At 52.8% G+C, this 127,527-nt stretch overlaps 5 protein-coding genes and 1 long non-coding RNA gene across 7 annotated transcripts; 2 read left to right on the forward strand and 4 right to left on the reverse strand.

Moving 5' to 3' along the window:
* Positions 1–1,747: 1,747 nt before the first annotated feature.
* On the reverse strand, positions 1,748–29,461 carry BPIFB4 (BPI fold containing family B member 4). The gene is made up of 16 exons (XM_042930129.1): positions 29,356–29,461; positions 28,525–28,587; positions 27,412–27,931; positions 26,340–26,444; positions 25,385–25,528; positions 22,371–22,434; positions 21,853–21,913; positions 20,644–20,735; positions 19,082–19,285; positions 16,893–16,946; positions 13,638–13,808; positions 12,481–12,548; positions 10,223–10,265; positions 8,228–8,291; positions 5,144–5,220; positions 1,748–2,042 (listed from the first exon to the last, which is right to left on the reverse strand). Exons 1-16 carry the CDS (start codon positions 29,459–29,461, stop codon positions 2,019–2,021), a joined length of 1,860 nt encoding a protein of 619 aa, XP_042786063.1. The 3' UTR covers positions 1,748–2,018.
* A 5,767-nt stretch (positions 29,462–35,228) lies between these two features.
* Positions 35,229–51,866, reverse strand: BPIFB3 (BPI fold containing family B member 3). The gene is made up of 15 exons (XM_042930130.1): positions 51,749–51,866; positions 50,887–51,043; positions 49,262–49,366; positions 48,658–48,798; positions 47,097–47,160; positions 44,779–44,839; positions 44,085–44,176; positions 43,787–43,966; positions 42,096–42,149; positions 40,033–40,203; positions 39,082–39,149; positions 37,864–37,906; positions 37,024–37,087; positions 36,234–36,310; positions 35,229–35,538 (listed from the first exon to the last, which is right to left on the reverse strand). Exons 1-15 carry the CDS (start codon positions 51,861–51,863, stop codon positions 35,509–35,511), a joined length of 1,422 nt encoding a protein of 473 aa, XP_042786064.1. The 5' UTR covers positions 51,864–51,866; the 3' UTR covers positions 35,229–35,508.
* A 6,682-nt stretch (positions 51,867–58,548) lies between these two features.
* BPIFB6 (BPI fold containing family B member 6) lies at positions 58,549–77,715 on the reverse strand. 2 transcript variants are annotated; one of them, XM_042930132.1, is made up of 16 exons: positions 77,466–77,715; positions 71,011–71,118; positions 69,595–69,694; positions 68,448–68,552; positions 67,828–67,977; positions 67,606–67,669; positions 67,103–67,163; positions 66,218–66,309; positions 65,250–65,426; positions 64,148–64,201; positions 63,348–63,521; positions 62,519–62,586; positions 61,014–61,059; positions 59,825–59,888; positions 59,318–59,394; positions 58,549–58,706 (listed from the first exon to the last, which is right to left on the reverse strand). In XM_042930132.1, exons 2-16 carry the CDS (start codon positions 71,108–71,110, stop codon positions 58,668–58,670), a joined length of 1,371 nt encoding a protein of 456 aa, XP_042786066.1. In that variant the 5' UTR covers positions 71,111–71,118; positions 77,466–77,715; the 3' UTR covers positions 58,549–58,667. The 2 variants fall into 2 exon arrangements, with proteins under 2 accessions (XP_042786066.1, XP_042786065.1); XM_042930131.1 differs by lacking the exon at positions 77,466–77,715 and having other exon boundaries at positions 71,011–71,171.
* Positions 77,716–78,066: 351 nt separating this feature from the next.
* On the reverse strand, positions 78,067–96,641 carry BPIFB2 (BPI fold containing family B member 2). Its single transcript, XM_042931247.1, is given in 16 exon segments — positions 78,067–78,408; positions 79,933–80,009; positions 80,311–80,374; positions 81,130–81,175; positions 81,363–81,430; positions 82,264–82,434; positions 82,948–83,001; positions 83,224–83,358; positions 83,360–83,410; positions 83,657–83,748; positions 87,685–87,745; positions 89,082–89,142; positions 90,944–91,090; positions 91,940–92,044; positions 93,874–93,967; positions 96,462–96,641. Coding segments are annotated over 16 exon segments (1,377 nt in total). The 5' UTR covers positions 96,571–96,641; the 3' UTR covers positions 78,067–78,366.
* On the forward strand, positions 83,316–86,115 carry LOC122215666. The gene is made up of 3 exons (XR_006200491.1): positions 83,316–83,861; positions 85,672–85,708; positions 85,915–86,115. It is a non-coding gene; the product is annotated as an uncharacterized LOC122215666 (long non-coding RNA).
* Positions 96,642–100,050: 3,409 nt separating the features above from the next.
* On the forward strand, positions 100,051–115,242 carry SUN5 (Sad1 and UNC84 domain containing 5). Its single transcript, XM_042931248.1, is given in 14 exon segments — positions 100,051–100,250; positions 102,021–102,079; positions 102,271–102,345; positions 103,332–103,398; positions 104,316–104,377; positions 105,254–105,303; positions 106,656–106,690; positions 107,251–107,359; positions 111,667–111,745; positions 112,648–112,763; positions 113,272–113,439; positions 113,936–114,022; positions 115,077–115,190; positions 115,192–115,242. Coding segments are annotated over 14 exon segments (1,137 nt in total). The 5' UTR covers positions 100,051–100,185.
* The last annotated feature ends 12,285 nt before the right edge of the window (positions 115,243–127,527 follow it).

Consider the following 127,527-nt stretch of genomic DNA (forward strand, 5'->3'; position numbering starts at 1 on the left):
CAGATTGAGTGCTTAACTGTGTGCCAGCCTTAGTGCCAAACACTTCAGAAAAAAATCTCATTTAAATAGCTTCACACTTAGAGTGTAATAACAATTATTATTATCCATTTTACAGATGGGAAAACCGAAGTTCAGAAGGCTAAGGGTCTCACCAAGTCAACCAACTGGCAGAGAGGGAAGAGCCCCATCCTTCTGACGCCAAGATGCTTATTCTCTAGTGACCTCCTGACACCAGAGTTGAGTTTAGTGACGCACAAAGCTGTCTTGTTGGCAGGGGAACCTCTCTGTAGAATGCCGTGTGATTGTTTTGAACATGAAGACACTGGCTGTTCCCCTCGCTGTCTGGCAGATAGGGTTTCCAGGAGCCTTTGGGTGTGGGTTAGCCAAACAGGTACTCTGAACTGACAATACATTGGCAGGGTCTGGGCTTCAGCGAACCTGGAGTCATTGGGCTTTATTTCTAGAAACCAAGGGCATGCATGAGAAGGACCAGTTTGTGAACCTCATTTTCTGGGCTACTGCTGCATCTGGGCCTCCCCAGTTTGGACCTGAAGGCATGAGGTGCCTTGGGTTTCTGTAGAATCTCTGTGCAAGAGGAGTCTCGCTATCCCCCTGTCCTAGCCTCATCTCCCCAGGAGGACATGGGAGAGCGTGGAACATAGTGCCTGTGCTCAGCAATATGTCTGGTTTTCCTCCCCTTCCTCACCATAGGAAAGGATCACACTTCCTTACCCCTTGAGGTCAGGCAGGGTCATGTGACCTGCTTTGGCCAATGAAATATGAGAAGAAGTGATATGCCTCTCTTCCTAGCAGATGCATGGGAGCAGTACAGGTGTGTGACTCTCTGTGCTTTCTTTCTGCTCAGGACTATACAGTTTTGGGGCCAAACTCAGTGGGGCTTCTCCCTGCAGCTTATGAACAGAATCAGTGTGGTGGGTGGTTAAGACATGGGCTCTGGAGCTCACTCATCAGGTTCCAACCCCAGCTCTGCCACTTTGCAGCTGTGTGACCTTGGGCAAGTCCCTGAATTTCTTGGTTCCTCGGTTTCCCCATCTGCAAAATAGGGACCCACCTGGTACCTACCTCATGGTGCTCTCATAATGTTAAATGAGATCAAGACACAAAGCCTGAGTGCAGGGCTCAGCAGGTAGTTAAGCCCTTGACGGACATGAGCTCTCAGAAAGATGGGGCAGAAGGGTATCTTTTTTTTGTGCTTTGGGATCTGGGATACAGCCATCCACCCTTTAGGATCTGGGAAAGTCTTTCTGGGGACACAGAAGAGGAAAGGAAGGGAGAAAGCAGCTGAAAGCTGAGGAAGGAGAAGAGACCCTCGTCATCATGGCACACGGGAGGTAGGCTAGACGGCAGTTCCTCTGGCAGTGTGGAGCTTGATGATTCTGAACTTGTTGCTTCTGAGTCTGGGCCCTCCCTGTGTGCTGAGGAGTGGTGGGGGAAACCGAGGCAAGAGGAATCAGCCAAATTGAGCCCTGAACCAAGGCAGTGAGAACTGAATTAAATCCCCTCCTGTCCATCTGTAGGGTCCTCATAGGTATCTGACATTTTTTTCACTCATGACCTGAACCATCCTCCATCAGGTCATAGCTACAGCTGCCAGCTGCCCCTGGCCAGCCATCGAGGGAAGAAACACCCAGACCCTGAGGGAAGGTCTTTGTGGAGACTTGCCCCAACTGCAGGGAAATTGGAATCTTTTATTGAAAGTGTAAAGTATGCGGTGTGGAGTCTGGCATGGAGTCCAAAAGGCCTCAGTCCTCCAGGTGACCTCCTTCCCCCTGTGGGTGCTGACTGTAAGGTTAACCGTGGGTGGGACTGTTTGCCCACAGGGCCAATGGCTGGTTCCTTTTTTGGGTGGGGGCATGTGGGAAGAGGGTTGCAGGGCTGGGGAAGGACTGTCATAGGGGGCTGAAGGGACTCGGGGCCAGGGTCTGTGTTAGTCAGAGCCTTTCCAGGGCTGGTTCTGGCTTCTTCCAGGGCTTCGGCAGCATCTCTGCTTCTGTTGTTCAGGCACTCAGCACCAGAAGGTCCTTGGAGAACAGAAGAGAGAATCCAGTTAATGGATGAGATGACTTCTGCCTGCAGCCTAGTAGTCACCTGCCTTTGGATTGGGCAAGTCACATTTCTGGGAAGGAGCAGTTCTGAAGAGAGGAGACAATTGGGGGCAAGGGGTCTGAAGATCACCCTGGCCATGTCATTGGCTTGCCCTGTACAGGGGAATATTGGGCAAGACACTTCCCTCCCCACCCCTCATCTCTTTCTTCTCCCAGATAAGAGAAGCAGGCCTGGGCCTTTGTCCATGCTCTCCCCAAATCCAATTTCCACAACTAAAAATATCTACAACAAAGTAAATAATAGGTTTAACCCACAGAACAAAATAAATACCCATGAGTCTGTACTGATATAAATTATTGGATCAATAAATAAATGGTGAGCAGGGATGGTTCTTCCTCGTAGGAGATTTCTACCTAATAAATGTGAAAGGAGTTATAGAGTCTCCATTGGGCAAACACTGCACTAAAAACTGTTGCAGACAAGAACCATTAAAGAATGTTAAAATGAGTGGCAGAAAGCATGATGAGAAGTAGGATATTTGGGTCATCTCCAAGTATCTCCTTGTGAGATATTTATTAGTTACAATGGGAAAAATCGTAACTTAACAGTGGGGAAACTGGCAGGAACCACCTTAACCACATGATCAAAGTCAATATCCCTGGGAAGAAGGCGTTGACATTGTGTGCCCCTGATACGGTGCACTGAGAAGGCACACAGCATCGCTTCAGTGGTGTTCTTGCCAAAAATACATAACCTCAATCTAATCATGAGAAAACATCTGTCAAATCCAAATTGTAGGGCACCCCACACAACGGGCCAGACTCATCAGAAATGTCAAGGTCATAAAACACAAGGGAAAATTTAGCAACTGTCACACATTGGAGGACGCTGTCGCAGATTTGGACTGATGACCAAATGCAAAGTGGGATCCTGGATCCTAAACCAGACAAAGGACATCAGTGGGAAAACTGTCAAGGAAGGCCTGTAGATCAGTTAATAGTTTTGTATCAGTGTGAACTTCCTGGTTTTGATCATTATACTCTGGGTATATAAGATGGCAACATTAGGGGAAACTGAGTGAAGAGTGTTCTAGTGCTCTGTGTACTATTTTTTCAACTCTTCTGTAAGTCTAAAATTGTTTGAAAATGAAAAATTAGGGGCGCCTTGGTGGCTCAGTTGTTAAGCATCTGACTTTGGCTCAGGTCATGATCTCACAGTTGGTGAGTTCAAGTCCCACATCGGGTGAGCTCAAGCCCTGCTTTGGGTGAACACGAGCCCACTTCAGGTAAAAGATGAACCCTGCTTCGGGTGATCCCTGCTTCTCTCTGTCTCTCTCTCTCTCTCCCCTTCTGGGATTCTTCCTCTCTCTGCCCCTTGCTCACTTGCGCCCCCCCCCCAACAACAAAAAAAGAAAATGAAAAATTAAAATACATGGCTAGACCCATATAATAATAACAAGAAGAAAGAGGAAGAGGAAGAAGGAGGAGAAGAGAAGGAGAAGAATTAGCTACTATTTACAGAGGTTGTACGAGACCAAGACTGGACTGGGTCTTTAAATCAGTGGTTCTGCTACTAGGAATTTATCCAAGGGATACAGGAGGGATACATAGAGGGAGAGAGAATCTTGAGCAGGCTCTCCCTCTCCCTCTGCCCCTCACCCCTGCTCACATGCAGGAGCTCTAAATAAATAAATAAATAAAATGCTGTATCTCATTTAATCTCTCATCACAAACCCTATGAAAGGGGCATTACCGTCCCCATTTTCAGATGAGGAAACTGAGGCTCAGGGCAGCACCGAGGCCCTCCAGGAGCTCAAGAGATGGGACCAGGACACGCACCACTGAGGACCATCCCAGCGCCTACATCTGACCTCTGTCCGCACTGTCCCTTCAAGGTCACTGCCCGCCTCCTTTGCTCTCCTGAGGTGGTGGTGGGGGCCACCCCTGGGCTGAGACCCAAGCCCAACAGGTGTGTGAGGAGCTGGGCTCTCTGCACGCTGCTGGAGGCGGTGTGGACGGGGCCATCTTTTGAAAAGGAAATGGTTGTTCTGGGGGAAAAGCCCATTGTTTCCATTTCTGGAAGTGTGTTCTGAGGAGCATACTGAATCCCAGACCCAGAAACACCTTTGTGCACCACGATCTTTATTACAATGAGGACACTGAGGATGATGGACCCTTCTAGACTCCTCACTGTGTGCCAGGGGCTGTTTAAGGCACTTTACACGTAGAATCTCACTTTATTCTAAAAGTAGCCCTATAGTTAGGTACTATGGTTAGCCCCTTTTTACAGAGGAGAAAACAGGCTCAGAGAAGTTAAGTAACTTATCTGGAGTCATCCAGCAGGATACTGGCAGAGGCAGGATTTGAACCCAGGCTGTTGGGTTCTAGCATCCTCATTCTTTAATGCTACTGCCCTACTGATCAAAATTGTGTTTAAAAATAAAACTCCAGAAAGACTGGGATGAAACAGCGAAATGCTCTAAATGTTCATTTCTAGGTTGCAAATATGTCTAAGAGGATAAACAGGTGTTTGTTTAATCTTTTCTGTATTTTCCAAATTGCAGATAATGAGCATATGCGGTTTTTATAGTGGAAAAAGACCCCCTGCATTTGAATTTCAAGGCAACTGCCATGATTATAATTAGCAATTACTTCAGGAATATTTATCCAAAGGCCCATCTTCCCACTGGCTGGGCGAGCTTTGCAAGGGTCAGGGTTGTACATTTTGCTCACTGCTGTATTCCCAGCCCCTTGCACATTATTTGGCACTCAGAAGGTGCTCAGTAAAAGTTTTTCCAATGAACTACATCACACTTCCACTTTGGGTGAGCCCCTTACTGCTCTGAGCCTCAGTATTCCCATCTGCGAGATGGAGGCAAGGACGTCTGCCATGAGGACGAAATGAGATGGTGGGTTGGAAAACTTTATTTAAGGGTTCTTAAGCTTGGTGTCCTGTTCCCCCAGCCCCGCCCTTTGAGGAAACAAGCCCCTCTTGCCCCACCCTTCACCTCCCTTCTCTTCCTCCTCCCAATTCCTGGGCATGGAGCGGAGAGCGAAAAGAGCTCTTCCTCCCTTACCTCCAAGACGTCGATGTCTGCATTGCTGAAATCGATGTTGAGGATTTTGGGGAGAGGGACGCCAGAGCCCAGCACGGCTGTGAAAAGAGACAACAACAAAACGGTCAGGCACAGTCAGCGTGGCTAAGACGTGTCAGCCACACAGGAGGCTACCAATATTTTCAAGGAAACTAGCCATTTCTCCTCCATCTCTAGGCCTTTGTCCTTGTAGATGCTCCCACCTAGAGCACACTCCCTCACCCTTGACTGCCTGCCAGGTTCTGAGCCTTCCCCGGGACTGTTTGGATGTCATGCCCTCTATGAGATTTCCTCCACCCCAGGCCGAGCAACCTTGGGCTCCTGCCTCTCCCTCGAACTGCCCCCCCACCATTATTGAAATCACAGAATGTTAATTCTCTGCTTCCACATCTGTCACCTCTACCCGTCTTGTGAGTTTCTTGCAGGCAAGGACTGTGTCCCCGGTGTCACCCAGCCCTGGGCTGGGCACAGAGGAGTGGACAGATGTTTGCTGAATGGAGGTATGGAAGGATACACATGGGGCCCCAACAAGTGACTGCCATGGGATGTGCTGTTTGCTTTTAGATTGGCAGAACTGAAGTAGATTCATACTGATTCATGTTCTGGGAAGGAAGGAAGGAAGGAAGGAAGGAAGGAAGGAAGGAAGGAAGGAGAGAAGGAAGGAAGGGAGGAAGGAAGGGAGGAGAGAAGGAAGGAAGGAGAGAAGGAAGGAAGGAAGGAAGGAGAGAAGGAAGGAAGGAAGGAAGGAGAGAAGGAAGGAAGGAAGGAAGGGAGGAAGGAAGGGAGGAGAGAAGGAAGGAAGGAAAGAAGGAAGGAAGGAAGGAAGGGAGGAAGGAAGGGAGGAGATAAGGAAGGAAGGAGAGAAGGAAGGAAGGAAAGGAAGAAGGAAGGAAGGGAGGAGAGAAGGAAGTAAGGGAGGAAGGAAGGGAGGAGAGAAGGAAGGAAGGAAGGAAGGAAGGAGAGAAGGAAGGAAGGAAGGGAGAGAAGGAAGGGAGGAGAGAAGGAAGGAAGGAGAGAAGGAAGGAAGGAGAGAAGGAAGGAAGGAGAGAAGGAAGGAAGGAGAGAAGGAAAGAAGGAAGGGAGGAAGGAAGGGAGGAGAGAAGGAAGGAAGGAGAGAAGGAAGGAAGGAAGGGAGGAAGGAAGGGAGGAGAGAAGGAAGGAAGGAAGGGAGGAAGGAAGGAAAGGAAGAAGGAAGGAAGGGAGGAAAGAACATAAGAAGGAAGAGAGGGATGAAAAGACAAGTGAAGGAATCTGGATTAAATGAAGTCAAACAGATTTTCTGCCTCCAGCAGGACTTTTCAGAGAGCAAGGGACATTGTAAACCTACCCCAGAGTAGTATATTCAGAATTTCCCAAACTTGCTTGGCGCCACGGAACCCTTTCCTTAAGAGTATCTTATGGGACGAATTTTTTCACGGAACCCACTTTCAGAATCCTGGCCCTTCTCCAATCTCTCACTTTTGAGAATGGCAAATTGCATTACAGCGAGACCAAGGGGCCTGCTGCCCAGTTCACACCACCTCTTAGTGACCAAGCCAGGGTGAGAGTCTCCACCTTTTGCCTCACAGGTCAGCCCAGCCCAGCCTAGCTCCTGACATCGTCCTCTCCCGCTGGCGAACGTGCCTGGCCTTGGTGACCAGGGCTTTTCTGTGATTGAGATTTGGCCTCCTCTGGTGACAGTTTTCGGGATAAAGGTCCATCTGACATCAAGAGCACCCCCAACGAACCCTCGCTGGTAGAGCTCACAGCAGCCCCTCTCTGTCCTCTTCTCCATGATGCAGAAGCAGGGAGAGGGAGGGTGCGGCCAGACCGGCGGAGGCCTTGGGGGCGAGGTTTCCAGTTAAAACGGGGTTCAGCTACCCCAGCCTCCAGTGGCCCTGCAGGTCAGGTGGCTTCCTGATAACATCCTTGAGGCACCACAGAGAGGGGGAATCATGCTCAGTCCCTTCTTTTTATGAAGTTGGGCAAGAAAACCCTCTCATGATAATGTGGCTGCCAAGGGGGCGGATTCTGGGTTAGGAGGCTGGGGAGATCAGTAAGAGCAACTTTAGCTTTATCTGTACTGATGAAACTTTCTACAACAATAATGTATTCACACTGTCTCTGCATGTAAAATTAAATACGTGATATCAAAGATAAAAAAACCACAAAACACAAAACACAAAAAACAAAAACAAAAATCAATCAGGGACATAACAATATCAATATACCTAATAATACTAAACTATATACCTAAAAATGATTAAGAAGGTAAATCTCACATTATGGGTATTTTACCATGACTAAAAATAAACCTCAAAGATTACAGGAAATATCTTATGCCATATATATTTTTTTAATGGAGAAAAAAGAGTTTAATAGGAAATATAACCAGGGGTCGAGACTAATTGCCTCTGGGAGGTGAGATTTTACCTTTTATTTATTATTTATTTATTAAAAAAATTTTTTTTTAACGTTTATTTATTTTTGAGACAGAGAGAGACAGAGCATGAACAGGGGAGGGGCAGAGAGAGAGGGAGACACAGAATCTGAAACAGGCTCCAGGCTCTGAGCTGTCAGCAGAGCCTGATGTGGGGCTCGAACTCACGGACCGTGAGATCATGACCTGAGCCGAAGTCGGACACTTAACCGACGAAGCCACCCAGGAGCTCCGAGATTTTACCTTTTAAACTGTTCAGGACTTTCTAAAACTTACACACATATAATTTTCATGTGTGATCAGAATTTTACATGGATAATCAGAAAAATCAGCCAAATAAGTGAAGAAGAAGGAAAGGGAGGAGGAAGAGGAGGAGGAGGGGGAGGAGAAGGAGGAGGAGAAGGAGAGAAAAAGGAGGAGAAGGAGGAGAAGGAGAGAAGAAGGCAGCAGAAGCAGCAAATATGGAAGTTGATGCACCCTTGGGGCAACATTTGCACTCAGAGGGTTAAATAAATAAGCTTAGAATGAAGTTCTCAGGAATACGGTTGAGGTAGAATGGCTGTGTGTCAAACATGCCCGACGAACCAGCAGCCACCAGGTCCCCAAGCCACCCCCCACCCCCGCGGAGGCACAGGCACCGCTCTCACCGTTCATGGCGGGCAGAAACGCCAGGTCGAAGATCTTCCCCACCAGCACCTCCAAGAGGCCAACCTGCAGGGAAAGGATGAGAACTCAACCCAGGCAGTGGTTCGCTCAGATCCCGGGGGCCCCTTGAGGCTCTGCCTTGTGGCCGGAAGGCGCAGAGCTGCTCTGGGAGAATCTGGGAGCTGCCGTGACTTTAGAACCACCTAGGTGGACAGCCGCAAGGCGCATCTGTGCACCTGCTCTCGGTGTAGTTGGGGAGACTGAGGCCCAGAGCAGGGCAAGCACCGGTCCCAGGCTCATGGTGAGGCAGGGACTGGGGGAGGCCCGGAGCACTGGTCTACCGTGGCTCGCTCTGCAGCCACCCTGGTGTCATGGAAGGCCCTCGGGCTGTGTAGCCAACACTCTGGGGTTCCATCCCAGCTCAGTCTCCGTGGGCCTCTGAGAAGTCTCTCTCACCTCTCTAACCCTCAGTTTCCTCAGCTGTAAAATGGGCCAGCAAGCCCAGCCTGCAAGGATGCGGCGAGGATCACAGGCAGATCAGGTAAAATACCTGGCCTTGAGACTTCTCATGTGTGCACGCTCTTGACTTCTCTAAGCCCTGGTTTCCACAGCTGAAGATAGGAGTGAATACTCCTTTCTCATACAGCGGTTGTAAAAGCCGAATGTAAACTCCTCCACGTAAAGTCCCCGCCTTACTGTAGAACCTCATGGTGTGGCCTCGACAAGAGCACGGGACTTTCATCCCAGCGCTGTGACCTTGGGCAAGCCCCCCAGCTTCTCTGCATTGGGCTGCCTTATCTGGAAAACGGGCTAATAGCTCTACCCAAATCATAAGTTTGTTGTGAGGATTAAACGAGAGAAATTTGGTTAAAAAAAAAAAGAAGAAGCAGCTTAATTTGGTGCCAGTCTCTGTGGCCCCAGAAATAGTCTCTAATTTCACACTGTGCGAGCTTCTTTTCTTCTCGGAGTCCAGAGATGCCAGTTCTGGTCCCAGCTGTGCCCCAGGCAGCTGTGAGGCACGTCGCTGCCCAGCCCTGGGCCCCAGCTTCTCCATCTATAAAATGCGGCTGGTGACACCAGCAACATGGGTTGTGGAGGCTGGGGGTGGAAAAACCCAAAAATGGGCAACACGGTAGGTATTTGACTCTCTCTGTGCACATGGAAGTCTCACCACGACTGTTCTAGAAAGCAAACATCTGTTGTCAATTTGTAAAAGAGAAGAGGGGCATTTCTGGAGACTCTTGGTGGTGCGGGGGGACCCAAGAATAAACAGATGAAATGGGACCCACCCCTAGAATCTGAGCTTCTCCGGTTAGAAAGGCAGAATTTCAGAACGTGGTGGTAAAGGGGTGGTTAGAAACATATCCGGGACTGTTTGTTTTACAGATGAGGAAACTGAGGCTCAGAGTGGGTTGGTATTGCCCAAAGTCACATAGGAGTCAGTGGCAAAGCCAAGCCTCCAGATCCAGAAAGGAAGGGGTCCTGGGATGTGGCTGTCCCTACCGCCCCCCTGCTTCAGAGCAGAGGGATTTGGGCTAGGTTGCCTCCATTAGAGCAGGTGGTTTAAAATGGGACAGCCTTGGGCGCCTGGTTGGCTCAGTTGGTTTGGCATCCAACTTCGACTCAGGTCATGATCTCGCGGTTCATGAGTTCGAGCCCCGCTTCGGGCTCTGTGCTGACACCTCAGAGCCTGGAGCCTGCTTCCAATCCTGTGTCTCCCTCTCTCTGCCCCTCCCCACTGATGCTCTCTCTCTCTCTCTCTCAAAAATAAAAAATAAAAACCATTAAAATGGGACAGCCTCATTGGCAGAGTTGGAGCTGTGAGTGTGTACTCTGCCCCTCACTGGCTTTGGGGCCTCAGTTTCTCCACCTGTAAAGGAGGCCTGGCAGAGATGGTGCCAATGTTTAGGAATTCACAGACTCCCTCGGCCCCCGCTAGCCACGTGGGGACACCGTTCCCAGAATATCTTGCCCTTGAGCTTGCGCTTAGTACTTACATCAAAGTTGCCTACGTTTGAGGTTCTGAGGTTGAGGTGAGTCCTGCCAATAAAGCAAACGACCTGTTAGAAGTGGTGATTGCCTGAGAATCATATGGGATTTATATTCCCATAAACTATCTAAAGCCCCTCCGCGAACATCCTTACAAAGACCTTGCTTGACCCGGGGGGGGGCAGTCAGTAAGAACGACATTGATCTCCGCGTATTGAGCACCAACTATGTATTAGACGTGACGCAGAGGCTTTTATACTCTACACAGGAGCCCCTTAGCGGAGGTTTTGTTTTCCGTGGTCTCAGTGACCCGCACTCAGCTGCAGTCTGGAAGAGATGATCCCCCTTCTGATGTGCTGCCGAAGGTCAGTGGTAGCCTAATGCTACATCACAGTGCCTACATCATTCACCCGGCTTCATTCATCTCGGCACCTAGGCATTTTATCGTCTCGCATCATCACCAGAAGGCGGGTGAGTACAGCACAGTATTTTGAGAAAGAGAGACGTAAATTTTATTATGGGGTGTTGTTATAATTGTCCTCTTTTATTATGGTTGTTGTTAATCTCTTACCGGGCCTAGTTTATAAATTGAACGTTATCACAGGTAAATTTGTACCGGAAGACCCAGACCCAGTAGAGGTGGGGTTCGGTACCGTCTGCACTTTCAGGCATCTGCTGGGGGTCTTGGAACGTATCCCCTGCGGATAAGGAGGGACTGTCTGTACATAAGGCTCAAATCATAACTGTGACCCCTACTGGCTGTATGTCCTTGGCCAAAGTACTTAGCCTCTCTATGCCTCAGTTTCCTCGTCTGCAAAGTGAGTGGCTGCAAGGACTAAAGGAATCATCCAAGTCAAGCCCGTGCCTGGTACATGGTGCGTGCCATGCACACATAAGCAATCATCCCTACCTCGCCGGATCCTTCCGGCAACCCTGTCTGGGAGTAACCTGAGGCTCCCGGGGTAACTGACCATGGCCACAGAGCTCAGAGGGGAGAGCCCAGGACTCTGCCCTGAGGTGCGTTTTTGGCTGCTGGGCTATTCTGAGGAGGGAGGCTCAAGGCCTGGGTTTGAGGTCCCTGTCTGTGCTGTGAGGGTCTCAGTCTCACTGCACCCGAATCTCACCTGCAAACCCACAGCCCTACCTGCGGCCAGACCAGACTCACCCATGGGGCAAAGCCATTGGGGCCGTAGGGCATCCAGCAGGACAGAAACCAGTGTTTTACTGCCGACTTCCATTCCCTTCCCTCCTTTTCCCTCAGCCCCTCCATCCACAACACCGCAGCTTTTTCCTGCCCTTTAAAGTTTGCCTGGACTGCTCTGGCTGCCCCCAAGCCCCCACTGGCCCCTTCTCATCATCCAGGCCTTAGGTCGGGCATCACCTCCTTAGAAACTCTTGGATGGCTCTGAGTCATGTCTTATTTCGAGTAATTCCCATTGTTGGGCTTGATCAACTGTCATAAGAAGAAAAAGTGATAATGAACGAGGCACACGCTGACAATTTTACACACAGTCTCACTTATCTTGAAGTGGGAATGAGAATAGTACTTACTGCCATAGGCTGAGGTCAAGAATGAAATGAATTGAGACACATTCAGGGCTTAGCTGAATGCCTGGCACTTAGTGTTATTATGAGTCCTATGAGGTAGGGACTATTATCCCCATTTTCAGATGAGAAAGCTGAGTTTCAGAGAGGCAAAGTCACTTGGCCTGTCACACAGCCTGTCAGTGGTCACGTTAGGATCTGAGCTCATATGGCCTGGCTCCAAAGCCTGCACTTGTAACCACGCGATGCAGCTTCAGCTCAGACAGACCTGGGCTGGCCCAGAGCCCCTCTCTGGACCTGCTGTGTGGGCCTGAGTAAGGCAACCCGCCTCTCTAAGCCCTAGTTGTCTCCTCTTTAAGATGGGAGATGCCGCAGGGCCATTGCAAGGCTGAACAAGAGAATGCACATAAATACCTAGTGCAAAGCCTGGCCCAGCATCATCACGGCCGTCATTATTATTATTGATATGGTAGTTGTTGTCGGCAGTAGGTTCCTTCTAGCAAGCTCACGGCATCACCCCCACTGCCTAGCTTGCGCCAGCGGCCTTGGCGGTCACAGCCCATTTTCACCTTTGCAGCCTCTTGGATTTACCCAGCCCTGACAGCCATGCGGGGGGACCTCCGGTGACCTCCCAGATGTCCCTTCAGGAGGTGGCACCAGGCACGGCAGCACCAAGGAGGCCTTTCTGAGCAGCAGGGGCCCGAGTCTGCAACCCCCTTACTTGTCCAGCTTGGCGTCGATCATCAGCTTATCCCCCTCCACGGAAAACATGGCCAAGAGTTCTGTGTCCTGGAGGAAAGAGGGATGAGAATGAAGTGTGGCCACTGGGAGCGCTCTGTGCACCAGGCACTGGCTGGGCGCCGCGTCAGCACTCAGCGTAACACAGGCTGTTCCCCGAGGTCTTGGCCAAACCTCCTTTTACGGGCCGGCCGAGGCCCCCGTAACGCTCACTCGGCCAGATGAAAAAGAAGGTGTGAGAGTGATCCAGGCAGTGGGAAGGGTATGTGCCAAAGCCCTGGGGCAGGAAAGAGGATGGCGTTAGTTGGAAGAGAGAAAGCCGGAGAGCAAGGAGGTAAGAGGGCTGCAGGAGACTGAGTGGGAAGGGGCCAGATCGGGCAGGACCAGAAAAATCAAGGCTGCATCCTGGAGGCACTGGAGAGCCATGGCAGGACTCTGAGCTGGATCATACAGACATTTAGGCTATTGATGGAAAAATTTCCACACAGCAGGGGCTGATCAACAGGGGACTGAATCAGGCACAGCCATGTCCACTCCCTGGGTGAGAACCAGCCCTTTGAATCTGACATCTGATGATGCCCAGAAAGGACCCCCAATACACCATGGCTTGGCATGGTCTAGCTGAGAATACCCACTTCCCGGATTAGAAGTGCTCATTTGGTCTTGAGCCCTGGGAGGAAAGACTGAGAAGACACAGCAGATGGGGCAGAACCCTAAGTGTCTGAATCTTGAGCTTTAACCACCAAGGGGGAAATGGCACTTAACACAGCACATTGCTTCAACAAATAGGTGCTTTACTGAGCACCTACTATGTGTAGCACTCTGTGGCTAGGCTCTGAGGATGCTGTAGTGAATAAGACAAATTACATCTCTGTCCAGAAATAAACTAACAAATGCATTTTATAGTGTCAGGTTAAGGCTACAAACCAAGTAACACAAGAGAGGCAGAGAGAGAGAGAGAGAGAGAAAGAGAGACGCATCCAAGCTCACATAGCTAAAAGTGCTAAAGGTTGAATTTGAATCAGATCATCTGGCCCCAAGTTGGGCTTATAGTCACTACGGTTGGTTTTGTGGGGATCTGAGGGGGTCTGGGGACTCCGGAAGACCACTTGGCGCCCCCTCCCCCCCACTGATACTCACCACATCGATGAGGCAGATGGTGGTCTCAACGTCATTGGGCTGGGAGACCATGACCTCGGAGGTGGCGAACACCCTCACCAGTGCCTTGTCCTTCTGCAGCGTCACTGAAGGCGGGTTCGGTACCTGGATCCTGATGGTGAGTGGGCGGGACTCGGGGTACTGCTGGAACACCTTGCGGGGGGGACACCAGGCCAGAGTGAGTGGGGCCCTGGGTAGCGGGGTCAGCAGCCAACTCTAAACACACGGCACAGGGTGTCACCCTGGGCACCTGCAGCAATGCCCGAGCCCTGCATGCGTGTGAGGGCTCTCACCTGCTGCCGCGTTTGGGGAGGGGGCTGCCCTCTCCGAGCCCCTCACAGGGGGTTGCTACGAGAATTAAATGTGGGGGTGCTGGCAAAGCCTCGAGCTCAATGCCCGATGCATGGAAATGCTCAGAATTTGCGACTGAGCAAGATGGGTTTGTCCGGACATGCATGATCGCATCGAATCATTACAACAAATCCATAGGGTATTATTTTCTCCATGTGACAGAGTTAAAAAACTGAGGTTCAAGCAAATTGTCCAAAGTCAGCAGGCGAGCTGAGATGGCAGCCCAGGGCTGTGTCACTCAGAAGCCCAGGGCCCATCTCCCCTCCTGCTGCCTCTGGACACCCCACCTGGAATGAGGAAGTTTGTATTTTGGGGCACCTCACAGTGAAAACTCAGAGCAAGGCACAGCCTACCTGGGTTTGCAGGGGTCTCTGGAGCCCCCCAGGTGGGAGGAATCTGAGCCTGTTTGCTGTGAATGGACTCCCCAAAAGCTAATGAGCTAAAGGGACGGTTCATCAAAAAGTCAGTTCCCATATGTGCTGAATTACTGCTTTACCAAAAACTTTATTTTAAGGAACATTCTTCTTTCTTTTTTCTTTTTTTTTAAAAAAGACTTTAATCTCTACACCCAGCGTGGGGCTCACATTCATGACCCCCAAGATGAAGAGTTGCATGCTCTTCTGACTGAGCCAGCCAGATGCCCCGAAGGAACACTTTTCTTAAATATACTAAATGGGGGCGCCTGGGTGGCTCAGTCGGTTAGGTGCCCGACTTCAGCTCAGGTCATGATCTTGTGGTTTGTGAGTTCGAGCCCCACGTCGGGCTCTGGGCTGACAGCTCGGAGCCTCGGATTCTGTGTCTCCCTCTCTCTCTCTGCCCCTCCCCCACTCACGCTCTGTCTCTCTCTCCTTCAAAACTAAACATTAAAAAATTTTTTAAAAATATATATTAAATGAATTTAACTATATGGGAAAAACTACAAAGTGACTTTAAAAAGAAATCCATGTAAATGGAAACTTCTCCACAGGCAATGCAGCAGTGTGGATCCTGGAACTAAGAAGATTCTACTCATGTTCTTGAACACATTGTCAAGGTGAAATTCTTTTATTTATTCTTACTTATTTTTAAAAAGTTTTTGTAAAGTTTATTTATTTATTTTGAGAGAGCACAAGCGGGGTAGGAGCAGACAGAGAGGGAGGGAGAGAGAATCCCAAGCAGGCTCCATGCTTTCAGCACAGAGCCCGATGCAGGGCTCAAACTCACGAACGGAGAGATCATGACCTGAGCCAAAATCAAGAGTCAGATGCTTAACTAACCGCATCCGACTGAGCCGCCCAGGCGCCCCAAGGTGAAATTCTTTTAAACAAACTCTTGATCTGTTGGCGAATCTAGTAGATTTAGCCAAATGACCACTGAGCGAATTCACCCTTTGGCAAATTGGCTTTCAACAAATCAATAATGTGGTAACTGGCTTTTCACAAGGGGATTTTGGGGATACCTGGAGGAGCCAACCCCAACATACACGGTCTCCAATAATTAGCAACACCTTCCTTCACAGGGACGCGGAGAGGTTACCTCAAACTCTCCCCACAGCAGCAGGAGACCCAGGATGCACACCCCAGCTCTGATTAAGCCTGGATCTCCGGGGGACACTCTCCCGTGTCTAGCCTGAATCTCCACTGCTGCAGACCCAGAGTCCCATTTCAAGGTCTGAGTCTTTGTGCCAGCACAGCATTTGCCATGTTGTGTGACTTCTCTGAGCCTCTGTTTCCCTGTCTTGAAATGGATTGCTCCCCTTTTCTGGCCCCATGAATGAGGGGGATGATTAAAACCAAATAAAAGAGGGGATTATTAATTTTTTTCATAAACTGTAAAGTGCAGTGGACATAGAAGTGGTCCAGTAAATAAAAGGTCCATTTGATAGAACTCTACCTGCCCCTGGGACCTGCCGCTGTTTTTGACCTCAGATAATGGTGCTATGCCATTCAGCTTCCAACCGCATGAGGGCGATAGTGATCATTTGTTGACTTGGGTCTCCTTTCCTGCTTCTGAAGTCGAACCAGGAGCAGAACAGAACAGGTAGAAAAGAGATGAAAAATGTCTAAAATGGTCGTAGGTTACAGCAATCTTTTGTACCTGCATAGCGCTTACTGTGTAAGAGGCTCTCTGCTGCCAGGTGCAGGTTAACAGGTTTTGGACCAGCGCTGGGACAAGAACTGGGATCGGAAAGGCCTTTGTTCCAACCGTATATAGCTAATAATCTGACAAGAGCACACTTGCCCCCCCTTTTTTTTTTTAAAAAAAAAGACTTTGTTATTATGAACAAGAACAATAATAGTGAACATTTATCAAATGCCTACTCTGTACTTATGTTCAACTCCCAGGTTCACAGCCACATGGTGAAGTGGGCATTGTTAGCCCCATTTCCCAGAGGAGAAAACGGAGGCTCAGAGAGACGTCATTTGCCTATGGTAGTATGGTTGAGACATGCTTAGCTGGAATTCAAGTTCATGTTTGCTCCAAAAATCTGGCTCCTCCCATCTGAGCCACCATGCACCTGCGCGTGTCAGCACCTTTACGTGAACCATCATCACCTTCATCTCCTTCACTCTCCTAGACGAAGGTGTGGAGTAGGAGCTCGCATCCTTTTTTTACCGATGAGGAAGCCAAGGCTCAGAGATGTTAAGACTCTTGCCTGAAGACACACAGCGATGAAGTAGCCAGACGAGGATTAGAAATGTGCAGACCAGTCCACTGCTACAGCTCAGGGTCTTTCCACCTCAACCCTCCATGCCCTCCTGGCATGGGGATTTGGACACCACACCTTTGTCACTGCACTCGGATCACCCCACCCTGGTTGTGGGCGTCTCCCCTTCTGACCCAGTTCCCGGGACACCTAGAAGGAGGGGAGGGCTGAAGACAAGGGGACGCTTCTGCTTTACGTACCTTGGGAATCAGAGCTCCCAGCGTGGACGTGGTGAGAGGAGGAAGTTCTTCAAACTGCAGGGCAAGAAGGGGCATGTGAGTCCCTGAGGCTGCAGGGACAGACAGGAGTTGCTAACACAGTGCTTAAACTCCTACACACCCTCAGGCAACCAGCAGGGGCATCTTCTTCCCTTCAAAGACCTCTTGGGAGGTCCTGCCTGTCCAATGGCAACCCACACACTAATCATGGCAGCCGTTTTGTGGTTAAGGGGACAGGGCCAGCCACTTAAGCTTACTATAGGCATGACTTTATGGGGCAGGAGGTAAGAAAAGACCTGACTCTTTCTTCTCTAGATGTAATTCTTAACTTTTTTTGTTGATTTATTTAATTAATTAATTAATTTATTTATTCATTCATTCAGAGAGAGAGAGAGAAAGAGGCAGAAAGAGAAGGAGAGAGAATCCTAAGCAGGCTCTGCATGCCAGCTTGGAGCCCCACGTGGGCCTTGAACCCACAAATCGTGAGATCATGACCTGAGTCAAAACCAAGAGTCAGATGCTTAACAGACTGAGCCACCCAGGCGTGCCTAAATGTAATTCTTTATCAAAACAAGGTGAACATCGGTGAGTCCATGTGCATAACCCAGTGTCCACTAAATGCATAATTCTGCCATATCCAAAGATCTGCTTTTGAAAACCTCAAATACTAAAAAATGAAAAGTCAGTACCATTTGGCAGAAAGAAATGGCAACTGTGAAAGTAAATGCAATAAAAATGAAACAGTGCCATTATATTCTCCATGGATCTTGTTGTCTGTGGAGGGCTTTGAGGGGGGTGAGTCCTGTTCTCTCTGAGTTACAAAGAGAACACTTAAAAGTACAAGAGAAGATTAACTATATACTAGCACCAAATGGAGACTTCTTGGTGGAATCAAGATGGACATAATTCATACGGTGGTTTTTTGGAGAATAGCTTGTTCTTAGGAGACACACACAAATTTATGGAGTGGGATGTCATGTTTCTAAAAACTTAAATTGTTCAACAATAGCTAGCTAGCTTGCTGATAGATAGGTTAGATAGGTGGATGAATGGAATGATGGAAGGAAGGAAGGAAAGAAGGAAGGGAGGGAGGAAGGAAAGGAGGGAGGAAGGGAGGAAGGAAGGAAGGGAGGGAGGGAGGAAGGGAGGAAGGGAGGAAGGGAGGGAGGGAAGAGGGGAGGAAGGGAGGGAGGAAGGAAGCATGGATGAGTAGGTGGGAGGAAGGGAGGGAGGGAGGGAGGACGGGAGGAAGGGAGGGAGGGAAGAGGGGAGGAAGGGAGGGAGGAAGGAAGCATGGATGAGTAGGTGGGAGGAAGGGAGGGAGGGAGGGAGGAAGGGAGGAAGGGAGGGAGGGAAGAGGGGAGGAAGGGAGGGAGGGAAGAGGGGAGGAAGGGAGGGAGGAAGGAAGCATGGATGAGTAGGTGGGAGGAAGGGAGGGAGGGAGGGAGGGAGGGAGGGAGGGAGGAAGGAAGGAAGGAAAGAAGGAAGGGAGGAAGGGAGGGAGGAAGGAAAGGAGGGAGGAAGGGAGGAAGTAAGGAAGGGAGGGAAGAGGGGAGGAAGGGAGGGAGGAAGGAAGCATGGATGAGTAGGTGGGTAGATCAGTGGGTGAGCAGATGGATGGATCCGTAGACATGAAGCAAATATGGCAAAATATTAACTGGTGAATCTAGGTGAAGGATATTTGGGCACTGATTGTGCTATTTTGTAACTTTTCTGAAGGCTTGACATTTTTAAAAGAAAACGTTTGGAAAGAAAATCATTCTGGAGCATACCTTATTCTTATGTATCTTTTAGTTATTTAGTATCAGTGTTTACCAAGTAAAAGGATCCTAAGCATTTATATTGAGATACATATGTAAGAATATATACTATGATTTTAAAGAAGGAGTGACATAAAATTAAATAGAACTGAATAGAGATCATCATCATATGATTTGATGTTCTTTAATGCCACGCCTATGAATCACCTAAAATCATCTCAGTCACCGTGCTTTGGTAAACACTGACATGACCAATACATGTCTGTGAGTGCGAAATGAGTCAGGGGCGCACTGTCTACTTACTGTTCTCACTTGAAAGCAATTTGCCCAAGGCTGTGGGGACTAGACAGGACCAACGGGGAGCTGTTTGCTGCCCGGCCCAGCCCACCTCCGGATGGGACCATGACTCACCATGCCGTCGGTGATGTCGATATCCAGTGCCCCCTGCTTCTGCAGGAGGGCCAACACTGAGCCCAGGAAGTTGGCAGAAATGGCCAGTTGGGAGTTGGTGTTGTCGCCCATGGGGGGTAATTCTGGCATCTTTTGTCTGGGAGTCATGGCTGGTCGCCCCAGTGGATAGTCAATGAGCTCGCCTCCAGCCTCCCCGACCAGAGTCTGGGGAAGCAGAGAGGAAAGGGGTCACAGGGAGGGTTACAGGGAGATGAGCGGAGGAGGCTGAGACTGGGGTGACGTCCTGGCAGCCTTCCTCGATTAAACCCACTGGGTCTGAGTTACCCTTTTTTTATGGTCCCTGGCTTTTCTTCATTTGTGATGGCATGGAACCTCCTGCAGTTCTCACTTTATGACCACTTACAGCCATGAGCTATCGCCCTTTATTTTAAATACGTGTCCAACATGGATTCTTGCCCCTCCGCCCTGCCAAAAGGAGCTAATTACGTGTCCGCACGGTGCCCATGGCGTATCTACTCCCTGAAGACCAGACCCCTCTCCCTGCTCTACAGATGCTGTGTGGTCTGCCCGTGGGGACTTCTCCGCCTCGTTGAGAGCCACTCCGTCCCTACTGCCCCTGGTCAGTCCCTGCCACCACCTCACTACTCCCACCGTGGCTCCTTCCCACATACTGTTCCCTGACCCACGCTCTTCTCTTATTATGGCCCACTTACTGGCAGGTCTCAGTTTACATGTCACTTCCTCCAGGAAGCCCTTCATGACCTCCCTGGATACAGCCTGACTCCTTGCTATAGTCTCTGATATCCTGGGACCCTCTTGCACAGAACTGATGATCTTTAATTGTGTATTTGTTTGAGTGACTCTTGGATGGCTTAGCCCCTCCAACGGATTGTAAGCTCCATTAAGGCAGAGGTCTTGCCTTGTTCACGGTGCACTCCCAGCCCCAGCACGGAGTCTGGCACACAGCAGGTAACCGACAAACACCTCTTGAATGACTACTGTTTGTGAATAGACTGGGGGGCACGTATATGTGTTCACACGTATCCTGTGTACGTGGCAGCGTGGGGTTCACCCGCAGTTCTGTAGCTGATAGAGCAGTGGGGGAAGCACCCATGTTGGTACAGGCTGGGGGGGAAGAACGTGTGTGTGTGCCCCGTGCACAGGTAGGGGTCAGACTCAGTGGTGTGCTGGAACCCGCTCACGCCAGCTCGGAAGAGCAAAAGCTCCATGCATGTGATATAAAGTTAGTAGCTTGAAACTGGCCATGGTGGGAGTCTTTAGAGCATGGACATCAGCACGGAGGTCACCTTATTATGTCATACAGTGTCTGTGAAGACAGACGGAGTCAATCTACATAAAGCACTTGGAACGTGCCTGCCACGCAGCGAACACTTGGTAAGTGTTGGCTGCGATTGTGTTTCCTGATGTGGCTTCTGGAAGGTCTTCAAGTAATCAGAAGAGGGTCCTGGTCCAACACTGCTTCCCAGACACTGAGTAGAAGCCCATGGGTCTGGCGCTCACACCCTTGCCTGCCTTCCCTTCCCTGAGGCCCCGGCACTCACGTTGAGGTCCAGCTCCAGGAATTCCCCAGTCACGAGCGGGAGGCTGGAGAAGGTATACTGAACACTTCCCAATATCCCCAGAGGAACCAGAGCTGCAGGAAAAGGTGGGGTCATAGGGAGTCCCCTTCATCCTCCCAGATGCCTTCCCTTCTTATGCCCCAAAGGGGGCGGGGCAGCAAGGCTCCAGCTCCAGATGGCAGCATGAAAAGAGCAAGAGTTCTGGGTTCAAATCCCACCTCTGCCTCTTCCTTGCTGTGTGACCTCAGGCAAGACACTGTGTCTCTCTGAACCTCAGTTTCTTCCTCTGTAAAATAGGTTTGTATAACTCCTTGGACTATATTGTGGTGTCTGTGGGATTCTGGATATTGATAAGCTTTGTAAACTGTGGAGTACTGTGACCAGGGAGGAAGTTTTAAGGTTCCACAACGTGGTGCTTAGTTGAAGCTGGCATTTCCCTGACTGCTTATGGCCAACAGCCCCATCCTCTGGGCTCTCCCTCCCTTGTTCCTGGCCACAAAAGGACAGAATTTCACCCGTCTGCAAAAGCCATCCCTAAACTTCCTGGGGTCCCAGAGAGACGGGAGCGCCACCCAAGAGGGCTGCCCTGTATGGCTATAGATACTATGCACCTCACAAGTCAGGTGCCTCCGTTATGTTGCAGTCTATGTGAAAGGAGGTCCCTGCCATCCTGCTGTGCGTGAACCGCACAACCATACGGGGCAGGCTTGCCTCCAGGAATGTTCACTCAGAAATCGTGGACCACGGCTGGTATCGGAGCCTGGTTCTAGGGACCTGAACGGTATTCATGGTGTCTCCTGTTATTCACTCTCCAATCCCTCTGTGGGCTGAAGCTAGCCCCCCATATTAGAGTTGAGGAAACTGGAAGGAGTCTTTCCAAGTCCACACAGCTGTCAGGAAAGAGCCAGGGCTCTGACCAGCCTCACTGTCTCTGTCCAGAAACTTAGCCACCGGGCCAGGTGGGATGCTCCTCCCTCCGGGGGCATGTCTGGCACCAAGAGGGAAGGCCAGGTAGCCTCTCTCCTGTGACATCAGCCATACCGCGCTCTAAGGGCCCGAGAGGGGCCTGGTGCCCCCACCACACTGGACCTTCCTCCCAGACATGCTATGCCCCCCCGGCGCCTTCCCTGGCTGGGCCCAAATCAGGGCTGGAAGACGCTGGCTGAATGAAGCAAAACAGGAAGGACTTACAGTCCACGAGACCCAGCTGGTCGTTGACAAGACCCAGCACCACATCCACAATGGGGCAGAGCTGTGGGGGGAGAGATGGCATGAGGTTCTGGAGCCGGGGCTGGGCGCTGGGGCGCGGGGCGCAAGAATAGCAATGACAATAGCTGCGTTTACTGCCTGCGTGCTCTGTGCCTGGCACTTTCCTCCCCACAGCCCTGTGGGGAAGGCGCTCTCCTGATCCCCATTTTATAGATGGGAAAACCGAGATCAGAGAGGTGATAGGATTGTCACGTGGCTCGGAAGTGCCCGAGCTGGGATTCAAACCAGAACTGTGTGACTCTTAAGCTCCACTTCCTTATCCCGTCACTCATCTGTCCCTCCACATTCGTCAGGGTCCTCCCCAGACCTCCAAGAACAGGCCCCAGCCCTCTGGCTCCTCTGGGTCACCTGCACGCCCGCAGGGATGGAGGCTGGACTGCGCTCCCTCCGTCTGGGGAAAGTCTGTGCTCCTTGCTCCCCATCCCAGGATAGGTTCTTACCAAGTCAGGGAGGACGTTGGCCAGGACTCGGTTCACTAAGTTGTCCACGAGGTTGGGGAGAAGCCTGAGGAAAGAGGAGTGGGGGAGGAGGAGGGAGCTCACCAAGCTTGTCCATGCAGCGTCCTGAGCCAGGCCCTGGGCAGCGAGAACCCCTGAGTGCTGGAAAATTGTGCCGAAAGCCAGACAGACAATGTACATTCACCACAGACCTGGCCGGAAAGGCTGCCCAGGCAAATTGCTTGGCTTTTCATTCACTCATTCACTCATCCATCCATCCATCCATCTGTTCATTCAACAGATGCTCCTTGAACTCTGCACTGGGCTAGGCCCAGGCTGGGATGCTCCTGTGTGCAGAAGTCACTCCCTCCTGCTCATCTGCCCCTCTAGCGGGCTGTTTGCTGCAGGAAAACGAACATATTCCTCTGTCCAAGCACCCAGCACAGTACGTGCTCGATAAATGTGTGTGGAAGGGAGGGGAGGAGAAATACTGGCCGACAAAATGTGCTCATGGGGTCCACAGGAGACAACGAGCTGTGGCTGTTGAAAGTCTGGGAGATGGGATTGGTTCTACAGACAAGGAAACAGCTCTGGAGAAGTGGTCCAAGTGCATCATCCAGCTGTAAACAAACCGTCCTAACCAGTTGGTTAAGGGGGGAAAGAGATCATAGTATTGATGCATAGGCAAGACACATAGATGGACAGACAGACAGACTTGTAGGGCAAGGGTTTATTTCCCGAGGCCCCGCAGTGATGAGAAGGTGAGCGAAACATGGTCATCCTCACGCAGTGTCACTGATAGCTTGGCCCCTTAAAAATCCGCCCCTCTGTCCCCACTGAACACTGCCCTGCCTGCACCCTCCCAGCTTGTGTCCAACGCTTGCCAGCTTGACAGAGCAAAGCGTTTCTTGAGATCATGTCCTAATTAGAACATTTCTGTACACGTTTTGGTCTCCTTCTTAGGTGGATTCACAGCTTAAGGGACCTTGTGTTGGTTCCAATGCTCTGTGGATGATAAGGCCCTTGAGAATTTATCCATGCATGGGTGCATGCATGCGTGTGTGTGCATATGTGTGTGTGGGGGGGTAATTTGAATTTAATCTATGTCCATTCAGGGCACAGACTGTTGTCTCCTTCTGAGAAATTATCCAACAGATACATCGGCCCATGTTTAAAATGTACATAATTCACTGTAACCTATTCGTCAGAGCAGAAGATTAGACAAATTGCAATGTCCCCACACCAGGGGACTGGACGAATACATGATGGCTCATCCGGACAACGGAGTACCACACAGCTGTAAAAAAGTTAAACAAAAAGGAAGCTCTCGATGTCCAAATACAGGAAAATCTCCAAATAGAGTAAATGAAAAAGTGCAAGATGATGTTTATAGTATGTGTCCACTTGTGTTAAAAGGAGGGTGGGGAATGAGACTCTATGTTCATGTTTGCTTCATTTGTAGAAAAGAATTGGAAGGAGAATCAAGAAACAAGCACAGTGAGCTTGTGGGGGGGGGGGGAGCGGGGAGATGGGAGACAGGGTGAGAGGGGGCTCTCCAGTCTGTGCCTTTGTATTTTTTTTTATATCTTTGAACCATGTGCTACCAAAAATATTTCCTAGAAAATTAAAAAAATCTGTGAGGTTTTAGGACGCCTGGGTGGCTCAGTCGAATAAGCATCCAGCTCTTGATTTTGGCTCAGGTCATGACCTCGCGGTTCATGGGTTCAAGCATCGCACCCTCTCACTCACAATAAATAAATAAACTTAAAAAATCAATCTTTGAGGTTTCTGGGTGCTTCTCTCCCCTCCTCTTCTCACCAAAATATCAGGGGCCAATTTTCTCTGTCCTTACCCACTCTAGAGCAGAAACAAAGACTCAGAGAAGCTCACATGAATCAGAAATTCTTGGGGTCAAGTCGTACAGTGAGGTTATCTGCTCCCAAAGTCTAGATAAGATGAGCACTGGAGTGACAGGGGCAAAGAGATTGATAAGACAGGAGGGGGAGGAGCAGGCAGCCAGAGGCCTCAATGGGAGAAGCCAAAGACACCTTTCCCATGATGAAGGCCAGGGAGGGAGGAGAAAGGGGCTCAGCTCTGAGCTGCTCTGGTGTGCCCTCATCCAAGACCATCACCTGGAGGCAGCGTACCCCTCAATACACACACACTTGGAACCTCTCTGGTTGTGTTGGCCATTTTGTGGGGAGGATATGATAGAAAAAACCCAACCCCTAACCAAGGTTGCATTGGATAGAACCAACTGGGAAACTTCCCCATGAGTTGGGGCTCCAAGGGACAGAAAATTCCTGCTAGACATATATTCAGAAAACTCTTAAAATTTTTTTTTAATTTTTATTCATTTTTGAGAGAGAGAGAGAGAAAATGAGCGGGGGAGGGGCAGAGAGAGAGACAGAGGGAGACACAGAATCTGAAGTAGGCTCTAGTCTCTGAGCTGTCAGCACCGAGCTGATGTGGGGCTCGAACCCCCAAACTGCGAGATCATGACCTGAGCTGAAGTCGGATGCTTAAACCAACTGAGCCACCCAGGCGCCCCAGAAAACTCTTTTTCAAAATATTTATTTATTTTTAGAGGGGAGAAAGGGCAGAGAAAGGGAGAGGAAGCATCCCAAGCAGGCTCTGCACTGTCAGCACAGAGCCCAACACGGGGCTCGAAGCCACAAACCGTGAGATCATGAGGTGAGCCGAAATCTAGAGTTGGAGGTGTAATCAGCTGAGCCACCCAGGCGCCCCTCTTCAGAAAACTTAAAATGTGCCAGGTTCTGTACTGTTTTGCATTCGTTATCTCCATTCCAAAGGGAAAGAGAATTAGCCCATTTCACAGACACAGCAAGTGGAGCTCAGATTCAGAGGGCAACAGAATTGCTCAAAGTCACACAGCAAGGAATCGTGGAGGTTGAACTGCAGGCTGCTTCTAGAGCCTCTGCTCCTGACCACATGGTTTATCAAAGATAGACCGCTCCACCGTCCACCGAGGTACTCCACTGCCCACCGGTACTCACCCTCGAAGCAGCTTGACTTTGATACCCCCCAGGAGGGTGTCACATCGCTCTACAACTAGCCGAGGGTAGCCTGTGCGGTCCATGGTCAGCCGGACCTTGGCCGTGATGTTCACTTCCACCGCGATGTCCAGGAAGCCAATGAGACTAGAGGAGGTCGTGGGGCCAGGGAGACGGCTAGTCAACCTCAGCCTCCAGGCCTCCAGCCTCATTCAGTTCTACCCAGCACCTTGCACCTTGGGCTGTCTTTGCTGTCCCGCCCCTTGCTGTCGTGCATCTATTCTGCACCTTGCTCATCTCTAGGGGTCCCAAACCAGAAGGCTTCCCAGGTCCCTCTACATCCATGAACAAATCCATCTTCCACTTAGTCAATGAGAGAGCCTCAAAGGCTGGGAACAGGAGTCAATAAATGAACTCTACACATAAATTCTGGTTTTCAAAGTGACTACCCACTGACCTAGCCTTATAGACAGGACCTCGTCCCATGGGGAGAAATCAGCACAAAAGTCCACTCTCTAAAGTCCTCCGCTAAGCACCTACTTTGTGGCGGGCACTATCAGGGAGACATTTTCTTGCTTTCCCTCCCTTGCGGCCACAGCCACCTGGAAAAGGGCATGTCACTATGTCCGTGGCAGGTGAAGACACTAAGACTTGGTGACATTAGGGGCTGACCAGAGGTCACACAGCTTGTAATAGAGTCAGGATTCAAAGCCAGGCTGTCACCTGTCTCTAGCCTCCCAGATCTTAACACCCATGCAGGCTACCTTCACTGCTGACCGGGACCGGAAGATGGCCTGAGCCCAAGGGTATAAGCCAGGTGCCGGTAACACATTCGGTGTTAGTATTCCTCACATTACGGACAAAGAGGCTGGGGTGCAGACAGGGGAAATGACCTGCTCAAGATCTTTCATCCAGGACCTCGGGTGGTGGGGACCCCTCCAGGGCTGAGGGTACACACCTCTTCCCATTGATGGCCACGCGGGTGTACAAGCTCAGGTAGATGCCCACACCAGGCAGGAGCCGCACGGACACTCGGGGGAGGGTCAGCTCCACGATGCGCAGCCTGCATAGGACCCAGGCTGGTGAGATGGTCATCCCCGGAGTCTGCCACGCTTCACTGGGGGTGCCCTGTGTCATACACCCCCTTCTCTGTGCCACATTCATTCCCCCTAACTCTAAAGAGACCTGAGGTTTGTGGATAGAACTTGGAAAACACAGAGAAGTGACAGGGAAAAAATGCCATGACCCACACTCTCATTGCCTAGAGGCCCACTGTTTACATTTCCTTGTATTTCCTTTGAATTTTTTTCTTGTAAAGATGCCATTCTCCCTGCTTATCCTTGCCCTTCTTTTCCTGGTTCCTTCCTACAAATTCTCTGCTTCAGTTTAAGACCCTCTTCCTCCAGGAAGCCTTCCCTGACCTCCCCCACTATACACATCCTTATTTCTCCATGAGCTGCTAACCAGTGTTATAACTGCATGATTATTTTCAGGCGTCTTTATCAAAGCCCATATACCCCATCGGCCTGCAAGCTCTGTGAGGACTAAAGATGTATCTTTTCTTGGCTAACCATGTGTCCTTGTCCCCAGTGCCAACACAGTGGCCTGCACATAGGAGACGTGCTCAGTATTTGTTGAATTAAATAGTGACTATGAGAATATGAGAAGGAGACTGGGCATAGCTGAAATTATATGTGTGTAGTTTTAAATCCTTGCACATTTTCTACTTTAACTATGATGATGACCATTCTGTAGCTGAGGAAATTGAGACTCAGAGAGATGAAAACAATGGCCCAAAGTCACACACATACATAAAAAGGTGAGCTGTGACTCAAATTCAGGGCTGTTTAGTGACTAGACCCAAAGCCACACAACTTGGGACTCTCAAGATGTCCAGTCCTGAGGCCAAGTCTTGAAGTGCATGGGGCTCTGAAGACTGTCACCCCTCCAACTCTAGGCCCCTGGGATGATCACCATGTTTGTTAAGTTCATCGTTTGGGCTTGATAGGGAGAGCCTGGCCCCTCCTTACCCGGTGATGCCCTGCACGGTGCTGAGGATGCCGCCCTCGCCAAGCACGCCCAGGACTCCACCTCCTCCGAGAAGTCCTCCATCACCAAGGAGACCACCTCCTCCGAGCAGACCACCTTGGCCCGACAGGATGCCATCGGCTGCCAGCATGCCCCCAGTGCCCAGCAAACCACCTGGGCCCAGCGCCCCAGTGGCTACACCGGGTGGTATCTCTCCGGGCCGCAGCTCCCTCCGGTGAAGCCTGCCCACGGCTGCCGCACCTTCGGCCGACCTGTACTGCCCACGGCCCCTGTGGCCGCCATATGCATTGTCAGCATTGCGGTAGTCACCTTTTCGGAGGTCCCTGATGCTTCCATCTGACTCAAGGATCTCACCGTATCTGTATTTGCCCCCCAGCTGGGCAGTGTTGTCATTGGTCTCGATGTGACCATACTTGTAATTACCGCCAAGCTGCTTGCCATTGGTATATTTGGGGGGGCGCTCTCGAACATGGAAATCGTTGTAGGGAATGCCACCGACACCTCGGGGAATTCAACGCGTCTGTAGTCATCGTAATGGTGTTGGCCACCACCCAGAAGACCACCACCGCCACCCAAGAGACCACCACCACTGCCACCCAAGAGCCCCCCACCACTGCCACCCAAGAGCCCCCCGCCATTGCTGCCTCCGCCACCCAACAGCCCCCCGCCACTGCCACCCAAGAGCCCCCTGCCATTGCTGCCTCCGCCGCCCAACAGCCCCCCACCACTGCCACCCAAGAGCCCCCTGCCATTGCTGCCTCCGCCGCCCAACAGCCCCCCACCACTGCCACCCAAGAGCCCCCCGCCATTGCTGCCTCCGCCACCCAACAGCCCCCCGCCACTGCCACCCAAAAGCCCCCTGCCATTGCTGCCTCCGCCACCCAACAGCCCCCCGCCACTGCCACCCAAAAGCCCCCCGCCATTGCTGCCTCCGCCACCCAATAAGCCTCCCCCAAACCCACCCAACAGGTCACCACCACCCCCTCCGCTCCCACCACCAAGCAGGCCCCCCAGAAGGCCACCGCTCCCACCACCTCCACTTCCACCAAGCAGACCCCCCAGGAGAGGTCCTCCACCATCACCACCAGCTTTACCCATGGGCACCTCTCTCAGGGCTGAGCGGAGAGCATCACTCTGCTGCAGGGTGCCTGAAATGGCTGCAGAGAAGCAAAGGCATTAGTGAGGGCTTCCTCCCCCAGGCGCCACCTCTGGCCCACTCCTTGGCTCTCTGGGCCCCACCTTTCCCACCGGTAGAATGTCAAGGTCGAATGGGAAGACTCCCCCAGACCAATCCAGCCCTGACATTCAGGTGGGCTCACTGACTGCTAACCTGGACCTGCTCTTGCTTTAACTAGATTTCAACATCATTCACCGAACCTGGAAAGATTTTCTTCCTTCTACTCCCTTTCAAGTGCTCCACACTTTAGAGCTTATAAACCTGTATGGATGGCATCAGAGCAGGTCTTTGTTTGCCAGATGACAAAAATGAGCTCCCAAGAATTAAAGGGGGGAATAATTACAGCCCCCACATTTGAAGCCTTCAATGTATGTACCAGGAACGGGACGTTTTCAGAAGGCTACCTCGTTCATTCTCAAACCAGTCCTCTATGACGGGGGCCACAATCACATCCATGTTGCAGACGAGAAAACTGAGGCTCAGAGAATTCAAGTTGTGGACTTAAGGTCGGTCAGTATTTGAACCCTGGGAAGGCTGACTCGAGGACCCAAGCTCTTAGTCACTGCTTCTACCGCCTCAGGCATGAAGTCCTCAAAATGGTGTAAGTGTGTAGGGAATGGTAACCAAAAGCAAAAGGGGAATAATTTACCCACCCACCTGACATGAAGAAGGTCCTTGGGACTTCAGAGTTGGCTGGACTGCCCTGCCCACCCCACATCACCCCTGACTGCCGCAGGCCTGGACTCACCATTGCTCAGCACGTCTTTGGTAACCCTGAGGACAGTGTTTGTTTCTGCACGGGTGCCACAGAGAGCTGCCACAGACAGAGCAGCCACGCACCAGGCTGTCCACATGCTGGCACTGCTTCCCTGCTGAGGAGACAGTGCATCAGAGTCACCACCCTGGAAGCAGGTGGAGCTAGGTACTCCCTGCCAAGAATCGTATCGGGATCCCAAGGCTCAGGGACATACGGGGCAGGGTCCAGAATTCCCAATACCATCTTCTAAGTTGAATGAATGAAATGAATCTGGAGACACAGAGCAGACCCATTAACCAAACTGTCCTAGAAACATGGATGTCTGATTATCCCCCAGGATGAAATTTCCAAATGGAGCATCAGGGAGAGAGGCCATGAGGACTCCAACCAAAATAGCAAACTCACAGCAGGCAGACTCTAGGGAGAATCTCTCCAGCATCTACCCGTCTGTTCACCCACCAATCCATCCATCCTCCCATCCACTCATCCTTCCTTCCTTCCTTCCTTCCTTCCTTCCTTCCTTCCTTCCTTTCATCTGTCCTTCCTTCCTTCCTTCCATCCATCTGTCCATCCATCCTTCTGTCTACCCATCCACCCCTTCATAAATCCATCCATCCATCCATCCATCCATCTATCCATCTATCCATCCTCTTATCAGTTCATCCGTCTATCAACACATTCATCTAGCCACAATTTCATGCATCCATCCAGCCAAAAATCACTCCTACTTCTTTGAAGGAGACAGTTCTCTACCAGGTACTTGAGATTAAGAGCTCTGGATCAGAGCTATCTGGGTTCTAATCCTTAGACAAGAGAGTTTACCTTTTCGAACCTCTGCCTCCTAATCACTAACACACTGTTTCTGGTACGTAGTAGGCAATAAACAGCAGTTACTGTTACTGTTTTGGCACTATTATTTTAGACCCCTAAGAAGTGGGTGGGGGGCGCCTGGGTGGCTCAGTCGGTTAAGCGTCCGACTTCGGCTCAGGTCATGATCTTGCGGTCCATGGGTTCGAGCCCCACATCAGGCTCTCTGCTGACAGCTCAGAGCCTGGAGCCTGCTTGGGATTCTGTGTCTCCCTCCCTCTCTGCCCCTCCCCTGCTCACACTCACTCTCTCTCTCTCAAAAATAAATAAACATTAAAAAAAAAAGAAGTGGGTGTGGAGTGTTATCGATTGGGAGCGAGGAAGCATGCATTTTGGGATAAGCTGCTCAGTCTTTAAGAAACCTTATTTTGCTGCCTCCATGCCCTCACCCACTTCTCTCACTCTGTCAACTCAGTCTACCTAGTCATCAGCTTCAGAGCACCACGGACTCTCCTCTGGGCCACATTGTAAAATCATTGGCTTCAGCCCCCTCCACTTATGCACCCTCTTCCCTTTCCAAAGCCTCCAGGTTTTTTCCCCACTCCATCTACTCCCAGAATATTGGAAGCACTCATTTATACTAGAATATGAAGGGTTAATATGTGCAAAAAAATCTTTTTCTGGTTTCCTTACCTCATCCTAACCCACTACCCAGAAAGTTCTCTGTTCAAAGAGGGATCATCACCTTCGGTTAAAAAGATGGCACCAATGGAGGGAGATCTGGCAAGCAGCTGAGGAGTCTCAGAGAAATAGCAAAGGCACCAGATACCCCAAATTCCTGAGAATTGTAAATGCAGCTCTGTTAACTCAGGTCACTGGGGTGACTCAGGCCCTTTTCAGAGCCTCCCTGAGAGGCTTTTCTATGTCCATGTTATAGGAAAGACAGAAGAGGCTCAGAGAGGGGTTACGCAGGCAGGTTTCCAGTCTGAGACTCTCCTCATTGCTTCCTGAGGCCTCAGCCCAGACACTGAATAGGGAAGGGGCTCCTCCTTACCCTGCAAGGTCTTGGCAGCTCAGTCTTGAGAGGTCCTGTTCACCAGGCCCTCTGCTTTTGCCTGAATCTATTCAGAGGCTGGCCTTATATAGCAGCTGGGTCTGAGTCCAGACCTAGAGAGGGAAACACCATGTAATTATGAGAGACTGGAATCCAGATTTGCTCTGCAAATCAGACATTGAGCTCCAAAACCACAAATAGCTGCGGTTTGTGGCTAATTCTGAGAGCTACGTTCACTCACTCCCGGATGGTGTCACATGAGCTGAGGTTTATCAGCCCCTGGTCCAGACACGTTACTGGAGACTCCAGCTAGGCCCCCACGTGGGGGAACCAAAAACACCTACAGTTGCATCTGGTTGCCACTCCAGATGGCCTGGGCAGCCAGGAAGTGCCCCCAGAGTGGACTCAGCAGCAGGCTAACTCAGATTCAGACTCAGCTCAACCCCCAACTCGCCACATGACCTTGGGCCAGCCACTTCCCTTCTCTGTGCTTCTCATCGTTTCCATCTGCTAAATGGGTATAACACCTGCTTCACAGGACTGATTTGAAGATTCAGGGAGATGTATATAGAGCTGACTCTCCAAACTTGGGGCTGGTGTGAAGGGAACAAGTAGATGGGCTTCTTTTGACCTGAAGATTTTTCTCCCAATATTTCATTATGAACTGTTCACACATACAGTGAATTTGGAAGAACTGTAAACTGCAGGGAACGGTACATTTCCCCGTAAACACTTCAATACGTATGCCATTGCGATTGTTTTCTTTGGGTGTAAAGCTTACAGACAGTGAAATGCACAAGTCCCAAGTGTTTATTTGTTGAACTTTGACAATTTTATTCAACGATGGAGCCCACACCCCTGTCTCAATATAGAACTTTCCATCACCCCAGAATGTTCCCTCCTGCCCCTTCCCAGGCAACGCCTCCAGAGGCAGCCACTGCCCCTCCAAGACCTGCTGGGACACAGCCCAGGTCCCTTCCTTGGCATCCAAGGTAAGTCTGCTCCTCTCTCCACTCCCCACCTCCGTTCCCCGTCTCTGGGCCTTTGCACGTGCAATATTTGCCACAGAACACCCTTCTCTAGACTCCACTGATCATAGTCATACAGAAATGTCAGCTGCTCTGCAAAGCTTTCTGTGACAACCCCAAGCCTGCCCCCCTTCCTTGGCCCACCCAGCACCTTCGACAGCCCATGTGATATGGTGTGGCTCTGGCGAACCAGGAGTGTGCCCCACCGCCAGCCAGCACAGGCACAGACACCAGTGTAGGGAACGGACCACGCATGCTCTCACTCCCCACCGGGTGCACTGTAAACTATAGAGGGCGGTGCACACAGGAAGGTGGTTCTCAGTCGCCTGAGGCTCTGTGCCCTCCTCAGTCCCAAGACCAGCCAGACCCTGGTGGCCATGAGGCTGGCCTGTCCCCTGGGGCACCAAGAGGATTAGTACAGCACTGGCGCCAGGGAGATCACCTGGACTTAGTGTCCAAAAGGCTCCTTTGTCTGGGCCTGAAGCAGCCAGGCCCTGGGAGGTGACTGAGTCACGCAGGGGGCCAAGTGGGGGGCTCACGCAGGGGGGGCTGAGGGAGCAGGAAACAGAACCGCTCCCATTCCTGACCCCTCCTTCAGCCTGTTTCTGTCATGAATGGTCAGCGGCCAGGGCTGCAAGGGAGCTGTCCATGGTGGGGGGGGGGGGCTCCCTGCACATCTCATTTCAGGCCTCTACTCTAAGTGCAGAGGTTCAGAGCTGGGCTGTGGAGCCAGGGGGGCCTGCGTTCAAATCCTGGTCTTGTCACTTCCCAGCTGTGTGGCTGTGGGTAAGTCACTTAACCTCTCTGTGCCTCAGCATCCTCACTTATGGAATGAGGGTAAAAACAGTTCCTAGAAAGCACGGTTGGTTCACAGAGTCGAAAACATGGTGTATCTAAAGCACTTGGACAAATGCAGCAAGTATTACTTTTAGAGCATAGCAGTGAAAAATCCAGGCTTTGGAACTAGGGTCAGAAGGATCTGGTTCAAGTCCTGGCTCCGCCACTGAGAAGCTGTCCAATTTCGCGTCTCTGAGCCTCCGTTCCCTCACATGTAAAATAGAGAGACCCTGTCCACGGATTATGATCGCGATAAAAATGAAGTGAGGTAAGGGGTGTGAAGCCTGTAACACGAGACTGATACACGCTTGGGGCCCAGTGGAGACAAGCTTCTCTCACTGCTACTCCATGAGGCCACAGGACTCACCATAATGAAGCAGATACCTGACCTGGCGGCGCTCTTGGTCGAGCGGGACAATGGGACCAAGGGGTGACAATCCAATGTGGTGGGTACAATAATGGACCCTGCCTGTGGCACAGAGAGGCTGGGGGCTGAGGTGCTCTGCGTGTTGAGGGACAGCAAGTTTGCCAGGCACACTTGGGGGGAGTGTCTGGTGCTCAGGAAGACGGAAATGCCATCCAAGGGCCTGGCTCCACATCACGTGCATTTACCACAGGCCAGGAGCTCTTCTCTGTGCCTCACATTTTCTCATTTAATCCTCAGATGACCTCTGAGTAAGTCCGAGAGTGTTCCCATTTCACAGATGAGGAGCCTGAGACACAGAGACGACTCTGCTCCTTCTCCATGCTCCCAGAGGAGTCGACGGAGGCCAGGTCACGGGCGGTCTCAAATGCCACCCTGGGATTTTGGATGATTTCCTGCTGGCAGTGAGAATCCAGACAATGAAGGGCTGTCAGCGGTGATGAGATGGTCAGATGAGGACAAGGGGGGGCTGGTGGAGGATGGGACGGGAGAGAGGAGGGAGGGACAGATTGATGAGGAGGGTGTGCGGGGTGCAGGCGGAGAGGAGGGAGTAGATGAAGCCATGGTGAGAGGGCAGAGCAGTGCATGAGCTCACCATGCTAAGTGCTGGGTAACCCTCAAAACCTTATTACTATTATCCTCAAGTTACTGATGAAGAACCAAGAGTCAGAGAGACTGAATGACGTGCCCAAAGTCACGTGGCTAATCAGCAGGTAGGATGGGATTTGAACTCGGACAGCTAATCCGGGCCACTCAGTTAACCATTGCCCTGCTCTGGACAGGAGTGGGGGGACAATGGAAGAGGGAAAAGAGTCAAAGATAAATCCCAACATGCCACTTCGCCCCGGGCTTGGCATACATGCCGATAGGTTCCCATAATTGTAGGCTGAGTGGATAAAGGGGGGCAGAAGGGAGGGAGGGAAGGAGGGTGGGAAGGTGGGAGGGTTGATGGGTGGTCACAGGGTCATTCCTATGGTGGACAAACTTTGAGATGGGCTCTAACTCTTCTGCCTCCCCAGATCCTGAGTCACTTCCCAAAACTTTATTGGCACCTTGAGCCCACCCATAAATGCCAACTTGAGGCCATTCCCCAGGACCCAGGAGGCCCATCCTGAGCAATGGGGAGGAGCCAGGACCGAGGCTGGACCCCCAGTTTCCCACCCCAACTCTGCCGCTGTATGGTCTGGGGTCCGCCAACAGTTTCCCCATCCGCACTATGAGCATTTAGTGTAGCTTTGTTCTGTCCCCAGGTAAGTCCACCGCCAATGTGCAGACAGTAGGAATCCCTCCAGGGCAGGACCAGGTCACCCTTGCTTCCTGGAATGCTGGCTCCTTTTCTCCCTAGAGGACTCCTATTCACCCTTTGGCTCAGAGAGAAGTCCCATTCTGTCTCAGAGACACAGAGACAGACAGACTCAGAATCAGACAGCTCAGAGAGACAGGGTGAAAGACACAGGTCCTGAAAAACAGACAGGGGGGAGGAGAGTAAAGGACAGGGGAGGGGACAGGAGGAGCTCGAGGCAGAGGTGAAGGAAGGCAGGACAAGACACAGAGGCTTCCCAGGCCAACTGGGTAAGTCTGGGATGCAAAGCTACAAAGACCAGGCCCCAAGTCCCTCACCTCCCAGGAGCCCTGGACTGGAGCTGGAGAGGGTCCAGAAACAGAGGCCAAGGCAGCCCCTGTGTGACTGGGGAACAAACCAGCCGGGAGGTACTGAGATAGAGGAGTGGTTTATTGAAAGCTCACAACTCTCCCCTGAGGCCAGAGCTCTCTTCAAAGCGGAGTCCTGTGGCCAGCCCTATAGTCCCCACCCCAGGCCGGGGGCAGAGCTGCAGGGCCAGAGCACCTGGGTGGTCCTAGGTGGTCCTGGGTGGGCAAGGGACACTAATACTGTCACCGACGCAGGCTAGAGGCTGGGAGGGAAACTGAGGCAGAGTGGGCAGGTGTACAGACTCTGGCAGTGAATGGGGAGGGAAGGTGGCCGTCTCTCAGCTTCAGGATGCCACGGTCAGCACAACAGCATTCTGCAAGGAGCGATGGTTCTCAATTACATCATCTGGGTCCTTGTGCCCAAGACCCCTGCCATGCCCTCTATCCCTGCAGCCACCTCTGTGTCGTCCTCCTAATCCTCCCCTTGGTCCCGCGCCCTGGAGTTAGCACTGAACCTGGAGCACAGCAGGCACTCAGGAACGGGATGAATGAGCGAATGCATGAATGAATGAATGACATCCAGTGCGGGAGAGGTCACTGACTTTCGAACTTAAGTCAAGAGACCCAAGTTCATGGGCCATTTCTCCTGCTAATTTCCTGTGTGGCCTTGGGCCAGAAATTTGGCCTCCTTTATCCCTGATCCTCATCTGAGAAATGGATCCATAACTCCTGGCTCTGCCCACCTCCCACAGCCATTCCAAGACTCAACACTGAAAAGGATTGTGAGGCCATGTTGCTATTGAGCAAGAAAAAAAAGTGTCAAGACCTTCTAGCCGTGCCTGCCACAGGCACAGGGTCAAGGAGAGACAGGACATGTATTTGCCACCCCTGGGCCAGCAGAGCTGTGGTTCTGGGAGCGAATCTGAGAGTCCATTCTATAGGTCAGACACGTGTCTGAATTCAACAGGAAAGGACTCTGTGACTGACGGACAGTGTCAGGAGTTTTAAGTGAGGCTCTCCAGAGACAAGATGAAGGCCCGGCGAGGCCACACCTGTACGGGAGGCTCACCTCTATGATCTCCAGGGCTGCAGTGGCAAAATTGACATTGAGAACCTTAGGCAGGGGAATTCCAACATCCAGGTCCACTGCGAAAAGGAAATGGTTAAAAGCAAAGGTACGTGGGGGCTGGGACCAGTGTCCTTAGGCCAGCCATTTCTGTTCTTGGGGACTCAGTTTCCCTTGTTGGCGGACTCATACCCATCCTACTAAACCCAAACAAAAGTGCTCCTTTTCTTTATCTATATCATCAGTGTCTCCCCTCAGGTTCTGTCAGCCCCCTGCACACTCTGAGTCATCTATATTCTTTTTTTTTTTTAATTCTTTAAATGTTTATTTATTTTTGAGAGAGAAAGACAGAGTGGGAGCAGGGGAGGGGCAGACAGGGGGAGACACAGAATCTGAAGCAGGCTCCAGGCTCTGAGCTGTCAGCACAGAGCCCAACGTGGGGCTCGAACTCACGGACAGTGAGATCATGACATGAGCCGAAGTCGGACCCTTCACCGACTGAGCCACGCAAAAGCCCCTGAGTCCATATTCTAGTCATTCATTTATATGACTATTTCCCTCTGGATTGTGAGCCTGAGGACAGCACACTGGTCAGATAGCTCTCAGGGCCCGGGGTCTGGTGTGATGGAGGTACTAATCGATGTGGTTTGAAATGGAACATTGGTGCCTCAGTTTCTGCATCTTGGAAATGGGGATCAACCCCCCTCCAGCCTCAGTGTCTCTATCAGAGCAATGAACCATCCTGAGTTCAGACACTCCACGTTTCCAAGAAGATAGCAAAGTCCTCCCATACCATTGAGCTTCGGCACGTAGGCCACCCGGACCACATCACTGAGCCATTCTTCTAAATGGGATGCCTGCAACAGAGCACAGGGACGGCTGGGAGGTGTGGCTTCACAGGGAGCAGCACACCCCTCCCCAGGGAGGGAATCCAGAGATCCAGCTTCTGAGCCTCCCCAAAGCCTGAGGACACAGTTCCTGGTGGGCACAGGGCCCACTGGGGTGGCTGCCAATGACCCTAAAGGGGACTCTGATTTAGGACAGCTTCACGCAGGCCCCACGAGCTTCGAAAAGTTGCCTTCCTAGAGAAGGGTCTGTGGGGCCTGGAAGGGGCAGTGCCTGCGAAAGAGAGCAGAAAACATGCCAGCTCCTATGTCCAGCTCCAGTAGAACTTTGAGCGGTCTGCTCTTAGATTTTTATTCATTTAGGGACCCTTAGAATGTTCTAGAACCTGAGACCATTGAGAGACTCCAGGACCTCAGAACTCTGAGAAGCAGGACACTAAGGGCTCTCTGGGGCTCTGAAGCGCTAGAACTTTCTGAGTTCCGGAACATTGTTACTTGTGCAAAGTTCCAGAATTTTGAACCCTTGTGAGATTCTGGATGTTTACGATTTGTGAGCTTCCAAGACTTTGCAAGACGATGAGATTCACCTTCCTAAGACGATGACTCTTTCACACACACACATACACGCACATGCACACCTGCTCTGACGTTTGGCCACTCTGGCTTGCTGGGGCAGAGCCCAGACTGAGGCCAGCTCAGTCGTACGACCGTGACTCATCCTACCCCTTTCTACCCCCCACTTGAAGACCCTCACCACTGGCAAGCTGCTCACTCTCCCAGGAACTTACATCAAAGGCGTGGGCAAAGGAGGAGGCCAGCTTGACACGAAGCCTGGAGGAGAGAAGAGAGGTGTTGGGGGGCCCCACCGCCCACCACACCCCCAGTGCGCCCCACTCCTAGCTCTCCAGGATCAGGAAACAGGGTGACAGCTCCAACTCTGCCTCTATCTGGCCTCGACTCAGAGACTCAGTTTTCTCACCTGTAAAATGGGCCTGAAGGGATCTAACTTCTTCTGAGATATCATGACTGCCCCCTCTGATGCTCTGGCCCTGGAGCCTTGGTGTCACTCCCAGCTGGCCCCGGGCCAGTGGCTGAACCTCTCTAAGCAGTGGCCCTCCCACAGACCAAGCTCTGGGCACAGGGTTCCCCGCATCCAACACGCGAGCACTAAAGACAGCAACACCGACGGATCCCAGCTGACCCAAATGCAGGGCCAGGGCCAGAGCCCGGATGCACGCCTCTATTTCCTAAAGCCTGAGGCATGAACTGCCACCAGGAAGGGGAGGCAAACCCAGGCAGCGGGCAAGTTTAGAAATGGTGGTAATGGAGCCTTGCAGGGGGGTGCAGGGGACACTAACGTGGGGTCAGGTGAGCACTGGGGGCCTACGGTTCAGGACAGGCAGATCCCAGAGGCCCCTGGGAAATCCCCCGCACCCAGGGGAGGGACAGGCAGGTCCCCAGGCCTCAGACCAACGTGACAGCACTGGGCTTGGAGAGCGGAGGCCCAGACCACAGACCTGCTTCTGGGGACAATCCACTGTGTGAGCCTGGGCTTTGCTGACTGTAAAGTGCTGGGCATGTGTCGGGAAGGACTGCCATCAACATCACCCTCTCGGCTCTTATGATTACCATGGGGCCTAGTTACCACGGGGGTGGGCCCTTGAGAGAAGTACGCAGCCTGCATGAATCACAAAGCACGGCACAGCCATCCCTGTGGCTAGCCTTTGCGGCTGATCACTCAGAAGTTCAGACTCCGTGTCCTGGCAGCAGGTGCATCTCCCAGGGGCAGATTTGGAGCAGGTGCGATGGAAGAAGCCTGCTCCGGATCCTGCTTCCCTGAGCCCCTATTGTCTCATCTGTAAAATGGGCTAACACCGACCCCTCCCTGGCAGGTCCTGGAGGCAAGGAACATGCTGGTAACTTAGTTGATGCTCAGTGAATGGGAGGCGGTTCTAGCGGGTCCCTCATTCTTGTTCCCAAAGACAAGGCCCAGGACCCAATGTTACCGTTCCAGGGACAGCGAGAGGTGCAGCTTGGTAGCCGAGGGGGCCAGCTGGGCATTTAAAGTCAAAACCTGCATGGGGAAAGCAGGTGGAGGTTACCCATGAATTCAGCAGGAGGAGCTTGAGGGCAGGTCCCCTTGGGCCAACAAGGGACCCACCCGTTCCCTCCACAAATCCTTGCTACGGCCCTCTTGTGTGTTAGGGCCCGTGCTGGGCTCTGAGGAGGTAGCTTGAAGGTTCTGGTGTTCAAAAACCGGAGGACTGAGAGTGACTGACGTTGTATGAGAGGAAGCTCGGGGCCTCCAGGAGCCTGGAGAGACCCTCAATCCAGCCTACAGCGAGGAAAGGTGTCCCCAGTGAGGTGACGCCTGAACTGAATCTTGAAAGATGAAACCAAGTGTGGGGGGAGGGGATGGCACTGCAGGTGGTGGACCCTGCCCGACAAAGGTGGGGAGCTGGCACCTGGTGGCCCTGAGTAACTGTGGCTTCGGGAGAAGGAAAGGCAGAGGATGAGGCAGGAGGGCACTGAGTGCCAGGTGAAGGTGCTTGGTCCTGGGGGGGCAGGGCAGAGAGTGAGCAGGGGAGGGACCTGCCTCTGCCCCGAGGTGCCTTGGGGAAAACTAGCAGAGGTGGAGGGCCGGGAGGAAGCCCGAGGGTCACCCGAGAGACGTCTGAGCACACAGAGGCTGAGGACATGGGGAGTCTCTCCTGAGACTCCCTGCTCCGAGGAAAGCAGAGCGGACAGGACTCGGGCCAGGACAGATGTGTGACGGGAGCAGGCAGGAGTCTAAGCGGGTGCTGGGGCTTGGCCCAGACGATGACAATGGCAGGGGGCACTTCCTGTGCTGTGCCACGCAGGGTGTCCCACTCTGAAATCAGGGGTAAGGCCCCCCAGCATCCCGGAGAGGGCAGCCCTGCTCAGAACCCCGGTGCCAGGCCCCCTCGGGCACTCACCGCATTCAGCTCGAAGAGGGCTTCAGGGGTCCCTTTAGGGCGGTAGGACAGCACACGGATGTTAGCTGGGATAGACACTGTGGCCTTCTTGTTCTGGAGAGTGACCGAGGCTGCCTCTTTCACCCGTATCAAGAGCAGGAGCTGCTGGCCCGGGGGCAACTTTCCCAGGGCCTGGAGAGAGGCAGGGGCCGGGCAGGGGGCACGAGGGCAGCTTCAATGCCCCGATAATAGAATCAGTCAACAAACACTCACTGAGCACCTAATGGGCCCTGAGCACCATGCTGGGTGCTAAGGTTATAGCCTGAACCAGACTGTCTTGCTCCTGGCCCTCTGAGGCTAACATTCAAGTGGGGAGACATCAACCCATGGGACAGCTGAATCAGACTCCCACCTCGCGGTCAAAATCCCCTGCAAGAGCCACAGGCTCTACATGACCCGTCCTCTGCCCTCCTCTCCATCTTACCTCCAACCACTGACCCCTCGTTCTCCTCTCCAGACTCACTGGCCACTCTGCTGTCCCTCCAACCTGCTAGGTATACTCCTACCTCAGGGCCTTTGCACTTGCTGTTTCCTCTGCTGGAAATGTCTCCCCCAGGTACTTGCGTGCTTCCCTCCCACAGCTCCTTCAGCCTACTGGTCAAATGTCACCTTGGTGAGGCCTTTGCAGAGCACCCTGTTTAAAAGCACTATCCCCACCTTCCTAATCTGCCTTCACTGCCCCATTCTCTTCCACCTTCTGATGCTATGTATATTCTACTTATTCATTTGTCTGTCACCCCCACCAGGACGGCAGCTCCTGAAGCAGAGGCCTTTTGTCTGCTTTTTGTCTTTTGCTCCGTCTGTGTGCCCAGTACCTAGCACAGGGCCTGGGACTTAGTAGGTTCTCAGTGAATGGTAGTTGACTGACTGTATGAATCACACACTCAGGAGAGTCCAAGTTTCATAATCATGACGTCATAGAATGATAGAAGTGCTGGGAACCACAGAATCACAGAATCAAGCTTAGAATCACTTGAATACTGGGATCCGGGGACCAATTCAAGCCCAGACTCCCAGAGTTGCAGGGTCATAAGGACAGGGAGTCACCAGATTCCATCCTTATGTGTCCACAGGTTCTGAAGCCACGGAACCAGATTGAGAGCAGGGGCCATGGGGCTCTGACGCTGTGAGAACAAAGGCTACAACCTCCGGAGACAGGCCCAGCCTCCCCGAGCTGGAGGGACGTGGCCCGGCTTACTGCAGGCATGGGTCCCCATTCCTGCCACTTCTGCCTCCCCAAGTCTTCTCCATCTTACAACTCCTGCTCTCAGGAGGTTCTTCTGAATGTCTAGCCCCATCTCTTCCTTTGCCTAAGACTCCTGTGCCCTTTAGCCAAGGACTCCAAGAAGCAGAGGCTTCTACGACATCCACCAAGGCTGATCTGAATCACCACCACCAAGAGTTCAATTTGTCCTCTGTGTCTCCAAACTCAGCTGCCCCCTCGATCTTCCCCAGTGGAAACCTTCTGGGCCTCACCCCCACCTCTATCAGAATCTGCTATTACATAAGGACCTTGCAGGAGTCATTTCAACTTCAGTATGAGTTCAGATGCCCACGGCCAGCAAGTGGCTGGTCCAGCCCTAGTGGAACAGTCAGGAAAGCTGAAGCCAGGCCCTGAAGCCACACACTGATTGATGTGCACTAGTCAAACCCCCCTGCCAAGTCCTCTCCTTTTCCTTCCCTCCTCCAGGCCAGCACCCAGAGTCTTCTCCCTGGGGGCAGAGAAGACTGAGACCGGGATGAAGCTGGGCAGGTGGAAAGAGGGGAAGAATCTCCTGTCCTCTGTCATGGAGAGGACAAATACCCAGCTGACTTCTGGGCAGTTAAACTCTGATCCTTTCCTCTCCAAGCAAAAATCTGCTGTCAGGAAAGTTTAAGTGTAAGGGATTCAAACTTGAGTGGGGATTTGGACTCAACATTCAACTGCAGCTCTCTGGAGAGCTGTATTGGGAAAGATTCTGGAGTTCACTCAGGCTCATTGGGAAAGAGCTACAAGGATCAAAGCCCATGAGAGGGTCACTCACCTCGGGGACCAAAGCTGCCAGGTCTGTCGTTGTCAATGGCACGTTGCTGGGAACCTGGACCCAAGACCAAATGGGGTGTAGGGTGAATACAGAGACAAGACAGGAATTCTTGAGCGCACACAAAGCTGTTGTGCCCACACCCCACCCCACCCCTGCCAATTACGCACACACAACCCTACACACACTCATGTTCCTCCTATTGGCCAACGATGAGTGTTTACTACTCGCCAGGCACACGCTAAGGGTTTTGTGTGCCTTTGCTCATTTCCGCATCTATGACATTAGCTCAGAGAGGTAGGTGCTATGATTACTCCCATTTTACAGACAGGAAGCCTGATGCTCCTGCCCAAGGTCATAAGCTGGTGAGTCGTACTGCAGGATTTGACCTGGGCAGGCTAACTCCAGAATTTTTAAACTCCTCTGCCAGAGCTCACAATCTGAAGGTCCAGGGATCTGGTCCCAGACATTTCTGCCCTTTATCCAAACAGTATTTTCAAAAATGATGAGTTCGCTTCCAGTGTTATCAAATCAAGAAATTTCATATAAATTTGCCAGGCTCTGGCTAAAAAGTTGGAAAACCTGGTCACACAGGGCCTGTACCCCATCCCCTTGGGGAAGCTGAGTGGCAGGCAGGCACAGGCTCCCTCGTTCACTACAGTCCCATCAGGCAGGCTTTCACTGATAATGGCCCAGCGCCCCCAGCCCTGATGGTTGAGGTCCCTGAACTACACGTGCCTACTTCTCAGAACATGCCTGTTCACACAGGATAAATATACACACACGTTCTCTCCTGACCAGAGGATTCCCAGACACTTACCCAACACACAGCTATCACCCACAGGGGAGGACAGCACCAGAACACAGCCACTATGGTCCCTTTCTCCTGCCACCCACGCACACCCACAAGCTGCTCGGACACACACATTTTCACACTCGGTCTCTCCCTGGCCTTCCCAGTCTCCTCCCCCCAGCTAGAAGACACCTGGCTCCCGGCTTAGGGCCCTATTCCCACCTCCCATAGGCCTTGACAGTGCTCTCTGGACCCCCACCTTCAGGAAGTGAGTGATCAACCCTTGCTCCCTTCAGCCTGAGCTGCAGGCAAGGGCCCCAGGTGGCTCAGACTCACTGCCTTTGGAAAGGGTGAGACCAAGAAAAATGTCTCTGGGTGGGGCTCCTGGGGATTAGGCCTTCCAGACATCCGTGAGGGTATGAAAAGGGCCAGAATGGAAGCAGACAGGTCCGAGAAGCTTTAGAACAATGTCCGAGTGACCTTTGGTATAGTCCAGCCCTAGTTTTCTTTTTTCCAACTCAACTCTGCTCTTGAGAAAGCAGTGGAAATGCGAACCACTCACACTTTAGTATAAAATCGGGCTCTGACTCCAGAAGAACTTATAAGGTACAGGGATGGAAAACTAGCTACATTTCATATGCCAGTTCTGACCAATCGAAGGTCACTTCCTGGAGTGCCACGTTGAGAAGGATTCAGAGGTCCCATTCAGATTTAGCCAAGCAGAGGGCCATTATCGATTAGCGATGCCTGCCACAAGGACAAGAGTGGGCACATGCATGCCATAAATTGTCCAGCCCTCTCCAACTATAGAGAAGAGGGCTAGTCAAGGCTGACCAGTGATGATGTGACTAGCTCATCACTAGCACTGCCAGGCCATAGTGGGACAGGGAGCCACACTTACCAGCTCGGGGGTGACGTCTATGTCGAGGGCACCGTTGGCCTGCAGAAGCCCAAACACAGTGTTGAAGAGGTACAGAGGCACAACCACCTGAGATGTGTGGTCATCCTTGGGGGGCACCTTGATGGGTTTCGGGGGCTTGGGGAAGTCGATGATGTCACCGGCTACGCTTTTCACGATGGGCTGTATGGGAGGAGACAGAATGGCTCATCCACCTCGCTCTGAGCCAGCATCCCCTACCCAGCCTCTGCCAGCGCCCCAGCACACCCCGGCTGTGGGCAGGGCCTTGACGGGGACTCACGTTGATATCCAACTCTATGTACTGGTTAGAGATAAGAGGCAGCGTGGCCAGAGTAAATTCCACGGACCCAAGAGCCCCAATGGGCACCAGGCCTGTATGGGGAGGGGAGGAGGGAGAAAGATGCCGTGAGCCCAGCCCCCAATAACAATAGGCCCAACTACTATTTATTGAGTGCCTGGCCTTCCACTAAGCATTTACTTGAACACTATGGTCGTCCCCGTTTTATAGATAAAGAAACTGAGGCTCAGGCAGAGAAGTCACCAGCTCAAGGTCACACAACGCCACATATAGAGACAGAGGTGCCCCTAATTCTCTCTCCTTATCCTGGTTCTGCCGTTTGGTATTTTTCAAAGGCATCCCTGTCTCTGTAAGGCTCAGGGAGACTGGGGACCACTGCTGCTGTGGGACTTTGGGTTCCGGTGCCAAACACGCCATCAGTGTGGACAAGTGGCCTGCAGCCCCTGGCAGGGAGAGGCCTGGGTGGCTCAGGGCCTCTAAGCCCTGCTGAACTGGCCTCGGCCCGGAACCCCACCATTAGACCTCTTCCATGTGGCGGTCTCATCAGTCTGAGGAGGGAGTGAAAGGTCCCGGAATTCTGCCCCTTCCTGTTTCCCTTGGTACCCCCACCCACCGGGGTGATAGGAGGGCAGGGTAGGAGAAGAGGCAAGGGGGAGGGGGTTGGGCCCCTGCTTACTCAGCGCAGTCCCCAGGAGCTCATTCACCACGCCCAGCACACTGTCCACCATGGGGCACAGCTGTGTCCGGAAGAGACAAGTGTTACAGGAAAATGGAAGTGGCCCCAGCCCAGTGCAGGGGACAGGCTACATTTTCTCTAGATGATTTGTTCTGTGGTCCTGGGGACCAAGGCAAGTCAGAACGTGAGACAGATTGGGGGACACACGGGCGGGAGGCAAGGGGGGGACTGGAGCCTGAAGCGTCCAAAGGGGCAGGGGGTGGTACAGAGGGCCAGTTCCATGGGCCCCCTCAGAAAACCTCGAAGGATGCCGGAGGAGAGGGGGAGGCACTTTCAGAGGCCAGCTGGGGTGTGGGGACAGAGCCCTCCACTGTGGAGCAAAGGCAGCTGCCCCCTTTGAGGTCTCGGGCCCCTCCCGCTATCCGGGGGGGCACTGGGCAACCTAGGATTCAGACACTGAGGCGGGGGGCAGCCCCAGAGAGTCAGGCCTGTGCCCTGGGGCATCTGCTGCACACACAACACCACTGTGTGTTCGCTGGGCTCTGAGGACAGAGAGACAGTGGTGTGGCTTCCAGAATCCCAGGACTGGAAGTCATAGAATCTGAGTCCACCAGAGCAGGAACCCCAGAGTGACCCAGTCCAGCCCCTTCATTCTACAGCTGGGACAGGAGAAGAAAGGTGACCGGCCCAAGGTCCCAGAGAGACAAGAAGGTCACAGAGAGACAAGAGAGAGCTGCGTTTTCATTACACTCAGGGCCCCCAACTCCAGGGCTTCTGGGGTCAGGCATGTCACAGAAACAGGAGGAGGAGACCAGAGGGCCCAGGCCAGGCAGGAGCAACTCCTTCCTGGGTGCCGGTGCGTGTCACCTGCAGGAAGGAGGCTCTGTGCGGCTAGGGTGGCTGGCTGCACCAGAGAAGCCAGAAATTCGATTGCTACGAGAAACCTCCAATCTCTAAATGCTAGTAACTAAGTCTTATTTTTAAAACCTCTTAGAGCTACACAAATCCTGCTTTGCAGTCAGTTGTCCAGGTTAGGGGCGGTGATTTATTTATTTATTTATTTATTTTTAATGTTTATTTATTTTTGAGAGACAGAGACAGAAGGCGAGTGGGTTGGGGCAGAGAGAGAGAGAGAGGGAGGCACAGAATCCAAAGCAGGCGCCAGGCTCCGAGCTGTCAGCACAGAGCCCGATGGGGGGCTCAAACTCACGGACGGCAAGATCATGACCTGAGCCGAAGTCGGACGCTCAACCCACTGAGCCACCCAGGTGTCCCTAGGGACGGTGATTTAAACGTACCCACTCCCGCTTGTTGAAATCCGCCTGAAATGGGCCTGGGTCAGGGTCCTTGCAGCTGGGACCTTCTCTCCTCCTCCTGCACTTCGTTCCCGACTGGCTTTGTCAAGCCCAGGCCAGCTTTGCCAACCACAGGCTCCCACAGCTATTCCTCACAAGGACTCGTAAGAGAGGTCCTGCCAGAACTGTGGGTCTGGAGGTCTGGCCGCCCTTTGCTGGCTGTATGACCCCAGCAAGACCATCCCCTCACTGGCCTCAGTGAAAGGGGGCTGTGGACAGACCAGCTTTTCTCAGGTGTGGCTCACGTCCCCTGGAGGAAACCAGGACGGCTGGGGCAGGCCATGAGCAGGCATCCTAGAGCAGCTTAATTATAACACGTTTAACTTCTGATGTATCAATATATGTGTATGCAGTTTCCTGAACATGTTTGCCAAGCCCAGGGCTCTGCTTTAATTTAATTCAAAGTTAGTTTAAAGAAAACCATAGGGGCGCCTGGGTGGCTCAGTCGGTTAAGTGTCCAACTCTTGATTTCGGCTCAGGTCACGATCTCAGGGTTCGTGGGATCAAGCCCTGTGCCGGGCTCTGCGCTGACGGTGTGGAGCCGGCTTGGGATTCTCTCTCTTCCTCTCTCTCTGCCCCCTCTTGCTCTCTCTTTCTCTCCCTCAAAGTTAATAAATAAACTTTAAAAAATAAAGAAATCAAGAAAACTATTAAGTCAATAATGTAGGAGGCAAAGACAGAGCAGGGAGGAAGAAAGGGGCTTGGATTTGGGAGCAGGGGACTCAGGTCATCTGGAGCTGTAAAGTCAGGATCCGGAAGGCTGGGGATGGATTGTGTCCTGCCACCTGCAGACTTGCCGGAGGCACCTGGGGGACTCGTGGGCGGGCCAGGATGGGATTACCCAGTGGGCGTGGAAGGGAGGAACAGCCTAATCCTGCCTGGCGCCCAGATTTACTCAAAGCCGAGGAAGGAGAGGCACAGTCATGGGGAGGGGCATGCCTGGCCCGTGACTCACACACTCACCAATCCCGGGAGCACCTTGAAGAGGGTCTGCTCCACGACCCCAAAGAGCGGTGCAGGCAGCAGCCTGGGTAGAGAGAGAAGTGTGAGGGTGTGGCCACCACACAGGGACAGCACCAGCTGGGATGACAAGGCAGAGTGGGCACTGGGGGCTCTGGAGGTCTCCTGTCTCCTCTCCTGGGGCTGAGGGGGTTGACTCAGGCTTTGGAGACCTGGGTTTAAATCTTGGCTCTGTCTTGCCATGGAAAGCAGGGGGATGACTTTAGTTTACCCATCTGTACAATGCCCACCTTAAAGAATTGTTGGCTGCCGAGATTAAGTGGGAATGTACTCATGTCTGGTATACAGTCTGTGCTCCGTAAATGTCTGTTCCCTGCGTCTCCTCCAACATTTATAGACAAATGACATTTGGGTCCAGAACAGGACCTGGGTTAGAGCGGGGGCTCAATAAATATCTGTTGAGTGAATTCATGAACATTTGTTGAATGATTGAACGAATGAATGAATAAGAAGAAGATGTTCAGGTCTGTTTGGATCCTAGGGGAGCCTGGAGAGCAGGGGTGGCAACCACAGAACCACAACCATAGGTCGCCAACGCCATCCAGGCTCTACTTCCTCCAAGGCCGCCTCCAGCCCAGAGGAGCAGGAGGGAGCCACTGGAATTTAAGGAGCCCAAAGGCCCCACCTAGAAACTCTGGAAGGCCCTTCTGGAAACATAGGCATCCCTAGTTCCCCCTATTTATGGGAGCTAACACAGAGCTGTCAGATTACCCCTCGCGGCTATAGCCACCCAGCAAAGATGGGCTGGCAGTGTGGGAATCAGCCTGGAATCTAGAAACTAATGGGGCGGTGCAAAGTGTGAGGCAGGGGAGGGGTAGGTGCCCCAGGGGTGTGGGGTGGGTGCAGAGCCCTGGGGAAAAGCCTTGGATGAGTCCAGAGACCAGCCCGTGTCCATCCTTGCTGCAATCTGTGTGAGACCTTTGACAAGTCTCTTGCCCTCTTTGGGCCTCAGTTGTCTCATAGGAGTGATGGTTCAACACAGGTGTAGGGAGGGCCACTGTGTCCTGAACAGTTGGGGAAAGGGAGTGAGGTAAAAGTGCCAGAGCCTTCTGGATCATCAAATTTAGGTCTTCATTATACAGACGGGCCCAGAGGAGGAGGCTCCTCTGGGGTCACACAAGTCACAGGCAGAGCTGGGTCTCTGATGTACTGAATTGGGGAACTGAGATGGCCAGGGTCTGCTCTATCTGGGAGAGGGGACTACAGGATCTCGGGCCAGGGTGGCTGGGATGGAGAAGGGGGACGCCCAGGAGTGGGTGATGCTAGCTAGGGGCTGGGCAGTACCCCCTGTCCGTGCTGGGCCTCAGTCTGCGGGTCCACGAAGCCGGCTGAACTTGGCTGGACCGACAGGAAGCTGGGTGATATCAGGACCCGCCCAGCCGGAGACCCAGGAGATGCCCCAGTGTGCGCCCCGGAGAGGAGCCCCTCGAGGAGCCCCCCACACACACCCCCGCACGTGCAGGCGTGGAAGCCGCCCTCTGTGGGCTCGAGCCTGCGGACTCACCCCGAGAGCAGGCTGATGTGGCCCAGGAGCGTGCTGCAGCGCTTGAGGACGAGCGTGGGCGTGCCCCGAGAGCTCACGCCCAGAGCCACCCGCGACGACACGTTCACCTCCGCGGCCAGCTGCAGGAGGCCCCCCAGGGGCCTGCGAGACCCGCTGCTGGGGGCGTGGCCAGGCTGCCCGGCCCACCCGACAGCGCCCCCCCAGGCCACGCCCTCGGGGGCTGCGAGGGCCCTGAGGAGTGAGTAGGGCCCAGCGAGCTGGCTGGTCCCCACGCCTTCCTGCCACTCCCTGCCCCATTTTCATGTTCCTGCATCCTCTTCTCCCACCTCCTCGAGTGAGCCCTGAGCCACGGGGCAGGGGTCTCCAGGAAAGTGAGATGGAAGTTGCTGGAGAACAGTGTGATGGAGGTCTCCGGGAGGGGAAATGGGGGGGAGAGGGGGGAGATCCAATATGGTGGGTGTCCCTTCGGGAGGAAGTAGGCTGGGAGGAAATGGGGGGGGTGTCAGTGAGATGGGGGTGACAGGACAACAGAGTGGGGGTCCCCAGTGGAGCAGTGGGCTGGGCTGGGGAGCAGTGGGGTAGAGGTTCCCAGGGACGCACTCACCCAGAGCCATGCAGGCCCACCTTGGTGTGCAGGCTCAGCTGCACCCCAAACCCAGGCAGCAGCTTCAGCGACACCTTCGGCAGTGTGAGCTCCTCAATCTTCAGCCTGGGACGGCGACAGGAGTCAGGGGGAGGGCCACTCACTCCCAGCCATCTTCCAGTGTCAGTCCCTTAGTGCCTGGGCCATCTCAGACCAGGTGGTGCCTAGACCCTCCGGGGCGGTGGGGGGGGGGGGATGTGTATCCCAGATCCCATCTGTAACTCATAAATCCAACTGTGTGCCCAATGACTTCACCTCTCTGGGCCTCAGTTTCTTCATCTGGAAGGTGGGACGATACAAGCACCCACCTCAAATGTTGCAAAGACAAGTAAGACGATGTGGGTGCTGACGCTGGTACAGCATGTATTCAATAAATGTAATATCATCCGCATTAGAGGCTCAGTGTATTAAAGTGTTCTCCCCACCCCATCCCCATGGCCTCAGTCCTGGTTCAGTCTCTGACCTGGACCATTGTCTCCCTACTCCTATCTCCAGGCTCATGCATGTGCAACTCAGGTGGCTTCTTGAACACAGCTCCTTGTGTGTTCAAGACAGCTGATTGTTTTCTCTGTCTTCTGAGCCTCTGCCCAGACTGTTCCTTCTGTCTAGAACACTTTTCCTTTGACTTTCCTTCCACTCTGCATCTGCCTTCGGCTAACTAACTCCTCCTGGCTATCCAGATTGACCTTCCCCTGATTCACCACCAACGAGGGAATGGTTCCTACCCACCTGGGGCAGGCTGTAGGGCCGGTGATTAACCACCTGCACCCCCACCCACCACTCCCTACCTGGGTGAACTTGGGCAGGCCCCCTCACTGCCGGGGGCCTCAATCTCACCTGTTAAATGCCATTGGTAACAGTCCTACTTCTGGATTACATGGGATGATTAATTTACAGTGTTCAGCACAGTGCTGGTTACATAGAAAACCCGGCTAAGTGGTGATTAAGTTATAAATATTAGCTATTATGTGATTTCATTCATTCATTCAAAAATATTTTTTGAATATCTATTACGTATTAATGATATTAATGATATTAGGGATATGGCAATGAACAGGCCAGACGAAAGCCCTACCCCTCCTGGGGTTTATAACCTAGCAGGGGAGGCAAGAAACAAACCAGTAAAGATAGGGGGTGCAGGGGAGTGATGCATCTTCTGGAGAACTTGAAGGCAGGGGAGGGGAAAAGGAGGGGCTGGTCAGCATAGGGCTCTTTGGAGCAAACACCCAAAGGAGGTGAGAGGGAGCCGTGCAGATACCTAGATTAGCCCAGAGAGACTAGGCAACTTGCCCTAGGTCACACAGTGAATAACTGAAGTCAACCCAGAACTGGAACCCTCAACCGCAGGGACATGCTGTCATTCCTGTGTTTCCTGGTACACAGTAGACTCATTATTTTCTGACTCAGGCCCTGGGACTCCCTATGCAGGTCTCCCCACATCACCCCCACTGCCTGCCAACAAATCGAAGACAACTTCTCCTCTCTTCCCTGAAGCAAAAAAGAAAGAAAGAAAGAAAGAAAAAAGACCAGCCTTCCTGTAGGACACATAGCATGTGGGCAGTTGAGAGGCCACAGTGAAGACTCACCCAGAAAGCTCTTCCACAACGCCAAAAATCCCTCCATAGCTCAGCAGGCCGCCTCCTCCGAGCAGTCCCCCAGAGCCCAGGAGGCCCTGGTTCACAGATGTGACTGTGCCCAGCACGTTCTGCAGAATGGGCCCTCCAACCAGCGAGTTCTGGATGGCTGCAGGGAGGATTGAAAGGGGAAGTTCATTTTACAGAAGGGGAAGTAGGGTCCAGAGGAGGGCAGAGACTTGCTCAAGCTCATACAGCAAGTTGGGTTTGGGGCCAATAGTATGACTAGGGCTCCTTGACTCTGGGCCACCTCATAGCACCAAAAGAAAGGGCAGAAGCAAAGGAGGGAGCACATAGCCACCAGGGCTTGACCAAAATGGAGGAGGTGACCCTTGCTCTTCCTGGGCCCTCTGGCCTGGCTCTGCAGAGAAAGGCAGGACAGAAGAGGCCTCCTTGGGAGGGCTGGGGGAGGCCGGGCCGATTCCCTGAAGAGTTTCCTGTTCACGACTGCCCTATTCTACCCCTGAGACAGTCACCCTGGGTCATTGGGCCCCAGAGCATGCAATGCCTCGTTGAGTCCCCCCACCCTGGAAACGTGGGGCAGAGACACTGGGCCCGCCAGCCTCCTCCATCCCACCCGGCCCCATCCCTTAGGCATACACAACCCTCACAGGCCTCACCCAGTCCTCCTCTCCGGAGGAGGTCAACTGATCACCCAAGGGGGCCTGCAAGCAAATTTTAACCCCTGAGCTCCCCGAGCAGATGAGAATCACAGCCTGTTTCCAGCACTTCCTTAAAGCAGCCACTCTAGCATCACCGTGCGGATGTCTACACTGCAGCTGGGCCCCTCACAGACTGCCCGTCTTGGGCTCACCTTTGCCAAGTTCATCTTTGTCAATCCGAGCCAGCGTGCCCACCGTCTCAAGTAGCCCCTGGCACGGAGTCGCCAGACCCCAGAGGAGGAGCAAGGACCACATGCCCAACATCATCGATGGCACACCTGTCAGGGGCAGAAGCAGGAACTCTGAGGCACTGCTCGTGCCCAAGACCTCACCTGACCCCCGTGCCGCATCACCAGCCTGGGGCCCTCCCGCCTGCCCGGCGCGGCTCCATCCAGCCTCACTCCCAGGAAAACAGCAGCTCACGTCAGCCCTTTGCGTCTCTGGTGAACATGGACCTGCCAGGCCTCGGAGGGAGAGTGACAGAGGGGCCTTCCTTTCCAGGACAGCAGGATTGGGAGCTTTGTTTCCTGGACCTGCTTTCCCGTTGGCTCATGAGACTGTTTCAGAAGGTGTGGCTGACTGGGGGCCCCCCTGCCATTGACAGGCCCCATTTCTCTCCTCCTCCCTGGCCTCTATCCTTCCATGTTGGAAGGAATGAGATGGGAGGTGAGAGCAGGGCTAACTTACTAGTTTCATAGCATGGCACTTGTCTTTGTGGAGTGACTGCTAATGCGGTCACATATCCATCTAACCCCTCATGTAATCTCTGCTTAAACCCCACTTCCCACTGCCCTTGGGATACAACCCAGGCTTCCTGCCATTCCCCACTAGGTCCCTGATTGCCTTTTTGACCTTCTCGGTCTTAAACATGCTAAGCCCCTTTCCACCTCAGGGCCTTTGCACATGCTGTTCTTGCTGTTAAGAAGGCTCTTCCTCTGGTTCTTCGCATGACTGGCTCCTCATCCCAGGTTCTGAATAAATGTTGCCAGCTTGGAGAAGCCTCCCTCCTTTACCTTGTCTAAAGAAGCCTGTTTGCCAAGCATCGCTTGGCGTATTTATTTTAAGGTGCTATTATGCTATCATACATTATGTGTTCGTGTCCTTGTTTGCCATCTCTTTAAGCTCCCCGAGGGCAGAGACTGTATCTAGGGCTTCCGTGCATGATGTGTGCTGGATGGGTGTTTGCTGAGGGGGCAAGAGGGGATGGAAACCCAGCTGCATTTCACTAGCCCACTGTTTGCCCTGGCACAGGCTGTGTCTGCCCAGAGAGGGTGCTTTTCCTCATCTGCGCAAAGGTACATATGGGTGCTATGTGCACCAGGAGCAATCTCAGCAGTGTCTGTCTTCTGTCTCCAAGACTCATCCCAGAGTGGCTCCCTGTAACCTCGGGGTCCCTTGCGGAGGGAAACAGTCCCACAGTGGGAAACCAGTTGGTTTCCATGGCTTAGAGAAAAATGCACACCCCTAGAGCCCTGTCCATAGGACATCCCTGCCTTTGCCCCCATCTGAGCCCCAGTTTTCCCATCTGCAAATGGGCTTTTTCTCCCGTCACCCTCCAGGCAGCCCCAGTGCCCTCCTATGGTGAATTCGTTCTGTGCCCATTATTCAGATGGGATAGCCGGGTGGTCGCAGGGTCAATGGTTGGGGATCTGGATGAAGCTAGGGCTGCTGCAGGCTGCCTTACCCACACCTGCAGCTCCACGAGGGGTGGGTGGAGGCTCCCAGCCTCTTGCCGGCTCCTCCACCCTCTTGGGCCCCGGGGCAGCCCTTATATGCCCACATCAGCTCTGGGGACACAAAGGGGCACAGCCGCCAGAAATCCGTCAATGTGTCATGTCAGAAGCAAATTGCGGTTTTTCCTGAGGGCCTGGGCTAAGCCTTCCTTCTGGGGGGAGAGAAGGGGGAGCGGGCGGGGGCTGGGGTTAGTGCCCAGGGGCGGGAGTGAAGGTCTGGGGCTGTGGAGGCAGCCACCTCCTCCCAGAGCTGGGGGCAGGGTGGGGCGTTCTGCCCGCCTATGGAGTCTCCCTCCAAGGTTCTCCAAGGGCCCCCTGATGGCACAGAATCTACCCTGCCTCCCACCTACTCCAACTAAGGCCAGGGAAGAGAAGAAAGGAAGACCCCTGCCACCCCTACCCCAGGCCTGGCATGGAGATGGCCATGGGACCTGAAGAGAGGAACTCTGCACCAACTTGGGGGAGGGGCACCAACTCCCCCCCACTCCCCACCTCCCAAGGCCCCGTGTCCCCCGGGCTCCAGAACAGGCACTTTTCCCCATTCCTGAGGCTGGTGCCAATGATGGTGGAGAGAAATTCATTCATTCATCCACTCATCCATCATCCGTCATTCATCCATCCATCCATCCATCCATCCATCCATTCACTCATCCATTCATTCATACATTCTTCAGCAGGCATTTGTGGAGTAACTACTACTTGTTAGGTGCTGGGGATACAGCAATAAACAGGAGAAACAAATCCCCACCCCTGAAGGAGATGACCGATAGAAATACAAGGCAATTTTAAATGTTCTAGTAGCCACATTTTTAAAAATAAGTATTTATTCATTTTTGAGAGAGTGAGTATGAGCTGGGGGTGGGGGAGGGGCAGAGAGAGAGGGAGACTGAGGATTCAAAGAGGGCTCTGCGCTGACAGCAGCGAGCCTGATGTGGGGCTCGAGCACACGAACCTCAAGATCATGACCTGAGCTGAAGTTGGGCACTCAACCGACTGAGCCACCTGGGCACCCTCACTTTTTTTAAAAAAGTAAAAACATACAAGTCCACTAATTTTATTGTTTTTTTAATTTTTTTAACGTTTATTTATTTTTGAGGCAGAGACAGAGCATGAACGGGGGAGGGTCAGAGAGAGAGGGAGACACAGAATCTGAAGCAGGCTCCAGGCTCTGAGCTGTCAGCGCAGAGCGCGTCGCGGGGCTTGAACTCATGGACCGCGAGATCGTGACCTGAGCCGAAGTCAGCTGCTTAACCGACTGAGCCACCCAGGCGCCCCAAAGTCCACTAATTTTAATAGTACAGTTTATTTAACCCAATATATCCAAAATATTATAATTTAACATTTAATCAGTATAAAATTATTGATGAGATGATTTATAATCTTTTTCTCATAGTGTATCTATAAAATCTACCAACAGCACGCCGAATTTAGACTCACCACATTTCAAGTGCTCGATTGTCTTTTAGGGATATTGCCACCCTATCGGACAGTGCAGCCCTGGAGGAAACAGATAAACCCGTGATACAGTAAGTCAGAGGCTAATGACAAAAATACAGCAGGGGTGGGATGCAATTTTCAATATGGTGGTCAGAGGAGGGCTCGTACCGGAGCAGGCATGACTTTTGACGTGCAGGACGAGAGGGAGTGGGCCCAGGATGTCTGGGGAAGAGCCCACCAGGCACAGAGAAGGGCAAGAACAAAGGGCTGCGATACTGTGTTCCAGGAACACCAGGGAGGCCTGTGCGGTCAAAGGGCAGTGGGGAGCATATGGCCGAGGACACGATGGGGCCCTACAGGCTACTGTATGTACGTAGGGTCTTAGGCTTTTGTGTGCCATTCTTCTCCGGGAACTGGCTTAGGCATCCCCTCCTCCGGGAAGCCTTCCTGACCCCCAAGCTGGCTGTGATCCCACAGCCCCCTGGGATTCCCTCTGTCAGAGTCTGTGACCCGTAGGGCTGTCGCCTTGTTTCTGGGTGTTTGTAGGTCTGTCTCCTGCATGGAGCCCTGAGCCGCTGCCTGGTGAGATGGGAAGGTGGGATAGTATTTGCCTCATTCACCCCATAATCTCAGAACCCCTGCCTGTACAATGTTCATCCTGATGACTTCAGACGCCGAGCCAGGTTACTCAATCACATCACTCTTTAAAAATCAACTTTAGGGGTGCCTGGGTGATTCAGTCAGTTAAGCGTCTGACTCTTGGTTTCAGCTCAGGTCATGATCTCACCGTTTATGAGTTCGAGCCTCACGTCGGGCTCTGTGCTGACAGCTCGGAGCCTGGAGCCTGCTTCCGATTCTGTGTCTCCCTCTCTCTCTGCCCCTCCCCTACTTGTGCTCTCTCTTTCTCTGTCTCTCAAAAATAAATAAACATTAAAGAACAACAACAACAACCTGAATCAAAGACCTGCTTCCTTCTCTCGCTGTGACCTTGAGCCAATCACACACCTTCTCTGGACTTCGTTTCTTTAAAGGAGGATGATGCATCCTGCTACTGAATGTGGGGTGCGGAGGAAGGAGGAGACTCACACTCGGGCAGACAGGGTTCACGTCCCATTCACACACACGTATGCCCTTGGGCTGCTCACTTCACCCCTCTGAGCTTCCACTTCCTCATCTAGGGCTGGGAGAGTCTTGGAAGGTGAGCCATGCACATGGGTAGAGAACCTCCATCGTTACCTTCCCAGGGGGTGGGGTCACAGCACAGGGCTCCCCTTGCCAGCCCGGCCCCCATGTCTGCCCAGGGTAACTGACCACTCATATGATGTTGAAATCAGAGTGGAGGTGAGAGCATCTGACCCCTCTCTCATTTCCCAGATGGGAAGACTGAGGTCCAGAGAGGAGCTGGCACGCACAACGTGCCCCTGGTCGTACCAAGGTGAGAGCCCAGGCCTCCTGACTCCCACAGATCTGTGCCTTGGTTTCTCCACCTGAGCATGGGCCTGGGGAAGGTGGCAGCGAGGCTCCGGTGGCCACAAGCGTACCGTATGCACATTCAAGGGCGGGACTGGGGGAGTGGAAGGGGCGTCTCTGGCATATCCAGGGAAGAGTATCAGCCACCCCTGGATCACACAGGCCTCTGTATCTGCCAGGCCTGCCTCAATGCTGCCATTGTCCCAGCGCTGGGGAAACGGTGGGTGATGGGATTAGGCCTGCGGCAGGAGACAAGGAGACACAGCCCTGGCGTCTGGGCCTGGGCCAGGGAGGACCCCCTCTCCTCCCTCTCCTCTCCTCTCCCTCCTCCCTCCTCTGTGGCAGGCATGGGTTGGGGCCAGGATGGGACAGGATGGACCTGTCCAGGCCCCACAGGCTCCGGGAGTGCTGGCCTCCTGACCAGACTCTGGCCACACCATACCACCCACAGACACCTATGTGTGCCCAGACATGGACCCCCCACCGTCACAGACCCACCCAGACCCCCCACATACAAAGACTCATCCCCGAGAGGGGAGATAAAGACATTCTAACGGACGCATGCACCAACACCGAGAGATACAGACACATGGCCACCACCCCAGTAATTTCCAGAACTGGAGTACCAACCAATCTCCCCTCATGTACATTTTTTTTCAAAGTTACGGATTTTTTTTTTTTACCTTCTAGCAAAAGACACTGATCTTGAGGGTCCACATAGAAGACACTTGTTTTAAAATGTATTGTTCACTTTATTATGTATAAACTACATTTTCTTTTATTTTTTCTTTCTTTATTTTTTTAATATCTTTTTAAAAAATGTTTATTTATTTATTTTTAAGAGGGAGCACGAGTGGGGGAGAGGCAGAGAGAGAGAGGGAGAGAGAGAGAGAGAGAGAGAGAATCCCAAGCAGCTCTGTGCTGTCAGCACAGAGCCCGACGTGGGGCTCGATATCACAAACTGGGAAATCACAACCTGAGGGGAAATCGAGTCGGACACTTAATCGACTGAGCCACACAGGTGCTCCTTTATTTCTTTATTTTTAGTTGAAATATACTTGGCCTATTGCCTTGTGTAAATTGAAGTGTCCCACATTTGCTATTAAGGGGAGTCGATCTGGAGACTAAGATCAGTGCCAGTCTCGGGAGAGGTGATGGGGCAGATATGACAAATATTGGGAGCCAATCCCCCCACGAGTGTTGTCTGTGAGACGCGGTAATGCCCCCGGCACAGACCGCGTCCACAGGAACACACAGGCACACAGACATGGGTGGACAGGACACCGGAGGTCTTTTCACACGCAAACCTCTACAAACGGACCTTCCTGTCTGCACACACGGCTCACACTGCCCCCACCCGTGGGCTCTTCACACACTGACGGGGGCTTGAAAACACACAAGCTGGCACTTGGTTTTGCACAGTTAGCACCCCTTCCCCGACCCTGACCAGACACACCTGTTCACACCTCTTTCGGCCTCAAAAACTCATCTGTGCTGAGAGCTTATTGAGCACTTACTGTGTGCACAAGAACTTTTCATCGCTTGATTCATTTAATCCTCACGACAATGCTGCAGAAGTTAGTACCGTCATCATTCCCATTTTCCAGGTGAGAAAACAGAGAGGGAAGTGACTTGCCCAGGGTACACAGCAGCGAGGAGGCAGAGCCAGGATTTGAACCCAGACAGACGGGCTCAAGAGCCCAAATTCCAGTTCGAGCCCTGGCCTTTGACTTGCCAGGTGGCACTGGGCCAGTAGTTCTACTTCTCTGAGCCTCAGTCTCCTCATCTGTGAAATAGGCACAGTCCTCATCTCCCTTAATTGTTGTGAGGATCGGAGGGGGTGACACAGGAGAGCTGGGAACACACTGGGCTTCTGCAGGCTCCCTGTCGTCAGAGCCACCCTCAAGATAAGATTTGGGGCAAGTAGATGAAACGGGCTGCAAAGAGTTTTGCTATTTGCTAAACTGTGTGACCTGGTAAAGGGAGCTGGCCCTGTGCCTCAACTTCCTCGTCTGTAAAGTGGGAATGGCAATGGTTGCCCTTCTCTCATAGGGTTATTGTGTGGATGAAATGAGATAGTACAAGTAAAGCCAGAGCATGGCATTCAGCAGGTTTTCAAGAGGCACCCCATGCCTGCCCCCCAAGGCCGTGGCCAGCATCCCTCGGACTCCAAGCTGGTCTGATACCCCAAAACCCACAGAGGGGGAAGAAAAGGCAGACGTCAATTTATTACAAATAAAGAGATCAAACCATCAGATGTTTGTGAGGATCTTTCTCCTGTTTATTGACAAGGCCCAGCCCGGCCTGCCCCGCTTACTCCTCTTCAAAGGAGGTGTCCACTGGTGGGAAGGGGCCAGGCCCACCGGCTCCAATCAGGGGCTCCTCCAGAGGGCACAGCCGGTCAGTGGCATGCGGGCAGACCCTGTCCCCGTCAGTCCAGCTTCAAGTCGAGCACCAGCACCAGGGCATTCTGGCAGGAGGCAAAGGGCCAGGTGGGGATGAGTGGCCGTGGCAGGGGATAGGACTGGTCGGGCTCATGGCCAGGAAATGGATGCCAGGAGCAGAGGCTAAACTAGACCCACCTGTGGCCCTTCGTGTCTCCGGGTGTCAGTTTTCTCAACGGTCAGGTGGGGACAGCATCCCTCCCTCTCAGAGTGGAGAGATCAAGTAAGAAAAATGTACATTTAATGCCCCAAGCACAATACTTGGCATGTAACGTAAAGCTGGTATTTATTAAGCACTTACTGTATGCCTTTAGGTGAACTATCTCAATAGCTCTCTGATGTAGGTACACCCCTATTATCAACGGAAAGACAGAGGGATAGAGAAAAGTGAAGTAATTTGCCCGAGGTGACGGAGAATGAAGGCAGCAGAATCCAGGTTCCCTCCTGGGGAGCCCCTGGCCAAAGGGGGCCCAAGTCCTGAGGGGCAGGGTCTTGCTCAAGGGAGTGGCAGGATCGTACTGATGGCCACTGCCCTCCTCAAGCCTCCTCCCCCCAGGCTGAGAGAGGAAGGCTTTTGCTCCTGATTCATTGGCCAAACGTATTGACTGACACGGCTTTTCTCAGCTCCTTTCCTCACCTCTACTATGTCCAGCTCCGCCAGGTTGTAATCTATGTCCAGCAAGTCTGGAAGTGGGAACCCGACTTGGAGCACATCTGAGAAACACAGTAAGAGTCATTTCAGCGACTGCTCTGTAGCTGACTACTCCTTAAAGCCACTCCTTGGCTGTCTGGAACAGAGTAGTGGGAAACAGCACGGTGAGTGATGGATGACGTCTGCCAGCCGCACAGGCACAGAGCGCATAAGCCTCACCACCGTGTATTTTCACCCCAGGCCTGGGTCAAGATCGGACCCATGGCATAGGGTGAAGGGCCAAGGGTCCCAAGTTGTGGGAGGGGCCTTTGTCCCCAGGTAGGTGACATTAGACTACATCAGCCTCAAAGACCCAGCAGTGACTATTCACTCCCATTTAGCCTCCCTTATCTGGGGTCACTGAAAGGGCCTTGAGAGCACCCAGGTGGCATCCCTTCCTGCTTACAGTGCTTCTTAACAACCAGCAAAATCAAAGCCTACAGGAGCCCTCACCATTGACGACTGGGACATACGCCTCTTGGAGATAATCAGTGATGAAGCCAGTCAACTCCTTCTCCTGGGGGTGAGAGAGGAGAGGGAATACTCACATCCATCGTTCACTTCACTTCAATTCACTTCACTTCACTTCACTTCAATTCAATTCATCCAGTGTGAGTAACTGGATGGAAAAGTAGGATGTTGAAGTAGGAAAATCTGATGCTCAGATTTTCGCAGCCCTCACTTCGACTGGGTCTGGGGACCACAGGAATGCATATTAGAGACATCAGATAATTTGTCCACCTAGCGTCAAAACTGGGCTGGACCCTGCTTAACTGTAGGCTGATGAACTGTAGGCTGATACCTCCACTTGGTCCCTGTTGAGTGACATATGGGCCTGGGGTCACAGTGCAGGGGGAATTCAAGACACCGTGGGTGACCTGTGGACTTCATTTTGCTCCTACAGAAAACTCAGTAGTTGCAATCAGTCATTCACTCGCCACCACTCTGTACCTCAGTTTCCCCATCTGTGAAAGTGGAATGTAATAGCACCTATGCACAGGGATTCGGCGAGTTTGGGTACAGCCCAGAGCAGAGTGAGGACTCAACAAGTGCTGTTGTTATTATTGTTGACCAGCTGCTCAGCTTCCACCTTGGGCCCTGAGGCTACAAAGACTAATAAAAATGACAGCCGGGCCAACCGAGCCAGCCTCAGGCTGCTGGTATGCATGACAGTGTTATTAAAACCAGTCCAGGGAGGGGTGCCTGGGTGGCTCAGTCGGTTGAGCGTCCGACTTCGGCTCAGGTCATGATCTCACGGTCTGTGAGTTCGAGCCCCGCGTCGGGCTCTGTGCTGACTGCTCAAAGCCTGGAGCCTGTTTCAGATTCTGTGTCTCCCTCTCTCTCTGACCCTCCCCCGTTCATGCTCTATCTCTCTCTGTCTCAAAAATAAATAAAACGTTAAAAAAAAAATAAAACAAAACCAATCCAGGGAGATGTCCAGAATCTATCCAGAAAAGGAGATGGACTCAGAGAGGCTAAGTGACTTTCCCAGGGTCACACAGCACGTCAGCTGCCCCAAGCCCCACAGTGGTCGCTCTATTCACTCTGCCTCCATTTCAGGGCCCGTCCCCGCAGTGCCGAGGGAGAATAGGCACAGTCTTGCCCCCACACCAGGTCAGGCAGAAGAACTTGAGATACTTACACTGAAGGCACCAATCGAGGAGGACTCCCGTGATAGGCTCAGTAATCTGCATGGGGTGTTGAGGGGGACAAGGAGCAGGCAGCACAGTCAGAGCCACTGCCCCTGGCCATGGATAAAGGGGATCACAAATACCCACAACCCCTCTCTGAGGCAGAAGTCCCTGTACAGCCTTCAGACCAGGTGCTCATAAGCCTCTGCTTGGATACTACCTATGACGGGGCACTCATCACCTTTCATCGTAGCCCATATTATTTGCCACAGCTCAAATCACTTCCTCATCTCATCGGTCCTGACTCTTCCCTCTGGGACCCCCAGTCACATTTATTGCTCCTGCCCAAGGCCAGGTATGCAGAGGTTTGCTGCCCAACCAGTCAGCTCCAGATCCTTGCAGGGCACAAGATTAGGACCCTTCACGTGACCTCCTTCCCTGCACAGCCTCCAATAAGCACTAATATATGATGGCACCAGAACAGGCCACGTGATGGTCGTCTGGGAGCTTTATCTTCCCAAATTCTATTCTTTATTCCAGTAGCAGACCCTCCATTTTCCACTCTCATTCCAAGGCCTGCAGAGTCGCAGCGTGAGCACATGACCCAGACCCGGCCCATCAGAGCATTCCATCTCTGGTGTCAGTGATTAGTTTAGGATTGGCCATGTGGTCCACGCTAAACCAATGAGAAGCAGCCTTGGTAATTTAGTTAGAACTATTGGACAACAGGCCTCTTTTGTTGTTGGCCTCTTTGCCACCACCGGGGGGGGGGGGGGGGGGGGGGGGGGGGGGGGGGGGGGGGGGGGGGGGGGGGGGGGGGGGGGGGGGGGAGGCTGCCTGAGAATTTAGCCAACAAAGTGGACAACAAAGGCCAAGGGAGGAGGGAGATCCTGAGGACTTTGGGCACCTAAGATCTAGCCATGCCTGAAATTAAGATCTACCACTAGAGTCTCCAATCACGTGAGCCCAAAGATTCCCTTTTGGGCTTAAGCCAGTTAAGTTGAAATTGTCTCCTGCACTGAAAGAATCCTGGACGAATACAATTCAGATCAAAGATTAAGACAAATATAAAAATTAATGAGTAACTGGATGGAAAACTAGGATGTTGAAGTAGGATAGTGAGTATAATATATGTAGCCACTGCTCCCATATAAATGTTAGCTGTTGCTAGTAGGACAGGCTTCCAGGAGGAGGGGGCATTTGAAGTGGCACAGGGAAAAGCCTATTAAGGGAAAAGGGGACATGGACCCACGATCAGACGTGCTGTGCAAGAGCCTAGTGGGAGCACTGGTGGGAGAATTTGAGAAAGGACTTGAGGGCCAGGCTAAGGTTTGAGACAAGATCATGCAGGTAACAAGCTAGTGAGGATTTTAGGACAGGGGTAGTGACCAGAGCAGCCTGGCAGTGTGGGCCATGCTGGATGGACCAGTGGGAGACTATGGAGCAGAAAACCAAGCACTGGTGGTAATGCCCACGCGGGAATACAGGGACGCCGGCACAGGCAGCAGACTCCTACCTGTCCAGAGAGGTGAGCATCAGCAGCCGGTCCTCACGAACTGAGTACTGGATTTTCAGGTTGAAGTGCTGGTGGGTGGCGGGTGGGGACAAAATCAGGGAGAAGGCAGTGGTAAAACCAGGGGCCCCACCTTCCCAGTACCATTGCCTTAACAAAGCAGAGGTCTTCCTCTCTGCCCATCTTATCTGCAGGAACTGAATCCAGTAGTCTCCCCTTGCCCCAAGCCCAGGCTCCTTATCTTCTCTGTAGCTGCCCCAGGGCAAGACTCTCAGAATACCTAGCACATTTGTAGGTCCTTGTGCACACCGCATTATTGCTTCAGCCTTTGAACATCCTGTGATCTCTACCTGTAGTGCCCTCCATCACCAGCCTCCCCAGCATCAACCCTTTCCCTGGCCAGCTCCTGCTCAACCTTCAAAACACAGCTCAGGCATCACCTCCTCTGGGAAGTCCTCTGTGATTTCCTCAACTAGATTTGGGTTCTTCTGAGGATCCCATAATCCCCTGGGTGAGCCCTTCTCTGCCTTTGTAGATGCTAATGAAGGGCGTGGGGGGGGGAGGAAGGGGGGAGAACAAAAGGAGAGAGGAAGGAGAGAGAAAGGAAGGACTGAACTCTTGACCTCAGTTTGTTGATCTTTCTAGCCATTCAAAGGTTTAGTGGCAGAGCCAAGGATCAGACGCCAGGTGACAGTTCCCAGGAGGTTAGGATCACATAAATGACAGTAATTAAGGATTCTTCAATCCATTACTTGGCTATTAACTAAGATCCTACACTCCAGTCTTGAATAGCCACAAGGCTGGGCCTAAATGGGGAACAGATTTTACTCACAGTTTCCAGGAGAAAGAGGGATACAGGAGCCTTCCCTCGCCTCCGAGCAGCAAACATCTCCAGGGTGCCATGGAGGTGCAGCAGGCTCTTGCCTGTCTTCATGGTGACCTTGGGGGGCTTGTTTATCCTGATCTGGGTCACCAAGGGCTTCGGCTTGGGATAGGCCTTAGCTACCTACAGAAAGCAGGAAATTCTCCTCAGGGAATGCCACCTCAAACTGGTGGCTTCAGTTGAAACCAGGAGTCCCTCCTGAAATAAGGCGATTTGTACCTTGGACACAGGAAACATGGTATGCAAGGGCTGGAATGTGTCTATCAGGAAATAAACAAAACAGACAGTCTGGCTATTTCTTATTGGACATAGAAAGTAAATCTCACAAAACCTGAGCTGCTTCTATGCTGGACCCAAAGAGCACTTTATGGAGACGTTGGGATGATTTCACATCAGCCAAGGGAAACGTGGCCTTGAAAAGCTGCCTCCCAAGGGTGCCTGGGCAGTTCAGTCAGTTAAGTGTCTGACTTCAGCTCAGGTCATGATCTCACAGTTCACGAGTTCAAGCCCTGCATTGGGTTCTGTGCTGACAGCTCAGAGCCTGGAGTCTGCTTCAGCTTCTGTATCTCCCTCTCTCTCTGCCTCCCCCTCCCCCCCCGACTTGCACTCTGTCTCTCTCAAAAATAAACATTAAACAAAAAAAATTTTTTTAAGAAAAAAAAGAAAAGATGCCTCTCAAATCCCTTGTCCCTTCAACTGGAAAACAAGGCCAAGTAGGCATGGTGGTCATGGCAGGTCAGGGCACTCACTTTAGGGATGAAGCCAGCCAGTGTCTTAGTGGTTTGTGGGGGCAGCTTACCAATCTACAAAGCAAAATCAAGGTTAGGACTACTAAAGCCCTCCCCCACCCTTCCTAACAGACTCTATAACGTATGCCCTCTGAGGTTCCCTTCATCATAACCTTATTACTCTGTGATTAAGTAGGTAAGGAGACCCTGGCTAGCCCAGACTGTGGCTTATACATCCCAATGCCCATGGCTCTTAGCGTAATGTCAGATGCTGAGAAAATGTTGGATGAAAAAGTGGCAGACAGATGGATGGATGTGATGTATGAGAGGGGGTGGGTGGACAGCTTTGTGGATGGATAGATGAATGGGAAATGGATAAACAAATGAGTGCTGAATGGATGCATGGATGGATAGATGAACACTTATGTAGGAGAATGAATAATAGATGGGCAGGTGGGGGGTGGATGGAAGGATGAAAGGAATGACGTATGGGAGGAGAGTGGATATGAAGATGTGGAATGGTCTGATAAACAGGTGGGAGAATGGATGATGAATGGATTGATTGGTGGGAGGATGAATGAGAAAGTACATGGATGGATGGTGGTTACATGGATGGGGGGATGAATGTCTCGATCAGTGATGACGGATGAATGGATAGATGAGTAGGAGGATGAATAATGGAGAGTTGGGTGGATAGATGGGTGTTTGGGTGACCAAAGTCAGATACGTGGACTCACTTATTCAGTAGTACCAGACCCTATTCTAGGTATGGATGGCATAAAGGGTGGATGGATACTAGCTGGAAGGCTAGAGTCTACAGCATGAATATATGATAGCGAGATGAATGAATGAGTAGCTGATGACTGGATAAAAAGAAGGTGGATGGATGGCCAGTATATGAGAGTTGTAGGTTGATGGATATATACCTGGCTGTGTCAACAGTTGGATGGGTAGATGAGTAGATGGTGGTTACATGGACAGAGAGATGGTAGGTTTGGGGGCAAACTGATGATAGAAACCCAGATCAGTCCTGGCATCTCCCAGTCTTGGTGTTGCCCATGGCCCCAGGATAATTCTCAGAATAGACACACCAGGCAAGGACTGTCATTACAGGGCAGCTCACCTTCATATCCTGGACATTCACATTAAAGGACTTCTGCAGAAGGGCAAGCTCTGTGGTGAGGAAGGTGGCCGAGAGCAGCAGCTGTGAAGAGCCTTCAGCATACCCCTCAGGGAACTCGAGGGCCTCCCCGGCATCAGCAAGCTGGATGGTGTTGCCCTCTTGCTGCTGCACCACAGGCTGTGGGACAGCGGGGAGAGACATGCTTAGCCTTGGCCATGAAGAACTATGGCTGCAGGCAAGGCCCTGTCCTCAAAACTAAATCAGCCTCCAAGTTGGCAAGTCCCTAGATGGGAGAGCCAAGAGCAGGCTACCCTCCCAGTGTACAGATGGGCAAACTGGGACCTGTGAAGATAAGGGAACCAGTCACTAATCGATGGTGGTTGCTGATGGGATTGCTTAAGTAACTTCATTTAGTCTGACTGACCAGTTGGAGCACTCATTGCTACAGACCTGCTTTCTGTGTATTCTCAGAAGAGGTAAATAGCAAACAACGTGGGGCCTGGAAGAACCACACCGGAGGGAAACTTCACAGGGAGATGACATTGTGGGGTTTTTCTTCCCATTCCTGGAAGAGGCATCTCACCTAGTCACCTGGAGATCTGGAGACCTGAGTGAGGACCCAACTCTGCCACCAGCTCACAGTGAGACCCTAACCAAGTCCTGCCTCCTCCCTGGGCCCCAGTGTTCCCATCTGTACAACGGGGTGGGCCACTCATTGGGAGAAGCAGACAGCCTCGGAGAAGGTGCATGTGTGGGGTCAGCAGTCCTGGAAGTCAGCTCAGGACTAAGGGTTCATGTTGAGAGCAGAAAGAGGGAGAAGCTTTCAGTTTTGGGGAACACTTTCATGGCAGGCCTGGTCTGCCAGGGCCCAAGGAGCCCTCGCACCCTCCACAACCCAGTCCAGCCACCTCCCCTGGCAGAGGCAGGCTGGTGAGAGCCCTGTCCCCTGGTGGCCCCCTGGCACTTACACTGAAGGCTACTTGGAGATAGTTGGCTGTGGTGGTTGGCATGGATGTCAGGACATATTTGACGATGCCCATCTGGCCCACGGGCATGGGAGCTGTGCAAAAGGAGGTTCTACTCAGAGAGGCACCAACTGCGGGCAAGCCATAGAGGCTGGCACCAGTCAGCTGCCACCTGAGCTGGCTTGGGTGCCAGAAATCCTTGCCCTCTGTGTGACCCAAGGCAAGTTACTTGAGCCTCTCGGGGTCTTAGTAATTCCATCTGTAGGAGGGAGGCCATGGTGGCTGGCCTGGAAATCCTCCTCCCACACACCTCTCTGCAGGCACAGAGCTTGAGAGTTCCCGAGGGGTGTTGTGGCTCAGTTCCCACAATAGACTGGCGTGATTAAGATTATTGGCTCTGTTTTACAGACGAGAAAACTGAGGCTCAGAGGAATGAAATGATTTGTTCCAGGCCACACTACTGAGCACACGAGCCAGTTTTCTTCAGGCCCAGCCATTGGGCTCTCCTCTCACCTGACTAGGGAACCCTATGAGTCCTGAGAAAACAGAGGCAGTAAATCCCCTCGACAAAGGAAAGAGAGGTCACCACTATAGGATTACTATTCAGGGTGTAGGCTTTGTGGATGAGCCTACGATGGCTGCTGTTCTTGGAGTCTAGGGGGTGAGGGATAGAACACTGGATGGAAGGCGGAGACCAAAAGCCCAGAGTCCCTCAGGGCCTCAGGCCTCCCATCTGGACAGTAGGCAGATGGAGGGACACCATGACCTTAGACCTCCTCAGTCCCAAGCCTGGGCTTGGAGCAGGTGCTTGAATGGAGAACGGGGGTCTCAAAGTCCAGCCATCCTGATGTCCCCATGTGTGAGCAAGGCATGGCTAGGGCTACCCACCATTCAGGTTGGCCCACTTCCTGTTCACATACACCAGGACCGCGTCGATGGCTGGACACATCTGGAAGCAGAGAAGGTACTGGGCTGAGGGGGCCCCTGCATGGAAGGCCTCACTTCTCACAGCTGAATGGTACTCCATGGGGAGACCCAAGAGCCCTGCAGGGACAAGGGCTGAAGGGGAAACCGAGTCTACACATCACATGGAAAATCAATGGCAGAACCTGGACTAGAATCCAGAGCTCCTGACCACAGCCTGAAAATCAGTAGACTCATTCCCCAATGAGAGGAATGAGTAATGGAGGCGGGGCGGGGGGGGCAGGCTGTGGTGTGTAGTCTGCCATTTTCTCCTTCTGTGCTCATGGCAGACATCACTAGAGACACCAACAGCCTCAGAATCCTCCTCAGCTACCGTCAGTCAGTCAGGGTCACAGCCAAGGGAAAACGCACTCGCCATGGTCTGAGCACGTCTATGGATGTGGGTTGACACTTGCCCTGGTACTCACCAGGCTAGGAAGCACTTTGTGTAGGGTGCTGTCCAGGAACTTGTTGACAACCTTAGGCAGCATGCTGGATGCAGAGGATGGGGACAGGGCACAGATGGAAGGAAATTAGGCACAGGACATTCAGGGACACAACTGGGGAAGTGCAGTGGCTCGGGAAGTGGGAAGCTGGGCAGGGGTGGTAGCGTGGACCCCTACTTCCTCCCCAGCCACAGAGCCCCTCACTTGCTAGGCAGGTTGGTCTTCACGCTGACCAGGACGACCTCACAGCCCTCACTCTTGAACGTGGGGAGACCCGTTTTCTCATCCTGCAGAAGCCGGTTGGTGGCTGTGATGTTCAGAACCACGATGATCTCCATGTTCCCACCTATGAAGCTGGAGGAGAGGGCAAGCAGGCATCATGGGCATCTTTGCCACTGTGGCCACTCTCCCTGTCTCCTCTTTGCCCTGTCTCAGCAGCTCTGGGAGGAGGAAAGGGTGAGGCACCACCCCCACAGGATAGAAAAGAAGATGGACTTGCCCAAGGTCACAAAATGGGTCTCTCCTGTTCCCTCTTGCTTTGGTAACCTCCTACACATCCTTCAAAACCCTACTCAGCTATCATTATCTCCCCCAAAGCCTTTTCTGATTCCCCTCACGCTGCCGGTGCTTCCTCTGTCCTAAGCTAGTCACTGAGTCTGTGATCGTCTGTGCTCAAGTCTGGTTCCCAACAAATGCAGGAACCCAACATGCACTATCTCAGACCACAGTGCCCAGGTGGCTCCCAGTAGGTATGCAATACATGTACATGTAAGAGTAAGACGAGGCCATCTCCCTTCCCTCCCGCCCTCCTCTGCTGTACTCACCTCTTGCCAGTGATGGTCATGCCGGTGGACACACACTGGAAGATGCCCACCCCAGGTAGGAAGCTCAGTGTGATGACAGGCAGCTGCACATCCTTCACCTTCAGACTGGGAGGTGACAGACATCCACAGCAATGAAACCAGGCAGGTGAGAGCCAGGCTCTTAACTCACTCCTCCACCCCCTGGCTGGGGAAGTCTTGCGTTAATCCCCCATCTCATGTCATAGGGAGAAGCCTGCCTGGCCATTGAGAAACGCAAGGGCTGAACACGAACCAGTTTGTACACAGAAGTACTTGTGTACGACTTGGCCGGGTGATCTGGGGCTGCACCCTTCCCCTTGGTGGGCCTCAGTTTCCCCACTGGCAAAATGGGGAGGTTTGCCTGGATCAGGGCTTTTCAACAGTGGCACCGTTGACATGTGGGCAGAATAATTCTTTGCTGTGGGGGGCTGACCTGTGCCTTGCAGGATGGTTAGTTGCATCCCTGGCTTCCACCCCTGGAGGCACCATATGCACCTCCGCCTACCCTCTCCAGCAAGTCGCGATAACCAAAAATGTTTCCAGACATTGCCGAATGTCCCTTGGAGGCAAAACGCCCCTGGCTGAAAACCACCAGTCGAGATCCAGGATAACAAAGACGTGGCCCGTCTAATCCTCCCCTCCATCCCTCCATTCCTGAGCTCTTGGCAGACATTGCTAATTGATCACAGTCTGTGCCACAGAGCCCACCCTCCCCAGCACCTCATTCCAGGCAGCCCCTACCAATGGATCCCACCGAGCACTTGCAATGGAACCAATTTGCCTCATCATTAGATGGTGGTTGATACCTTTCTGGCTCTGTCATTTGAGAAATTTTCCTTCAATTTCACGTGCATTCAGTGAGTCCCGACTGCATGCAGGGAGCTGGGATTTGACTTCTCAACCTTACTTCCTCCTCCCAATGCTCACAAGAGGCAGGAATTGTCTCCAGTGGATGACTGAGGCCCAGGTAGGAGCAGTGACCTACCCACGGTCACACAGCAAGCCACCGGCAAAGCAGGGCAGAGGCCCCAGGCCCTGCCTCACCTCTCCCTCCTGCCTTCTCAGGTCCTGGGCACAGCATTCCCCACCACCCTCCTTCTGCCACCCCCAAAGCCCTTCCCCTGCTCACTTGGTGATGCCCTTGATGGGTTTCATTCCCGGCCGCTTCTTGCCCGCCTCAGCTGCCATCTGCTCCAGGATATGGCTCTCATCCATGGCACTCTGTACCTCTGGAAAAGGGGGGTATCCAGAGAGACACTTAGCTGGTCTCCCCGCTACTTTCCTGCCCTGGGCCAACGTCTCAGGCATCCCAGGCACGGGCCACTCACAAGTGACACCACTCTGTGCCCAGAGTCACTGTGCCCCACCCTGGGCTGGGTGATCCAGAGACCCAGAGAGGAATCATGCTGACCCTTGTCCTCCTCCAGCCTCACAGGGGAGACAGTTGCCAGCAACGACAGTAACAAGTGACAAGAGCCATAATACACTGGGGCAGCTGGAGGAACCACAGGAGGGGTTTGGGCCAGAAGAGAAGAGGTGGGGAAGGCTTCCAGGAGGCGGTGCCATCTCAGTTGGTCCTGATAGGAGCAGGAAAGATAGGAATTTTCACCAGGAAGCAAAGAGGTAAAGGAGGCCACTGCAGGCAGTGGGCATACAAAATGCAAAGGTGGAGAAGCAGGGAAGAAGGTGGCAGGGTGAGGCAAGGGTGAGAAACCCAACATGGCTGGAGGGTGGGGAGGGGCATGACAGAGACTAGAACAGTTTGCGGGGGGGTGTATCAAGAGGGGGCCCTAAACCCCAAGCCAGACTGGTGACTTTATCCTGTGGCCCAGCCACTCTCAAAGCCGGGGGACTAGGGAACTCTGACAGCTTGTTAAAGATGCAGATTCTGCTGGTTCCCCAGGCCAGGAGGCCCCAACCCTGAATGCCACGATGCCAGAAACAAACACCTGCACAATGGTCATAGGCTGATTCCCAGAGAGGGGACAAACACGGAGACGGGAGAGCTGTCACCACCTCTTTGCACCTCCGTGCGACTTCATTTCCCTCAAAGTCATGGAGCTGGGAGGTGGGAAGTAAGTTTCACTAAAGCCCCTCCAGGAGGTTTTAATCTCACATTTCATTTCATCTGCCCAAGTAAGGACCGGTCACCCTATTTTACATTTCTTTACATTTTATATTTACAGATGAGCAAACAGTAACGCGGAGCAGTAACACTTTGCCTGAGGTCACACAGCAAATCGGTAGCTGAGCTGGGATTTGGCTCACGTCTGTCTTCCCCACAGCCCTCTTAGGCCACCAGCCCTGCAGTCGGGGCCAGGAGAGGCTCCGGGGAAGCAGGATTTCCTGTTCTGCCTCCAACTTGCAGAGGGACCTGGGCCAAATCACCCCATTTTCTCTGGGCCTCAGTTTCCTCCTCTGTAAGATGGCAGAGTAATATCATTGCTGCTCACTTTGTTTTGAGGCTCATAGGGTGTTCACGGCCATGCAAACATGAGTGATCGCTACCTGCCCCTCACCCCCGGCCCCAGGCCCGCCAGCTTACCGCGGTTCATGATGTCCAGGCCCAGCCGCAGCAGCGCCCCGGGGTCAGCTCGTGTGTGGGTCAGCAGGCCACAGAGTGCCAGAAACAGGATCCGCAGCATGGCTCCACCTGTGCCGTGGGGCCTGAATTGGTTCCTAGACCCTGGTCCCCTAGACCCTGGTTCCTCCGGGGACCTCCTGTGCTCCAGAAGACAACAGGCCCCCTGGATGGTCTTGGGGGTCCAGGGGCCTCTGAACTCCAGTTCAGCAAACCTTATTACTGACTTCCAGAGGGGTCAAAGAGTGTCCTGATTGAACACGGGGCCTCTGCGTCACCCCAGGAAGGTCACTTCCCCCTCTAAGCCTCAGTTTCCCCATCGGTCGGCGTGATGCGTGTTCTGACCAGCCCACGTAAAGGGGGTGATGGGAGGTTCAGCTGCAGTTTTGCATGAGTCCAAGTGCAGCTCAGTGCCAGGCAATGCTGGGGCCGCAGAGGGGACTGGGAACTCCCAAGGCAGCATGGGAACGGGGCCCTCTGCTCCCCCGACCCTGACACTACAGCCAATGGCACCCCCACTCCCTCCAGCTCAGTCTCACCTCCAGAAATCTCAACTTACAGCCCCTTAAGACCCCTTGAGATGAGACATTACCACACCAAAAGAGAAACTGAGGCACACACCCACAGTCCCACAGGCAGTGAGTAGACCTCCTACTCCAGGCCCTTCAAGGTGCCCAGAAAAGCCTCACCCCCAACCCTGGGCCCCCAGAAACCCCTCCCTCTCATCTACAGAGACCTGAAATGCTCCCAAGCAGAGGCCAAGTGTTTATTTCAGGTTTGAGCTGTGGCTGAAAAGAATCCAGAAGGGACCGCAGGGCCTGGCCCGTGTCACCCAGAGACGGGAGCTCTAGTTGGACTCCTGCTAACAGCAGGCTCGGCCACTGAGGGCTGCGCGGATCCAGAGAGAGGGGCGCCTACCGGGGCCGCCTCCCCACTCCGAGCCCATACCTGCGTTCATTCATTTGCCTCACATTTATTGAGTGCCTACTCTGTGCCAGGCAGGCCGGGCTACAAGGTACACGTGGCAGAGAGAGTCCTGCTCCTCCTGAATCTTAAAGAGAAGCGATAGAATGGGATAAAATGCATGAGTTGTGTATGTGTGTGCGCACGGGGCATGGGGTGGGGTGCTCAGGGAAGGACTCTGAGGAGATATTCAGGCTGAGATCTGAAGGATGAGAAGCAGGCAGCTTTTAAAAAGCCAGGGAGGGGCACCTGGGCGGCTCCGTCGGTTGGGCATCCAACTCTTGACCTCCACTCAGGTCCTGATCTCAGAGTTCATGAGTTCGAGCCCCACTGCACTGACAGTGTGGAGCCTGCTTGGGATTTTCTCTCTTCCTCTCTCCCTGCCCCTCCCCCACTCTCTCGTGCATGCTCTCTCTCTCTCTCTCTCTCAAAATAAATAAACGGTAAAACAACAACAACAACAACAACAACGACCGCCCCAGGGAGACCATTCAGGCCTATGATCACAATATTTGCTAAATGAAAGTGTGATCTACTTCTCTCTCATCCCATTCAATTTGTAAAGCTCTATCTGGGCTTGAATATAATCACTCTTGGTGTTTCCTTGACCTCTATGGACACACACATTCGTGTGCCACGGGCATGTGCCGGGTACATGCATGCCCAGTGCCAAGTGTCTTTGAAAATCATCCCCAAGGGAACTGTGAAGTTTGGTGTCAGTGTGTCAGAGCTGGTAGGGGCTTGGTGAAGGTCTCCTCCAGCCCCAGCCCCGGCTCCCAGCTGGGGAGACTGAGCCCCAAGAAAGCACCACCTCAGTCTCCACATTCCCAGGCCAGACCTATTGCCAGGCAGTAAGGCTACTCGGGCAGGATTTTTTGCCCTTGGGGTAACAACGTCACGCAGGTATTTCTAGGACACACGGTCAATGCCAGGGTTTTGTTTCTGACTTTGCTTGACTTTTGCCGGAGCTGTTCCATCCTCTTAGAATGCCCTCCCCCCACCCATCCACAGCCCGCCTGTCCATCAAGTCTTAATTTCAGTCTTTGCCTCCTCCGCCGGGAAGCCTCCCCTCCGTCCCCAACCACCCTCAGTTTCAAAGATCACAGCTTGAACTTGATTGTATTCTTAATCCATCCCACCCAAGATGAGTGTTCCCTGCTGCCCCCACCCCATCCTTTGCTCACACATTTTCCTCTACCTGAAGTCCCTTCCTCCCTCTCTTTGCCTGACAAATGTCTAGCTGCCTGCTCCCTGCCGCTGTTGTCCCAGCTCAGCTGTGAGCTCCTGCAAAGAAGGACCTCCATGGTCTTCCCTCAGCTTCAGATGGAGCCCAGGGAGGCCCCTCAGGTCTTCTGTCTCCTTGATCTTGCCTAAGTCCTGCAGCATCTGAAGATTTCAATGTCCAGTGGCTTCCTGTTAGGTGGGGAGCACTGGGTAGCCGTCAGGACATAGATCCAAGCCCTTGCTGTGTGATCTCAGGCAAGTCCCTTCCCGTCTCTGGGCCCCAGTGTTCTCAACTGTAAAAGACATTCTCTGGGGAGAGTTCCACAGGTGGGGCCTGTCCTTACCTTGCTGAGCCCAAGGATATCCTGCAGATGACCGACCTCTGCCTCCTGACCCAGGAGTGAGAAAGTCCTTATATTCGGGAGCCTGATTAGCTGTTTGGATAATTAAGGGCTTAATAAGGCCCAGATAATTATCTAGAGGTCCAAAGAACAGAGCCCTGATGTTCACGTGATGCTTCAGTCCGTTCCAATGTAAATAGCACAGAGGAGGAGAGTGGCTGGGGAGCCTGGGTGGCTGCATGAGGGTGGGCACTGGGGAGGGGATGCGGTTGCCTTAGCAGGCCACAGGGCTCACGCTGCCCCCTCCCCTGGACTCAGCGCCTCCCACCAGGCTGGACACATAGTGGGCACTCATCTGTTTCTTCCACATTGATTGAGAACCTGCTGTGTGCCAGGCCTACTAGGGGTGCTGCAGTGAACAGGGTGTTGGGGCTCCTCATGGAGCCTACAGTGGGAGACGGGCATGTGACAAATCAATAATCATAGAGCCAGGTCTATTCCTGGGGAGGTAAGGGTGGTGGAAGCCACTGAACCAGGGGGATGGGATAGGAAGGGAAGAAAGGGCTTGACATTAGAGCCAAAGATTCCTGGAGCAGAGGGTGTTGGAGCTGATGCCTGAAGGGTGAGCAAAGCCAGCTCTTCAAGGCAGTGGACAGGTGTCTCAGGCAGGTGCCGGCGATGCAAAGGCCTGGTCAGCATTGCCTGGAGCATCTGAGACTCATACAGGGCACCGGGAGCTAATGGCCCTGTGGGTTATCATCAGAGGGACCCTCCTGGAGGAAATGCCAGGAGCTGGCAAATACCAAATGAGCTTCTCTTGAGCTCCAAACCTAGAGGACAATGAAGGCAGAGTGATCCCAGGGCCACACGCAGGCTGGCCACAGAGCTGGGGCCGGAACCCAGGCCTTGGGTGTCCAGCCTCTGGTGTGCTTACCATGAGGCCCTCGGGGGGCCTGGCTGGGGGCACCTCGAGAGTGAGGGAGAGTCGCAGGGGGGTGCTGGAGGCCTGAGGTTTTCCTCATCTACCCACAGGGAGCCCATAGGTCTGAACGTTGGAGGATGCTGCTGTGCCCAATGTGCACATGAGGCCACTGAGGCCAGAGGGGGCAAGGGCCTGCCTGAGGTCAGCAGGACTGAAGCCAGGTTGGGACAGGAGGAGAGAAGGGCCTGGTCTGGCCCAGCCAGGCTTCACCCTGATCCGAGCCCTGAGCTGGAGGAGTCAGTCTACAGATAGCATCATTTTATCCCTGCTGATCCACCCCCAACAGACAGAGGGACAGACAAGCCTCACCTGCCCTCCCCCTGCAGTGCAAATCCGCCCTGGTGTACCTCAGATCACCTGGCTTTCCTTGCCTCCCCCTAGGGCCATCCCAGGTACTCTGGGGAGAGCGGGAAGGCTGGAGAAGCCCCCTGCCTAGTGTCAGCGATCTGGGCCCCAGCCCCAGCCACTGTCCCCACAGTGTGGCCTTGGCTGCTGTTTTATCCTCTCTATAATTGTGAGAAGAATAACAAGACGCTTTCTGAGAGGGAAAAGGACCTTCATGTCATCCCCTGTCCCCCCAAGTTCAAAGTAAACTGGTCCTAACTGACTTCCAATGGCCAGGTAGGAAGCAAGCTCCCTAAAAATGAAATTATTGTAAGGAAGCAGAGAGTTTTTCCTGGGGCCCTGGGTCGCCATGTGGCTTCAGGTTCCCGCGGGGAATACTGGCCCAGCAAGCTTGTGGCTGGACCTCTCAAAGCTGCTCTGACCCAGCTTTCATTCAGCCAATAATAAAAGCAATAAGAGGGCCGTTTACTGCGCCCGTGACCTGCGCCAGGCATCCTGCTAAGTGTTTGATCTGCACTAGAGCATTTAAACCTTAGGACCACCCTATGAGACGAGCACTTTGGCAATTTTCTCCATTTTACAAATGGAAAAACTGAGGCTCAAGGTCATACAGCAAGTGATGGCACAACCAGGAGTTAAATCTGGATCCAAGGGACTCCAGATCCCAGGCCAAGACCTTCCAAGGCACACCCAAGAAGGCTCCCGCCTGCCCGTCTGACCTCCCTTCCACACACCCCAGGATCGCCCTGCCTGGTTCCCTATAACACCCGCCCACCACTGCTCCAAATTCAGCCTTCTTCCTCCAGGGAATCCTCCCAGCCCCCCTCCTCCCCCTACGTCTCTGACACAGAAGACTGGGCTGGTTCTGAAGTTCGGTGCCATCTTTCCCCTCTCTGGAGATGCTTTGGGGACACAACAAAGGTGGCTCCCCCATTTACCTACGGGGCTTGGTCTCCACGCGGCTTCTTGGGGCTGGGGGTTGGGGCAAGCCCGGACCAAGCATATGCAACGGTCAGCAGCTCACTAACCACACATTTATATGCACCTGCCATGCTAGGCTCTGTGAGGGAAGCCACAGGCCCCAACGACAGTGGTCTGAAATTGAAGCACGTCAGAGTCACCAGGGTGGAGGGGTTTGGGTGTGGCCAGGGGAGACTGCATTTGAGCTGGCGGACAGGGGTAAACTGGTTCAGATTCAGGTGTCCCAGGGGGAGAAAGAGCAACGGCTCAGAGAGAAAGTGTGTGCAAGGTGTGTGTGGGAGGTGGGGGGGACGCGACCCGTGAAGGAGCCAGACCAGACCTGAGAGGGCGCAGGCTCGCCTTCTCTGCCCCACGTGTCAGCAGTGACTGTCCCACTGCTCTGCATGCACCCTCCCACACTCAGATTTGTTTCAGCGTTTCCCCTTTAGAGTGAGTGTGCCCTCAGCTGCGGGCATGGGAGGGGCGTGCAAGAGGAAGGGGCTTCCTGCACTTACTTAGTCGTGTGGCTGCGAGACCGTCCAACTGGCCCAGAATGTGACCCCCTCTGCCACCCTGCAGCCTCAGCCTGGGACACGCTCTCTGCAGCCCTTTCCAAACAAACCAGAGCGCTTACCTCACCCCCCACCCCACCCCTCTGGTGCATCTGATCTGAAAGCCTCTTGCCCGTGCCAGGGCCTGGACTCCCTCTGTAAGCACCCACACATGTCTGCATGCAGCCGCCACCTCCCCAGTGCTCATCCCTTCCTCTCAAAGGAGCATCTATTATAGAACCAGGCACATCATGGGTACAAACAAAGGCCTATCTGGGTGAGGAAGCTGATTGGATAAATGGGTAGATATGTGGATGGACAGATGGATGGATGGATGGATGGATGGAAGGAAGGAAGGAAGGTTGGATCACTGGACTGGCCACTTAATAGATGGACCCTATATACCGAGCTTACAATCCTTTTCTAAGCTATTAACTTTCTCTCCTGGTTGGGTCTGTATTCTTAAAATTTTTGCCTTTCTCATATTCCAGATCACCTAGCCCTGGACTGAACCTATTTTAAGTCCAGATAAAAGTAGGATTAATGAATGAATTCACTAAGCAAGCAAATGAAATAACAGGCATGCTGTCCTAAGCACAATCGTGAGGTTGGATGTTAGGGTCGGGCCTTCCCTTTTCTCAGCGCTGCCCGTGCCCCTCCCTACCACCCAGACCCTGGGGTCGCTCCAAGCCCCTCAGCCTGTCACACCGAGTCGGGATGAACCTGTAACCCTTAGAGGGTGACCTGTTAGTGTCACACTGTACCAAAGGTCTTGGTGGGAATTCAGGCCTTTTCCCGCAGAGAAATAAACAGAATGTGAATCCCGTATATCTAGGCAGGAAGGAACACTGTCTGGCGAAGAGCTTAGCTTATCAAGGGAAGAAAATCACATGGCTTTGGCTTGCCAGGGTTCGCGTCCCTTGGTCTTCCCTAGGCCATCTTGTCGTGCGTGAGCCGCTGAGTCTGAAGAGCTTTCAAAGGGAAAGGACTTAGACACACTTGAGACCACAGACCCAGGAGGAGGCAAGTCCCTTCCTTCCAACAGACCCTTACCTGTGTCCCAGTAAGCCAAAGACAGAGACGCCGCCCAAGAAGGCAGTGCACTCCCTGTCACCTGAGGCTTGTGACCCAAGGACACCCCAGATGGGGTGCTGGTGATGGAAGAGGGCACTGGACATCTTATTCCTGGAGTCCTGGAAGGGCCCTGTCCTAGAAGTCTGCCACCATCCCACTCTGCCACTTGCCATGCTCCTCTCCTTGCTGGGCCTCAGTCCCTGCATCTGGCAAATGAAACCCCACAGCCTGCCTGCCTGACTCATGAGGCTCTTCTGAGGTGCTAGGAGCAAGATGGGACTTGACACTGTAGAGGGGAAATGCCACCAGCTGAGGACACAGTGCCTAAAGTCCCACTATGACATTGGTAACTGCCAGCCATCTGTGCTGCTCTCCAGGGTCCCCTTTCAAAATATGAGCTTCCCGGGGCAAGGAGGTGAGGGAGTCAATAGATACAGTCAGCAGAGATGTGGTCACATCCTCTTCTTCTGCCAGGTGGCTCTGGTGGCTCCGGGGACAAACAGGACCCAATAATTGGACGTAGGCAACTAGCCTCAGGTTTGCACAGAGTTCACTGGGTCTGGCTGGAGGTTGCAGCGAGAAAATGTTTAATGCGAGAGGGGACAGGTCTGTACAGCCTGGAGAAATGGTCTGTGCTCACAGGGACGGAAGAGGGAGGCGGGAGGAGGGGAGGGAAGGAGGGCGGGGGAGGGGGAAAGAGGGAGAGGGGAGTGGGGAGGGGAGCTCAGGCACTCAGTGGAGATTAAACAGCCTGGCTGGATCATCTGGCTTGCCGGTGATGGCTAAATGTGGCTTTGCCTCAGTTTCCCAAGTGGCTTGAGGTAAGAGAGACCTTGAAGCAGGCAGCTGGCCCACTCTCAGCTCCCCTGGTGGTCCCACCTCAGCGCTGGTATAAGAGTCCGCTGGATATCACGACGTAGCCCTGGAGGGCAAGGAAAACCATGGGCCAGGTCAGAGGCCACACGAGGGCCAGTAGGACCTCCAGCCGCCCCATCAGCCTGGCTTTGAGCTCATGTTCTGCCACTCTTGCTGCAGGTATCCTGAGGGCCGTCTTTCGCCTCTCTGGGACTCAGCTTCCTGCTGTCACTTGGGAGTGGCCACTCTATAGGCCTACAACGAGGATGCAGCCAGGGCACATGGGCAGAGCCCCCAGCATGGGGTTGGGGCTCAGTGCATGCTTGTGGACGCCGTTGGGACCAGCTTCTCCACGTCCGGGTCTCCCCGGGAGAGCCAGACGCCTTCCCTGTATCCTCCCTCCCTGCACTGCAGAACCGTGCCCAGGGCCTGCCAGTCATCCAGTCATTCCTTCCACAAATCTTCATTGAGCATCTGCCGCAAGCCAAGCCCTGTTCCACGTGCTGGAGACAAGCCAGACCCAGGCCCTGCCCACCTGTAGCTCATACATGGTCCGGTGCAGTAGCCATTATTAAATTAAAGCCAATTAAAATTACATGAAATTTACAATTCAGCTTCTTAGTTGTACTGGCCACATTTCAAGTGTCCAACAGCCACTTGTGCCCAGGGGCTGAGAGCAGCTACCGTGTTGGACAGTGCAGATTTCCATCCTCACAGAACGTGTTTTTGGACAGTGCTGGTCTAGAGACCTTTGACTTTGGACCCAGTTGGCTAGATTGGTGAGCACCCCGGCGGGTGGGTCAGCCACTGACCTTGCCTATCTGGGAGAGTCTCCGGGAAATTTTCACTAATAGCCCAAGTTCCAACATGTGATAGTTGTTCCTTTTTTTGGGGGGTGGGGGAGTAGATCACCCAAGTGCCTTCGGACCATAGTTCTAAAGCAACATGGGCATCATCCCTGGGAAAACATCAGTGGTCCCACTCGGAAGATGTGAATAACACACACAGATGTTGGGCTTGAGGGACCTTGGCTAAGCTTTCTGTCCTTTGTACGTCTTGATGAGTGAATAGAAAGAGTATTATCATTTATATCTCAGGTGACACGGCAAGAAGTTGTAAGGTCTCACCCTGGGCAGTGAAGATGGAATTTCACCCTGGGCCCACAGTTTCCCAACAGGGAAGGTGATTTTAGAAGGGTCTGGAAGCCCCCGTCCCCCATCCGGCCTATGGAGGTTTGTGTATAAAACCGGAAGAAGCCTGTATGTGTCATCTTCCACAGACACCAAAGAGGTTGTGCCCCCAGCCCCGGGCATAGATCGTGGGATAACTGAGTCCCCTAATGTGGCCTGGCATATTTGTTGAGGACCCTTGTACCAATGTCTCTAAACATCCGAAATTTTCCGTCTCGTTACAGCCAAGGATTCGTGGCATGGTCTTGACAGGAACAGAGGACATCCCAGGCCTGGCTGACCCAGAGACCCCACTGTTCATACTACTGGGAAAGAAGGGTGGGAGGCACCCCTGCCTCGCTGAGCCCAGCCTTCCCCCGAGGGAGGAGGAAGCCCATGTGGTCACATCCAAAGGCTCTCACCTCATAGACAAAGACCTCAGGGTCGACATAGTGGAGGTTGACCATGTTGGGGAGGGCAATCCCCATGCCCAGGAGAGCTGCAGGAGGGGAAGGAGAAACAGGTCAGCCAGGGGGCCGCAAGGGAACACCACCCCGTGCTGAAGTCCTCACGTGCCTCGTGACTGAGTCCCACAGACAGCCAGGGAGTGGGAGCCATTATTATTAGACTCATTTTACAGAAGGGACACCTGAGGCTTAGGGAGGGGAAAAAAACTTAAAAACGCCCACCCTCGTAACCTCTGAGCCCTGGTGGTGGGTAGGGGGCTAGAAGGGAACCTGGAACAGAGGAGGGTCAGCAGGGGACCGTAGGGGCCTACTGGCGTGGAGGGCGGGGCTCACCGTTGAGGTGATCCAGCAGGGGCTTCTTGAACACGGCGTCCATGAGTGGGTGCACTTGATCTGTCTACAGCCACGTAGTTGGGGAGGCCGTCGGCCCGCTCCAGTGAGGGGCCGAGAGAGATGGACAGATGGGCCACACATGAACACGACGACAGACACAGACAGGCACACAAATGGCAGAGGGATGGGTGTGGGGAGGAGGGCAGGTCATCCCAGTCCTGCCTCCAAGCAGAGCCCAGCTACTCCTGGGGTCAGGACAGCTTTCTGAGCATCTGGCCCCCAGAAACCGCTCTCGGGAGAGGAGACAGACCAGCACCTGGCTGACACTCTGTGCCCAACAGGTGGCTGGCAGACTGCCCGATGCCAGGGGACCGGCTGCCTTATTGGTGCTGACCAGTGGACAGATGGACTGATGGTGGATAGACTGATGGACTGTAGTGACTGACAGGCCGGCCAGCAAAGGACGGCGTGGTGGCTAACGACCCGGCCACGGCACATGACTGAAGGAGCAGCCAACCCTGTCCAACGCTGGCTTGTCTGATTACCGACAGACTCAGTGATTCTTGACCTGACCGGTCATCGACCACCAGGCAGTGACAGGCAGGCTAACTGACGGGCCCCACTGAAGAACCGAGGCTGACGGACCGACTGACCGGCCGACAGACAGCCTGGGCAAGACAGACTGGCCGCTGTCCCCAGGCACCCCAGGAGGAAGCTCGATCACGGTGGTTCGTACAGGTGCACTCATGTGCAAGCACACGGCTCAAGGCCTGCCCAACCCAGTGAGGGGGTCTCTGGAGACCCCAGCCCCACACTCACATCAATGAAGCCCACATTGGAAGAGGCCACGGCGAGCTGGATATCCCTGGAAGAGAAGCAGGAGGGTTAGTGCTGGGGCCTAGTCCCCCCCCCCCCCTGCCCCCACCATGTACCACGTGCTGCATTCCAGGCTCCCCTGCCGGACACTGATGGGTGACATTGTGACAAGGGGCTGCAGGCCCATTGCACAGAGGAACACACTGAGGCTGCTGGATCCAAGAGGCCTTCCTTACCCCAGCACAGATGTGGTCCCCCGAAGCTTCAACTTGGACACAGAGAGCTGGAGGCTCAGGTTCACAACCTGGCACGAGGGGAGAGCAAGGTCAAAGAGCACAGACCCACGTGGGAGTCCTCAGTTGGCCACTAGCTCCCACCCCTTCCCTGACTGATTCAGGTGTTTGTGGAGCCCCCGGAGGTGCTGGGCCCCGCACGCAGCCCTGGGACAAACACAGTGTGAACGAGACAGACCAGGTCTCTGCCCTTGGGAACGCTCACAGGCCAGGGGAGGTGAACAATAACCAAAGTAACCAGACAAAGGCCTTGCAGAGAGTGGCAGGTGCTGTGAAGGCAGAGTGGTAGCATGGAGAGGGCTGGTGGGGCCTAGCTTTCTCAGGGTGGTTCAAAAAGCCTGCCCTAAAAAGGGCTGAAACTTTAAAAGAAAAATTTTTTTTAATGTTTTTATTTATTTTTGAGACAGAGAGAGACAGAGCATGAGCAGGGGAGGGGCAGAGAGAGAGGGAGACACAGAATCTGAAACAGGCTCCAGGCTCTGAGCTGTCAGCACAGAGTCCGATGCGGGGCTTGAACTCACAGACCTTGAGATCACAACCTGAGCTGAAGTCGGACGCTTAACTGACTGAGCCACCCAAACGCCCCCAAAAAAGGGTTGCAACTTTTAAGCTGAGACCTGAAAGAGGAGAAGCCAGCCATGCCAAGAGCTAGGGGAAGAGTGTCCTGGGCACAGGGGACAGCACATGCAAAGGTCCTGTGGCAGGAATGTCATGGCATAGTGAAAGAACAGCAAGGAGCCCAGTGTGAACAGAGCAGAGCAGAGCAAGTGAGGAAAGTGGTGCCGAAGTGGGGTCTTGGGTGTCACCACCCTCCCAGCCAGTCCCACCAGCCCACCTCACTCACCATATCAAAGGAGAAGAGGGACCGGAAAGCTGAGTTGGAAGCCACTGCCCGGACCTCCACGAAGGGCTGCAGCTGAAGCGTGGCATTGTGGGTATGGAGTGTGACCACGGGCGTGGCGCCCAGCTGCACCTTGAGCGCCACAGGCATGGGCTTGGGGAACCAGCGGGCCACCTGGGGACGAGGGGAAGGAGAGAGGGAGGAGGGCACCTAGGGGCAAAGGCTGGGTGGACTCTCCACTCCTCACCCCTCCGTCTCTGCTCAGATGTGACTGGGTCTCAGGCCGGCGTCCTCAGGGACGCCCCGCCTGAAGGGGTGGTAGCCTTGTGATCTGTGCCAGGAGGGACAGGAATTCAGGGGCCGAGGGAGCTTGAGAAGGCTCCTGGACCAGGCTAGGGGTCGGGGCCTCCCCTAGGAGGTAACCCCAAGCTTGGTCTTGAAGATGAATGAGAGAAAAGGAAGCAGAAAAGGCCTTCTGGGCAGAGGGCAGTGCCTGGATGAGGGCATAGGAGGGAAACAGCATAGGAGCTGGGGGCGCTCCTCAGATAGAGCAGGTGTAGCTACAAGGACAGACACTGAAGGCCGCATGGGACACATACGAGCCAGCAGAGACCCCACAGCCAGAGACTCCCCCACTCCAGTCCCAGCTGGGCCTCAGCCCCCGAAATGACCGAAAATGTCACCAACCTCGGGGATGAGCTGGCCCAGCACAGATGTGTTGAGTAGGTTGTCACCCGACTCCTGAAATCAGTCCCCACATCACGACAGGTTTGAGGGCAGCCACTCCCCAAGCGAGACCAGCTTTTGCCTCCCCGTAACCCCCATTTAACCTTTCCAACAGCCAACCCATGGCCCCAGATCTCGAGCTGCCCCACCCACAATTTGACCTTTGCGGGGCCTCCCCAGGCTGGGCCACTGGGCGTGCCTGTCCCACGTGCCCTGGGCAGCAGGTCCGACCCTCACCAGCTGCCCTGTGATGTCCAGGTTGAGGGCACCAGCCTTCTGCAGCAGCAGGAGGACAGAGTCAAACAGGTCCCGGGAGAGACCCACGGTTGCCATGGTTCCATTGGCACCCACGTGCAGTGGCAGCACAAAGGGGGGTGGCGTCCACGGGCAGGACAATGGGCTTGCCCAGTAGGAAGAGAACGGCCTATGGGGTTGGGGGGTGGTGAGAGGGAGAAAAGCAATGGGGCCTCAGCGGGGTGGTGGCTCCATCACAGAACCTGGGGCTCTGAGATGCCACCCACCCATATGTCACATGCTGTCCAGCCTCACACCTTTGCCCGCATGCCTTGCTCCCACCTGGAAGGCCATTCCAGCTCCTCCTCCCTCCTGTAGTCCAAAGACGCCAGAAGCAACAAGCCCAAGGACCCTGGGCTGACAAGGTGGCACTTACGTTGATATCCAAGGAAATGTAGTCCTTAGTGATGTTGGGCACACTGATCATGGAGTAGCGAATCTGGGACTCTGGACCCACAGGGTTGAGGCCTAAATGAAAGCGGGATGAAGAAGAAAACATGGCATCCTTAGCCTTACCTACCAATGCCTCACCTATCCAGAAAACTCAATTATCTGACTACCCAGGCCAAGAAGCCGAGGAGGTAAGAAAAAAAAAAAGGTCTCTGAGTAAGTGAACTTATGTCACAAAATGCACGCACCCAAGATTCAGCCGCTTACAACCTGTGGAGTCTTACTTTACACACAATTCTAATAGTTTTGGTTTCTCGCTTTCCGAATCAATGGAAGACTAGAGACCCCAAGTTAGAAGGAAAGGGAAGGGTCACTCTAGGCACAGATACCCCCTGAAGAAAGCAAGAAGGGACGGCAGAAAAAGAACGGAGCTCACATGTGTCAAGGTCTGGACATTTGACTTACACTGTCCCATTCAATCTTTACCACGAGCCTGTAAGGCTAGGAGCCCATTTTACACACACACACGCATACACACACACACACAGAGTTTGGTGAGCTCAGTTGTGCCCAGGACTGGATACCTGTCTGTCTCTCTCCACCTGATCACACAGCCTCCTACAGAAAGTCCAAAGGCACATGTCCCTGGGACCATGCACTGCGGGAGCAGAGCAGTGCTGCTCCCCAAGAGACCCTCAGGGAAACTTTTGTTCCAATTACAGTCCAATTGCTATAAGGCAAGTTCTCCCAAAGCTCAGAATATTGTGACTGGGAAGGTTGCAAAGGGTGAGTCACTCGTGGGAGCCACATCTCTGGACACGGCTAGGCTAGCCGGCGTGGTAGGTGAAGGCTCAACCTTGCGGTCAAGAAAACCCAGCTTTTAGCAATAGGTCCTCCAAGGCTCTGAATGACCAAAGTGTGTGTGTGTGTGTGTGTGTGTGTGTCCATCAGATTTTGGTCTGATTTTCTAATGTCTCCTCCGGATTTAATTTTGTTTCCTCAGTATTCTGGAAATTTCTTGTGCTTGTAAAAGCAATATAGTATGACTCCATTTCTACAGCTCCGTGGCCGTCAGAAGATTGGGGTGGGAGGAGGGGGGCAGCCCAGAGGAATCTGCGGGGCTGGCGAGGTGTTCTGTAGCTCAAGTTTGGAGGTGGTTACGCAATTGTATGCATTTGTCAGAACTCAGAGGACTGGACACTTAAAAGAGAAAATTACTATATGTTTTCAAAATGAATAAAAACATTAAAAATGTTTAAATACTGCATTGTGGACATACAAAAGGGTTTTTTTTTTGAAAGATGGAAAAAATATAGCCCAGAATCTCAAATTTATTTTTGTCGGTATTTTCTCCTGCAGAGACTAACTCCCTGCCATCTGTCCTCCCCTCAGTAAAGCTGCACTGAAGCCGTGTGTGGCTGTGGGTCCTTCTGTGGTTTCTTTACGGGGTGGCGTTATAGCTTAGTCAAGAGCACGGCTCTCAAGGCAGGCTGCCTCAGTTTCTCCATCTGTAAAACGGAGCTAATAATACTACAGTAAATATTAGCTTTTATTATACTGTATTTTGCCAGGCATGCTGCTGGGTGATTAAACGCCCTTTTAAGCTATGCCTTTTAATGGCTCCTGTCACTCCACGCTGTAGGTGTACGTGACTCATATAAAGAGTCCCCTAGGGCTGGACGTTTAGATTTCCTTTACCAGATTTTTTTTAATTCCTCAAAGAAAAGGGCAAGAGCTGGTCTTTGCTATGAGCCCAGCCACAAGCATCTTGATGGCGCTAACTCCACGAGGGAGAAGGGAGGGACGAATGTTTGTTGAGCCTACTGCCTGCCAGGCACTTACCCTGTGCTGTCCCATAGCAGCACATGGGAGAAATAGGGATTTTGAGCCCCGTTTGTTTGGATTGAACTCGTCAGGCTCAGAGAGGTGGAGTGACTTCCTGAGACCACACAGCATTTGAGCAACAAAGCCAGGATTTAACTTCATGTCCTTTGGTTCCAGGTCCAGTTTCCTTGACGTCTCGGTGCCTCCTGTTAAGGTTAGTATGGGGGGGGGGCTGCAGCAATGAGGGGAGGAGGCCAAATCAAGGACTGTTCCCTGCGGGGACGGTGAGTCGGGCCATGACGTGTGGGCAGAGCAGTGGGTGGACACGTGCGGAGGAGAAAGCCAGCGTGAGCCAGCTCATGGGTGGTTCTAGCACCGTGCCGAGGATTTTAGACTCGGAGCCTCCAATTTCCCGTCTAGAAACTGGGGGGACGGAGGCCGCCTCACGGGACTGCTGTTGAACGTTTGCCCAAGAAAGCCAAAGCTACCCTGATACGAAAGTCTTCACTGAAGAACCCACCACAGATAAACATGGACCCTGTCGGCCATCCCTCCGGACCTGACACCAGCATGCCGCCCTGCCTCCTGTCCCCGCACACCTGTCCCACACTGCGTGACAGCTAAGAGGTAAAGCCCTGACTCCCATTGCAAGGCGTATCTGCCGGCAGTCAACGCCTCTGGATTTTACAGAGGCAGCGATGGTGACATGGAGAAGCACTAGAGTCCCGGGCAAAGTGCTCAGATAGAGGAAGGTGTGCTTCCAACAGGAGCATCTTTAAGACCGGTTTGCGGTGAAACGGAGGGAGCCCTGGATTATGCTGAGGCTCGGGAGCACATATGACCCCCGGATCAACAAAGGATGCACTCTTTGACCCGACCGGGGCAGGGCAGGTGATGGTCAGAGTGGGTTTTTTTCTTTTTTAATGTTTATTTACTTTTAAGAGAGAGAGAGAGAGAGAGAGAGAGAGAGAGAGAAGAGAGGGAGACACAGAACCCGAAGCGGGCTCCATGCTCCGAGCTGTCAGCACAGAGCCTGATGCAGGGATCGAACCCAGAGCTGTGAGATCATGACCTGAGCCAAAGTCGGACGCTTAACCGACTGAGCCGCACAGGCGCCCCACCAGGGCCAGCGTGTCATTAATGCGGATAAACAACCGCTGGAACAAAACGAGGCCTGCCTGCTTTCACAGCTTTTAGCTTTGTGTCGTAAGATCAAGTCCTGATCCAGCCTTGTTCAGGTCACTACTGCAGCCACGCTTCCACGTGGACCATGCACTTGTGGCTCCGAGCCCTGGGAGCCCGGCCGTGGTAGCGGAGGCAGGCGTGGGGGGCAGTGGGGATGTGACCGGTGTTGGCAGATGAACACCCCAGCTCTTGTCCCTCGGGCAGGATGCAGGCACGTTGGCCTTGGCCGCCAAGAGCCCCCCGGTGGCATGAGCCCCAGTTGCCCACCATAGCGCCTCTGCTCAAGAATACACCTTCCTTCCCCTCCCACAGGCACCCCTCCCCAACCAGTACCCCTAGGACCCACCCCATTCAGGCCACATAGGCTAGCAGCTTGTCTCAGGGTCTGCTTGGGGGGGGGGGGTGGTTATCCCCACAGGCCTTGCTCCTAGTATACTCCCAGTACTCCTGCATATGAAGACCTCTGGAAAAATCAGAGGCCGACAAGCCAGACGGAAGATGGAGAGGAGAGGGAGGCTCGCCTCTGGATGGGTGGATGGCGACTGAGAAGGCAAGTGGGGGCAGGGGCACTTGGGAGCAGACGAGCTTGAGTTCACGTGCTGAGTCAGAGAAGCCTGCCGGAGAAGGTGTCCAGCGGGAAATAGAATACACGAAGCCCCAAACTGCCAGTGGGGAGAGTCTGGCAAAGAACGTGGGAGATGTGGGAACAAAACCAGGGGACAATGGGGTCTCTGAGTCTCCAGGCAGGGGAGGAGGCAACTGCAGACTGAATGTACTCCCCCACCCCGCCCCCACACGCATGTGCACACTTGCACGCACACGGCAAACATTCGAAGACGTGATTCTAGAATTTGGAGATTCCCCAAGTCCATCAATAATTGTTCAGTCATCCTACGGTTGATCTCCCAGAGGTCAGCCCTGACTGGGGGGCCCTTTGAAGGGTCTTAGGGACCCCAGAAGGGGCTCAGAGGCCCCACTACCCTCCCCCTGGGCCCCAGTTCTTACCAATTAAAGTGCCCAGGTGGACGTTGAGGCCCTGCACCAGGTTGGAGACACTCAGGCACAGCTGTGGCAAGACAGAGGCAGAGGCTGGTTAGGGTGGCACTGGGGCTGGAGGGGTGAGGCGGGGAGGGTCTAGGGTCCCAGTCTGGAAGCCTCCTCTGGCCCACCAAGGTCCGGAATCCCTTCCTTCCTCGGCCACCCAGTGGGCATCTTCCAGCACCTCTCCTGGGCACTGAGGATTCAAAGAAGTTGGGGCCCATGAGCGTCGAGGAAAGAACGGGGGCAGTGGGACACAGCAGGAGGGGACCACAGCTGGGCCCGGACAATCGGGTCAAGGAGCCTGCTGCACTGGGGCCCAGAGGCCAGCTGGGGGATGGGTGCTGCACACGGGGAGGGCAGACAGTGGTCAGCGAGCAAGTCCAGAGTTCTGGGCACAGTGGGCAGCCCGAGAAGTGTATTAAGCCGGGGTCAGTGTGATAGAAGGTGGGGCAAGGAGAGCCCACAAGGCCAAGGGTGGTCACAGCCTGGTCCAGACAGAGCTGCTGGGGCTGGGCCAGGGGAGGCCAGGAGGCAGAGGAGAGGGCCAGGTCGGGCTGTACTGCCTTCAGCCCTTGGGCCTCAGTCTTCCCATCTGCAAGATGGGAACACTGGGGCCCGCTTCTGTTGGGTGTGGGATGGCACCGAGTGGGTTGATTTGGGGTTGTAGGGACCAAATCAGGAGATGGGGTGGCGTGGGAAGGGGCAGAGGTGGAGAAGCGGCCCACCCTTGGCAGTGCGACCCTAGCTCCAGAGGCACTGTCTCTGACGAATGACAAGGGTGGAAATAGCGACAGGAATCACAGCGCTCACTCTGCCAAAACTGTTCGAAGCTCTTCACAGATGTTAATGTGCTCAACTCCACCCTACCTGGCTGGAGAGGGAGGTTTACTCTCTGTGCTGCGCATGTGGAAATGGGGTCCGAGGGAGGTTCGGTGACTTGTCCGAGTGTCACAGCCGGGAAGGAGGGGACCAGGATTCAAGCCCAGGCCACACCTGGCTCCAGTGCCCATGCTCTTGTCCACCTTCCTTTTGTCTTTTTCACAAGCCTCACGGCCCCTGATAGCACTGCCTCCCCGCCACCCTCCGGCATGGAACTGGGGCTGGCCCAGGAGCAGGGGCCTCCCTTCCCCGCAGCCCCCAAATCCACCCTTATTTCGTCCTCTCTGTCACTGCCCCAGACCTTCCCCTCAGCCTCTTTCCTGCCCTCGTGGGAAAATTGGAGAAGTCCCATGGGCTTCTATTTTAGAAAAAGCACTGACAGTCCCAAAGCCCCCATGCCTACAGTCCCCCATTCATGCACCACGCCTTCACGGGGAAGCAATGGCCTGGCCCCGGGGAGATCTGGCAGGAGGTCTATTTACCTTGTTCCGCAGGACAGCTCTGACGTGCTTCTGCACCAGGGCCAGCGGCCCCGGGGCCACGCTGAGGGAGAGTCACAGAAAACGCTCCTGAGCTCCAGGGCACCCATTCCGGCCCGTTTCTCCCGGCCCACAGTCTCAGAGACAAGGGTGTCCCCTGAGCCGGGGGGGCCAGTGAATCCCATTCTTCACTCCCATGTGCCAGACGCAGTGCTGGCACCATTGTCCCCGCAGATGAGGAAACTGAGCCTCAAAAAAGAGTCATTGGTTTGGAGGTTTGGAAGTGGCCAAAACGTGATTATGAGGTCAGGCTCAGGGGAGACAGAGAAGATGCTGTGAAAGCCGGACTCAGCCCCGTCCTTGGCCCGCTGGCTTCATGGCCACTCTGAGCCCAGGGAGCTGGGGGTGCTTCCTGCTCAGGCTCCAGTTCTCGGTGACACAGCCAGGAGAGTCCCTTCCTCATTCTGCGCCTCAGTTTCCCCTCTGAACAATGGGAGATGGGTCTAAGTTGTTTCTCAGCGGGGATCCATAGGACTATAGTTCTTCGGGGTTTTTTACTTTAAGTTTTTATTTAAATTCCAGTATAGTTAACATACAGTGTCATATTAGTTTCAGGTGTATAAGTTAGTGACTCGACACTTCCGTACATCACCCCGCACTCCTCAAGGCAGGTGCACTCCTTCCTCCCCATCACCTGTTTCCCCCCACACCCCCTCCCCTCTGGTAACCATCAGTGTTTCTCTATAGTTAAGAGTCTGTTTCTTATTTTGACTCTCTCTCTCTTTTTCCCTTTGCTGGTTTGTTTTGTTTGTTAAATTTCACATGTGAGTAAAATCATATGGTATTTGCCTTTCTCTGACTGACTCATTTTGTTTTGCATCCATGTCATTGCAAATGGTAAGATTTCTTTCTTTTTTATGGCTGAGTAATATTCCAGTGTGTGTGTGTGTGTGTGTGTGTGTGTGCTATATATTCTTTATCCATTCATAAATGTTGATCCAAGCCTCAGCCCAAGCTCACTGAACTGCACCTCAAGGGAGGTGGGAGAAGGACAGCTGTGTTTCTAATGTCTTTAACTTCTGGGCTTTCCTCTCCATGAGCAGCCCCTGCCCGCGAGGACGGCGAGGGGTCATGTGTTACACGTGAAGATCATGGAACCCAAGATGGGCGGACTTATGCCCAGCCCCCTCTGGGGGGAGAAAGACCAGTCCCAAACGCCCACCCAGCTCACATGTGAGAAGGTACACATCATGCAGGAGGTGAGTCAGGCTACGGGGGTTTGAACGCACTCCACCGTTTGCCAGCTGTGTTACTTGGACAAGTTACTTAACTGTTCTGGGTCTCCATTTGTTCTGTCATAAAACAAGGGAATACTTACATCTTCCTGGTAGGACTACTGTGACGTCATGAAGGGCTTAGAACCTGCACAGCACACAGCAGGTGCTCTGGAGGTGGGAGCCCCTGTCAGCTTTAGATGCAGCCCTGACTCACAGTGAGGTTGACGGGTCCCAGCCCCCTGGGCCTCAGAATCCCCATCTCTGCAGGGAGAGACCTCTGAGGTCCCTAAGAGCCATGTCAGGCCAGCATCCTCCCTGAGCAGTATGGTAATGGCTGTGCATCGTCATGTGCTATGGGTCGGGGGGGGGGGGAGCGCAGTGGAGGGGACATGGCCTCGCCGTGTGGGCTTGGGCAAGTCCCTTCCCCTCCCTGAGCCTCAGTGTCCTCAGCCATAAAACAGGTGTGATACTGGGGGTCTCTTAAGCCCCTTGGGGCAATTGGGTGAAAGCTGGAGCAGGAAACTCGAGAAATGGTACCACAGGCTGGGCAGCTGGGACTCTGCAGCCCCGCCCTCACCAGGCACTCACCTGGAACTGCCATGGGACACACTGGCGTTGCTGAAGAGCGGGAAGCAGGCAGAGATGCTGACCACGGGGGTCCCGATGGAGCCCTGGGCCACATGGGCATCGGCCAGCACTACCACGGGCAGCATCAGCTCCAGGGGCTCTGGGACTCTGTGGAACACCATTCCTGAGCCCCAGCGGCACCACCCAGCGGAGCCTACCCTACAAACCCCCCCACCCACGGCCCGAGCCCGCCCTCCACTTGACGCAGGCAGGTGTGAGATGGCCCCGCCTGGGGCAGGCTCAGAGCCCTCCACGCTCCACTCAAGGTCACAGCCATTGCAGCAGATGGGCTTGAACTCTGGTTCCCCATACCCTCTCACTGCGAGACCCTGGGCCAGTCACTCCCCATACTGAGCCCCAGTTTCCTCTTCTGTGAAATGGACATAAGCGTGACGGTGCCCATCTCTCAGGGCTGTGCTGAGCTTTCTATAAGGTGGCCATGTGAAAACACCCTGCGTGGAGCCTGGCCCACAGCGAGCACTCATACAGTGTTCGTGTCAGCGCAGAGGGGTTGAAATAAGAGATCCCTCTGGATGCCCACGCTGATTGTTTGGAAATCAAACACACATAAAGTGCCTGGGACACGGGGATAATTCTGATAGCTACATCTACTGAGCACCTGTAGGAGGTGTGATTTTAATTACGGCAACAGATCCGTTCACTGTGTCCCTCACAGCCATGCTGCAGAGTTTCATCCCACTTCACAGAGGAGGAAACTGAGGGCTGCAGGAGTGAAATGGCTTCCCCGGGGACACAGCTGTTGAGCAGGGTCCAGGTTCTCAGAAATTCTCTCATCGTCTCGCTCCCCCACTGGAGGGTGGGAAGGAGCACTGGACAGGAAGTGGAAGGCTTGGGTGCAGGTCCTGGGACTTGCTAACTCCCCTCCCCTCACTCTGCCCCTTGGAGCTTCCCTGAAAATCCTGCTGCCCACCCCTGCCCCCAGGGAGATTCGCTCACCGAAAGACCTTGAAAGTAAAATTAGCTGCTACCAACAATCGCACCCCGAAGTCGGCAAGGAATTTCAGGTGGAAGTGAGGCACACGGATGTTCAACGTCTGGATCCTGTAGGGTGGGAGTGGAGGTGATGGGGTGGCCTCATTAAACCTTGGAATCACCTCTGGGGTGGGTGTTCTGAGCCACGCTGCTGATGTTATAAAGAAGGACTTTCTGACTGTGGGAACCATGGCATGAGGAAGAGGTAGTGAGTTCTTCATCCTAGGGGGCATGCAAGTCACTATTGGACAACCAGCTGGTGGGGAAAGGATGCAGAGAGGATTCCCAGCCTTGGGCAAGAAGTGAGTGGGATGATTGTTCGGGTCTTGGAGAGATTTTGGTTTCTGACAGAAGTGGGGAAATCTTGGAAGGTGGGCTCCAGAAGGCAGAAACTCCCCTCCATGGCATTCTAGTCAACAGCTTTGGCTTGTAGCCCTCCAGGGATGGGAAACTCATTCCCTTCAAAGCTGCTTATTCTGATCGCTAAGCACTTTTTTTTCTTTCTTTTTTTTTTTTTTTTGAGAGAGAGAGAGCAGGGGTCAGGGCCAGAGAGAGGGAGAGAAAGAATCCCAAGCAGCCTCCACACCCAGTGCAGAGCCTGGGACTTGATCCAGGGACTTGATCTCACAACCGTGAGGTCATGATCTGAGCCGAAATCAAGAGTCAGAAGCTTAACCGACTGAGCCACCCACGTGCCCCCTCTAAGCACTTTCTAGCTATCTTTTCCTTTTTTTCCTAAATGAGTCATGTTTTCCCTTGCACAGTTGGAGGTGGGAATTCAGACAATACAAAATGACATAAATTTTAAAAGTCACATCAAAACTCCACCCGCGAACAGTCTCCCTGTTAGCACTTAGCTGACATCTTTCTGTGACTCTCTTTGGGACACAGGCTGACCTACAACCTGCTTCTTTTCACTTGACATCCGCCTTGGCTGTCTTCCCGCTTCTACAAACAAGGACACGTGTGGCCAACTATAAAACATTAAGGAATCCTTGACTCTTGGGTATTTATGTCGTTCTCAGTTCTCCACTGTAAGCCAAGAGCAGTGCCCCAGGCCTACCCTAAGAGTCTCAAACTGGGGGCCTCCACACCAGCTGTTGTTTTATCGTGTTTTAAAGTTTTAAGTGTTTTTTGGTAAGTTGCCATCATTCAAAATCGATAGATTTTTTTTTATCAATTTTTTTTTAATGTTTATTCTTGAGAGAGAGAAAGAGACAGAGCATGAGCAGGGGAGGGGCAGAGAGAAAGAGGGAGCCACAGAATCTGAAGCAGGCTCCAGGCTCTGAGCTGTCAGCACAGAGCCCGATGCGGGGCTCAAACTCACAGACCGCGAGATCATGACCTGAGCTGAAGTCAGCTGCTTAACCCACTGAGCCACCCAGGCACCTCCAAAATTGATAGATTTTAAATATATATATATATGACTTCTCTTGGGTATCCAGAGATCTGGCAATAGTCAATCTGTTCCCACATGGATGGGGACAGATGGCTCAGCCCCTGGGGGTGTCTGAGCTTGAGATGGCCCCCATCCACCTCTGCCTTTGAGTCTCTATTCATTACAGGAGTCTGGGGGTACTTAGGCTCAGACTTGTGTCTCAACTCAGTGTCTCGCTTTTGGAGGAAGTAGCCAAGGCTCTTGCCAGCCCTGGGGACCCAGGAGCTACAGTCTTGACTCCTGGGGGCAGAAATCTGCTAATTTAGAGGCCCCAGGACCACCCCCACCCCCATGTCTCCACCTTGGTCCCAGCTCCTCAATCATCTTGTGACCACTCACCTGAAGGGTGGGCGTACCTGTTGGGGGAAGCCCCCCTCGAGCTGGTAGGGAGCACTCCCCAATATGTGGGGCACTCATCTAGTGGACTGAAGCATTTCTCCCAGGAGGTGGGAGCACTCACCTTGTGGGCTGATGCACCTCTCCATTCCAGTCCAGGAAATACGGGACTGTGACGTTCAGGGCCTGCTGGAGCGGGGCTTTCCCAATTTCAGACACTGCAGGGCCAGAGCAGGTGAGGTCAGACTGTCCTCGGGAGCTGCTGAGCAAGACCGCACCACCCACCACCGCCTGCCCCACATCTTGGGCAGAGGGGACTTGGAGACTGGAAGGGTGTCACATTTGCTCACGGGCAGGGAAGGGGTGGGGGATGCAGTTGGGTCCCCATGAGTGTTACTCACACCAGGCCCTGCAAGGCATGCCTTTCCCCTTCTTGCTTCTGCCTTTCGAAATCTTTTTTTTTTTTTAATGTTTATTTAGTTTTGAGAGACAGAAACAGAGAGCGGGGGAGGGGCAGAGAGAGCGAGGGAGACACAGAATCCGAAGCAGGCTCCAGGCTCTGAGCTGTCAACACAGAGCCCGACGCGGGGCTCGAACTCACGGACCGCGAGATCATGACCTGAGCTGAAGTCAGACACCCAACTAACTGAGCCACCCGGGTGCCCCCTGCCTTTCTAAATCTTGTCTGCCCCACTCCTCATAAGCAAGAACATCCTTTGCCCTTCTGCAAGACTCTGATCGAATCCCATCTCTTCTGGAGCTTTCCCCCAAGTCCCCAAGCAGAAGGAGCATTTCCCAGTAGAGTGGGACAGAGAGTGGGGGTGCTGTCCTTGGGGGGCCAGAGGCTGAGGATTCTGGAGTCCCTCAGATTCTGGGTACAAATCCCAGCTCTGCTATCACCACCACTGTGGCTGCTCTGTGCCTCCATTTCCCCGTCTGTAAATTTGCAATGATTATAAAGGTACCTGTCACACAGCGTCCTTGTAAAGCCTCAATGCACAGTAAATGTTAGCTTTCACTGCTATTTATTTGTATAATAATAATGACTGTCACTTCTCTAGCACCTCTTTTGTGCCCAGCACTATTCTGAGGGCTTTGCCTCTCCTCACAGTTCCATGACGTAGGTACTACATTGTGCCCGGTTTACTGAGAGTGAGGACATCTGGCAAGGGGATGCTGGATCAGCTGAGGCGTCTGGCCTCCAAGCCCTTGAGCTTCCTCATGCACCTGTGCGGCCAGGCGAGGGAGGTGCTCATTAAACCATCCAACATGAGTGGGATGAAAACGAGAGGTAATGGTGCTGGAAGGGAGCACCAGATGAAGAGTCCAGAAGCCTGGACTTCACTCAGACTCACTGTGGGAACCAGGAAACCACTGCGCCCCTCTGGACCTTGGTTTTCCTTAGACCTGGAGCAGATGGCCAGTGGCCTCTATGTTCTCGATACTCCTCTCCAGCCTGACCTTCTGTGGCTGAGCCAAGACTCACACCCAGGCCCCTAGACTCCACCTACAGTGCTCGCCTGACACAGGTTTGCAAGACGGGATTGGAGAGACACTGTTAAGAAGCCACCCAGCGCCACCTTAGAAAGAGGTGTGTGCGGTCTGAGCCTCCTGCTGGATTTCCACCAAGAGCACACGCAGGTACACCTGGGATGGCTCTCGGGGACAAAGGAGGCTCACACAGGAAAGGCAGAGCGATGACGGCCAGCGGAAGGCAGCAAGCCTCATGTCCCTGCCTGTAGTTTCCACGCACGTCTCCATGCCCCAGTGACAGACTAACACGGGTCACTGACCCCTTTCACTGCCTGCCTATCTGCCCGGATACAAGGTCCCGGAAGGCTGTATGTGTGCCAGGGGCGCTGCTGCCTCCGTGCTTCGTGGCCTGGGCCGCTGAAAGTCCCTTCTATTGTCTGACCTGAGTGCCCCATGCTGTAATCTGAATTTGGTCTGGACTTGGGGGAAACGGCTTCTGATTTCTCACCCCTGACCCAGCTCTGGTGGGATCCCGGGGGCAACTGGGAGGTAGCTTTTGTCCCTCCCTGGGCCTATGTCTTTTCATTGTGCCCTCCCCGGGGGGATGAAGCAGGTCTTCGAAGGACGGACAGAGTCGTAGGATAGAGACCTTGCCCGAGAGGGGCCCAGAGCAGCGCTGGTCTTCTTCCTGTGAACCCCACAGAGCTCCAGCTCCGGTTCTGTGCCAGACGTGCCTTCCCCCAGCACACGTGTGTGCACCTACAGCCCACCCTGCACGCACGCATGTACATGTGCAGGCCTGGCAGCCACACCTGTATGCTCACACCCAGGCACGTGCATGGCGCTTGCACGCGTACAAGTCAGTACACGTGCTGACACTCAGGCGCACACATGGGCATATGCATCTCCATGAACTCTCAGGCTTGCAAGCAGACACGCACGAGCAAAAGCAGACACGCACACCAACCCTTGCCCACCTCGCGGGGCCACACGAGTACAGCCGTGCGTGCGCACACGCGTGGCAGACAGGACATATACCCCCGCTCGGGCATTTACTTAATAAGCGTTTGCCGAGCCGCACTTCGTCAGCCATTATCTGGGGGCCAGGGACACAGCGGCCCAGGAGATAAAACCCAGGTCCCCGTACGGCTTTTGAGTTCACAGATCCGCAGGCACGCTTGGGACTGTGCCCATGCTCGTGCCCTGTCACACGGGGTAGCCCGGCAGCACGCCTCTTACCGTAGCTCAGCACGGCCCTGTTGAGTCTGACCACGGTGCCCGGCATGGAGGCGCTGACCACAGGCAGCAGCAGGGACAGCAGCAGGCCCACCCTGCGTGCCGGAGCCATGGCTGTCCTGGCCACTGCCTCCCCGAGATCTGTGGGCTGGGGCAGGGACGAGCATCAGAAAGCTTGCCCAGAATGCGTTCCCACCCCGCTGGCCGTTTGAACCCCACCCCAGCCCGGAGGTCGCAAGCCCTGGGTGGTGATCGCAGCCCTACCCGAGACCCTCACACGTCCGTTTTGCATCTCTGCATTGGGAGGTATCATCTTCCCAGCCTGCTTCCTCAGGAGCCACAGGGGGATCTGGACTGGAAGCAGGCCCCAAGGCCCAGAGAAGACATGGCTTTGCCTAAGGCCACACAGCAAACTAGGCCCGGCGGTAGGACCCACGCCATGCCAGAGGAGGTAGAGGAGATTCCCAGTTAGGGAGACTGAGAGCAGCCTCCCGCCCCAAGGAGAGAGCCCGGGCCGACCACCCCCAAGCCCAAGGCTGTTCTTCCTGATGCCAGGAGTCCAGCCCAGTGTGACAGCCCATCCTAGTGTCCAGCTGTTCGAACCCAGCCAGGGTGGCTCCTGTCCTCACCTTATCCTGTACCAGCTGAGGACTGTCCTAAATGCAGGCCTCTAGCATGACCCCCAAACCCCTCCAGACCCAGCCCAGCCAAGCGGATGGATCTGTGTCTGACTTAGGAATGAGGGGCCGCTGCTGAGATGGGCTAATGGAGGCCCAGCGAGGTGGCACTTGCCCAAAGTCCCACCACAAGACCGGGGATGGACCCTTCTGTGGAAGGCGCTTGGAAGTCGTATTCCCCTTAAACAGATGGGGAAGTCGAGGCTCCTCCCCGGAGGGGTGCCAGCCCCATTCCCATTCCTACCTCAGGTGGTTTTCTGGGACGGGTGGATTCTCAGCCCCTCACACCCTAGCAGGTGTGGAAGCTGTTTTATGAGGCTCCCAGGTGTGTGGGGCCCACTGCAAAGGGACCCAGGGAGGGGCAGGTTTGCTTGTGGTTGCGAGTGTTTTCCCTGCAAACACGGCCTGTGCCAAAGTGTTTCATCCTATATGTGGTGGGGCGGCCACGTAACCGGGCTGCTGCCGAGCGCCGCAGGACCCTGGGGATGGGCCACCCTGGGGCCTCCTAGGCCAGGAGATCTCTGGAAAGAGGACCACTCTTCGCAGGGCCCCCTCAGCACTCCAGCCGGGCCTGGCCAGGCCCAAAGTCAGGGACACGACTCACCGACCTCTCAGGCCTGGTGGCTCTAAGCTCTCTCAGAAACGTGGCCCTTTCGGGAGGAGCAGGAGGCTACCTGATCCCTGACCCCAGTCACTGACTGAGCCCTGCTCCTGGCCACACCCTGAACCCTAACTCAAAGGGCAACGGATGAGAGGGTGCATGGATGACCGAGTCCCTGCTACCTAATACCTCAGGCTCTCTCCGAACGCATATTTCACGCGCCATGGGTGTGGCCCGTCATCTCTTTCCACATTACAAACTCCAGGCCCCACCTGGGCCATCTGGGGCCCCAGGAGCTGTGTGTATACGTGAAGAAGTTTGTATATATGTGTGTATGAGGGCTGTGTGTGTAGTATGTGGTTGTGTGCATGTAGTCACACATACACATGTGCATTAGGTAATAATCACTAGCATCAGAGGAAAGTGTGTGTGTTGCAAGCGTGTGTGTGTGTGTGTGTGTGTGTGTGTATGGGTGAGTAGTTGACTGTTTCCTGGCATTGGGAGGGTGTATACGTGTTTGTGCATGTACACACACATATGCACGGGAAGTGACAGCACAACCGCAGGGCGCCCCTGTGTTCCTCTGCGTGGCTTAGCTGGAGTGTAGGCACAAGGGGACTTGGAGCCTTCCCCCACTCCAGAGCCCTTCATGGCTCCTGCTGACTCCACACCAGCCCAAATACCAGGCCCAAGCCCACCCTGTGCTGGATCCCCACGAGTGCCCCCAGAACTGACAGGGACCACGGACATCAGCAAGCCCTCCCCTGAAAGGACGGGAGCTCCCCTGCTCTATTCTTATGCCAGCCACAAGCTCCCTAACATCCGACTCCTGGCCGCCTGGCCCTCGTGGTAGCCGGGGCAAACAGCTGACAGTGGAGAGGGGCACAAATATTGACCAAAGCCACTCTCAGTGTTTGCTCTCAGCACAAACACTTCCTCTTCCTCGACACATCCAGCACGGGGGACACTGACTGACGACCAGTGGATACAAAGGAGGGAGATTCTCACCAGCCCCTCCTCCCTACAGCAATGGCAAGCGTGGGCAGGCGCCTGCTACGTGCACAGTGTAGCATCCTGGGTGATCTAGCCCCTTGACCCTCCTCCCCAGGGATGGGAGCTGGTTCTGCTCACCTCTGCAGCCGGTGCCTGGAACATACCGGGTGCTCAGTAAATATTTGTGGAACGAATGCATGTATGTACACTTGGAAGACCCTTGGAACAATTATAGTGGCAGCATTTCAGGGCTTCCCCTTCACCGAAAATTCTTAAGAGTACTGTATTAGTTTCCTATTGCTGCTGTAACAAATGACGACAAACGTCGTGACTTTAAACACAAATTTCTTGTCTTATATCGCTGGAAGTCAAAAGTCCAAGAAGTCCAAAATGGATCTCGCTGGGCTGAAGTCAAGGTATTGGCAGAGCTTTGCTCCTTTCCAGAAACTCTAGGGGAGGATTTGTTTCTCTGCCTTTTCCAGCTTCCAGAGGCTGTTTTCACTGCATGCCTTAAAGCCTCTTCCTCCACCTTCAAACCAGCATGTAGGGCTGAGGGCTGCTGGTGCAGCCACCCTCTCCCATCTGCCTCCCTCTGCCAGGTTCAGGACCCTGATTACACTGGGCCTGCCTGGGTGATCTAGGATATTCTCCTACCTCATGGTCAGCTGACTAGCAACCTCAATCCCATCGGCAAGCGTCACATCTTTGTTCTGTAACCTAACACACAAACACATTCTGGTTTTGTATTCTGGACTCCCTGAGGGACCCTTCTTCTGCAGACTGCCGGAACTTAGCCTACAATTTGCTCAACTACCATCAAGGGGCAAAAGTGAGTTCCTTTAAGCTTCACAATCCAAATTGGCTCTCCATTGGCAGGGCTGACGGAAAAAAAATATCTATAGCCAGACATTTCCACTCTGCTATGCGTTTATTTTTCTGCAGGAGAAGTAGAACTTGATTAAAGCAACCACATATACATTATTTTGTGTTATGCAAAACCTCCACTAGCGAGAAGACAAGCATTATAAACCTTCACGGACAGCCTAAGCAGGTAGCAAGTCCGGGAAGCTGGAGGCAGGGAGGGGTCTGGGGGCAAGAACAAAGCATGGCCTGGATATGGGAGCCTCGGTTCTCGCCCCTGCCCAGGCCCTGAGATCCTAGCATGGCCCTTCCCGTCCTGGGACCTCAATTTCCTCATCTTATAAGTAGAAAGGGAGTCAGAATGGGCTCATCCAAGGGGAAGTTCTGGGGCCAAGCTGGAGACTGGGCAGAGCCCCCACCCCCACCCCCTGCTCTGTGAGGTCACAGTGCCCACGACTCCACTTGACCCGGCTAGATCCCACATGGCACCTTCCAGGGAACACTAGGAGGTGGCAGCAGTGGTAGTCTCTCCCCCCTTGCCGACTCCCAGAGAGCCCCAGCACCGTTTCCCTAGATTTCCTAGAGAAGGAAATTGATGCCACGGTCCTTGAGGAACCCCAGGGACCTGTGTGACCCGCCTGAGAATGCCAGACCCAGGAGGTGAGGATGGCAGCCCCCCTCTCTGCCCAGTTCTTTGTGGTTTACAAACTGCCTTTGCCCTCTCCTTGGAGGTGAGCGGGCGATCACCAGCCGCACTTGACAGAGGCAGCTACTGAGGTCAGAGAGGTCTGACTGTGGCTTTCCTAAAGTCTCCCAGCCAAAGGAGACCCTTTCCACATGTGTTTATTGAGCACCTGCTAAGCACTGAGCAGGGGGCTGGGGACACAGGGCCGCGCCAGGCGGAAGTGCTTCCTGCCCCCACGGAGGTCACAGTCCAGTGAGGGAGACGGTAAATGGGCAAACAAGCACCTCTGCCATCTGTCTGCCCACCTCTGCGCCCCCAAAAGGGGTGTATATCCCAAGAGGGTATACAAACCAGGGGCGCCTGCGTGGTTCAGTTGGTTAAGCCTTCGACTTCAGCCCAGGTCATGATTTCTCACAGTTTGTGAGTTCGAGCCCCGCATCGGGCTCTGTGCTGACAGCTCGGAGCCTGGAGCCTTCTTCCGATTCTGCGTCTCCCTCGCTCTCTGCCCCTCCCCCACTCACACTCTGTCTCACTCAGAAATAAAATAAAAACATTTTTAAAAATATTTTAGGGGCGCCTGGGTGGCGCAGTCGGTTAAGCGTCCGACTTCAGCCAGGTCACGATCTCGCGGTCCGTGAGTTCGAGCCCCGCGTCAGGCTCTGGGCTGATGGCTCGGAGCCTGGAGCCTGTTTCCGATTCTGTGTCTCCCTCTCTCTCTGCCCCTCCCCCGTTCATGCTCTGTCTCTCTCTCTGTCCCAAAAATAAATAAAAAAAAAAAAAAAAAAAAAAAATATTTTAAAAAGAGGATGTACAAAACAATCTGCTGGGGTGAGGGGACAAATCATCCGAACTTCAGCGTATATTTTTAGCCCACCCTCTTTTAATTTATAGTCCTCAAGAATGTATAAATATTTGAAAAAGTAAATAATATGTTAGCACACTTGGAGCTATGCACATATATGTGTATATATGGTATTATATATATATAAAATTGCTTCATAAATAAACATAAATACATCAGGGGAGTATGATAATAAATGTTTGGAGACCTTTGCCTTAAGAAATAAAGACAATTTGTTATCTCACATGCCAAGAGGTCCCAAGACGTGTGTGGTTCCAGAGCACGTTAGTTCTGTGGTTCTGCAATGTCCCCTAAGATCCAGGTCCCTGCCACCTTTTTGCTCTTCCTGTCGGCCTCCTCGCTGTCACAGGCCACCAGGGTTCCAGAAGCACGGAGAAGCATGGCTGTATAGGGTGCAAGGAGAGCGGACGTTGCTTCCTGTGGGTCTCATTTTAGCAATGAGAAAGCCTTTCCCCCAAGGCCTCTATACCCAGCCCAGCCCCACACCTCACCCCGTGGGAACTCCCCCCCCCCCCCCCCCCCCCCGCCCCACTAGAGCCAGTCACAGCAAAGGCACTGGGAGTGTGACAGCAGGGCTTGGAGCAATCGGGATTGTCTAAAATCACACGGGGTAGGAGTGCACGAGGGACCAAAATCAGCCTCCTGCCAGTGACGGGAGCGATTGGCTTTGCGGGGATAACCACCTGTGACTGCCACCGCAAACCGAGTCCTCTCCTCAAAACAGACTTGCGTTTGGGGTCAGTCAGACCTGGTGTGTCCCTGATTCGCAGGCTGGTGGTCTTGGGCGAACTTGTCCGCCACTCAGTCTCTCAATCTGGAACGCGGGGACACCACGTTTCTTGAAAAAATTATAAAATGAGATTGTGAATCTTGTTATCCCCAGGGTCGCCCAAAGAGGCCGGAACACCTGCAGGACGGCTCAGGACGCCTTGCCAAACGCGAGTGAGCAGGGAGGGACGAGAGGGGCCCTGGGGTCTTCGTGAACAGCGAGGGCCCGAGGCTCAGAGATGTCAGATGGGCAGCCCGGAGTCACCCAGCAAGGGGCGAGCTAGGGAGCAGGCGTGGCCGCACCACGTTCTGGGTGCTCCTCGTGTCTGTGGGCGCTGACGTGACAGGCCCCGTGCTCTCTGCAGGTGATGCCATAGTGTTGCCCATCCGCATCAACGCCCCGGCCCTGAGCCTGGCCCAGTGCGTGCTGGCCTGTATCTGTACGTATACACCGAAGAGATGCCCTGGCCGTCAACGTGGGCCTGGGTGGGGGTAAGGCCTGCACTGGGCTGCAGGGGAGGGAGGGAACCCTGGAGGACTTCCCAGCGAAGGTGGCAGGGGCGTCATTCCAGCCAGAGTCTCTTTGGTGGTCGGGGAGAGGGGATAGGAGGCAGACTTGCTGTTTGGAGGGGCTGACTGTCGGCCCTCCGCTACTCTCCCGCCAGCCTGGCCCCTGGGGCCACTGATGAAGCCACGGAATGGTGTGACGCAGTGTGCCCTCCCTTCGGGCACGGGGTCTGACCACCCCCTAAAGATCAGCCTTCTATGCCAGTGTTCACCCACCCACCCCTCCATTTCCTCATCACTCAGTCATTTCTCCAGCCATCTGTCCTCGTATCCATCTGCTGTAATATCCACGCACCCCCTGGGTTCACTGCGTCAGCCATCGGCCACCCGTACCTTTATTTGTTACTACTCACACCCATCCAGTCACCCACCCATCCGTCCTTCCATCCATCCTTCCGTCCGCCCCTCCTCTCAACCGTCTTCCGTTTCATCCACCTTCCAAACCATTCTCTTACCATTCTCCTGTCCGTTCACGTGTCTCCCACCTACTCATCCATCCTGAACCCCAACTTTTTACCTGGCTCCATGGTGGGCAACACTGGGCACCTGGGGATAAACCAGACAAGGACTCTGCCCTTGAGAAGCCCCCAGTGTCTGGGAATGGGCATCGGCACATCCCAGGCTTCGTGTGCCCCTGAGTCTATGCTAGGTGCCTATTAACTGCCGGTCGCAAGCTGTGCCCACCTCTAGGGCCCGTCCTCCCTCTGAGCGGGTGCTTACCTGTGAGCAGAGCAGGGCTACCCTGGGCTCGATTACAAAATTGAGAGGGTCTCCCAGCAGTAGGACCTCTCCTCCTGCAAGGGTTGGTGGGATAAAAACAAGGGTGTGGCTACTCCCTGCTCTCCTGCCTCCTTTGCAGCCTGGATCACCTGCCTGGCCTGCTTCCTGAGGACTCAGGCTCACCAGATTCTGTTCAACAACTGCAGGTGAGCGGGGGCAGGTGAGGGGAGGGTGATGGGGGCTGGGAACACGCAGCCCGTTCCTATGGCAGCCCCCTCACTGGTCTGAATGATCCCTTGATCACCGGACCAGACCAGCCATCCCAAACCTGGCTTTTAGCATATTCTCTCACCTCAGAACCCACTGTGGCTCCCCAGGGCTCCAGCACCTCAGCCTGCAACCTTCTGGAATCCTGCCCCACCCTTTCTTTCCATGCTGCTCTCATTCTGCATCCTGTTGTGGACCCATTGGGCCAGCAAGACTAGGGCTCTCACCCCCTGGGCCCGCTGTTCCTGCTCCCACCTCAGCACCAGGCGCAGGCTGTTTTTCTTCCTGGCATGCCTGTCCCTTCCTTTCCCTTCACTCTCCTGTCCCACGCAAACTCCTCCCAAGTGCTGCAAAGCTTTCCCCCTCATTCATCCATTTAGAGCCTGTATCCTAAACATCTTAATGCCTACTCTGGGCCCAGCCTTGACCCTCACCACTCCTGAGCTCCCAATAGGGGAAGGCAGGCAGACACCAAACCCGGTGTTAAGGGTGAGGGTGGGCAGTGTTGACTCTGAAGGTCATAGGAGGAGGGGACATTTGTTTGAGCTGAACCCTGAAGGGTGCGCTCACCAGGACAGAAGGGAGGGAACAGACAGTACGTAGCTGGAGACGGGTGTGAAAAGGACGTGGTGGACCACGGTCAGTGTATCTCTGATGGCCCCAAATGCTGGGGTGAGAGCTTTCTTTCCTCCGTGAGGCTGTGCAGTCACAGAACGTGGTCAGCATCTTGGAGGGGGTATCACTGCCCAGGGAGGGCCCTGCCCTTCAGGGTTGGAAGAGGACAAGGGCCAGGCCAGGACTTGCTAGCCTATGCAAAACCCCACTTCACCTTGACCTCTGCTTCTCTCTCTTCCAGATGCAGGCTGCTCTTCCAGAAGCTCATGGAAAAGACAGGTGTTCTCATCCTCTGTGCTTTTGGTAAGTCTCCAGGGCCCTGCCCCATCCCAGGTGGAGGTATCCCTGCGCTCTTGCCCAACCTGGGGAGGAAAAGAGTGAAGGCTGTTAATGAGTATTGCTGTGAGGATTAAATTAACTGATGACCAAGAACATGTTTTGAACACTAAGAAAAGCGCTGAAAAGTCAAGTTCTCCCCCAACCGTGGTATGATCGTTATTACTTGTTTCTGAGCTTCAGCGGATTCCTTCCAACCACTGCTGTCACCTCCCAGGTCACAGCTTTGCTTTCTCGAGCAAAGGAGTCTCCTCCCTCCTCTCGAGTACACTGGCCCAAGGAGGCAGGGCGGTGGGGTGGGGGTGGCAGAAGAATTCATCCAATATTTTACCATTAAGTGTTTTTTAGCTGGGGGATTTTCATAAATGGGCTTTATCAGATTGTGGGAGTTCCATTCTATTCCTGATTTGTTGATTGCTTTATCATTAACAATGAATAGGTTTTAAAGAGCTTTAATAATGGTTTGAATGGTAGGATTTAAGGCAACACAGAGATTATGAAATACAGGGAACATCATCCCATTTTCTTCTCTTCATCGATTATCCCCAGTAGAATTGGAGCCGGGGAGAGAGAGGGGACATGGATTATTTGGTTTATGTGAGACACTCTACATATATGATATCATTTGATCATGAAGTGGATATTACTGTTGGTCCCATTTTAGGAGGAGGAAATTCTCAGAGGAGGAAATTGAGGTATAGAGAGATTAAGTAAATTCTTCCAAAGTTGTACAATGTTAGTAAGTGCCAAAGCTGGGATTTGAATCCAGATGCCTTAACTCCAGAGCCTAAGCTTTTAACCTTTCATCTTAAATGTCTCACTCTCATTCTCCTGGCCCCACAGGATTCTGGATATTTTCTATGCACGTACCGTCTAAAATGGAAGTCTGGCAGGTAAGTGTGTGCTCTCTTCAGGCCTCAGCACTGACTGGCCGCACCCCAACTAGTCAATGCTGCCTACATCAGCTTCTCTCACTCTCATCACATCTGGAACCTGATCAGTTCCTGACTCATTCCAGCCCCAAATCTCTGTCTTTGCGATGCCACCCACCTGGAACCCATCTCTCCCACCAAAATGTGGCTTTAAAGACCAGATTCAATAGTCCATCCTACAGAATGGCTCTCCTGCCTCTCCCTCCCAGAGGTGACCTATATTTCCTTTATCAAATCTCCCTCCTAGAGAACGATAGTGAGAATGGAACACAATTCTCTCTACTCAAGGCAGTTTGTTCTGTTCAAATGAAATGAGATCATTTGCTTTGTGGTTCCTGGGGAGAAAGGAGGAGGAAATCATGGCTATTGCTCCCTGTCAGAGGACAACAAAGAGTCTCAGAATGCTTAAGGAGAAAAGAGATCTGATGAGCTTGTCCTTCCCTCTACTCTTTTCTCCGTATAAACTCCATATACTTCAAGATCCAGCTAAAATGTCACTTCCCCCAGAAATACCGGGTGAAGGTGATGACATTCCCCTTTCCTCCCACAGTTTTCTCTAATCATGAAAGCAATCATGACATTTTCCCAACTTTTTTGGGTGCTCTTGAAGGCAGAGCCACGTCTAATTCACTCCAGTGATGTCCACCTCAGGACTGGGCAGAAAGTTGCCACTATCGGTATTGGTTAATTGGATGATCAGATGGAAATGTGGAATGGAGGGAGAATGGATGAGATGATAGAAGTGGTGGATGTAGGGATGTGGGAAAATGGCTGGGAGGATAGATGGATGGATGAATGGAAGACTGAATGGATGAGAAAATGGACAGATGGACAGATAGGAGGGCAGATTAGATATATGGATGGATAAATGGATGGATGGATGGGTGGATGGATGGATGGATGGATGGACAGACAGTTAATGGGAGTTTGGATAGATGGGAGGGTAGATAGATGGGAGGATGAATTGATTGATGAAAAGGTCAATATATAAGGTAAGTTATATGAATGGGAGGGTGGATAAGAGGGATGAGGCAGGTTGGATAAATGGAGGAGTATATGTGTGAGAAAGGGTGGTTGGATGGGCTGGTGGATAGGTGGAAGGGTGGATGAATGTGGATTTGGATGGATCGACTTAAAATGGAGGATACACTGGATTTTGGATAGATGGTAGTTGAGTGGATGGATGGAAGAGTAAATGGGAAGGCAGATGAATGGATGGATTTATGGTTGTGGAAGATTGAATGGAGGAAGTTCTATTGGGCCCAGATGAGGCCATCTGAAAAAGATCCCTTGTTTCTGCAACACCCTACCAGGATGACAGCATAGATAGTCCACTGAAGAGCTTGAGGTAAGAAGAATCTGCTAAATAATCTTACTATCACCTAAAAAACAGAACTATATCCAGGACCTGTAAGGTATTGGCTAAGAATGTGGGCTCCACAGTCAGATAAACCTAGGTTTAAATCCCAGCTCCCGTACTTCCTACTTGGCTAAACTTTTGCAAGTCAATTCACCTCTCTGGGCCTTCAACTCCTCATTTATGAGATGAGACATAACACCCACCTTGCTCTGGGTAATTATGAACGTTAAAGATGTCAACTGTCCTGAATAAATCACACTCAGCAAGTGGAAGCTGAGAAGAAATTTTAACCAACAGTATACCACCTGGTGGCATCATCCTTAATTGCAAACAAAATAGGAATATTTGGAAGGAATGAGTTAAATTTAAAGGTATTCCAAGTAGGAGGAAGAGACAAGAACCTGCTGGGTAGGGCCAGGGATGGGCCCAGAAGAGTGAGGAAATGTGAAGCTAGTTCTTTGTAGGTTGACTGACACAGATAGAAGCTAAGGGTGACAATAGCAGCATTGCAAATCAGTCACTCCATGTTCTCACTCCTTTCTTGTAAGAATGTACCAGGAGAAGGTGCAGCATCACTCTGGGGAAATCCAGGACCTCCGAGGTAACATGACCCAACTCATTGCCAAGCTCCAGTTGATGGAAGCCATGTCAGATGAGGTGAGATACTGGCCATTCTGCTCCCAAACATCTGACTTCTTTGTTTGATGCCCTTTTTCCTATTTCCCAACTTTTGGTGGAGCACATCCCCCAATAATTTCCTGGGAAAGAGTCAAATAAGAGGCATATTAATTTGCTTAGAACTTGCACACTTGAAAATATCTTTATTCTACCCTTGCATTTGATTGATAGTTTGGCTGGGTATAGAATTCTAGATAGGAAATATTCCCCTGAACATTTTGAAAGAATTCCACTGTTGTGTTCTAGTTATACTGCTGCTTTTGAGAAGTCTATTAGTGCTCTTATTATTGGTCCATTGAGTGTGATCTGTTTTTTTATCTCTGGGAGTTTGTATGATGTTCTTTTTATCCACAGTGTTGCATATTTAACCTGCTTGGGATTGGATTGCTGAGCTTATTGGATCTACAGATTTATTTCTTCAATAGTTGCTAAAAATGCTTAGCTATTGTTTCTTAAAATATTGTTTCTTCCCCATTATCTATCTCCTCTCCTAGAACTCCAGTTACATCTATGCTAGACTGTTAGAGTGATGTATTTGATCACCTGATGTGTTTGATTTTCATTCTTTTTCTCCATGTGCTTGAGTTTTGATATTTTCTATTCACATTTCTTTAAGTTTGCTACTAATCCTGTATTCTGTTCTGTCCAATCTACTGTTAAATTTTTCCATTAAGTTCTTAATTTCATATATTGCATTGTTTTAGAATACATATTTGATTCTTTTTCATAAATTTTAATTCTATGGTGAATTAACCATAGATTAATTCTCCAACATCTTACCTATGTCGTCCATTTTTTCTTTCTTTTATTTAATATATTGTTGTAGTAATTTTTATATCCTTATCTTCTAAGTCCAATATCTGGATCATCTATGATCTTTTTCTATTGTTGTTTTTCTTTGCAGTATCAGTCATATGGTATTGTCTTTTCATGTCCAGTACTTTTTTAGTGTTTTTCTGGACATTGTATACAAAAGAACTCTGTGCTCCAGATAGGTATAACTTCAACTAGAGAGAGTTCCCCATTTTCTTTGTAAGGAAGATGAGTACACTTATCACTTCTATGTAGATGTTCATTGAGCTGTTTCAAACCTGGGTGGCAATTTGTGTAAGATTTAGTCAGATTTTTTCAGCTTAACCCTTTAGTGTCCTTCCCATGCAGCTTCAAACTTTTGGTAGATATCCTGATGGGAAAGACTGACCATATGTCTGAGGCTTCTCAAGTCTCCAATTAAAAAAAAATTAAAAAAGTTTTTGTTTGTTTTAAATTTATTTATTTAATATGAGAGAGAAAGGGAGTGAGCACGAACAGAGGAGGGAAAGAGAGAGTAGGAAAGAGAGAATCCCAAGCAGGCTCCACACTGTCAGCAACAGAGCCTGATGCTGGGCTTGAACTCACGCACTCTGAGATCACAACCTGAGCCGAAATCAAGAGTTGGACACTTAATGGACTGAGCCACCCAGGCACCCCTCCCAAGTCTCCAATTTTGTCTCCCAGCCCTGCATGAATGCAAAATCTGCAGCCCTAGTGGTAACCTTCTCTGCCAGGGGCAAGCTTGGATTCTCGGCCTCTAATTGTGCCCATAATTGGTTTAGTGCCTCCAGGTGTGGCTACAGCCTCTCAGTATTGATTCACCACTCCTTCTAGGGCAGCGGTTCTCAAAGTGTGGCTCCCATATCAGGAACATCAGCATTACCTGGGAAGATGTTAGAAATTCAAATTAATGGGCTCCCTCAGACCTACTGAGGATGGGAGCCAATCATGTATGTTTCAACAAGCCCTCCAATGTTTCTGATATATACTAAGAAGATGTTTGTAAGGCTTTAATCTCTTGCTTATTTTGTTTTGGGGTCCCTTCACGGAAAGGGGCTTGGTTTCTAAGCATTATGAGACTGGGAAGTTTTAATATGTCTTTCAGAAGCTTTCAAGTTAGCTCTTTGGCCTCTTCAATAGTTCTGGGTTTCAGTTAACATCTTATGGGGAAAACTGTTCAGGTTTGAGGTTCATCAAGTCTCCAATTTTGTCCTTTTAGTCCTGTGTGTCTATTAAAATCTTTGCTGCTTTCTCTTTCACCAATAGCAGCCATTGTCCAGCCTATACCCATGTCTTCAGCCCATGCCCAGAATCATCAAATGCCCCCAGGCATTAAAAAATTGTTCATGAATTTCGGAATGGTTCTCTCCTGTCTAGAATTTTAATACATCTGGTCCTCATTGCTCCCATAGCTCAGTGGTGGCTTTACAATATGATTTCATAAACTATCTGGTTTTACTAGTTGTTTTTAGTGGGAACATTGATCCTCTGTAACTTACTATATCTTCCCTGGAAGCCCTACATCTCACCTTACATCTTAAATGTTATGATAATTTGCCTATGGGCTAGCTACCCTTGGGGCCCTTTCAATCTGGAAACTCATGCCCTTTAGTCCTAAAAAGTGTTCTTTAATTGTGTGATTAAATGGATGTATCCCCTCCCAGCCATATGTGGTTTATTCTCATTTTTGAAATTCCTATTATTTGGATGTTAAACTCTTGAACTAATCCTCTTTCTCCCATTTCTTCCTGTTTTCTTCTATTTGTTATGATATGAGAAAATAGTCTCAGCTTTATCTTCCAAAACTTCCATTGAGTTTTTCATTTCTGCTAACATAGTCTGAATTCCTAAGAACTTCATTTTTGCTCTCTGGGTGTTCTTTTTCATAGATCCATATTCTTGTTTTATGGATACAACATTTTTTCTTACCGTTTGGAGCTTAGGCAGGTCATCAACCTTTCTGAGTTTCCATATCAACAAATCCCTGCCCTGTAGCACCGTGGCTGGTCTAGTTACTACTGCCACATAGCAAACCACTCCAAAACTTAGTGGTGCAAAACAATTGTTTTATTATGCGCAGAGATTCCGTGGGTCAGGGATCCAAACGGAGTGCAGTGGGGATGGTTTGTCACTGTTACACAATGAGGCCTCACCTGGGAAGACTTGAAGGCTGGGGGTGACTTGGCATCTGGGTCTGGACCCATCTGGAAGCATCTTCACTCACATGTCTAGAAGTTGACATTGGCTATCAGCTGGGAACTCAGGGCTGTTGACTAATGCAACCATAGGTGGGCGCTCAGTGTTGTGTGGGCTTCCTCACAGCTTGGCAGCTCCAAGAATGAGCCTCCCCATGAAATAGAGCTGTATCCCCTTTTAGGCTTAGCCCAGAAGTCACACGGCATCACCTCTGCCATAGCCTCAGGCCCCCCCAGACTTATGGGAGGGAACCTTAGCCCCACCTCTCAATGGGAAGCGTGTCAAAGTCATACTGAAAGAAGGATGTGGAGTGGGAGACCTGGTTGTGGCCACAGTTTTGAAGAGTCTAATAAAAATAATAGCCAGCATTGGGGCGCCTCGGTGGCTCAGTTGGTTAAGCGCCGACTTCGGCTCAGGTCATGATCCCACGGTTCGTGGGTTCGAGCCCTGCCTCAGGCTGTGCTGACAGCTCAGAGCATGGAGCCTGCTTCGGATTCTGTGTTTCCCTCTCTGCGTCTGCCCCTCTGCCGCTCGTGCTCTGTTTCTCTCTGTCTCTCAAAAATAAATACACGTTAAAAAAAAAATAGTGGCCAGCATTTACTGAGTACCAAGCATGCTAAGTGCTTTGCAGTCTTTATCTGGCAGGAGAGTGTAGTAGCTCAGAGCCCAAACACTGGAACCAAACTGCCTGGCTCTGCCTCTTACCAGCTGTGTGACCTTGGACACCTTACCCTTTTGTGCCCCAGTATTCTCATCTTTAAAATGGAAGTGATAATAGCACATACCTCCTGGGGCTGCTGTGAGGGGATAAGAGTGGACTTATGTGACACTGAGGACAGTCCTGGCACATGGTAGCAGCCTTACAAGCGTTAGCTCTAGTCCTCACAGCGGCAGGAGGAGGATGTAATTATCATCCCCATGTTACAGACAACAAGGTCAAGACTCAGAGGGGCGGTAACTAGCCCAAAGCCCCACAGCGGTAAAAGTCTGTCTGACTCCAGATGCCCTGCCCTTAACTTCCCTGAGACTCTGGTCCCACGTGTGACCCCGTCATAGACCCGGCGGGTGGGGTAGCGATGGCACCGTGTCACCCGGGCCTCCTCACAGTGTAGTGACCGGTGGTCTTGTGCCAGGACCAGCCACAGCCTCCACAGGCAGGGGTAAGCAGTTAGGGACATGAGGATATCTGCAGCCACCTGTCACTGGGTGCGAACCCGCACATGGACAGGATCTATAAGAACACACTGGCACACGGTTTGTGTTTTCTGCCTTCTCAGCAAAAAATGGCCCAGAAAATAATGAAGATGATACAAGGAGATTATATTGAAAAGCCAGACTTTGCCCTAAAGTCTATAGGTAAGCGACTCCCCCTCACCTCCCCCACCCAACAGCCTGCCTCAAGGGTCCTCAGAAACTCTTCAGTGGGTGGATTTCAGTTCTGGTCTGGTATCCTCTGCTCCTGGCAAGTTCATGCTCAGAGCTAGCCTCTGCCCCCAGACGGCTTTTTTTTTGCTACAATTTTCTATTTTCTCTAAAGGGGGCTGAGGTGGGGAGGGGAGGCCCTCCACTCCCCCCCACCCCACCCCGCATCTACTCCCCCCCACTCCACCCGTCCACTCCCCCCACCCCCTCCAAACCCAGAGGCCGGCAGAGCCGGGGAGACTGACCGTCTAAAAAAACCAACGCAGGCCCAGTTGTAGTTGGGAATCAGTGTTGCGGAAAACCGAAGCAGGTGACTGGCATGGAGGGGACCTGGGCAGAGGCCTGTGCGGAAGGATGTTTGAGTTGAGACCTGGAGAGGAGGGAAAAGTCTTCCAGACCCAGGGGAACCCATGTGAACGGTCCTCCTGCGACAGCACAGCAGGAGTGTGTGGGGGACACGCGGAAGGAGGAGAGGTGGGGCCGGCCAGGCAGCACCAGCTGACCCAGGCCCAGGGGCACGGGGAGTCAGAGGGCACTGGTTTACGCTCTCGGGGCCTCACTCGACCTCTCAGAGCCAGAGTGCCCTCCTCTGTGAAGCAGGCACAGCAAGAGCCACGGAAATAATAATGAGGCTGGCTGGAAGGACTTTGTTGTATTGATTCACCTCAACCTCACAACAGCCCCGTGAGGTAGGGGGGTGTTATCACGATTATGGCTTCTGTTATTACTCCCATCACCCAGGGAACATCTGAAGTTTACAGAGGGCCAATGACTCACCTAAAGTGTTCGCCCGGCACGTGGTCAGTGCCCAATCTGACACCGTCACTCCCACACAGGGGCCTCCATCGACTTTGAGCAAACGTCTGCCACATACAACTATGACAAGGCTCGCTCCTGCTGGAACTGGATCCGGCTATGGAACTACGCGCAGCCCCCGGACGTGATCCTCGAGGCAGGGGGAATGGGGGGACTGGGGAGGGGGGGAGTGTCAGGGTCCTGGGGGCAGGACCTGGAAGCAGACACTGGGGGTGCGCACAAAGTGGGTGGGGGCCCGGTGTGGGGCTAGGGATAGGAACAGGAGACAGAGACGCGATAGGGGCAAGAGGCAAGAATAGACAGCAGGAACCACGGGGGGACTGGGCAGGAGCAGGGGTGGGCGCCGGGCAGGGACAGTCTGCTTTGGCACTGGAAGGGGGCCCTTCAAGACTTGAGGGTCAAGGAACCCTCGCAGCCCCAAGCAGGCCCCTGCCTGCCCTGCACTGGGCTGACGGGAAGGTTCATTCTTACCATCAGCAATCAGGGGAGCTTCCTGGAGTTGGTGGCGCTGGAGCCAAGCTTTGTAGATGGAGGGATCCGGCTCACCCAGGAGGCAAAGGAGGTCTAGGGGAGCCAGGGTGGGATGAGGAATTCACCTTAACCCACCCACCCAGCATGGCCCCCATCGCACCTGCCCCTTCCAGCCCAACGTGACACCCGGCAACTGCTGGGCCTTCTCGGGTGACCGAGGCCAGGTGACCATCCGAATGGCCCAGAAGGTCTACCTGTCCAACCTGACGCTGCAGCACATCCCCAAGACCATCTCACTGTCGGGCAACCTGGACACTGCTCCCAAGGACTTTGTCATTTACGTGAGCACGCCCCCACAGGGAGCAATGCCTAACTAAGGAGACAGCCTCGTCTGGCGGGATTCTAGGCACCCTGTCTGCACAACCCAAGCAGGCTAGAGGGGCTGGATGAGGCTTAGTTAAGGCTGAGAATGGCCAGGTTTGGCGTTGATCACAGCCTTTAAGGATAGGAGATAAACAGCCACTTTATTTCAACCCAAGCTTTTCAGAGCCAATTTAGTCTTCAGAGACACTGATAAGGAAACTGAGGTCCAGAAAAGGGTCAGGGAAACACCCAAAACCTACAACTCAGTGGCATAATTAGAAGAGGACCCTCAGCCTTTTGATTCTCAATCCAGTGCTCTCTCCTATCTATTCCTCTGTGCTGCGATGCAGTGGTGCCCAAAGAGGTAGGGAGTTCCCCATCCTGGGAGGTATGCAAGTCTCAGCTGGAGAGGGGCAACACCCTCTGAAGGCCCTGCCCGCATCTGACCCTTTTGCCTCGGTTCTGGTTCCACAGGGCATGGAAGGCTCTCCCAAGGAGGAGGTGTTCCTGGGGGCGTTTCAGTTTCAGCCGGAAAACATCATCCAGATGTTCCCGCTCCAGGTACCTGAGAAAGGCTGCCTACGTTGAGCACACAGCAAACGTGCACCATGTGCAGGGCTTTCCCCGGGAGCCCCATTTCATCCACCGACAGCCTTGCAGTGCACACTTGTCACTAACTCATGTGACAAACAAGGAAACCGAGGCTCAGAGTATGGAGCCACTGCCCAGGGCCAAAAGTGGGACCCGGAGGAGACCTGTCCAGCTTCTAGCAGTTCATTGTCTCCCTGACTTGCCCAGGAGCACTCCCGTGGCAGTTCCTCCCGTGGCAGTTCCTCCCGTGGCAGTTCCTCCCATGGACAGGAGCTCTTGAACAGGGGGACTGCTTTAGCATCTCCATACTGGGAGGCCCCGTTGTCAGCACCTGATCTAACCACAGCAGGGCAAACTGGGGCCTGAAGGGGAGGGAGTCGGGGACAGGAGCAGGACACAGCAGGGTGGCTGCTAGAATGGCCCTGAGACTCAGTGGAATGTCAACACTTGGGAATCAGTGATACTGCTCCAAATCCTGGTACCACAAATCTGCAAGATCTTGGGCCATTCCCTTCGTCTCTGCGCCTCAGTCCCCCCTTGTTTAATTCCCTGGAAAGTTAAGAGCATCCAAAGAGATCTCAGAGGCCAAGCCCCAGCTTCTGCACCGGGCTCTGTCCCCTCTCAAGGAGGAGGCGTGCTCACCGAGCATCTCCTACAGGCCAGCTAGCTCCAGGACCTGGTCTCATGGGAAGATATTACCGCCCCCCCCACCCACCCATCTTACAGAGCGGGGAAACTGAAGCCCCAAGAGGGGCAGTGACTTGCCCCGGGGTCCCACAGCCATCTGTCCAGGGTCCCGAGGCTGGGACACTTTCCCCATCACGGTATACCTGTCTTTCTCACCTCAGTACCTTCCATCCCAACCCCTGAGTACCAACTTCCTGTGCGGCTTCGGGACAGTTCATTCCACTCTCTGAGCCTCAGTTTCTCCACCTGTGAAATAGGAGGGTTCCCTTCCACTCCCAAACACCTCTCTGGACAGGCAGAGTGGAGGCCAATGGCCCCATGTCTGTGACTCTTCCAGAACCAGCCTGTCCGAGCTTTTGGTGCCGTCAAGGTGAAGATCTCAAGCAACTGGGGGAACCCACGCTTCACCTGCCTGTACCGAGTGCGCGTGCACGGCTCCGTGACCCCACCTCGACAGCTCTAGAGAGCAGCCTGCTCAGAGCTCCTACCCAGAGAGAGATTAAAGTTTATTCTTCGCAGCCCGGCCCAAGTCGGAATGTCTTTTTGGCTCCAAAGAGTGAGGGTGGGCTAGCATGTGACGTCTGAGGCCACACTTAGCGATTCTCAGTCTCATCCTGGGTGTCCAGGCACCCTCGCAACAGCCCCATGAGGCCCCATTTCACAGATGGGGACAGTGAAGGCACTGAGCAAAAACTTGCCAGAGGTCACAGCTCACAAAGGGCAGCACCAGGATTCAAACCCAGCCAGTCTCATCCTTGTACATACGTCATCTGCCTGGCTTCGAGTCACGCTCTGCCCCTGACCAGGGGCGACTTTGGGCAAGACCCAGCCCTCTCGGGGCCTCACTCTCCAGGTGTACAACAGGAACAAGATTATGGCTGTTGTATTAGATGAGGTGGGAGATGAGAGGTCCCACCCTTGCCCAGCACAGAGTGTTTCAACATCACACAGACCATTTACTGGGTGGCATCAGACAGGACACACACCCTCTCTGGACCTCAGTTTTTCCAGGTATACACATATCTATTCCATGTTGTGCCTCCAAAGATAGTATGTAAACAAAGTAAAAAGACAACCCACGGAATGGTAGAAAACATTTCAAATTATATAAGGGATTCACATCCGGAACATATAGACTCCTAAAACTCAACCACCACCACAACAAAAAAATCAATTCAAAAATGGGCAAAGGGAGCGCCTGGGTGGCTCAGTTGGTTAAGCGTCTGACCCTTTATCTTGGCTCAGGTCATGATCTCTCATTTCATGAGTTCGAGCCCCACATCAGGCTCTGCGCTGACAGCAAGGAGCCTGCTGGGGATTCTCTCCCTCCCTCTCTCTCTCTCTCTGCCCCTCTCCCACTCGTGTTCTCTCTCCCCCCACCCTCTCTCAAAATATATAAATGAACTTATAAAAAATGGGCAAAGGACTTGAATAGACATTTCTCCCAAGAAATATGCAATGGCCAATAAGCACATGCAATGTCACTAATCATTAGTGAAATGCACATCAAAACTCCAGTGAGATCCCACCTCACACCCATTAGGATACTACAAAACAAAACAAAATCAATGCTTATTGTTGATGAGGATGTGGAGAAATCAGAACCCTTGTGCACTGTTGATGAGAATGTAAGAATACAGTCGCTGTGGAAAACAGAATTATCAGGGGCGCCTGGGTGGCTCAGTCGGTTAAGCATCCAACCCTTTATCTTGGCTCAGGTCATGATCTCTTGGTTTGTGAGTTCGAGCCCCACCCTGAGTCGGTCTCTGTGCTGACAGTGCGGAGCCTGCTTGAGATTCTCTCTCTCCCCATCTCTCTCTCTCTCTCTCTCTGCTCCTCCCTTGCATGCTCTTTCTCTTTCTCAAAATAAATAAATAAAATAAACTTAAAAAAATAGAATTACCATACGATCCAGCAATCTTGCTTCTAGGTTTATACCCAAAGGAATTGAAAGCAGAGTCTCAAAGAGGTATTTGAACACCCGCGTTCGTCACAGCATTGTTCGCAACAGCTAAAACATGGAAGCAACCCCAGCGTCCAACAGCAGGTGAACAGATAAAATTTGACATATACATACAACGGAATATTATTCAGCTTTCAAGAGGAAGGACATTCTGGAACATGCTACAACATGGATGAACCTTGAGGACATTATGCCAGATGAAATAAGGCAGTCACAAAAAGACAGACATGGTGTGATTCCACTTACATGAGATCCTTAGCCAAATTCACAGAGACAGGAAGTAGAATGGCTGCCGGGGGCTGGGGGTAGGGGAGAATGGAGAGTTAATTGTCTAGTGGTAGAGAGTTCCCGTTGTACAAAATGGAAAGAGCTGTGGAGATGGCTGGCGGAGACGGATGCACTTTAGTATGAATATAGTTAATACCACTGAACTGTAAATTTTAAAAGTTAAGATGGTAAATTTTATATTGCGTGTATTTTACCACAATAAAAATTTGAAAAAAAAATCTATGAAATACCTTAAATCCTTTAATGGAAAATTTGAGATACTTCAGAAACATAAGAAAATCCTATAAATTCTGATAGCACATTCTGTCATTACTGTATACTATTAGAAACGCAGATGTAAATTTTTTTAAGTTGCTGTTCCCTGAAGCCGTCACTCATATTTTGCATGCAATATCTTTGCCTTAGCTGAGTCCCACCTGTTTAGTATTTACTCAAGAGCTTACAGAAATGCTAAACACAGGGGCGCCTGGGTGACTCAGTTAAGCATCCGACTTCAGCTCGTGGTTCATGAGTTCGAGCCCTGAGTCGGGCTCTGTACTGATGGCTCAGAGCCTGGAGCCTGCTTCGGATTTGTGACTCCCTCTCTCGGCCCCTCCCTGCTCACACTCTGTCTCTCTCTCAAAAATAAAGCATTAAAAAATTTTTTTAAAAAAAGAAATGCTAAAAACTGTACCTACCGTGACTCTGTCCACAGAGCTCTCACACGGAGCATGGCACACAGTAGGTGCTGGGTAAATGATCACCAAGGTAATTGTCAACCTCCATCCCCATGCAGGTGATAGGAGGCCCAGTCCTTTGGGGGGAGAGGGGGTGACACTGCCCCTAAGCAGGGCCCCAGAAGGGGACAGGCTAACCAAACCGGAAAGGGCACAGGGACTGGAGTCTGCAAGGGAGGGAATTCATACGAGAAGGGGCAGGCAGGTGTAAAGGCTGACAAGTGTCCAGCTGGGCATTAGAAGGATGGATGAATCGGAAATGTGCTTGTCTCCTGGGAGGGCATGCTGGACTGGCACATGCCCTGTGCCAGAATCTGTCCCTCTGGACATCCGCCAGGCTCCTCACTAACACCTGGCCCCAGGACCTGCCATCCAATGGTCTCCATGGTGGGATGGGCTTCAGGGGTCACCTCATAATCCTGCCACTCTCTGGCTGCTACCAGCAATCAGCGGACCAGGGAGAGACAAGTATCCAACCTGGCATTATTTCTGTAGATTTTATGAGAACCATTCTTGTTATTAAAAAGCTATACCGTACCAAGATTTGATGAAAAGCAGAGCCATAGACACCCCACTTCCTCCTCCAAATGCCCCTCCCAGCCTCACTCTGATGTTCTACATGTTTTCTTCCAGTAATTTGTCTTTTAACTTTGTTTAGAGTGTATTTTGTTCAGCAGGGATTTTTGAAAATTTTATGTAGTTAAATCATGTTTTCCTTTATAGATTCTTAGTTGTATGCATTGTCAGGAAGGACCTGCCCAGTTCCAAGATTCTAACAATATACTCCTCCTCTTTCTTCTACTAATCTTATTATAAATATTACATATGTAAGAATAGATATGTGATAGATAGATGATGGATATGCTCTGTGGTGCACACACACAAGGTTCAGATGTATAAAAGCTCTTCAGTGCATCTGGAATTTATTTTTGTGCATGGTGTGAGGTAGGGGTCTAGTTTAATTTTTGCTAAATTACTACCCAAAGGCCACAGTATGGTATCATTATTGAATAGACTATCTTTCTTCTGTAGCTTGGAAACAGAGTCAATGCACAACTTCCGGTCTCTTCTTCACCGAACCCCCCACCTCACCCGCACCAACACCATACCTTTTGAGTTACTCTAGCTTTGGAACACGCGTTGGTGTGTGTGCTTTCATGAGCACCCCGCTCTTTATTTCTGTTTCTCAGACTCTTTCTCTGCCAGGCAAACTTTCCAATCAGCTTGTCAGCCAAGTGGCATTCTTTTTGGGAGAGTAAAGCTCTTGCCCACGTCAGGTCCTCGCTTCCTGGAACATGGAATCTTCTCTCTGTGTCTTCAGATTTTCCTTCGGCGGCTTTAGCAACGTGTCATTGCTTTCTTCGTATGAATTCTGCGCTTTTTTGGTCAGATTTAATCCTGGATGTTTTACCAGCGGTAGGGAGATTGCTAATGGGATATTTACCCTTGGGGAGGTTTTCTATGGTTAGGGCAGCTGTGGAGGAAACCCCTGCTGTTTGACAATCACGTGGCACTCCTCTCCTCCATGGTCCCCACCCTCTGGAGGATTCTGGTAGATTCTCCCCAGTGTTCTGGAGGGACGTTCATGTCACCCCCACAAACATTCCATGATGCCCAAGTGTGCTCATACCCACCACCTCATCTCGTCCCCACAGCACCCCTGCAGATGAGGAACCGGGCCTAGGAGAGGCAGAGCCACTGCCTCAGGTCACACAATGAGTTATGGCAGGGCTGTGACACCAGCCCAGCCCTCAGGCCCCAGAGCCCTTACTCTCCCTTCAACCCTTCCCACAGTCATTTCAAATTCCAGCACCTTCGGGTGTACCGACCGTGGAACCATGAGTAGAGGCAGGATTCCTGCATTTTGTCCCAGCTGGGCCCCGAGAGCTGCCTGGTCGCCTCATCCCACCCCGGTCCCCCATGCAATGACACAGATGGCACAGAAAGGCAGTGCCTAAGGCGCTTGATCCACGGAGAGCCTTGCTCTTCGTGAGGGCACCCATGGCTTCAGCCCGGCCCCCCTGCCTGGATGATCAGGCTTCCCTTTATTCACCTGTGTCTCCCCTTCCCCTGCTGCACAGCCCATCCTCCAAGGTCAATGGGCTCTGGGTTGGTACAGTCCACAGTGCACTTAAATGCACAGATAAGGGGACAGGCTCTGAGAGGGACCCAGTCTCATCCAAGACCCACAACAGAAACCCATTAAGCCCAGCAGGGGGCAGGGGCTGTCCCTTCCCTGGAGGGGCTCCTTGCTGTGGCAGCATCCTGCAGGAGAACAAAGGCCACCCCTAGGCTTCATTCCCCCCCACCCTCAGTCCAGGTCCACAATGCACAAGGCTGGCTGCCTGCCCGCCACTTGGCCCACCCACGGGACTGGAGCAGAGGAGTGGGCTGCCGGCCAGGGTGAGAGTCAGCTCTCTGCAGCGACCAAGGCAGAACCGGAGGTATAGGGTGCCAAACCACGCCGCTAAGGCCCCCAGAATGGCGCCTCCACCTCCGATAAGCCTAGCTCAAGCCGCAGGATTTGAGCTAATCCCACTAATACCCGGACGCCAGGCTAGGTAGGGCAGATGGGAGGGGCCTCGGCTTCTCCAAGACTCAGAAACCCCTGGACCAGTGATGACACAAAGCCCTGCCCTCACCCCTGCCTGTGCTCCCTCACTGTGTGACCCGGATGAAGTCACCTTGTTAGCCTCGGTTTCCCCATATGGACCCAGGAGAGGCTAGTCCTCACCTCATCCCAGCCAGAGATGGCCTGAGGCCCCCAAAATGCTGGTCCTCCTTGACCGCGGTGGTGGGTGTAAACCCCTCACATACAAAGTGAAGGAAGTAGCACATTACCCTCAAGTCAAATCCGGCTCCAAGCCCCCATACAGTTTTCCGGTCACTGTCACCCTGTCAGGACTCTGGGGATGACTTAACCCAAAAAGGAGGAGTCAATACTGCTAGTCACCATGCATCATGGTCACAGGCAAGGGTCCGAGAAGGAAGCGCTCCATCTACCCCTCTTCTCACTCACGGGGCCCAAGGGTTTATGGGAAGCTCTGGGAGGCCTGGAAGGCCGGCCTAGACTCTGGGGCCCCCAGCACCCCTACATCCTCCTGGTCTGTAGACACACAGAAGCTGCCCCTTTACCACAATGGTGGCAAACCACCTCCTGGTCTGTTCCGTTCTCGGGGGCAGTTCCAGGGGCTGGGCTCCAGGAGGGTTCAGGCCAGCCTCCTGCCCAGGGTCAGCAAGCTTCTGCCCCCCAACATGCAGCCCTGAGTCCGCTGAGCCCCTCGGCTTTTGCAGTGGGTCTGAGGTGGGAGAGGAGAGGAGGGGGAGGCCTGGTCCGTCCCCAGGGCTCAGAATAGCAAAGCTCCCCAGTGACCTCTCCTTTCTTTCCTTGCCAGCCTGTTCACCATCAATGCCACCAGCCAGCCATGTGTCTGAGGGAGGGTCTGGACGTCCAGAAGGCCCCTCTCGGGTGGGACAGAAGTTCCCAGATGGTCCTTTCCAAACAGCACAGATAAGCCAGGTGGCATCCCAGGAGGCTCTGAGACCCTGGGCTTTGCAAGGGTGGGTGGAGATGCAAAGGACAAATGACAAGCACCCTTCATGGAGGGCTGGACCTCCTGGGCCTGGAGCTGGGCGCCTGCTGCGTATCTTCACGTCCACGTGAGGGAGGTGCCGTTGGAGGAATGGACTAGAAAGTGGCCCGCGTGTGGTCACACAGCTTGTGAGCCGCGGAGCCGGAATTCAAGGCTGGCTGTCTAGCTCTGGAGTCGCTGCTGGAGGCGCTGGGAGGGATCGGGGTCCGTGGCTGTGGGTCCACAGGGAGGGGGAGGCAGGAGGCGCCGGGGCCCCCGCAAGCTGGCACGGCTGGTTCTCTCCCGCTGCCCCTGTGAGGAACTGAGGGAACACCCCCACCCCACATGGCCCTCCTGGGCAGAGCTGGGCCGGAGCAGGAGGTAGAAGTGGATGCCACCCAAGGAGGGACTTTCTAACAATCCAACCGTGCAGGGACTGAGCCCCCTGTCCCAGGAGGTGTGCACGCCTGTGTGGGGTGGGGTTACTCCGGAGCCCAGAACTCTGTGGATTCTCAGACCTGGTTTTAGAGGTGGCTCCTTCTTCCTCCTCCCTGAGGGGTCCTCAGCCCCGGATGGTGTGTTGAGGGCCACCCATTTGGACGTTGGCATTTCTTATTGGAATCACCAGAAGGGGCTGCTTCACTTTCCAGATGAAGCTGGAAGATATTTAGCCATAGGATTTAGGCCCATGGTCACCTAGCCAGCTAGGGGCAGAGCCAGGTGTAGGGGTCAGCCTGGCCTGGGTGCAAATCCCACTCTGGCTTCTGTGCTGGGTGGCCTTGGCAAGTCACTTCCCCTCTCTGAGCCTCCACTCTCTTCTATAAAGTGGGAGAAAGACCACCCACCTCTCCAGGAGCTCGGGGGACCTTACGGTGCACAGGGCGTCAGGACAAACACCAGGGATTTGAATGAGACGCCTCCCTTCCCCACACTTCGCTCCTGCAAAGGGGTACAACCGGCCTCCTCCTCCTGAATACCTCCCCACTCCCCTCCCCTCCCCACAGGGCTCCACCTCCCTGGCTCCGCTCCAATCTGACCAAACCCCTCTTACTTGGAGTGACCTCCAGACTCCTCTTTATCCGCAAGGCCCTGCATGCCTGGCTGACCTCCTCTCCCCACCTGCTTCCCCCCACCCCCCACCCCTCACCCCTGCTCGCTCTGCATCAGCCGCCTTGCTGCTGCTTGAAACTGGCCTCACTCCCGCAGCACTGTGAGGTCTCAGCTGTGCCCCGCCCGAAACTCTCTTTCCCTGAACGTCACCCAGCGGGCTCCTGGGTCCTGCAGGTTGCTGCTCAGCTGCTCAGAGAGGCCTTCCCTGATCATGTGTCCAAGTTCACGCTCTGTCACCCCCCACCTCGTCATTGTGTTGCCCACCCCTGGCTTTATTGGCTTCTACATCATTTGATCATTTTTACTCTTCTCCCTTGTTTGCTGCGTGTGAGGCCCGAGTTGGTCTTATCCCTGCTGTCTCCTGGAGCTAGCACAAAGCCTTTATACGTGGGTGCTCCAGAAACAAAGCCTGCTGGGTGAACCTCACACAGGAGGGGTGCTGACACCACTGAGCTGCGGTGGGGACAGCATAGGCTCAGACTCTGGGAATCCGGGAACAAACAAAGGCATTCACTTGCAACAGAGCACAGGGGTAGCACAAGGCCCATTAAGATGGGCAGGTTTGGCACGGCCTGGCCTCCCCCAAGTCTCAAGGGGACACTCCCTGAGGGTCCTCACCAAGTCTAGGGCCAGGGTCTTGCCAGTAGCATTGCTTGGAGAACGTGGGGCTCACTGCAAACAGGCAGGAGGGAGACAGGTCTGGAAGGTGGAAGGCCTGGGGTCCAGCCACATCTCCCTCTGGACCTCAGTCGCTGCACCTGCAAAGAACATGCTGATTTCTGCCCTCCGGCCTCCTCCGGGTGATGAGAGGTAGGAAAGGCCTCTAGAGAGGCAGAGTGCTGTCACTTGTCACCCAGGAGGACTGAGTCACCGCAGGCCAGGGCCCTAAGACAGCCCCGAGCTCCTGCATGCAAGTGGGCCAGGAGTCAGGGGGTGCCCGTGCCCAGGGGGCTCACTTGGATAATCTTCATGGTGACGCCACCATCTCGGTACCCCGGACATGAGCCAGAAGGGTCCCCGGCACCAGGCAGAAGTGCTGGCAGGACCGGCTGCCCTGCGGTGCCTTGCACTGCCTGCCCGGCACTGCCTTGGCAGTCATAAGAGATGCCGCCCCTGCGACAAGCCACGCCTGTCACCTGCTTTATCTCCCCGCCACAGGAAGTCGGTGCTTCTGCTTTCCTCCACTTGACAGATGAGGCCACCGAAGGGCAGTAACCTGCCCGTGTCACACAGCAACTCAGGATTTGGACCCAGATCAGTCAGGCACCAAAGCCTGTGTTCTGAAGCCACGAGGGACACAAAGCTCACCTCCCCCCAAACCCTGTGAGTGGCATCAGGACAGGACCCTGCATTCCTAAGGTGTCTATACCCTGCAGTGGGTAGGGAGAGATCCCCTGTCTCAGCGGGTTTGGAAGAACATGTGGCTTCTCCCAAGTCCCAGCTTCCTGGGGCTCAGGCAATGAAAGGGCAGGCAGGAGGTAGGTCTGGAAGCTGATGTGTCCATGGTGACCGTGAGTTTGCACCCAGAAGCCATACACTTGACTTGGAGAACTGGGTCCTGCAAAGGAGGGTGGGGCAAGGCAAAGAGAGGCTGCCGAGTGATGCCCCGCCCCCCAGGGCCCTCCCAGCCTCAGTTTCCTGTGGGATGTCCTGTGATCTGCCTAGAAGTACAGCTCCCTGAACCTGCTCTGTGCTGCTCTCAGTCACTCACACCTCAGTGGGGAAGGGTCCAGCAAAGCCTTTCCTAAGGGCCACTGAGGCAGGGATGATGAGGGAAGGAGCAGGAAGACAGGGTGCCCCTGTGCAGCCCTCACCACCTGGAGTCTAAGCAGTAGGACCGGCGAGCCATTGGCCACTCACTGGCTTCCCAAGGGCCATATCTTCATAATCACCCATCTCTCCTCCCACACTCTCTGCTCTAGCACCAGGGGCCCCAGGGGAGGGCACAGGTGGCACTGAGGGCCATCCACTGCCGACCTCAGGCTCTATGGGAACCCAGAATCTCTGTTGCCAGGCCACGTCCCCTTCTCCTTCCCTCCAGGGAGTTCAGCCACCAAACATTTATCCTCAGTGTATAAATATGGAAACTGAGCTTCTGGGAGGTTTAGTCACTGGCCTCGGGTCATTCCAGGAAGGAGTAGAGAAGCTAAGATTTGAGCACGAGTTGGTCCGGCTCTGCAGCCGGCATTCTGCAGAGCATCAGCTCAATCCCAAGACACCACCGGCTCCAGGGTCCTTAGGGCACATCCCACTCCCTCACTCCCAGCACCTCTAATGCCTTAGGGAGCCGGACAAAACTACATAACTCCTCAGAGCCTCAGTTTCCTCATCTAAAAATTAGCATAAAAATACCCATGAAGGCGGAGTCCATGTAATATGCTCAGTCAAGGATAACAGGTGGGTTTTCCTCCCCTAATGATGTCCCTTCCTGGACCCTCCCCCCACAAACACACACGCACACTTGAGACTACCTCTCCCACCACTGCCTTCCCCTCTAGACAAACCTTTCATCCCCCAGAAACCTTTCACCTCTTCCCAGCCTCTCAGGCAGAGCCCCAGGAGCCACTTACCAAGGCAGGGAACATCAGAAGATAACTTTCTTAAGTGAGTCACAGTCAGGGTGCTGTTGGGGACAAGCCAGTGTCACTGTCTTCAGGGCCCAGGACCTCCTGGTGCAAACCTACGTCCTACCCTTTCCCAGACAGGAAGATAGGGTGCCCAAGTGCAAGGACTCCTAGCCCTGGCTAGTGAGATCAGCTAACTCAGTGGCCCCCACTGCAGCCATTCCTTTGGGCAAGTCTGTGAGCTATCTCTCTTCTTGCTAACTCAATAGGTTTTGTTTACATTAACTATTTCCCTTTTTACTTAAATAAATTTGTTTTTAAAGGGAACTGTAGCTGCCTAGTATGAATGGAAAATCAGAATTATTCTCCAGAGATACAAAGCAAACTGAAGAGTGAATAAACTTTCCCCAAAACGTAATTAAACTGTAGCTGGATGCTAAAGGCCCTGACCTGCTTGCTCTCCCTCTCCCCTTCTCCCCCTCTCCTTCCCTTCCTGCCTCCCTCCACCTCTTTAAAAAGACAAGTAGTGAACATCAGAGCTATTTTTGAAGTATTATCAGCACCACACATAGACTTCCTTTTCAGCTTCATGAGAAGGATTAAAGAAAAATTGAAAACTGATGCCTCTAGCTCTTCTAATCGAGGGGGGAAAAGAGAAGATACAAATTACCAATATAAAAATTTAAATGGGACATCACTACCTATCCTACAAACATTAAAAGGAAAATGAGGGAATATCATGAACAATTTTATGCCAATAAATTCAACAACTTAGATGAAATGGACAAATTTCTTTAACAACATAAATAACCAAAACGAACTCAAGAAGAAATAGAAAATATGAATGGTCATTTATCAAAGAAATTAAATTTCAAGTCCAAATGTTTCCACTGGTGAAATCTATCAGACATTTAAGGAAGAAATATCAGTTCTGACAACATCCACTCATGATGAAAACCCCTCAACAAAGTAAGTTTAAGGGAACATACCTCAACATAATAAAGGCCTTGTATGAAAACCCACAGCTAACATCACACTCAATGGTAGAAAATTAAAATCAGAAACGAGACAAGGATGTCCACTCTCACCACTTTAATTCAACATAGTACTGGAAGTTCTAGCCACAGCAATTGGACAAGAAAAAGAAATAAAAGGCATCCAAATTGGTAAGGAAGAAAAAGAAGTAAAACTCACACTACTTGCAGATGACATGATACTATATATAGAAAATCCTAAAGACTCCACCAAAAAACTACTAGAACTTATAAATGAATTCAGTAAAGTTGCAGTATACAAAATCAATGTACAGAAATCTGTTGTATTCCTACACACTAATAATGAAGCAGCAGAAAGTGAAATTAAGAAAACAATCCCATTTATGATTGCCCCAAAAACAATAAAATATCTAGGAATAAACTTAACCAAACAGGTGAAAACTATAAAACACCGATGAAAGAAATTCAAGACGACACAAGAAATGGAAAGATACTTCATGCTCATGGGTTGGAAAAACAAATACTGGTAAAATGTCTACACTACTCAAAGCAAGCTACAGATTTAATGCAATCCCTATCACAATACCAACAGCATCTTTCACAGAACTAGAACAAATAATCCTAAAAATTTTAGGGAACCACAAAAGACCCTGAAAAGTCAAAACAATATTGAAAAACAACAACAACAACAACAACAACAACAACAACAACAACAAAACTAGAGGTGTGACAATTCCCAGACTTCAAGTTATATTACAAAGCTATGGTAATAAAAACAATATGGTATTGGCATAAAAATAGACACATAGATCAATGCAACAGAATAGAAAACCCAGAAATAAAGCCGCAATTATATGGTCAATTAATCTTTGAGGCAAGAATATGTAATGGGAAAAAGAGTCTCTTTAACAAATGGTGTTGGAAAAACTGGACAGCTACCTGCAAAAGAATGAAACTGGACCACTTTCTTTCACCATACGCAAAAATAAACTCAAAATGATTTGAAGACCTAAACGTAAGACCTGAAACCATAAAAATTCTAGAAGAGAGCACAGGCAGTAATTTCTCTGACATCGGCCATAGCAACATCTTTCTAGATATGCCTCCTGAGGCAAGGGAAACAAAAGCAAAAATAACCTATTGGGACTACATCAAAATAAAAACTTCTGCACAGCAAAGGAAACAGTCAGCAAAACTAAAAGACAAATGGGAGAAGATATTTGCCAACGACATAGCCGATAAAGGGCTAGTATTCAAAATATATCAAGAACTTATGCAACCCAACACCCAAAAAAAACCAAATAAGCCAATTTAAAAATGGGCAGAACACTTGAACTTACATTTCTCCAAAGAAGATGTACAGATGGCCAACAGACACATGAAAAGATGCTCAACATCACTCATCATCAGGGGAAGAGGTCAAAACTGCAATGAGGTATAACCTCACACTTGTCAAAATGGCTAAAATAAATAACACAAGAGACAAACGTTGGCGAGGAGAAAAAGCAACCCTTGTGCACTGTTGGCGGGAATGTAACCTTGTGCAGCCACTGTGGAAAACAGTATGGAGGTTCCTCAAA

The sequence above is a fragment of the Panthera leo genome, chromosome A3 (genome assembly GCF_018350215.1).
Source record: "Panthera leo isolate Ple1 chromosome A3, P.leo_Ple1_pat1.1, whole genome shotgun sequence".
Lineage (NCBI taxonomy): Eukaryota > Metazoa > Chordata > Mammalia > Carnivora > Felidae > Panthera > Panthera leo.

Bases quoted from the DNA above. Each gene is read 5' to 3' on its own strand.
- BPIFB4 (XM_042930129.1), bottom strand. From the start codon at position 29,461: ATGTGGACAGCCTGGTGCGTGGCTGCTCTGTCTGTGGCAGCTCTCTGT. The intron at 10,266-12,480 runs GTAAGGGGGTTG...CTTTATTGGCAG, and splicing joins ATCGACGCCAAGCTGGACAA to GACTCACCTCAACCTCAGAA. The intron at 5,221-8,227 runs GTGAGAGCGGTG...CTCTTTTCACAG, and splicing joins GTTTCTGCCCGCCATGAACG to CCGTGCTGGGCTCTGGCGTC.
- BPIFB3 (XM_042930130.1), bottom strand. From the start codon at position 51,863: ATGATGTTGGGCATGTGGTCCTTGCTCCTCCTCTGGGGTCTGGCGACT. The intron at 44,177-44,778 runs GTAAGCAGGGGC...CTCCCCATACAG, and splicing joins GCTCCTGGGGACTGCGCTGA to GCCTGGTGCCCATTGGGGCT. The intron at 39,150-40,032 runs GTGAGTGCCCGA...TTCCCCATGCAG, and splicing joins CCCTCTTCGAGCTGAATGCG to GTTTTGACTTTAAATGCCCA.
- BPIFB6 (XM_042930132.1), bottom strand. From the start codon at position 71,110: ATGCTGCGGATCCTGTTTCTGGCACTCTGTGGCCTGCTGACCCACACA. The intron at 66,310-67,102 runs GTGGGTAGCCCT...CCTTTTGCACAG, and splicing joins GAAGTGGGCCAACCTGAATG to CTCCCATGCCCGTGGGCCAG. The intron at 63,522-64,147 runs GTGAGTGCCCTG...TGCTTTCTGTAG, and splicing joins TGGCTGGCTTCATCCCTAAA to GTAGCTAAGGCCTATCCCAA.